Raw genomic sequence first — 143,642 nt, forward strand, 5'->3', positions numbered from 1 at the left:
CAACACACCTGGTGGAGCTCCATGTTAAAGTGCTCAGGGACCTGGGTTCAAGCCTGCAGCCCCACCTGTGGGGGGAGGGGCTTCGCAAGTGGTGAAGCAGTGCTGCAGGCATCTATCGTTATCTCTCCTTTCCCATTCGAGTTCAGTCTTTATGAAATCAATTAAAATAAGAGAGAGGGAGCCGGAGGGTAGTGCAGCGGGTTAAGTGCACATGACGCAAAGTGCAAGGATCAGTGTAAGGATCCCGGTTTGAGCCCCGGCTCCCCACCTGCAGGGGAGTCGCTTCACAGGCGGTGAAGCAGGTCTGCAGGTGTCTGTCTTTCTCTCCCCTTCTCTGTCTTCCCCTCCTCTCTCCATTTCTCTCTGTCCTATCCAACAACGATGACATCAATAGCTACAACAATAAGACAAGAAGAGCAACAAAAGGGAATTTAAAAAAAAAGAAGAAAACAACTATGAAAAAGAGAGAGGGTGGAGGGCAGTGGCATACCCAGAAGAATGCACACCTTGTGACTGTTTCAGGCTGGAGGAACTGGGTTCAAGCCACTGATCCCCGCCTGCAACGGGCCTGATCCCCGCCTGCAACGGGCAGAGTCACAAATGGTGGAACAGTGCTGCAGATGTCTTTTTTTCCTCTCTCTCTCCCTCTCCATCTTTCCATCTCTCCATCAGCCATCCCCCCTCTACTTTTGTCTCTATTAGGAAAAGAAAACAGACATGGCCACTAGGAGCAGTAAAGTCATGGTGTAGGAACTGAGCCCCACTGATAACCCTGGTAACAACAACAACAAAATAACGTTCTGCACACCCAGATGTATCAGTTAATATTACACTCCACTTAACTTTCTCACATGCTGGCTCCACCTGTCCTCCAGCCACACCTATCCCCAGGAATTTGAATATACACACACACACACACACACACACACACACGCACACATATATATTATATCCAACCCATCAGTCTTAAACTATTCTCAGTGCCTGTTTTTTCTTTTTTTCTTTGTCTCCAAGGTTATTACTGGGGCTCAGTGCCTGCACTATGAATCCACTGCTCCTGGAGGCCATTTTTTCACTTTTTTGCTGCCCTTGTTGTTTAACTTTGTTGTTGTTGTTGTTGCTGTCATTGTTGGATAGGACAGAGAGAAATCGAGAGAGGAGGAGAAGACAGAGAGGGGGAGAGAAAGTTAAGACACCTGTAGACCTGCTTCACTGCTTGTGAAGCGACCCCTGTGTAGGTGGGGACCGGGGGGCTTGAACCAGGTTTCTTACGCCAGTCCTTGCGCTTCATACCATGTGCACTCAGTCTGCTGCGCCACCACCCGGTCCCATCAGTGCCTGTTTTCTATGACTAAGGGTGTCCTATTAAAGAACCACGCAACCATGATGAGGTGCCAATAAATGAACCCTTACAACTTTGAATTTATTAACTCCAGCATATACACACACACATATATATAAGCTTATATATGTAATATATATATATTAACAAATAAAAAAATATTTTTTCTTTATTTATTGGATGGGGACAGCCAGAAATTGAGAGGGAAGGGGTAGATAGAGACACCTGCAGCCCTGCTCACCACTCACAAAGCTTTCTCCCTGCAGGTGGGCTTCGGGGACTCAAACTTGGATCCTTGTGCATTATAACATGTGCCCAACCAGGTGTGTCACCACCCGGACCCTTTCTTTTGTAGATGTCTTAGGACTTTTTACATATAAGGTAATGTCATCTGCAAAGATGGACTCACTTCTTCCTTTCCTACTCAGATGTATTTCTTTTTCCGACCTGATTGCCCTAGCTAGACCCTTCATTGCAGTGCAGAAGGCAAGCAGCCTGAGCAGATATCCTTGTTGTTGAGCTCTGGAGCTGGCTTTTCCAGCGAGGGACTTGGGATGCTTTTGTAGTGTGAAGTAAATCTGTGGGAAGGTGACTTAATGGTGTACATGACAGGGGAAGACAGAAGACAAAGACCCAAGGAAGAAATTGGGGATGGTTCCTTTTTTCAGAGATGGGGGAAACAAGCAAAGCTCAGTTGGCATTAGGAAGGGGAGGCTGTGCTCACAGTGGAGCAGAGGTCCTCACTGGACTACAGGGCAGGGCAGGGCAGGGCTCAAACATGCTGCTGTTAGTAGGAAAGATTCTGGCCAACTGGCCAAAGGACCTTTCCACCATGAGGAACAGGACATCTGTCTGTCCCTGTTGTGTGTGGCCATGCACCTTCTCTGCTTTGATCCTATCTCCCTTTTTAAGACAGACACAGCTGGAGAATGAAACACTAACAACTGTATCAGTTAAAGATACATGCCTTGATTTAAACTTGAATGTCTGACATTTGTTTCTTCAAAAAACTGGTGTGTTGACCAAGCTCAGTCTTTTTTTGCAAGTCCCTCCTGAATAGCAAACAACACACACAGACACAGACACACACACACAGGCACACACACACACAGACACACTTTCAGTGCTTAATATCACTGAAGTGCAGAGGAGAGGTCCCCCAGGAACACATCTTTTTTTTGCCTCCAGGGTTATTGCTGGGGCTCAGTGCCTGCACCATGAATCCACTGCTCCTGGAGGCCACCCCCCCCCCACTTTAGTTGCCCTTGTTGTTGTAGCCTCGTTGTGGTTATTATTGTTATTGTTGTTGTCGAGAAGGGGAAAATAGGGGAAGAGAAAGACAGACACCTGCAGACCCGTTTCACCGCCTGTGAAGTGACTCCCCTGCAGGTGGGGAGCTGGGGGCTCAAACCGGGATCCCTACATCCGTCCTAGCGCTTTGCGCCACATGCACTCAACCCGCTGTGCTACCGCCCAACCCCCTAGGAACACATCTTGAGGCCCAGTCTCTGCCCCCAGTCTTCCCCCTGGAGGTGAGAGAGTGTCAGAGAGCAAGAGTGATTTGGGCAGATTTGGAGTTTATTTGCTGCAGTTCCTTGGCGCTAGTTTATAATGCAAAAAAACTAACTGAACAATTAGAATAATTGTAGTTTTTTTAAAAACCCTGTCAACAACTTTCAGTCATTTATATTTTTATATTTTGACAAAACTTTTTTAAAACAAATACAAAATAATCTAAAAGGAGAAAAACTATACATAGATTATTTACACCTCTGATAAATAGACTAATACTGATCCCGGTGCTCTCTGCCTAGGTAACATCTGCGAGAACCAGAGCAGGAGACTTGCCGGCTACGCCGACTCCAGCACTGGCCTGAGATCGTTACCTTCGTGAGTTCAGGCGTAAAAACACCTGAAGCCATTCTAGGTGCATAGACCTGCATAAAGGTGGGGGCTAAGGCCAGGCCCCCTCGCCCCTTCCACCGTGTCACTTTACAAAAGCTATTTCCAGAGATGTGTACCAAGCCTAAAGTCTTCAGAGGAGCTGGGGTCCCACTGCCCTGGGGAGACTAATGGCCCTTCCCCTTTTCCCAGAAGCAGCACCTGGTCCGGGGAGCACTAATGAGGCCTGGCAGCTAGCTCCCTGCTCTGCCTGAACTAGTACACTGGCCCCCGCCAAGGGCAGGGGCTGCCCCGAGAGTCCCTGAGAGAACGGCAGGAGGATGCTGCACTCGTGGCTCCTTCATACAGGAGTAAGGAGGGTGAGACCCATGCACACAGGGCCTTTGGTAGGAAAACACAGGAGGCAGGCTTTTCCCCGCACTATCCCACCTACCCCCTGCTGAGCAGGTAGGCTACTCCTTCTTGCAGACCCCACCAGATGCTGGGGGCAGGTCAGTGAAGTGCCAGTGTTGAGACAGAAAAAGCTGAAGCCCTAGGTGCTCAGGTCAGACCTACTCCATCCTCTAAAACGAGGACTGGCATGGGGGGAGGGGGGAGAAAAACCAAATAAATCGTCAGGTCATCCCAGAGACTGTTGAAATTGCCTTCCTCGTTGTCTTGGGTATTAGGTATTTAGACCAAGGAAAAATGCTGACTTTCTACCTTAAAGCCCCATAAAATGAATTCAGAGAGAAGAGGCAGTAAGTGCCCACTGATCCTCTTTCCCCCCCAGTGCTCCCCAGGCACTTGGAATGGAAAAGCAGCTCAACGCCAGATGCAGCTGGGCCCACTGTGGATCTGGCATGCCATGGTCCTCAGAGCGTGGCAGGTCCTCAGTCTGACTGAGTCAGGCCCCTGCTGCATCTGCTGCTGCCTCTACTTTTTCCTCACCTCTTCCTACTTTTCTGCTGTCTTGCCCGACAGGCTATTAAGAAGCAAGCCACCAGTGGCCCCTGGAGTGCAGGAGAGGCAGTCTGTGCTGGCAGGCGACGCCTGGCAACTGCCCTGAGAGCTGCTTCTCCTGGGAGAGGCTTCCGGCTGGACTGGGAAGACGCATCTCAACAGATCTACTTTGTCTCCTTTATCGTTAAAAAACAGAAACAAAAATATATCTTTATAGATTGTGGCTTCTCTTCCATTCCACCTTTTCTCTTAGCATGTGGTAACTTATGGTAATGTGTATTTGTGGTGCACAGTTGAAGGCTTCTTCCAGGGAAAATCACCAAGAGGTAAAGAGTCGGTTTGGAGCTTTCCCCTCAGGTCTTCGTGGGGAGACTTGAAGGAGGCTGCTTTGCTGATGGGAGCTGCTTCTTGAGCGAAAGGCCCTAACCCAGGCTGGGCAGGTGGCAAAGTCCCTGTACTTTTGGTAAGTGCCCACCCTTCTCCCATGTAACGAAAATAGCAAAAGCTGAAGCTAGTCTCTAGGAATCCAGGTGATGTCTGGCAATAAGAGGCTCCTGCTCAGAGGCCCTCTCCAACCTGGGCTCAGGCACTGAGCACACCACTCCAGCTGGGGCTGGACTCAGTGTCTTTTTGTGGATGACACCTTCTTTTTCCGTGCTGCCAGCATCTCATAGAAAGGGTCCCTGCTGATGGCTGCCCTGGAAGAGGAAGGGGAGGAAAAAAACATGACATGAGGAGCATGATAGAAAAGAACACCTTTGGGAGTCAGGCTGTAGCGCAGCGGGTTAAGCGCAGGTGGCGCAAAGCACAAGGACCGGCATAAGGATCCCGGTTCGAACCCCGGCTCCCCACCTGCAGGGGAGTCGCTTCACAGGCGGTGAAGCAGGTCTGCAGGTGTCTATCTTTCTCTCCTCCTCTCTGTCTTCTCCTCCTCTGTCCATTTCTCTCTGTCCTATCCAACAACGACAACAATAATAATAACTACAACAATAAAACAACAAGGGCAACAAAAGGGAATAAATAAATAAAATAAATATTTAAAAAAAAAAAGAAAAGAAAAGAACACCTTCAGACAGGTGTTTCCAAGTGACACTTGTGGCCCTAACAACTGCCACTGTAAAGGCCAGGTCAGTGGTCACACTCCTTGCTGTGTCCACATGATGGCTTAAAGGACAGGCTTTGAGACATGTGGTGGATGTGACTAGGTGACCTTGGGGTGTTCACAGCCTGTCTACAGAAGCTTAGAATACTACACTTTCCAACAGTTGCAGTCAAACTCTGAAGAACACATGTCTACAAATCCACTGCTCCTGGAGGCCATTTTCCCCATTTTGTTGCCCTTGTTATAGTTGTTGTTGTTGGATAGGACAGAGAGGAATCGAGAGAGGAGGGGGTCAGGTAGTAGTGCAATGGGTTAAGCGCACATGGCGCCAAGTGCAAGGACCGGCGTTAAGGATCCCAATTTGAGCCCCTGGCTCCCCACCTGCAGAGAAGTCACTTCAAAGGCGGTGAAGCAGGTCTGCAGGTGTCTTATCTTTCTCTCTCCCTCTCTGTCTTCCCCTCCTCTCTCCATTACGACACACTAATAACTACAATAAAAAACAAGGGCAACAAAAGGGAAAATAAATAAATATTTAAAAATGCAAATATCTAAAAAAAAGAAAGAAAATCAAGAGAGAAGGCAGAGGGGGAGAGAAAGAAAGACACCTACCTGCAGACCTGCTTCACCGCTTGTGAGGCGACCCCTCTGCAGGTGGGGTGCCAGGGGCTCGAACCTGGATCCCTACACCAGTCCTTGCACTTCACACTATGTGCGCTTAACCCAGTGCGCTACTGCCCACCCCCGTCATTCTCCATTTTCAAGCACGTTCTGAACCAGAACATTTAACTTGCTTTTCAAAGAGTTTTCTGAGTGTGGCTTAGGCTCTGTGCCAATTCGCAAGTCTGACTCCAGCTTTGTTTCTGGCAAGGAAGTAACAGTCCTGTGAGCTGACTAGGGTCTGGAGGAGTCTCTAGCACTCTGCTCCTGGAGTGGGCCTTTCATCCAAGGGAACAGGTTGGGCAGCTTAACCCAGAATCACCTGGCCAGCATTATCACCTGGGTCCAAGGCAATCCAGCTCTACACATGCTGGAACATGGCATGTGTCCGTAGGTTTAAGAGAGACACAAACTGCACCCCAAAACCTGGCACCTGTTAGGACACTTCTGCCTATAGTGAACCTTACCTGTGGACCTGGATAGAGTCTACAGAGCAAAAACCAGGAGCGGACCCTGGAACTGCCACCTTTTTTATACTTCTATGACCTTAGGAATGGGTCCTCTTCTCACAGACCCTCACTCACCTCACAACACAGTTGGGGTGCTGGGGAACCCTGGACCATGACCATGCAGCTCTGGACCAGTCACTCTACCTCTGGATTCTCAGTTCCCTCAATTTGTAAGTGTGACAACTTACAAAAAGTGTCATCTTTATAATTAAGAAACTGCAAGTACTACAATTACTGTCTCCACTGAGCTGCCACGAAGAAACAAGGCAAACTTCCTCCAGTCTGGAAAGGCTAGTTGCCAGGCAGTGCTTCAGCATGTGAGCTGGTCCCTTTTCAGGCCCATGACAGACTTGGGAACCTGGGTTTGAGGCAGTCTCTTGATAGTCTGTAACAGCCAAGGATGCAGAGCAGAGTAGGGAGACAGTGAACCCTGTAGACAGCATGGCTTACTATGTGTGAGGCTGAGGGCTTACACCCTGGTACCACATGGAAGCACCATGGACATCACCAAGGGGGGAATTCCATGCACAGTGGACCAGAGGTATCTCTTGTTCCCTCTCTAAAACAAACAGAATTTAAAAAATCAGCCTGGAAGGCTGCTCAGCAGTGGTATCATGTATGTGTGTGACCCTCGGTTCACTCCTCAGGGCCGGGAGGAAAAAAACCCAAGAATCCGAAGAGCTCCTGTAAAGTCGTCTGGACTGGCAGTTAAGCTAGGCTCCAAAGCAAGGGCCAGGGTTGGCACAAGAGACAAGGGCAGCGTGTGAAACGGCTGAGACACAAGTATTGGGGAGAGGAGTCGCCCTCAGGTCAAAGCAGAGCCTGGTCTTCTGGACGCCACCTACTTGATGCATTTCATCCACTCCTCCTTCTCCTCCGGCGTCGGCGCTGAGATCCTGTACACCGTGTGGTTCCCCTCCACCACTCGTCCGTCTGCCTCTGTCTTACAGGCCTTGATGACTTGGTCTTTATTGTCGGGGATATAAAGCTCGAAACAATTCTAGGGATTACAAAGGAAAGGAAGAGTGCTTGGAAGACGTAAGAAAGCTGCTGACTAAGAAAAAAATGTTGATTTTCTTTGTTCAAAGACTTTTTATTCTGACCCTCATAAAATATAGGCAATAGACATTTTCCTCTGGAAGAAAAGGCAACCTGTCACGAGATTCTAGGAAATGGAAACTGCATACAAACAGCCTTTACTGGCCAAATTATCAGCCAGATACATGTTAGCTCTACAGCTGCTATACAGAGAATATGGAGAGAGAGAAGCAGATGTGACTTCATGCTTTTTAAAGCTAGACCAGCAATACCAAGCAAATGGAAAACATCTAGATGTCTGAAAGTCACGAATACTGGACTTAAAGTAGGTAGGAATGATTCTCTCTCTTTAGTGACCTCTAGTCAATGACACCCAGGAAAGGACAGGAATAAAATAGGCTCAGCTGTGGCTGAACATTTGAGATTACTGCCTATATAGTTTCACTGCTCCCAGCAGCCATTTCTTCTTCTTTTTTTGATAGAGGGGAAGAGGGGGAAGAGGAGAGGGAAAGAGAGAGAGAGAGAGAGAGAGGAGAAGGGTTAGTAGAGGAGGAGAAGAAAAGAGAGAAAGAGAGATATCTACAACTGTTTTACCAGTCATGGAACTTTCCCCCTACAGGTGGGGGTCAGAAACTTGAGCCTGAGTCTGCATACATGATAACATAACCATTCTGTCTGATGTGCCACCACCCAGCCCCCCCCCCCCCCAACTTTTAAAGTTAGGTGAAATTAAATCAAGATAGTACTTCTCTGGTGTTTATTTATTTATTTGTAAATATTTACAGGACAGAAATTGAGAGGGAGAGGGAAACAGAGAAAGAGAGAGATACCTGCAGTACTACTTCACTGCTTGTGATGCTTTCCTGTGCAGGTGGGACTAGGGGCTTGAACCCGGGTCCTTGAGCATGATAACATGTCCACTGCCTAGCTCCTTTTTTTTTTTTTTAAAAGCAAATCTTTGCAATTTCCTTCTTTTTAAATTTTTTCCTCCTCCTGCCCTGGTCCCTTCTGTGGGGAATGAGCCCAGGAACTTGCGCATGAATAGCAGCACCACCGGACAGCCTCCCCAGGCAGACATTTCCATTTCCATTTCCATTCTTCTTTCTCTTAGAAAACCAGAGTGCTGGGGGTCGGGCGGTGGCGCAGTGGGTTAAGCGCATGTGGCGCAAAGCGCAGGGACCGGCGTAAGGATCCCGGTTAGAGCCCCCGGCTCCCCACCTGCAGGGGAGTCGCTTCACAGGTGGTGAAGCAGATCTGCAGGTGTCTATCTTTCTCTCCCCTTCTCTGTCTTCCCCTCCTCTCTCCATTTCTCTCTGTCCTATTCAACAACGAATTGCATCAACAAGGGCAATAATAATAACCACAACGAAGCTACAACAAGGGCAACAAAAGGGGGAAAAAATGGCCTCCAGGAGCGGTGGATTCATGGTGCAGGCACCGAGCCCAGCAATAACCCTGGAGGAGGAAAAAGAAAAAAAAAAAAAAGAAAAAAAAGAAAACCAGAGTGCTGCTCAGCTCTGGGTTCGCAGTGCTGGGGATTAAACCTGGGGCCTCTGGTGCCTGAGGCATGAAAGTCTGTTGCATTACCACTGTTTCAATCTCTCTGGTCCCAGTTCTTTTTGTTGGAGAAAGGAGAGACGAAGAGAAAGACAGAGAGGAGACATCACAGCACTGCTCCAGTATCCATGGAGTTCCGCCTGGTGCTGAGACTCAAATCCAGGGCCTTGCACTTGGTCAGATGTACACTCTACTGCGGGAGTTAACTCCTGCCCCCACCTCCAATACTTCTACAGAGAACTGCTATTTTGTCCCTTGCTCTTGTTATTTTGTCCCAAAATATCTCACCTGAGATACTTACTGGTTTTTTGGAGTCCTCCACCTCCCGGATACTCAGGTTTTCTAAGGGAATGATTCCGCGAGGCTCTTTATCCTACAGAGAACAGAAGAGAAATCTCACTACTCTGTTTGTCACACTTCTCACTGAGGATACCCTCCTCTCCCTTCTCTAGACATTAAGTTCACAAGTCAACCACGGCACCCACAGCTCAGCCTCTGAAACAACAGTAGGGTCAAGAAACACAGGGGTAGCATCATAGAACATAGAATCTTAATCCCTACAGCCAAAGGCCTTGTCGGCACAATGCTGGGGGAGAGTCCCAGATGCCCCCAAAAGAGTTTGTGGCCCCAGCAGGGAGCCTATGTGCTCCTGCCACACAGAAAACCAACTTGAATCTTTGTCTGGCTCCCTAATTCTTGTTCTAGCTTTGGTTTGAAGTCAGAAAGAGGTTCCCAATATCCCAGAAAAACTATAGGATCAAGACAACATTTACTAATAACTCCACTAGACATTAAAAATGTACATAAGGTTGAGTTCAGAACAGAATCAAGTATACACCCCAACTGGCTTCCTTCAGTCTCAGCAATGACCGCTCGTGCACAGTGAACATGATCTTAGCCTTCGTAAGATCACTTCCGCCAATATCCAGCCTACCATGGGTCAAAGACTTCCAAATTCAATAGCTGAACTGAGCTAAAAGCCCCAACACCAAGCTTCCTATGTTCAATGTTCCACCCTCTCTGGATATGCAGATTCATGTTTCTTTTCTGTTCCCCTGGCAGGTCGTGATTCTTCCACCTACCTCTCAGTCAAGTCTTTCTTGGCAACTGCTCCAAGTTCACTCTTTCTAGCCCATCCCAAGAGCCTGTTTGTAATGCTGTGTATTGTGTTCTTGCTGTCTAGAACCAGAGCTGGGCTTTGAGCCTACATTCCTTTAGCAAGACACCCCATGCCATCTTAGGGTTCCCAATTAGAGATCTGTCTCCTTCTCCCTCCTCTTAAACTTTCCACCTCCCCCTCTCCCGCCCAAAGCTGCAGCAGGACAGATCCACATCTCCCCACTACCTCCTCCTCCCACGTTTGACTAGAGTTATAGAAACAGAGGCCTAGCCATCCCATTCTGGGTGACCAGCAGGGGCTCACCGTCGTATATTCAAAGTAGTAAAGGCAGTTGTCTGTCAGAATGAACCAGCGTCTTTTCCAAGTCTTTACCCTGCCACCTGCAGAGCAAAAAGACATGCACATTTGACAAGAGACAACCAGGCCAGTGTAACACACAGCTCTCCTCTCAGAGGGGAGGGCTGGGCAGGGACCGGGGACATGAAGACTATGGCAAACTAGTGACAGACACAGAGCCAAACAGAAGCACCTCTCACCGAGTGAAAGTCCATGGTGGAAGCAGAGCAAGCAAGCCAGGGAGCCCCTGGAGATGAGATCAGCACAGCAGGATGAGAGCAGGGACTTGGAAGGTGGGGAGGATTGGGGCAGTGATGGCCCCCACCAACTGACTAGACTAAAGAAGCACCAACAAAGTTTCTGTGTGATAGAAGTGGGGGAGGATCTGGGGAAAGGGGAGGATCAATTCCATATACACTGTACCCCTAGGTCAACCAGCCCTGGGTGGGAGTATAGAAGGGACTGGAAGGAGGAAACAGGAAGTAAAGACCCTTCATGATCAAATCTACATAGAACTTGAATTCTTGTGGCTTCACCCCATACCCCACTTTCCTGACTGCAATCAAGTTCTCCACTGGCTTCGAGGCCAGAGTCCTGAAAATAACATTCCCTCAAGTCTTGTGTAAGACCAAGAGGGGTCCTAAGTCAGAGGAGAATACACTAGTGAGCAGAGGTCCCATTCTGTAGCCTTCTCAACTCTGGGTTCCCCTCCCCGCCCCAACAAGCTTCTAGCAAAACAGCTATATGGGGGCTGGGGGGGGGGGGGCAGGGGAGATAGTATAATGGATATGCAAAAAAGACTTTTATGCCTGAGGCTCTAAGGTCCCAAGTTCAACTCACAGCACCACTATAAACCAGAGATTAGGTTATTCTGGTAAAAAATAAATAAGTTAATAAACAAACAAGCAAATAAATAAATATCAGATAGGGACCACAGGACAAACGGGCACCAAGAGTGTGACCTAGGGAAGACTTCCATCAGTTCTTTTGGTCTATCTCAATTCAAAGAAAAAAGAAATCACACTGGGATCCTGAAGTGGACACTAAGGAAGGGCAAATTTCACCATGTCCTGCTCCCAGCCATAACCATGGGTCACTATTTTCTTTCTGCTGCTTACATTATTAGGTGGAGGGAAAGCTTTCTCAACATGAACTACATACAAGCTTTCCAAAGGCATTCGTGTGTTCATAGGTATGCCAATTTATAAATGCTTTATGGTGCCATGGGCACTAAATGATCTTTCTGCTAAGGTTAAACTTCAGAGAATATGCCTTCTCCAACTTTCACAAACAGTAAGGCCTGTGAGTATAAACCTAGAGTGACCCAGTTGGCACACACAGATGAAGTAAGAGTGAGGCAGATCTGTGTTTCTAATTGCCAGGGTGGGCATACCTGCTCATACTGTGGGAGCTAAAAAGGCACGATTGGTAAAGAGATAATGGCGACAACATCATGGAGATAAAGTGTCCAGTACAGATCCTGGCAGGTAGTATGAGGATTATTGGCTTTCAGGTCTATTTTATGGTTCTTCTAGTGTGCCTGAACTCTAGAGATTACCAAAACTCTAAGAGGCACAGACCCAGGCTAGAAAAGGAGTTTGCCATAGCAACTTACTAGGAGCATGTGTTCCCTGCTCCTGGTAAGCAATCTCTCAAGCGAAGGCTTCTCTTCCTCACAGCTACTTAGCAGTTGATGTGAGCATTTGCCTGTGGTCTCTATAGGTCCTGGATTAAGAAAAAATATTGGTGGAGACTATGCCATGCATGTGAAAACAAGAAAGGTTGGGCAGAACAAAAATAAATCAGGAGAAAGGCATGGGAGTATGTTTAGAACTGGAGCCAATCTGTTACAAAAAGGAATTCTCTTCCCCATTTCAAGACAACTTGTGCTCTTTCAGCCCTTGGGTCCCCTGTCCCCAGGCAGTTCACCCCATGCAGATTCTCATTGGATCTGATCCCTCCAAGCACATCCAGTGGCCCTCAAGGCTTAGAAGGGCAGGAAAAAGGGATCAAATGGCAAAAGAAAGACTGGGGCGGGGGGGGGGGGGGGGGGGGGATGTGGGAGACAAAGTAAAGCTGGGAAGATCTTTTCCCTGGTCATGAAAGCATGGTTATTTCCCTGTTACTGAGACTGCTACTATCAAGTGTCACCATGGTCCCAGGGGTTTCACAAGGAAAGGAAAACAGACAGGAAACGAGCAGACAGAGCAATGCGCGTATTTGGACAGTCCCTGTGGAACTCAAAGCAGAAGCCCCCCACCCCACCTCTTATATCCCCTCCTGTCCTGTAGACTGAAGGCCAGATATCATCCTTCCCTGGGTTTACAAATAAACCTGACAGGTTCCTCAACAGTTTAGTAAACACCAGGGTCTGGGGAAGTTCTTTCTAGGTGTCTCTCAGCTCTAGTTTGTGCAGACACCAAGGAGCTCCTTCTCCTCCAGGAGAAGGTTGTTTCCTAAATTCAGCAAATGCAGAGAATACCAACAGGAACTGAGAAGCTAGCTCTGGGTTTTTAGTGATGACTCATCAAAAGAGAGGAGGGAGAAAAACAAAACCAAAATGAAGAACAGAGCTGCAGTTGTAATGCCCTCTGTAGTACTCGGGAAATTAGATAAAAAGATTTCAAGACGAGGGTTTGGGGTTTTATCCCTTTTTAAAACTTGGCATCGTTTTGAGTTTCGGAAATAACACACTCAAAGGCTTTTTTTTTTCCTTATTCTTTTATGCAAAGGCCAAAGTCCTAAATTGTTCAGTTAGTTCTTTTTCTGGTTTGCTTTCCAATCACAGCCTGTCAGAAGCACAGGGCTTTGGGAAGTCAGAGCCTCCCCTTCTCCCTCCTCTCCTCATTCCAGAAATGACTCTACATCAGGTTGTTTCATGACTATCAATTTGAATTTAATAAATGGAGCACATTCCTGGCCAATAATTCCAAGCGGAAATTCAGTAACTGCTTTCTCCGCTTGTACAACCCATTCTGGTATATTCCTTTGCTCTAGCACATTCCGTGAGGCTTTAATTACCCCATGTCTTGCTGCATCGCTGTCTGGTGCAATGCCGCTATTCATTCCTAAAGGGAAATATGGAAAGTGCTCTGGACCCCAGATCCTGACCAGTTCCCTAGGGACTGTACGATAGCTAGAAGCAGCATTAACACTACCAGCAGCACTAAAAAAAAAAAAAAGAAAAAGAAAAAGAAAACAGATTAGGAAAATGCTGCAGCAATTACAGTGGCCTGGGCAGAGCGAGCGAGCAGGTTGATGGGATTACATACCTCCTGGAGTTTGGGGCAAGGAAAAGAAGAGCCAAAATCATGGAAACATACAAATGAGGGAGAAAAGAAAATTAAAACAAAGAAATTAAACCCAACTCCTTAATCTTAAAGTGCAACGCATTAGTTACAAATGTCTCCTTGGACAGGGAGCTCAGCACGGAGACACTAGTGGGCTGTGCGTGCGGCTGGTCTCATCTGCAGTATCTCACTCGATAGAGGCAAAGTCTGAGGCTATCAAAAACCTGGTCCTGAAGATGACGTAACTCAGTTCTCACAAAACTCGGATTTATTAGTTTATCCAGAATTTGGGGCAAAAAGAGTGAGGATTATTTGGGGAAGAATTAAATAACTTTCTTTAGATGATAATCACTAGATTGTGCTTAAGACTGCACACATATAAATCCATGAGCACATATGTTCACATGTGTACGCACAAAAATGGACATTCTATGGCTCCCTACACACAGACATATACAAACAGCTACAGATGGTGTGAAAACCCTGCCTTCCTTGTAGCACAGAAATAAAAAGGGTGGTCTTCAGAGTGCTACAATGAAAACATAATACTAAGTAGTTTCAGGAGGGCTGGGTGGGGGTTAGGAAAACAAATGTAGTGACCTAAAACAAAATTAAATTAAATTAAATTAAAAAAGCAAGTCCCTCATATAGTTACATTTTTTTCTTTTAAAAAAATATGGGATGCCTCATGAATTTACATGTCATCCTGGTGCAAGAACCAAGATAATCTTTGTACTGTTCTAATTTTAGCATATGGGCTGTCAAAGCTAACACTTTGCATTAGCATTTAAACAAATTTCACTGGAGGGAGAAGTAAATTCAAACTCAGATTCACTTCTAAAATTTCCAGTAGGTTTCCTTTTAACTCTAGCCACTTGGCAATAAAGAAGCAGAGCAGAATGGCTGCCTGTGGGTTAGTAATTTTAGAGTCTTAACTTCAAAGATTCCACTGGCTTAAAGATATGTGAGATGTTGGCTAATTTAAGAGACGTTTGAAACTCCCAGCCAAATGGTGCTTTAAGGAAAATTGATTAATTGAATGTAAACACAAGGACTTAGAACAGACTTTCAAGAGGAGGTATTAATTCTATGGCTACCTGAATTAGTCAGGTAAGAAAACATACTATTTACTTTTATTTTTTGTTGCCACTAGGATTATTACTAGGGTTCGGTGTCAGCACTACAAATCTACCACTCCTGGTGGCCTTTTTTTTTTTTCTTTCTTTCAATTTTATTTGTTAGGAGAAAGAAATTGAGCAGGGAGGGAGAGACAGAGAGGGAGAGAGAAAGAGAGACACCTGAAGACCTGCTTCACTGTTCGTGAAGCAGCCCCCCTTGCAGGTAGGGAGCAGGGGCTCAAAGCCAGGTCCTTGTGCATGGTATTATACACAATCAACTAGATAAGCCACTGCCGGGTCCCTAAAAAGACACCATTGGTGGTCTGGGAGGTGGCTCAGTGGATAAAGCACTCAACTCTCAAGCATGAGGTCCTGAGTTCAAGCCCCAGCAGCACATGTGCCAGGGTGATATCTGGTTCTTTCTCTCCCCTCCTATCTTTCTCATTAATAAACAACATCTGGGGGGAAAAAGACACCATTGGGTTGTGGGGAAAGTAACAGTGCATCTTTCCATAGAAAAATAAGGTATGACTTTCCCAACAACTCAATATTTTAGTGCTTCCCAGATGCCTCCATAAAGGCTAGGATAGCAAATCTCATTGGGATGTTTTGTGAAATGGCAGGGGGCCAATCTGATAAACTTTTCCTGGTCATGTGGGAATTCATTCAACAAAATGCCAAGGTAAAAATAAATGGACAGCATTTTGTCTGTGTCCAAGTAACAGACATCACTATGTCCAAGGGCTCTTCTCTACTCTGAAACAGTAAGATAATCACATGTGGACATGAATGTCACAAAGCCCTACTTCTTCCTTTCTAGCTACTCTCACACCTTCGTGTGCTGTCATGATCACAACGTCAGTATACAAGCTAGCATTTGGCAAAGGGGAGGGGAATAATTTTTTCATTTTTCTGATCAAACAAAAGCATGAATGCGGCTGGTTTGGACTGGAAAAGAGGTTGGTGGGGAGGGACCCATGCCCAGGAATGAGTCAGAGTGCTGTGGGGTGCGCTGCAGCCAAGGGCTCTAGGTTGCCATGCATGCTGCCTGTGGGAGCCAGATGCAGGAGGAAGTGATGATGCACTGGAGGGAGGAGGGAAGGCAGGAGTGCCAGATACAAATCTGTATGATAGGAGAAGGATGGATGCAGTTAGCACCCTCCCAGTAAGGAGGAGGGCAGGCAAGGGGAAGGACCAGGTCCTCACACAAGAGTGGGACTGTGGATCACACACCAGCGGCAATATTTATGGCCAGTGAAGTCTGCTCCACAGGGAACGCTTCTGCATTCACTTCCTTTCTGAAGGTGGGTTTTTAACAGTCTGAATTCAACCCAGGTCTCTCCACAGCATCTCCTGGAACCAGCCCGGCTATCCCCACAGTGTATATACCCTCCTTCCCTTTAACTCTCAGCTTTAGGAGCTCTGACTCAGGGGGCACTACTTACCCAATTTCAATAGCCAGCCTTCTCGGTCTGGATTGAAGAACGTGTGAGTGAGGTCGTTCCCATCATCTTCTGGGATCTTAAAGGGTTCATTTTTTATGCTCTCATATAGATTCTGGGATAAAATATGACACTGTTTGGCTCTGATTCTAAAAGGACCTTCCTCTCCCCTTCGTTTTCAAGACTCGGCAACTCCCACTTTATGCCCTGAACCTTGGCAGGCATTGAGAACAGAACAATGTGACTGTGCCCCGTAGAGTGGTTGGCACAGTCAGCTAGGTGTCTAATGGACAATTACAGGAAAAAAGAAAGCAGCTTGACCTCTAGTCTGCCTTCTGTTTCAGATTTCTAAATCACTTTCCCCTTCTGAGCCTCACTATCAGTTTCATAATGAAATTCACATCAGTGGCTGAATGAAGAATGAGGAGTGACTGGACTCTAAGTCTCTCTCCTGCCTGCAAACACTGACTCTCTCGGGACCAGAGCAACACTCACCCGGAGCAGCTCCTCGGGCAGGTCACCTCCGTCATTGATGCCTCTGTTCATGGCAATGAACCTCTCCACAGTGGGCTTGTCCTTAACGTTGGGGTTATGCAGGCTGGTGTTCAACATGATGATGGCAAATGAGAGGACATAACATGTGTCTAAAGAGAAAATTAAAAGGGGAGCCATGGTATGCTAAGACGACTAGAAACATCCCACCAAAAGAGAGGATGTAACAGAAGAAATCAAGACAGACTAAAAAGCCATGCTTTCCAAGGAAGGAATCAATTTACAGGTCTAGGTGTGCTCCCACATAAAGTTATAACACAGGACCAGAAACACAGCTCAGTGATAGAGAGCATGCTTTGTATGTGTATGAGGCTTTACGTTTGAGTCTCAGCAAAATAATCATAATAAATAAAAAGAACAAGAAAGAGAAAGAAAAAGTAAAGGTATGTATGATGAACTGAAAAGAGAAGGTATGACAGAATGCACAACGTATTTCAGTGCTAAAGATACTCGTTTTTTTTTTCAACTCATAAAAATGTACACTGTAGAAAATTAAAAAAAAAAACACAACACAATGTATTTAAAAGATTACCTATTACCTATAATACCACTACCTTGATTTTCTGTTCACAAATGCACACCTGTGTGTAATATATCATAAATCTATCTCACAAATGCATATAACAAAAAGAAAATCAAAACAGCTATACAGGCTTTTATTTTAAGTTTTTTAATTATCATTTTTACTTATTGGGTAGAGGCGGTCAGAAATTGGGAAGGAAGGGGGAGAAAGAGAGGGAGAGAGACAGAGAGACATCTGCAGCTCTGTTTCACCACTCACAAAGCTTTCCCCTTGCAGGTGGGGACCGGGGGCTCAAACCTGAGTCCTTGAGTTCTGTAACATGTGCACTCACTCAACCAGGTGTACCACCACCCAGCCCCCAAACTTTTGTATTTTTTAATTTGAGCTATATAGTTTTTAATCCTGTTTTTCTGTTTAGCTAATCAGCATTTCTCTCTACCAATACAAACTCATTAAAAAAACAACTTTAATAATTGCATATTTCATAATTCAAGGTCATCACAATATACTCTTACTCCCAACTATGTCTTGATTTCCAAGCCTTCACTATAACTACCATTTAAATGAATGCATGAACGCAAGACCTGTTTTAGAAATTACCAAATACCAAGAAAAGAAGTTAGTGTAAAACATAAGCATGCATGAGGGTGAGTTCCCACTTACCTGTGGACTGGAACACTCCATTATTGCACTGACAGTATCTCTGGGCAAATGCTTCCATCATCCGGTCGATTTTCTGAGCCTCTCCTGGCAGCCGGAAGCTCCATAAGAACTGCCTGTGGAGTGCGGATAGGAGTGTTACAGGACAGACACATAATCGGGAACCTGCCGCCCCACTATGCAATGTGGTCCCCGGGCACACACACTCACCGTAATGCCTGGACGAGGTTGAGATCAGTGAATTCATGTAGTTCCACGAATGCATGAAGAACCTGGATATTAAACTCATCTCTATCAAGAAAATAAAAAAAATATATGGGGCTTGGCAGGAAGTGGCCACCAAATGTCATGCTGAGAGTTTGAGGTGGTCCCAATCTCTAGCTGGGCTATTTCCCACAGTCCCATTGTCAAGTGAGGAGTGTCTTTTGTGCCTGCTATGCTAAGGCAAAGGGGCCCACACCCCACACCAAGTGCTCCTTAGAACTTACCTTCAGCACCAGAGAGTAGCTGTGGCTGCCTCAGGACAAAACTCTCTTAGAACCTGAAGCCTTCTGGACCTAGTTCCCTCTGGGACTTCTGACTAAACAGCCCCTCTGCACCCAGGCCCAACACCTTACCTCTCCCCCAGATAGTCGCCAATTGCTGTTTTGTTGAGTCCTTCCCCTTTATACAAGAACTGGGCAATATCCTCACAAGTGTTCTTTAGCAGATCATTCTCTATTAAAAACTGGATCCCCTATAGAAATGTAACAGAGATATCATTCGAGTTGGACCAGAAACCTTCAGAAGAATGGGGAAGTGGGGGAGTGCTATGGACATAGAGGTAGCTAATCAATATCTGCCAATTACTCGAATTCCTCATGAAGAATGCATCAAAAGTTCTTTTAACATGTATGTGCCTATATATATAATTTTTTTGTTTGGTTGCTAATGAGAGAACAAGAGACTAGAGCCCCACTCTGGCATATTGGTAGTGTTAGCATTCTGTTCCTTTTCTTGCTAACTCATACCACACTGTATCAGTCTAGGTAATCAGAATCAGATACAGGCACTTGCAGTTTCTCAAACTGTTATGTGGAAAGAGCCAGGTAACACCCAGAACAACACTGCTAGATGTTCCTTGAGCACTGCACAGGAAAGCCCTCAGCTGCAGACCTCATTCACGTACCTTTTTAGGGTCCATGTTAAACTTTTTCCTGCCCATGGCTACCTGTTTGTTCCTCTGCATGTTTTTCCTGTAAGACAACCACCACAGTCATTTCAGGAGGTCAGGTAGTCAGAAAGTTTTAGAAAGAATTCAAACTTGCATTCACTGAATTGCTGGAACTTTGGACAACTTAATCCAGGAGAGTCGCAGGCATGTTTTGGTCTGTGGCAGGCTAAGCAGAGGGTAACCCATTCTCATGTGCCTTGTATTGCTCTTTGTATCTGTTGTATTGGTGTGTATCTGTTTACTTTTCTGTTTTCTGCTTTAAAATGTTTCATTAATGATTTCCCAGATTATAAGATAACTGGGGCATAATGCCATAGCTTTTCTACCACCACAGTTCTGTGTCCCCATTCTCTCCACTGCAAATTGCAGTAGTTCTCCCAAGACCACAGATATGGGGTGACTATTATTTCTATAACTATCTATCTGTATTTTTTATATATTTGCTTGTTTTTTTTCCCCATGGTCTTGCCATCTCTTCCTTCCTAAGTCACACCTACTACTTCTTAGTGTCTTTCCTTTTTTTTTTTTTTCCTCTCTCTTCTCTTTCAGGGTCCAGAAGGAATTGGAGTTTAGAGCCCTCTGGTTATCGTCCCCTAACATTTACTCCTCTGGGAGTGTGGACCAAAATCCTTTATAGGGTGCAGAAAATGGGAGGTCTGGCTTCTGGAGTTGCTTCTCTGCTGGACATGGGCACTGGCAGGTGGGTCTATACCCCCAGCCTGTCTCTATCTTTCCCTAGTGGGGTAGGGTACTGAAGAGGTGACGTTCCAACTGATTATGGTATTTATGGTCCCCAAAGCCCTCTGCAAGCCTTAATAGCCTTTCTTCCCTGTATCAGTGGTTTTCTTTTTATAACATTATTTTCAAAAGATGTTATCTAGGTATATTTACTTATCATGGAAAACACCCATTTTTAGTGTATAACTGAATGATTTTTAGTAAGCTATCTGGCTATCACCACAAGCAGTATTTTGGAACATTTTGACCAGTCTAAACAAAACTCTTCACATCTATTCTTATCGCTACCCTCACACAAACAATCTGCTTTCTGCCTGTGGATTTGCCTTTTCTGAACATTTCACACAAATGGAATCATATACTATGTGGAGTAACATGATGCCTTTCACTTCGAATAATGTTTCCTGCATGTTGGAGCATGTGTCAGCACTGTGTGCCTTCTTACTGCCAAGTAACATTCCACTGGATGAGTCTGCAATGCCTGTTTATCCATTCACCAGATGATGGACATTCAGACTGTCCCAGTTTGTGGCTGTTATGACTAAGCCTCATCTCTGTGTGGATATACACTTTAAAAAAAATTTTTTTCCCCAGGTACATACCCAAGGGGTGGGTGGACATGCTTCACAAGATACATCTATGCTTAACTTTTATTTATTTATTCCCTTTTGTTGCCCTTGTTGTTTTATTGTAGTTATTACTGATGTCATTGTTGTTGGATAGGACAGAGAGAGATGGAGAGCGGAGGGGAAGACAGAGAGGGGGAGTGAAAGACAGACACCTGCAGACCTGTTTCACCGCCTGTGAAGCGACTCCCCTGCAGGTGGGGAGCTGGAGGCTTGAACTGGAATCCTTCCGCTGGATCTTGCACTTTGTGTCATGTGCGCTTAACCCGCTGCACTGCCACCAGTCTCCCTATGCTTAACTTTTTAGGACTCTGATAAGTACTCAGTTTCCTCAGTGTTTAATAGAATTTATGATACAAAGCAGGTTCACATTCCAAGCTTTTCAAAGTCTATTTACCTGTAGTTAGTCTCATGGGTGGCAACTCATAATTCATCTCCTTAAACTCAGCTCCTGGCTAGTGATGCTAGACATGTCCTGTGTGTTTATTGTGCATACAACTTCTTTTGTAAGGCATCCAAGTTTTTGGGGGGATGGGCCCATTTTTTAATTGGGGTCATTTTTCATTACTGAATTGTATGTGTTCTTTAAAGGTAGATATATATTTAAATGCAATAAAAAGGACTTGTAGTGAGTATATATAAACAGAATATGTGTGTGTATATATACTGTACATATGATTCATATATTGAATATAAGTCTTTCTTCAGAGACATGTTAGTATTTTCTCTATCTGTGCTGGTTTGCTTGTCCATTTTTCAGTAATATCTATCCCCCCCCCTTGGTAATGGCTAAGACTCCATTGCTCTGGGATGACATTTTTCTTTTCTTTTTTTACTTTTTTCCAGAGTGAGAAAGGACAGAGTCAGAGAGGGAAAGACACCATAGCACCCAAGTTTCTTCAGTATGGTGGTGGCCAGGCTTGAACCTGGGATGCATGCATGGCAACACAAGTGCATTGTCCAAGTGAGCTATTTTGCTGGCCCTTAGTAATATATTTTATAAAGTACAGTTTTAAATGTTTACTATGAACTCCAAGTTATCTGGTCTTACCAGGGCACTGCTCTGCTCTGATTTATGATGCTGCTGGAGATTGAACCTGAAACTTAAAGAGTCTCTGGCAAGAAAAGTTTTTATAACCATTATGGTATCTCTCTTACACTCTAATTTATCTGCTTCTCCTGAGTTACAATTTTCTAAGTGGAAACTAACAGAGCTATAGCCCAAAGCTGACAACACAGAGACTTTAGTGATGAGCTGGTCACTTTCTGTAGAAGACACAGCCACACTAATCCATAGTGGCACCACCCCAAGAATCTAAAATAACAAAATCAAACTGTCGTATGAAGCCAGGCAAGCAGACTTAGGCTTAGAAAAATACAGACACGTAGTACACTGGAAACAACCCACTGATTGCATTAAGCAGTTACAAACGGTCTGGGAACCCCATTCAAGACGAAACTGTCAAAGTCACTAACATATCATGTACTTAAAAGAAGAAAACTATCCTATCATCTTGAATTATAATTTTATTTCTACTCTCTCTTCTCTTAGGCATTAGGGAGGCACAAATAAGTTTGCAATTATACCCAGACATAGCTGGACCTTTCAGCCTTCTGAAATAACATTAGTATTATTCAGTAAGCTTTTTCCTTTACACAAAGGAAAAACAGAAACAAACATAATGCAAACAGTAAACATTAAAGGGGAAGAAACAGCAGTTGACACAATAACTTAAGGATAGTTCAAAATCTTCAGGGACCTAAAAAGTTATCTAGGTAATCTTTCTAATGTTATAGAAAGCCTTCATTCCAGGAGGCTCATCTTGAAGAGTACAAAGAAGAGAGTGTGATTGTGTATGTATATGCTAGAAAAAAGAAAAAGAAAAAAAGGACAAAAATTGCTCCCCCAAACACAAAAAAATAAAAAAGTGTCATATAACATGCCACAACTATAGGCTACAACCACAAAGCCACTGACATCAAGACAGACTTACCTTTCTTCTGTGGATCCCAAGTTTTCAATTTCATTAGCTACTTCTGCTATCTCATCCTTCAGCCTCTACAAAACAGAGGGATAGAATGTCCAGGATTACCAGGAAGGAAGAGACAGAACAAATTAAAACCTCTGGGGGGCGGGGGGGGGGGGGTTGGGCAGTAGAGCAGCAGGTTAAGCCCAGGTGACGCAAAATGCAAAGGATCCCGGTTCCAGCCCCCGGCTCCCCACCTGCAGGGGAGTCGCTTCACAAGCGGTGAAGCAGGTCTACAGGTGTCTGTCTTTCTCTCCCCCTCTCTGTCTTCCCGTCCTCTCTCCATTTCTCTCTGTCCTATCCAACAATGATGACATCAATAACAATAATAACTACAACAATAAAACAACAAGGGCAACAAAAGGGATAAATAAACAGTCTAAAAAAAATTAAAACCTCTGAAATCTCACATAACTTCCTAAAACAAAGCCAATAAAGCAAAGTGAAGTAAGACAAAATAAATCTAAAATGTTAGGAAACATGATCTAGTCAACAAATATTACTGAGCACCTACCAGCTAGTAAGCATTCTGTAGAACACACGCTAGAACAAGCTCCTGGCCTCAAGGAGCTTGTCATCTAGGAAACTTTATAATCTTCATGAACTTTATGATCTGGGAATTTTATGATCACGTTCAAGGATGTACCTTGAACATAACTGCCTCAGAATGCACCGTAAGGGTTAGAGGACTCGGGATGAACTGTTCTGCAGCTCCACTGGCCTGTACTGGACCCATGTTGTCCCTGAGTGGCTGGCCAGAGGGACATTCAGTCCAAGCTCTTCACATCTAGTGAGTCAACTGTCATAGTTCAGGGGACTTTGACCAACGTAAGCTGTCTCCATATCCAGTGAAGGAGAAATCAAAAAATTAAGTACTTAAAACGTGCTCATACTGGTAGGGGTAGATAGCATAATGGTGATGTAAAAAGACTGCATCAAAGTCCCAGGTTCAATCCTCCCTGCACCACTATAAGCCAGAGCTGAGCAGTGTTCTGGTCTCCCTCTCTGTGTATCTCTCTGTCTCTTTCATTGAAATGAGACAAATACATTTTAAAAATAAAGAAAATATACTCAAAGCAATACTACAGCAAGACAGGTCTTCCCATGCTTTGTAGCTTTGGGGTCCCAGGGTGCTTCTCCTCACTACCTCTTCCTCTGCCTCCCAGATGTTTTTTAAAGACTTCCGGGAGCATCTGCTGCCTCAAGAGCTAAAACAAGTCAACAAATGGTACCTGTGATTTCCTTCCCACAAAGACTGGCGGTTCTAGCAAGGAACTGAGATAAATCATGACTAGGCGCAGTCAAGGAGGAAGCAGCTCCCGGGTACACAGGAGATCACATGACCCACCACACCCTGCCCCAAGTCTGTCTCCTTTTCAACTCACGAATAAAGCAACTTGAGTGCCGTCAGTCAGCTGCACAGGCAGGATAGGACAGGGGTCTGATCACCTTGACCCACACTGTAGCCATTCCTTCACCACTCTTGCTAGGCAGTCAGAGAACCTGGGCCCCTCTGTCTCTGACAGTTGGTCCACCGGGTGGAGTTTTCCAGCCACTTAACCTCTCTGACTCCATTTCTCACCCAATCACAGGGACTACCATACCAACACTGTCTTCAGAGCAGAGCGGTAGCAAGGCAGAAGACCTCAGGAGAAGACAACCTGTCCCACATGCTCACACCCTCTCACTGCTTGTCGTCACCTGTCCCGCACTCATGTCCTCTGCTGGGACGTGCCACCCGTCACTCTCCCACGCCTACCCGAATGTCGGCCAGCAGCTCCTGCTTTCTGCGCCGGATGTTCTCTAGCTCCTGTCGCTCTTCTGCAGTCAGGTCACTGGGAACTACAGGAAGCAGGAAAGATTTCATTAAGAAAGTTTTTAAACTCACATAAAATATATAAATCCATCAGAAAATGAAAATGGGGGAACTGGGCAGGTTAAGCGCACGTGGCGCAAAGCGCAAGGACCGGCATAAGGATCCTGGTTCGAGCCCCCGGCTCCCCACCTGCAGGGGAGTCGCTTCACAGGCGGTGAAGCAGGTCTGCAGGTGTCTGTCTTTCTCTCCTCCTCTCTGTCTTCCCCTCCTCTCTCCATTTCTCTCTGTCCTATCTAACAACGATGACATCAATAACAACAACAATAATAACTACAACAATAAAACAAGGGCAACAAAAGGGAATAAATAGATAAATATAAAAAAAAGGAAAAGGAAAATGGGAATCAAGTTGGGAGTGACACCTGTTAGCAACCCTAGTTCTCACATTCTAATGCACTTTATGGAAAGAAGAAAGGTGCTCTGAGAGGATGACCGGAGGATGCTCTGAGAAAGAACTCTGAGGAGAGGGGGAGAGAGAGCCTGGAGCTGAATGAGGCTGCAAACAGTGAAAGAGGGACTGTGCTGTTCATGCTCTGGCCACTTCAATCCCTTGTGGGGAGGTCCAAACCCTGGCTAATCAGTTCCCCTGCCCCACAGAGAGTCTGTCCATGACCCCCTATGTGGGAAGGGCAGGCAAAGCAATGTGAGCTAATAGCTTTGTGTCATTTCTGGGGGAAGTGGGGAAAGAAACTATATGTATACCAAGAAAGACAATCTAGGATATTGTTCAAACTGGAAATAGTGCTTAACTCTGGGGCTGGGCTATGGGCACTTTTCCTTTTTGCTCTGTACTGCTTGAGCAATGTTTTAAAGTGAGCTCTCATCATCAGAATAAAGTTCCTGATTTCTTAATCACAGTTCTCACCACAAAATGTGTACATTACTCTAAGAATCCATCTCCTCACCTATAAAAACAGGGGTTCACCATCTCTCCAGAGCCCTGCCCCACTAGGGAAAGATAGAAACTGGCTGGGAGTATAGATCGACCTGCCAATGCCCATGCCCAGCAAAGAAGCAGTTAGTAAAGCCAGACCCTCCACCTTCTACACCCCATAATGATCCTGGGTCCATGCTCCCAGAGAGGTAAAGAATAGGAAAGCTTCCAGTGGAGGGGATGGGATACGGCATCTGGTGGTGGGAAATGTATGGAATTTTAACCCCCCTTATCCTATGGTTTTGTCGATATATTCTATTTTTATTTTATAAATAAATTAAAAAATTTAAAAGTGGTCAATTGTATGGTGAAGGACAGAACTGAACTATTTTGATGAGCTTAATGCATATACAGATGCTAGTTTAAAGTAATATAGACTTGAACTTCTGTAAGGCTAATGCAGTGTCACTTCAACTGAGAAGTGTTTACTAAAACACTACAAAAATTAAAATTAAAATTCCCACATGATAAAAAGAAATAACAAACCAGGGGTTCAGCTAACACCCTCCTAAGATGCCCCTCAAGATGTGCTGAGATACATGTGGTCCACGAGAAAGCAGGCACTAGACTCAGGCAAGCTCAGGCCTTGCTCTAATTCTACAGACACCAGTCAGGTCCCCAGCAAAGGCAACTAATCTATTCAACCACAGTTCATCACCAAAGAAGTGGGGACACGATCAGCCACTTCAAGAAGCTGCTGTGAGAATACAGTTGAGTGCAGTGAGTGCGTCACAATTCTTGATGCTAGAAGAGCTGCCTCCTCATAGGGGCGGGAAGACAGTCTGCATTCTCCACCTTCTGGAATCATCTAATATGTTAGACCTGCACTGTGCAATCTGGTGGCCAGAGGCCACCTGGAGCCAAGAAGCATGTGAAGTATGAATAATCTAGGTTGGGGATGGAGGGGCACATCTGTCTTTGTACACAAAAGTACAATAACTCTTTAGTAGTATTTTGTACTGACTACACACTGAAATAACTTACTAAAGAAAAGAAGAAGAAAAAAATCTCACAGGGCTACCAGAAAGTGACAGTGGCTTCTGTCGTCCTACTAGACAGCAGTGTAACATCCTACTGATAACACTGTTACTGGGAAGCAAAGTGGGACATGGTTCTTTCTACCTTGGGTACTAAGACTAATCTACCATAGTAAGGAAACAGTTATTTTACTCAAACATTTCATGAAAAGCATCAACGAACAAAAGGGTAGAAACAAAAAGACCACAATTAAGTCTATGGCACAGGTTAACTGGCTACATTATCCATTTTCTGTCACACTCCTCTGGAATAATGTTGCTGAACTTCCCCAAGATGCACAATTACAAGTACCCTAGATATTATGATGACTCCCCGCCCCCAAAATCAACAGTATCAGAACAGTACCCTCACACTGCAGAAGATTCCAGTCATCTTTTCTATAGTTTCACAAGGCGTAACCCATGGCACTGTAGTTTGAAACACACTCCCACTCCTTTCAAGGCTGGTAAATGTCCCAGATGAGTGAAATTCAGCCCAGACCATCTTTTATGAGAAGGATCACCTGTGTCCTGAAAGCTCAGGTGTGTCACCTCAAAGGCTATTTCCAGATGAAGTAAGACTAAGAACAAGCCAGCTCTAGTCATCATGAAAACCACACCAAAAAACAACAGAAACACAGCTGCTCTGGCATATGAAGAGAAGTTCATGCCTGAATTTTTTTAACCAAAAATTTTTTTGTCCATAAAAACTAGATCATCCCTTTAAGAAATGAATTTCCTAAGGTCCTAAAAGATAAAGTCTCACTTTAATATAATTTTGAGGTAATCATTCTTTTTTTTTTCCTCCAGGGTTATTGCTGGGCTCGGTGCCTGCACCATGAATCCACCGCTCCTGGAGGCCATTTTTCCCCCTTTTTGTTGCCCTAGTTGTTGCAGCCTCGTTGCGGTTATTATTGCCATTGTTGACGTTGCTTTGTTGTTGGATAGGACAGAGAGAAATGGAGAGAGGAGGGGAAGACAGAGAGAGAGGGGAGAGAAAGATAGACACCTGCAGACCTGCTTCACCGCCCGTGAAGCGACTCCCCTGCAGGTGGGGAGCCGGGGGCTCGAACCGGGATCCTTACGCCGGTCCCTGCGCTTTGCGCCACGTGCGCTTAACCCACTGCGCCACCGCCCGACTCCCAATCATTCATTTTTAACTGCTATCCCACTGAGGTAAACAACCAGACTTTGATTTTGAAACTGAGAGAGATGCTTAATCAAATCATCAATGAGTCTCTGCCCATGCAGAAGCTAGACTAAACTGCAGATGTTTATAAAGAGTCTGATGAAAAGCAGAACCGTTGTGTACAATATTTCTATCTCAAGACTGTCACATATCCTATGAAAACACTTTTTATCATTACATGTTGCTTTCTTTTTAGAATCTAAGCTCCCAGCTATTCTGGATTAACATTCACACCTGACGTTTTTTTTCCAGAAAGTTGTTTCTGTGAATCCAAAACGTGTTTCCAGTTCTATACCTTCCAAGATACTATTTTGGAAAGAGCAAAGGAGTTGATTAATAAAGCAGCACCTATAAAGCTAACATAGCAAAGATCCATCAGCAGAAGAAATTTCAACACCTTTTCAAGACTGAGAAAGCAGAGTGCCAACTGGGGCCCTGGTTAAGGCCTGGTGTGCCTGGTGTGAAAACTTCAGTGTTTATCCTTAGGCATAGTCCAAATAGCAGCCTGCGGAGAACACACAGCTAGCTCTGAGGGGCACCAGCTTAGGCCTCCTGGGACCATGTCTGGCAGCAAAGTAAGTCCCAAGCGACCCAACCCAAGACCTTACTATCCACAAGGCCACCCAACAGAGCCAACCGCTCTACCATGTCCTTCTAACCCCAGAGTCAGGGCCTAGAGAATAGAACAAGGGAGGGAACAGAAACAGCCTCCTGCGCCCACAGATACTAACAGAAGAAGACTTGTTCTGCTTTGTTTTACAGAGCACTGCTCAGCTCTGGCTTATGGTGGTGTTGGGGACTGAAGCTAGGATCACTGGTGCCTTGGCGTGAAGGTCTTTTTGTATGACCATTATACTATCTCCTTAGTCAAAGAAAAAAAATTTTCCCCCTTTTGTTGCCCTTGTTGTTTATTGTCATTGTTGTTGTTATTATTGTTGTTATTGCTGTCATCGTTGTTAGATAGGACAGAGAGAAATGGAGAGAGGAGGGGAAGATAGAGAAGGGAAGAGAAAGACAGACACCTGTAGACCTGCTTCACTGCCTGTAAAGTGACTCCCCTGCAGGTGGGGAGCCGGGGGCTCAAACCGGGATCCTTACGCCAGTCCTTGCGCTTTGCGCCATGTGTGCTTAACGCGCTGAGCCACCACCCGGCTCCCAGTCAAAGAAAAATATAAAAGCAGAAAACTGAAAAAAGGAACAAATACAGGAAAAGAACAAACTCATGAAAACTAAGCATATTCTCCCTCAAAAAAAAAAAAATGGAAAGTTGAGACATTTCTACAAAAGCAAAATTGAAAATATAAGCAAAAAGCCAATGACTTCAGTATGACAAGATCTTCTGTAATCTCAGTAAGAAATACTCCTAGTGAGCTTCAGGAACTGACAACCATCCTGAGTGGAGAGTGGACCAGCCAAGCACAGAACAAGATTCCGGAGGCGGCAGTGGAACTGAAGAGACTAGAGAGGCAAAGTGCTACGAAGAAGCTGTCTTGACCCAAGACTTACTTCTCAGCCAAGTAGGAGAGCAGAAGAGAGTCACTTCAGACACAGGAGGCCTCCAAATGTCTTCCATACAACCTTCTGAGCCGTAGCTGCAGGAGTAGACAAGCTCTCACAAGTGGCAGAAAGACTAGCCCAAGGAACCCAAGACCAACTGGGGGTAGAGAGACTCTGAGAAGAACATGTGATGGGGAGAAGAAACCACTTGTCTTCTCTCTCCAGAATAAAAGACCACTGAAAACATTAAAAACACTAAAGGGGAATATGATATATATATATATATTGCCACCAGGGTCATCACTGGGGCTCTGTGCCTGTAACACTCAACTGTTCCCTGTGGTCACTGGGAACACCACAGTTCAGCCACCAAGATGCAGATGCTACCATGATGCCAACCTGACTTCCTTGGGCAGATGACTTCACCAGTGTGTCCTGAAACCCCACCTCCCCAGAGCCCGGCACTGCTAGGGAAAGACAGAGACAGACTAGGGGGGATGGATTGACCTGCCAATGCCCATGGCCAGTGGAAAAGTAATTACAGAAGCCAGAGCTGCCACCCTCTGCACCCCATGCAGATCTTTGGCCCATACTCGCAGAGGGATAAAGAATAGGAAAGCGAGGGGCGAGTGTTAGCACAGCGAGTTAAGTGCAGGTGGCTTGAAGTGCAAGGACCGTCATAAGGATACCAGTTCGAGCCCTGGCTCCCCACCTGCAGGGGAGTCACTTCACAGGTGGTGAAGCAGGTCTGCAGGTGTCTATCTTTCTCTCCCACTCTCTGTCTTCCCCCCCCCTCTCCATTTCTCTCTGTCCTATCCAATAATGACGACATTAACAACAACAACAATAAAACAACAAGGGCAACTAATAAAATAACTAATAACTAATGAAAAATTAAAAAAGAAAAAAAGAATAGGGAAGCTTCCAATGGAAGGGATGAGATACAGAACCCCAGTGCTGGGAATTGTACCCCTCTTATCCCATAATCTTGTTGATCATTATTAAATCACTAGTAAAATAATTTTTTAAAAAAAAGAAAAGACTCGGGAGTCGGGCTGTAGCGCAGCGGGTTAAGCGCAGGTGGCGCAAAGCACAAGGACCGGCTTAAGGATCCCGGTTCGAACCCCGGCTCCCCACCTGCAGGGGAGTCGCTTCACAGGTGGTGAAGCAGGTCTGCAGGTGTCTGTCTTTCTCTCCTCCTCTCTGTCTTCCCCTCCTCTCTCCATTTCTCTCTGTCCTATCCAACAACGACAACAACAATAATAACTACAACAATAAAAAACAACAAGGGCAACAAAAGGGAATAAATAAATAAAATAAAATAAAGAAAAGACTCAGAAGCAACCAATAGCACAGCTATATATACAAGATACTGGGTAATGTACATCAAACCCTAACAAAAGGACTTTTCAAAGTTAACCCAATTACCAAATAATGTGATGATAACATTAACTATCCATTGTCTTTTTGAACCCTAAGACAGCAGGAACCTCACATCTCCACTATAGAGCCTCTACTTCCCCCAGTCCTGGAACCTTTGGATAGGGCCCACTTTCCCGTATGCCTCTCCCAATTCATATCAAATAATATTGCATCTGCTGATCGCAACCTAATCAACACAACGATTGCCACCTCAACATGCTTCAGCTCAGACTGTGTCCAGAGACTTCACGTGTGGAATGACAAGCCTTCAGCTTCATTACTCGGGTGAGACCTTTCCTTTCATAGTATTCTCTAATTCCATCCCAGGTGGTTCACTTTCTAACAAAGTCCCAAAACCTAGATATACACCAGTTTCTGTGAGAGAGAGCCTATGTTCACACGTATCCATGAACTACTGCAAAATATATACCTGAAAGCAGAAGTACACTAGAGTTTGCAGTGAGTACCCCCCTAACACTTTCTCTCCACTATTCCAAGCTTTGGGTCCATGAGTGCTCAACAATTTGTTTGGCTTTGTATGTTAACTCTCTTTTCAGTCACCAGGTTTCAGATGCCATCAGGATGCCGGCCAGGCTTCCCTGGACTGAAGACCCCACCAATATGTCCTGGAACTCAGCTTCCCCAGAGACCCACCCTCCTAGGTAAAGGGAGAGGCAGACTGGGAGTATGGACCGACCAGTCAACACCCATGTTCAGCGGGGAAGCAATTACAGAAGCCAGACCTTCCACCTTCTGCAACCCACAACGACCCTGGGTCCATGCTCCCAGAGGGAAAGCTATTGGGGAGGGGATGGGATATGGAGATTGGGTGGCGGGAATTGTGTGGAGTTGTACCCCTCCTACCCTATGGAGTTGTTAATTTATCCTTTCTTAAATAAAAAAAAAAATTAAAAAAAGACACCACAGCATCTCTCCTTCACTTCCCCATAGGTCATATGGCTGGGGGGGGATAGCACAATGGGTATGCAAAAAGCTGTCATGCCTGAGGCACCAAAGTTCCCAGGTTCAATCCTCAGTACCACCATAAACCAGAGCTGAGCAGTACTCTGATAAATTTTAAAAAATAAATAAAATACAATAATTTTTTAAAATTCCCCCTAGCAGGCTCTCCCACGTGGTTGCCTGGAGCTCAAACCTGGGTCCTTGCACATGATAACATGTGCTTTCTACTGGGTCCTAGGAATCATGACATTAATAGACAAGCATTGAGTCATCAGGAGAGATGAACAGGAGCGTCTCTGGTACGTGGTATATAGCACAGCTTCGAAGAACTCCCAAGAGGGTAGTGGTCAAGCACTGCATGGCCCTAGCTGAGAACAGGTGCATCCTCAGGACACACGGGACCAGCTGTGCCCTGTGGTCAGCCCGCACTCATCACAGGGTTAGCCCGCTTACAGACCAAAATTCTGTGTTCTCTCCCATGATTAGGTTCAAGGAAGAACTGACAGTGTAGAGACAGGAACAGACGGGAGGCTGGCAGGACCTCTCTCCTAACAAAGGGGAATTAAAAGCCCAACATTTAAATAAATACGTGTAGCTATTGATATTTTGGAGGTAAAAAAAAAAAAAAGGAACCAGAAGGGGCAATAATATTTTCAGAAAGGCAGGGAGGGTGAAGGAGAACAGTGTTAAGTGGACAAAGTGAAGATCAGCTCTGACTTTAATAAAACCACCAGCAGTTAGAACATTAAATATGAATGTAGCAGCACCTGCCAGGAGATTTAAGAAAAGAAACACAAACAAAAAACCAGAAAGAACTTGCTGCTAGTGGTTTTCCTGGAGAGTGAGTCTGACAGTGTGGAGATGGAGCCCGTAAGCTCCAGCACTGGCTTTAAAAAGGCACATTAGGTGCTGCTGTATTTTTAAAACTCAATGCAGTGCCCTATCGCTACTGGAAAAGATGACCTTTGGCGTCCCAGCGCTCACACAGGAAAGCTTTCCAGTCAGTAAGCGGTTAGAATAAACAAAACATTTTATCCACCAGTATTCTGATGCAGCCTCCTGACATTAAGGTCATCATTTCTCAGTCACTTTCAGTCATCTTAAATCACAGAGCCACTTCCTTTTGGTTCAAACCAATCACCTAAGAACTTTTTAAAAAGGCAGGCTTTGACCTCACTTTTTCAGTTGCAATTTGCTCAGAGAAAAGGAGATATTCAACATATTAATAAATGCTTTTTCTTTCACTTATGCTTATCCATGCCACACCAAATCTTCAATTTAGGCCTTCACTCTCAAGCTGCCCCAAGGGAAAAGCAAAGCCACCAAAAAAAAAAAAAAAAAAAAAAAGGGAGGGGGGAGCTTACTTTCACTTTTCAGCATTAAGAATCAAAACTATGGCTTGAAATCTTGAATTTTACTTTGCAACTGTTCTGGAATATTAATGATATAACCTGTTGCTCATTTTTCTCTATGTAGGTCTGAACAAATCTTAGGTAATGTTGACTCATGGTCATTTACATCCAAAATACCATGACTCTAAAGAGGATAGGGTAGTAACTAGTGATTAAAACATTTTGACCAGAAGCAGCATGGTGACACTCTTGGTAGAGTGCACAAGTTACCACACTCAAGGACTCTGGTTCAGGAACCCCAGCTCCTCACCCTTCCACATGCACAAGCAGTGAAGCAGTGCTGCAGGTGTCTTTATTTCTCTCTATCTCCCCATCTCCTCTCAAATTTTTGCTGTTTTAATAATAGAAAAGGGGGGAAGGGAAAGAAAAAAGTAAACAATAGAAAAAAGAAAACAAAAACTGGCTTGAAGAGCTGGAGGTGAGCCTGGTCCTTCTGATCTTGGTGGTGGCTGAAGGACTCAGGCAGGCAGGCCTCAGACACAAGCATTTCCCAGGGGTTTGTCTCCGAGAGGCCCCAGGAAGAGCATCCATCATTCTGGCTGTCCCATGCTCGGTGGGCCAGATGGCAGAGCAACAAACAAGTCCTCCCTCCCCCGACTGCCTGCCACGTGCTGCAGCCACACTCAGTGCCAGGAAGGCAGCAGCCCTCTTCTCTCTCTGGGAAAGAACAGCAGCGGGGGAGGCACGCAGCCTGCAGACAAAGGGCAAGACGGGAGGGAGGGAGGGAGGGAGGGAAGGGTGAGTTGCTGCAGGGTTACAGCCTTCATCCCGGTCTGAAGGCCTTGGGAATCCATCCCCTGGAAGGTTAATTTCCAAGGTGTTCTGCTTCCAGGATGGGGAGCTTTGAGGTCAGGCCCTCACCATTCCCTTGCCAGGTCCCAATTTAAGACAGGGATTAAAGTGCCTGCACCAACAAGGGGCCATTGTGCTCGACCTGAATAGAAAAGCCACACAAGGCAAGCTTCTGTTTATTTCTTTATTTAAATATTGCTCTGAAGATTTTAACAGTCGGCAGAAAGCCAGGGCAGAAATGGGCTCCATCCAGTGCATACAAAGGAGAGGTGTCTTAAAGGAGCAGAGACTTCCTACCGGCCTGAACTAAAGACAAGCATCCGGCAACAAAGTGCCCGCCCAGCCTCTCTCTCCTTAGAGGCCACAGGCAGATGCAGAAAGTTTAACTAAAAAGTAGTTCAGATAAGAAATTTCTACTAAGCAGGAGCACAGGTAAGTATGTGCCAGTCAAAATGCATCCCAATGTCCAACTCAGGGTGGGGTGACATAATGAAAGTGTTGAGTTGTGCTTTAGGCTGACACCAACCGCTCTCAGGTCACCCAACTAGACCAGGTTGCTTTGCTGAGTTTCACAATACACCAGTTTCCACTGTAGTCACCAACTGGCTTCCTTCTTATAGCTCCTGGCTTACAGTGAATAATAGAAGGACTTCAATTTCAGACAGTCCAGAAGGGAAACATTTTTAAAGAAGAAAAATATTTATTTCCATTTATTTATCAACAAGAAAGAGAAAAAGAAGTGAACAAACAAGACCAGAGCATTACGGTGTCACACGCCAATATAGGACCTTATGCTTTCAAATACAAACACCTCATCCACTTTGCCACCTCCCTGGCCATTAGAGGGAAACACCTTAAGAAGTGAGGGCGTCCTTCCCACCTGTGATAAAGTATCACCCAGGGCCAGCAGGGCAATGGGGATGTCCAAGGTCTGGGAGTTTTATGAAACTGAGCATACAGAGCACGCTGCCTAGGAAGGAAGGAGCAGAAGTGAGAGAAGCCTGTGCTAGAATTCTGTGCCCTGTGAAGTAATGGCTCAGAGGGGAGCACAAGTATTACAGACAGACGGTGCAGTGGAGCTGAAAAGGACTAATCTGAGCAACTGCCCAAAGCAGCAAAAAGGGGCTGTCTCCCACCTCCAAGACAGACAGATGAAAGGACTGGGTGGCTAGCTCCCAGAGTGAGGAGTATTCTTATGTGTCTCCAGTTGCTGATCTCAAACCTATACAGAGAGTGGTATGGGGGCTGGGTGGTGATGGTGGTGCACCTGGCTGAGTGCACATGTTGCCATGCACAAGGATCCGGGTTCAAGCCCCCAGTCCCCACCTACAGAGGGGAAGCTTCACAAGCAGTGATGCCATGGTGCAGATATCTCTCATACTCATTCCCTTTTTTACTCTCCCACTCCCAATTTCTGTCTGTATCCAAATAAATCTAAAATAAAAAAATGGGGGGCTGGGTGGTGGCACACCTGGTTGAGTGTACATGTTACAATGCTCAAGGACTCAGGTTCGAGCCCCCACTCCCCACCTGCAGGGGGAAAGCTTTGCAAGTGGTGAAGTAGTGCTGCAAGTGTCTCTCTGTCTCTCCCCCTCTGTATCACTCCCTTCCCTCTCGATTTCTGGCTGTCCCTATCCAATAAATAAATAAAGATCATACAAAAAAATTTAAAAAATAAAATAAATAAAAACAGGACTTTTTGAGAGTGGTATGTAGCTGGTCTTCCAGGAGACCTAGTGGCATACAATGTAAAGATGTTTAGCGTCCTAGGAAGAACCTGGGGTTTGGACACTCATGCAGCTCAGCAAACTTCCACAAAATTCTCCAGCCCATCCTGGATTGGGTCAGATCTTTTAGATAGTATGAGAACATAACCAAAATTCAGAACTTGTTTAGGTGGGAAGTAACAAAAATAGGTTATGTAAAACAAAACAGACTGCCCATTTAGACACGGGCCTTAGCAGTTGTCAGGATCAGGGAACACAGGAGAGATGACCTGATACAAAACTCAGACAGACAGACATGCAGACACAATAATCACACTTTATACTGTATCTACCAATAGTAGACACAGTATAACAATTTACTATCCTGTTTACTAATTCAAAACCAGAGCAGCCTTTTAAAAAATTCAGTATCATCTTACTGGCCTTAAAAAGGAGCTCCAAGCACATGCACAACATGCATGAATCGTGAGGATACTGTGGTCAGCAAAATAAGTGCCAAAAAGGCACAAGAGGGCCAGCATTTTATGATCCTGACTGTCCGTCTCAAAATCTGATAACTCAGACAGTCAGTTACCAGGGACTGGAAGAAGCAGGGGTCTGGAGTTGCCATTGATGGGGATGGAGTTCCAGTTTTGCTGGATGAAAGTTCTTTTTTTCTTTTTTAAAGATATTATTTATTTATTTATTAATGAGAAAGATAGGAGGAGAGAGAAAGAACCAGACATCACTCTGGCACATGTGCTACTGGGGATCGAACTCAAGACCTCATGCTTGAGAATCCAAAGCTTTATCACTGCACCACCACCCGGACCACATGGATGAAAGTTCTGAAGGTGGGTTGCACAACAGTGAGAATCTACTTAACAATACTCAACTCCACTTAAAATGGTGGATTTTTGCTATTCATAGTTTATCATGACTACAAACAAACACAAATGTATAGCAACATACTAACTCCCTGATTCCTGATTTGACTTTCATGTAAAGTACCATAAAAGAAGTGTCTTAACTACTGGATGGTTTCACTCATGTGTGGAATTTAGAGAACTGAAAAAAAAAGAAGTAAATGGTCTCTATGTCCTATGGCAGTTATTGGGGGGGAGGGCACAAAGCTTGGGTGGTGGGTATGCTGTGGAATTATACCCTGTAACCTTATAATCTTGTAAACCACTATTAGGAAAATTTTAAAAAGACTTCAACAAAACCTAACACATTTAATACACCCCCCACAAATCTACTGTTACGTAACCTTCTGCCAGATGCCCAGAGTTAAAGGGGAGAGGGTGGAGGCACACCTGTGCTCCATGGCCTTGGACAGACCACCGCCTCTCCTGCCACGGGTCCCTTTAGCTTAGGAGGGGTAAGTAGATCTCGGCGCAACAGTAGCGCGTCTGACTCCAGTTTAGGAGAGGTATATGCCACCGCTTCTCAAGGAAAGGATGCATACTTGGATAAGTTAGCTCTGTGCACTAAAGAGTGAGTGACTGTGTCATACTACCTTATATATAAAAAAGGGAACTGACATGTTTTCTCAAATAAAGTCTATAGCCTAGAGACTTAAACAATTAACCAAAGAGACATGAAGTCAGATTTCAAGGTTGCAAAAGAAACAAAGTCACAAAATGTTGTCTGTTTAGAAAAACACAGGAATGGATGTATGCTTTAGTAAAAGCTCAGAAGTAGAAAGCAATCATTTTGAGAAGCTCCACCTTGGCTGAGATCTGATGGCTACAGCACCTGATCCCTGGGGCTTTGCAGCAGATTTTTCTCCAGTGTTCACACTTCCACTCCATCGATACGCTATGCTATTTTGGAAAAGGACTGGGGTCAGCTCGACAAGGGAGGACCATTTTCTGCCTTAGTCTCCTGGTCCATGGGAGAGAACCTGGGTTCTTTGGAAGTCTGAGATCTCCCTAATTTACCAGAGAATCCCGATCATCTGTGTACCCCTCGCCCAAGGGGAAAGGACCTCTCTCCCAAGTGAGGGCTCCAGGAGTATCCGCACCCCGGTCAGTACCACACTACATAGTAGTGTCACCACACCCCTCTTTCAGACAAAACAGGCTTGGTGGGGCTTTTAAAAGTCAACCCCCACCCTCACCCCACCCCCTTGTTCTAAAAGCTGTTAGTATGCCAGCTCATTTCTCTGGATACTAAGACAGATTCTCAGTCTAGCAGTTGGAATGGACCCTTAGGATCAAATCAGATATGCAATTCTAACTCTCTTGCTATGCATATTGTTGGAAAGACCAAGGGAAGGTTCCAAAGTCCTTAAAGAGTAAAATCAAACTCCTGGGTGGACTGAGAGGGAAGACTTGCCCTGAATTCATTCCTCTGTTTTGCAGTCCTACTTCTGACCTCCCTGAAACAGGACCACGGAAATTGATTATTATTAGCTTAGTCCTAAATCTCAAGCCTAGAAGAAACCACACGGAATGCTGCAACATCCATTGGAAGGAGCCAGTGGAAAATTCCTCACAGGAGAGCAGAATGCAAACCCAGCTGACAGGCATGCAGAGCTGGCCGCTGCACACAGCAGCTCCAGGCCGGGTGGGCGAGGCAGGCAGCACAGCATAATAGAGCAGAGCCGGAGCTCTCATGAGCTCTTACCCAGGGCGAGTCCCTCTCCTGTGGCCCCACAGTCCTAGCAGCCCACGGGCAGCAGCGTCAAAGCTCTGGGTGGAGGCTCTCAGCTTCAGAGGCCATGGTGGACAAGCACTGCCACCCCTTGGGTCCAGGCTCCTGGGAGTTCCCAAAGCTCCAGCTGGAGGGGGGGCTGAGGCAGGCTCGGCATGTGGGCCAGCACAGCGACAGGAGGCAGCGGCAGCCAGGGAGACAAAGCAGAGCAGAGATGCAGGTGGAAGGGAGCTGGTCCTGGCAGGGCAGGCTGACCGTTCTGGTGGGGCAGGCTGGTGTGGATGGGAGATGGCTGTGGAGCTGTCGCCTGGCTGACACTTGGCGTGTGTGCAGCTGGGTGCCTGGCAGGCTTCTTTCCATGAATGCAATTACAGCGCCCCTCCCACACCCCTCAGCTCCAGGGGGAGGGGATGCACCACCGCATTTGCTCACAGGCAGCTCTGGCTCTTTCCTCCCCCCTAAAGCAAAACCCTGTTGGAGCTTCAAGGGGGCGGTGTTAACCCTTCTGGAGATGTCTCTCTTCACTGAGAGGAGAAAAGGGAGGGCAGACAGGATCTGCAGAGGGCAGGCTTTGTGGTCACCCTCTGCACAGGTCACCTCCTCCCTCTGCACCCAGTCAGTAGGCTGTGAGGCTGAGCAGATAGCTCCCTCTGCTTCCTGTTCTTCCTGTTCTCTCCTCCATATGGGGTGCTCTGTCCTTTTCACCAGAGGGGATTTGCATCCGCTCACTCCATCCACGTGCTGGCCACTGTTGCCACACACCCGCCCTGGTTCGATTCTTCACCAGAGGCTGCAGCACACATCTCAGAACCTTCCGTGAGGGTGAGTAGGCAGGCTGATCTCGGGAACAGTGCAGTAAGATGGCTGGTGACAGGAAGCATCTCTGCAGTCTGAGCACTGTGACCCTCCACTTCTGAGGATGCCAAGACTGCCACCAGCAAGACATAAGATTTGGGACCCCAACCCCCAGACAGATACAAGGGCACAGGCTCCCAGTGAACCAGACAAGATAACTAGAAGCAGGTGTCTGTGACCATGCTAAGAAACAAAACACTTAGTTTGATCAATACGGAAGGAGACATAAGGCTTCGAAACTGAGTGCCATAAAAGCAAAGAGAAAAGTATAAGAGATAAATCACTATATAGGGCCAGTAGTTGGCTACCCACTTGGGAGGGAGTTAAGCTGAATGCCTACCTCACTTATATCAAGATAACTTTACCTCAGCCAAAGATGTGAACGTAAAAAACGAAAGCACACAAATTCTACAGTACAGCATGGGTTAGTGTGTCACAGTCTTGGAGAATCTGTTCAGTTTGCTACACTAAAATGAAAAGCTCTGAATGGAAAACAGAATTCTGGGGCACAGTAGGTGGGGTGACTAGTAGAGTGCACACTTCACCGTGCATGGGGGCCTGGCTTCGAGACTGCAGGCCTCACCTGTGGGAAGGAGGGAAGGAAAGCATCACTGTGGATGTCTCGCTTTTCTCTCTCCTCACCCGTGTCTCTGTTTCTAGTCAAAGAAACAAAGAAAAGAAGACCACCAGGAGCGGTGGAACGCCAGCGATAACCTTGGTGACAAACAAAATTCCTCTAAGCTAAAAGGTAAACCACTTGGACAACAAATTAGCAAAGCATACAACACATTGGCTGCTTTCTTTAATCCACAGAAGGAGCAGCATAGGGACGCGTGTGTGATACAAACATGAACACAACCAGCAAAGAACATAAAAGACAAATTATGAAGAAACATACATGGCCAAACACAAAAAGTTGCTTAAATTCTCTAAAATAAAAAAATAAAATAAAATAAAATAAAGCAAATCAGAATGGGAAAGCATTTCATTTTCCCCTCATCTAGGAGAAATGGAAATGTCTGAGGCTGTACCCAGTAGGGATGTGGAGGGGTCAGGCTTTCTCAGATGCTGTGGGTGGGTGTGAACTGGCACTGCATCTTGCAGGACCAAAACTTACAGTACACACACAGTCCAAGTCAGCAATTTCCCCTGAGAACTTACTCAATAGATATACTCCCTAACCTGCAAAAAAAAAAACAATGTACTTAAACCCTATTTAGTCATTAAAAACAAAGAGCTGATTTGTAAATGCTAATTTAGAAAGCCCTCTAACATGCGTGGAAAAAAATCTTGAGCCAGTTAAAGCTGTCAGCAGAGACTGTCTTCAGAGATGAGAAATTCAGGCTTCATTTTTTACCTCTCTAAGTCTTTTTTAAAGAAATATTTTCATTTATTTTATTTTAATGAGAAAGAGTAGATACAGAGGGAAAGATACTAAGATTGAAAGAGACTAGAACACTGCTTAGTTCTGGGTGATGGTGGTGCTGGGGATTGAACCTGGGGCCTCAGAGCCTCAGGCTTGAAAGGCTTTTGCAGAACCATTATATTGTCTCCCCAGCCCGCTCTCTAAGCCTTCAACTGAGAAAAGATACTCATGTTAAAATTTCTATTTAGAGGAAATAAGGAAATGTCACCAGCCATATTCTCCCCAGAACATCTGCTCAGATTGATGCCTGAGTATTTCTTTTGTGGAAGAAACACAGTTGAGTTTGTACCTGCAAAAGCCCTGTTTTAATTATAATTTTTATGTTATGACTTCATAACATAAAATTTATAATGTATGGAAGCTCACCTGAATTCTGTGTATCAGAAAAAAACACAAAGGAGAAGAGACAGCCAACACCAAAAGAAAAGAAAAGATTAAAAACAAACAAACAAACAAACAAAACCAGTCACTGATGCAGAAAACAGATTCACTGACAATTTTCAGGTCATAAGTTCTCTCCGGGGAGAGGAAGCAAGACCAGCAAAGAGCCAAGACATTTTCCTAAGAAATGAGAGTCAGTGCTGGCGCAAGCCCTGACCCAGCAGCAGGTCTGAGGGTGGCAGCACCTGATTTTTCTGTCTTTCCCTAATGTGTCACCTGGATACACAATTGCGCACAACACATAAGCACAAGAATCAATAGATGACAAGTCACACAGGAAGGCAAGATCGCTATGTCTCAACAGCAGTGTGGACAAACTTCCTCCATGGGGCAGCAGGCTCTCCCAGATAGGGCTGACCACACATCTCCCCACCCCCTTTCTTTTATTAATTGAACACTGATTTATACTATTATAAGATGGTTGAAATATAGTTTCATGCCTGTAAATACATGTGTGCGCAACTTGCCGCACCTACCACCGAAGTTCAGGCCAGGGCACTCTGTAGTTCCCTTACCCCCAAGGTTCCAAGACTGTGATGACTCTCATGTAGTGACTGTTCAGAACACAACATGGAAATCCCACAGGAACCCTGTAAACTGAAGCTCTTCAGAAGGTAAAGCAAAGAATGTAAGCAGTTGCAAGTCTCTGCCTAAAAGAGAAATCTCTGAATTGATGGCAAACACAAAGAAAAGCAGAGACAAGAACGAGGAACGGGAGAGAAGCAGGAGATAGGCACTCGAAACACCCCCCAAAGCTCCAGCGCCATCTTTGAAGTGACAATATGCCAAGGTGTACGAGGGTCAGTCAGCTCTCCACCACAACTCAGTTCCAATCTACCGTGTGGGGGGGATGGGGTGGGAGTGTGCACACCAAGCCGTAACAGGAATGCCTCCATTTCCCAGTCTTTGTCTCCTAGCTATATCTATGGCACCTGTCTGTCTGCACCTCCCATAACACCACAGGCTGACAGAAGGTTGAAAGTGCAAGTCAGTACCCACATGCCACCTTTTCTTCCTGCCGATGCTGCCTTCTCAGACAACCCCCCTCCTTCCTGTCCCCACACTCCCTCAACCGGAAGATGGGTCCTGAATGCCCACATCTGGCCCCGGGCTTTTGTGTTTTCTAACAGAGGAACTGCATGAGGCCAACTTGTTCCCAGAGGTGCAGGCCCAATCTGTTTTTTATCCACCATCTTCATTCAGCATATTTTCCTGTAGAAATACACATGTATTTCTTATACTATGTCCCAGAGACTGGGAGGCTGCTCAGTGGGTAAAGCACATTCCTTACCATGTGTAAGGTCCTCTAGGTACAACTGCAGGCATCGCATAGGACACCAGTAATGGTAGAGTAGTGCATTAGTAACTATCTCTCGTCCTTTCAAAAAATATAGAATAAAAATCTGGGGGTTATGTGGCTCAACAGTATGCACCTGTGTTTTCTCCCCAGCACTGCATTACAAATACTTTCACTTCCACTTGTACTTGAACTTGACAGTAGTCTCCCCATAGATTTTCATATTTGCTGAGAATGAACTCTGCACCAACTCTGCACAGAGGTGAGAGTCAATGAGAATAAATAATCTCTGAACACTAGGATCCCAAACTAAGCCAACTGGCCGTGTTCAACTCTATACACTTTCCCCTCTGTAATATTCAGCTTCACTTCTACTTGGAACTTACTGAGGAGCAGCAGCACGTGCCATCCTGGTCTTCAGCTGGCTCTGTTACACACACAGCCTCATAGATCAAGCCTCAGAGATAGGGCATGGGGACGAGAGAATTCCCCACATAGAGAAGGGACGCATTCTCGATGCAGTGCCAGAAGGAGGCAGAAGTGGCTGTTGCCTGATGACAGTGAGCACACATTGGGGTTGAGGCTTTACTTCCCACCCATAAGGGAGTTTCTTCTCTCTGGGTTCCATCCCAAAGAGAAGGTTCATGGACAATACAAGGAGGACTAAACATTGAAAAGTTAAGGGACCACTGCCATATCCTATCAGTGCTCACTTAGGCAAGTCTACCTAACCTGGCAGTAAGCTGCCTGAGCACCAGGTCAAGAGCAGCACTTGTAACTAAAGGATCATGATTTGAGTTGAGTGTAGCCAAAAAGGATCCCCTCCCGCTCTTCCTTCCATTTACTTATTTATTCATTTTGATCATCTCCAGGGTTTCACTGTTCAGACCTGACTTTTTCAGATAGAGGTGGAGAGGCAGAGAGAGAGAGAGAGGCCACAGCACTAAGGCTTCCTCCAATGACACAGGGATTGGGCTTGGATATGCGTCTTGCGCATGGCAAAACAGAGCATTATCCAAGTGAGTTATTTTGTCGGTCCTAGGACCTCACTTCTTTAAGAGTGTTCTCAAAACCTCCACTTACCTTTTGGTAGGCAAGCTCTCCAGGTAAAAACTCTGGGAGAACAGCTCTAAGACCATGGTGTCAGCAGATTTACACCCCCCCCATCACCACCACTGAATCTAGAGGTCACATGTCCCCTTCCCCTCCCCCTCTACCTGCATGTACTGTTGCTACACCTTGTGGCTAAAATTTAGGTATCTATTACAGCAGGGGTCAAAGGGCACCACTCCTCCCTCATGTCCCACACAGACAACAGAAGTAAACACTTTCCAAGGTAAGGATTAGGAGTGCCACCTTTTTTCTTTTTCTTTCTACCCCCCATAAGATTTATTTATTTATATTAGCAAGAGATACTCCAGTATAATTCAATGGCTTATGTGGTCTTGGGGATAGGACATGGGACTTCACAGTGCAAGCTGTGAGGTCTACCACTAAACTATCTCTCCAGTTTCTGATGGTCCTCCTTGAACGTTATGTTTCCAAATTTGATCTAGAATTTGGTCTCGAAAGCTCCTAAAATGTGCTCTCCCAGCATTGAGTCTAATCTACACATATTAAGTGGCTTGAGTTGAATTTCAAAAGTTCTAAGATGACCAATGCCTGACCCAGGCCTTTCTGAGCTAGGGTTGGAAGAAGACATCAAATAGTAGCTTCCTTGGAGTCTGAGGTCACACTGGAGACCAGAAGCAGGACAAGTGAGAAAGCAGCCTGGGAACCAGCAGTTCTCTCCAGGCCAGGCTTGAAACACTGTCCCAGCATCACTCAGCATCATCAGAAGTGGCCTCTCCTTTGGTTTCCAGTGTGGGCACAGGACTTGCATGCCTGAAGCCCCCCAGTTCAACCTGGCACCACATATCCCAGAGTGGCACTCTGGTTTCTCTCTCATGAGAATTTTTTTTAAATATTTATTTATTCCCTTTTGTGGCTCTTGTTGTTTTATTGTTGTAGTTATTTTTGTTGTTGTCGTTGTTGGATAGGACAGAGAGAAATGGAGAGAGGAAGGGGAAGACAGAAGGGGAGAGAAAGATAGACACCTGCAGACCTACTTCACCACTTGTGAAGCGACTCCCCTGCAGGTGGGGAGCCAGGGCTCGAACCAGGATCCTTACGCCAGTCCTTGCGTTTTGCGCCACCTGCACTTAACCCTCTCTCATAAGAATTTTTGTCTGTCTGTCTACCTGTGCCTCTCTCACTCTCTCTCTCCCCTCCCCACCCCACCCTCTCCATATACACAAACACCCCACATATGGAACAGAATGTCTTATAGTGAACCAGGTAAGGAAAAGCATTAAAAGGACCTCACATTGTTATACCTTTCATAAAATTCACTTCAAAATAGTATTTATTTCAAACATTCCTCTCAATCATTACCAACTACAAAAAGTGTATACTTTCTCTGCCTAGCGCTCTCTCTCTCTGTGTCTCTCTCTCGGCATGAACACTGCCATCTCAGAAGGCTTCACAACAAAATACACAGTCATCTCTAAGCTATGGTTCTTATAACACATGATGAGAGCCTGAGGTGCCATTCATAAGTAGAATCCTTAGAAACTAAAAGCCACTGAAGTTGTCATCCCTTTCCTCCTGCTCTGTTTGCTTTGTGGGAGTAGATATGTCCTAATGCTAGTCTTTCATTCTCTTCCTGAAACCAGAAGATGACCACGAAGCTAGAAGGTTCCCTTTGTTACATGCTACTTGACACAGGACACCATTTATCCTGAACCCCATTGCTGCTTCTAACCTGGCTTCCTCTCTCTATGCTTTAGTGTCCCACTCACTCTGGATAGACTGCATCTCCTGACCGGATGTCCCTTGGATCCAGGAAATATAAACACAATTGCCCAGCAAGGAGTGTTCCACCAAGAAGCAGCACAGAGGAAGTCTTTAATGAAAAGCCGACTAGAGGGTGAGACCTCTGTGGCTTAAAAGCACACGGAGTTGCTTCTCTCTCCCCTGCCTAACCCTAAGGCACTCTTCCGTCTCTCCTGGACTGGCGGCCCTCCTCAAGGCAGTACAAGCTGCCACAGGCTCTCACATGTCATCACAAAAGAAACACACTCCACACCCAGGCGGAAAGTGCACTCACCGTCCTCCTCTTCCATTTTGAGGACCATCTTTTCTGTCACCGTAGGACCCTAAGGTAACTAGTGCTGTTCTTCAGACAAATCAGATCAAAGTTTCCCTTCAGGGTGGGACGGGGTGGAGCCAGGAATACCTGTGGACTGTCTGACCCACAGGACAGCTCGGAGCTGCTTCCTGTACCCACGGAAATCCTGGCTGCGGTCCTGGGCCAATCAGCCTCCAGTGCAGGGCAACGTCACCCCAGTTCTTTGCCACCACCCAGTTCCTGAAGTCAAACTCAAGGAACTCCTTAGGAGTTAAGCACCTTCTTCCTGGAAGCAGCCCTAGAACTGCATGTATATCTTGTGTCTAAAGCCTTTCCTTAAAAAGTCAACCAAAGCCCAGGACAGTCTGCTGCCCTTTCTGTCCTCACTTTCCAAGTACTATCTCAGAATGGAATCACTCAGAATGTGGGTCCTCTCATAGTGAAATAATAGGGCATTTCCCAGGAGAATGACTCAAGAGACATGTCGCTATGAGGTCACAGGCTAAAAGCAGAAGGCAGATTTCAGACGCAAACAAAATTCAAGGGCAACACTCCTAATAAAGGTCCAGTTTTTGTCCCCATCCTATTTTCTAAAGTTTGTGCCAAAGTTCATTTTTTCCTACATACTCTAGCTATACTCATGACACACGCTCATGGGTGAAATCAGAGAACAGATATAAGGGAGAAGGGCAAAACCTTAATCTTAGGGCCCTCTGAAGCCACTAATGACATTTTGGAATACATTCTTCCAGATGTGTATTTGTATTTGTACTATATTCTAATTCTCTAGATAGGTAGATGTATTTTAAAGATATAGAATTACATATAGATAAAAATTGCTAAGTGTGTATAGAAACAAACATTGGACATTTGACATGGTTTTTATAACCAGCTATTTTTATTCACACAAACATGTGTCTGACTGTAAAAGGACATGTCCTATGTTCTGTCATTTGTGATGTCTCAATAGATATACTGTTAACCAATCCCCTGCCGCGAGACTGGGAAGTGGTTTCCATTATTCCGCTGACCTTAAGACCCACGCACACACAACCTGGCACACATCAGCCATGATTTCCTTAGCAAAAGCAAGAAGTAGAAGCAAAACAATGGCCTCTAGGAGCAGTGGATTCATAGAGCAGGTGCTGAGCCCCAATGATAACCCTGGAAGCAAAAAGAAAAAGAAAAAAGAAGATACAGCAGGACCATAGGGGGGAAATGGGCAAATATATATATATATAGAGAGAGAGGGAGAGAGAGAGAGGGAGAGAGAAATAATAGTCAGCTCACAAACTCGGATCTGTAATCTTGGGAGAACTGCTGCAGTTTCTCATGGAGAGGATGAGGAACACAGAACTCTTGGTGAAGTGAAAGGTATGAGATTATATACATTATCTTTAAATCATTAATAAAATAATAATTTAAAAAGGATGCTGAGACCCAGAGTCATCATCCACCTTGCCTGGGTCTGACACCTGGTACTTAAATTAGACTCTGACTGCAGAGCCCACCTCTGCTGGCTCCCCACTGGGTCCCACTCTCTTCTCTCTTCTCCCATAATTTCCATCGCTGCATGCGTGCCTCGCAGCAGGTGTAGGAGAGGCTTTGGTGGCTATAGCGTCCAGAACAGAGTAGAAGCCCTGCTTTCCCCTGTTCCAACGCCACTTGGTTAGGGGGCAAGTAGGAGCCAGAGGGAAGTGAAAGCAGGGAGACAGGATGAATGTTGCCGCCACCTCCCAGGTAAGAGACAGTGAAGGAGGAAATAATGAGGTCCAAGTAACTGTTATTTAATTTGAAGGCAAATCAAGGATCTGCCAGTGGGTTCCATGTGGGACGTGAAAGAAGCCAGGATTACCACTGTCTGAGTGGGTTGCTGTCCAGGCCACGGGAACCTCAATCCGCAGCCTCTGTGTGCTGGGCTCCCTGTGCTGGGCTCATTCCTGCTCTACCCTTTATCTCACACTCTCAGGAGGGACCCTAAGGGCCTCACACAGTCAACATCTGTTGGGGTGCCTGAGAGCACTGAGTGGCCTCAGAACAGATCTCTCTGTCTCAAACACCATAAACCACTAGCAGAAGAGCCACACTTTGAGTCGGGCGGTAGTGTAGCGGGTTAAGTGCACGTGGCGCAAAGCACAAGGACCGGCTGAAGGATCCCAGTTCGAGCCCCTGGCTCCCCACCTTTAGGGGAGTCCCTTCACAGGCAGTGAAGCAGGTCTGCAGGTGTCTATCTTTGTCTCCCCCTGTCTTCCCCTCCTCTCTCCATTTCTCTCTGTCCTATCCAACAACAATGACATCAATAATAACTACAATAATAAAATAAGGGCAACAAAAGAGAATAAATAAATAAATATTTTAGGGGCCAGGCGGTGGCGCACCTGGTTAAGCGCACACAGTACAGTGTGCAAGGACCCAGGTTCAAGCCCCTGGTCCCCACCTGCAGGGGGGAAGCTTCACGAGTGGTAAAGCAGGGCTGCAGGTGTCTCTCTCTTTCTCCATCTCTATCTTCCCTTCCCCTCAATTTCTCTCTGTCTCTATCCAATAATAAATAAATAAAGTTTTTTTTTTTAAAAAAAAAAAAGAGAGCCACACTTTAAAACAGACTGGCGAACCTGGCCTAATGTCTCATCAATAGTGAGCAATTTCTTTCTCGCAAAGCTGTGCAACAAATAACACTGTTTTCTAAAAAAGGAAACAGTGAAAGAGAGGCACGTCTTCGGTTTCTTAAAATAGAAGCTTAACTACTACGGTGCCAACTGTATGCTGAATCACTCATAAGGAAAGTGACTGCGTGACTTACCATCCAGGCTGGACCCACGCTGAGGCTGAGAATGGGCGCTGCTCATAGTCCTATCAGCTAACAGGCACCAACGGGGGCAGGTTTGGTAACCAAGACACACCATCACCCACTCCCCACAAGCACCATGATGGCCTCACTCGCAAATATACTCTGAAATAACTTTTTAGAAAAGCAACTCATAACAAAATCAGAAGTTATCTCGGCCTCTGAGTAGTGGTGCTGAATAACATGAACACCAATGGCTGCTCAGGCCCAGAGGAATCCTAAGCCAACACAGAGGAACAATATCGTGACAGCTGCTCAGGTTCAAAACAAGAGAGGAAGGTCTTTTGATGCAGCTGTTTAACTAATACATCTTATGTCCTCAGTTAATAAAATACCTGCTCTTTAACCTCAGTCTTGCCCGCTCTGGTTGATGGGTAAGTAATGGCATTAACATAGGACAGTCCAAAAAAAATAATGGAAGAAAATGTACAGGAAAATTCATGCATAATCTGGGGGCAGGGCCAGGCAGTGGCTTACCTGGTAGAGCACGCACATTACAGTCCACAAGAACCTGGGTTCAAACCCCTGTGTGTATGGGGCATGGGAGCTTTACAAGTGGTGAAGCAGTGCTGCCAGTCTCTCTCTCTCTCTCTCTCTTCCTTTTCTCTCTCAATTTCTCTATTAAAATAAATAAAATAGTACTCTGGGGAAGTTTTTGTTTTCACCAGAATCCCAAGGAGACAGAGATGTACTTAAATTGGGTGTGCTGAGACAGCCAAGAGACAATCTAGAGAATCTCTGGCAGAGTTTAGGAACACCAACAAGGCATGGAGAAACACTCAGAGCTGGCAGAAGATGGTACCCAAGAAGAGAGAAAGAACAAGGAGGAGGAGAGGAGGAGGAGAAGAAGGAGAAAAAGATGGAGGAGGAGGAGGTGGATGGATTTTTGGAGGAGGGATTACAGCCTTCAGCTTCCTGGCAAGGCACAAACATCTTGAGCCAATCTCCTCCTCCTTCCAATCTCCCCATCAGGTCCCTCCAGAACCTCAGGCGAGACAGCCTGTAGTCCCATGCAGGGCAGCCTCCAGCACACAGGACATAGAAGGACAGACTGCTCCAGGGGTACACATTGCCAAACAGTAGATGGCCGCTGTCCCCAGGAATCACTGCACTTCCAGTGGCTGTCCCTTGTCCCTGGCGTCTCGGTTCCTTCCTGGGGTATCCATATCCTCCTTCGAGGCGCTTTACTCTTCAGTTCATTTCTCACCATTTGGACTTGGCCTTTCTTCTTTAGCTAAAATACCATGCACCCATCATATACAAAGTGAGCAGTAACGCAAGATTAAAAACAGAAAATCAGCACTTCCGTCCAGCTGTGCCCCCAGTTGTGTTCTTGAGCAATTTCTCCTGCCAATTATCTTCCTATTTCTAGTTAACATGCTGATGCATTTGATCCTGATTTTACAGTTCTTAATACTAAGTGCCCGCCGCAGAGGAGGAAGACTCCCCTTGTCCTGCCCACACACAAGTGCTCACTCACAAGTTCAATATATATTTTTGCTTATCTCAGTGTAGCCAGTACTTCTATAAATATTGTTCATACCTCAGGTATATAATGCACCAGAAACCACTTGCGGGACAGGCATCAAGGTGTTCTGTTTGCTTAGTTCCCTCTGCCTGCTACTGATAAACTGTGAAATTCTGTCAAGAGTTTAACTCTCTACACACACCATCAGTCTGCTGAATTGGGAGGTAGCACCGTGAATAAAGTACTGCATTCTCAAACATGGAGTCCTGAGTTCAATCTCTAGCACCATATGTGCCAGAGAGACGACCTGGCTTATGTGCTAGCTAATAAACAAACAAACAAACAAATAAATAAATGGGGCCAGGCAGTGGTGCGCCAGGTTGAGCACATGATACCATGTGCAAGGGTTCAGGTTCAGACCCACAGACCCCCACCTACAAGCGGGGAAGCCTCACAAGTGGTGAAGCAGGTCTGCAGGCATTTCTCTTTCTCTCTCCCTATCTCTCCCTCCCTCCCAATTTCTCTGTATAAAAATTAATTAAACCGGGAGTCGGGCGGTAGCGCAGGGGTTAAGTGTAGGTGGTGCAAAGCGCAAAAACCTGTGTAAGGATCCTAGTTCGAGCCCCCGGCTCCCCATCTGCAGGGGAGTCGCTTCACAGGCGGTGAAGCAGGTCTGCAGGTGTCTGTCTTTCTCTCCCCCTCTCTGTCTTCCCCTCCTCTCTCCATTTCTCTCTGTCCTATCCAACAATGGCAACATCAACAACAACAATAATAACTACAACAATGAAACATCAAGGGCAACAAAAGGGAATAAATAAATTTTTTTTATTTTATATTTATTTATTTATTCCCTTTTGTTGCCCTTGTTGTTTTATTGTTGTAGTTACTGATGTCATCGTTGTTGGATAGGACAGAGAGAAATGGAGAGAGGAGGGGAAGACAGAGAGGGGGAGAGAAAGAGAGACACCTGCAGACCTGCTTCACCGCCTGTGAAGCGACTCCCCTGCAGGTGGGGAGCCAGGGCTCGAACCGGGATCCTTATGCCAGTCCTTGTGCTTTGTGCCACCTGCACTTAACCCGCTGAGCTACAGCCCGACTCCCTAAATAAATATTTTTAAAAAATTGAATTAAACCCCACCTGCAAGGAAGTCGCTTCACAGGCAGTGAAGCAGGTCTGCAGGTGTCCATCTTCTCTCCGTCTGTCTTCCCCTCCTCTCTCCATTTCTCTCTGTCCTATCCAACAACAATAACTACAACAATAATAAAACAAGGGAAACAAAAGGGAAAATAAATAATAAAAATTTTTAATTAAAAATAAAATCTTTTTATAAAACCACCAACAAGATGCCAGGTGGTGACGCACCCAGTTGAGCACACATTTTACAGTGTACAAGGACCTGGGTTTGAGTCCCCAATCCCCACCTGCAGGGGGAGAGCTTTGTGGGAGAGCTTTGCAAGTGGTGAAGCAGTGCTGCAGGTGTCGCTCTTTCTCTCTCTCTCTCCCTCCCTATCTCCCCCCTACCCTCTCAATTTCTGGTTGTCTCTATCCAATAAATAAAGATAATAATAATAAACGAAAAAAAGCACCAATATAAACGAAAGTAGGGGGTACTCTATTGCCTGCAGTGGTCCTCCTACCCCATGCTAGTGCTCTCAAACCAGCATATTAACCATCCGCTCCATCCCTTCCCAAGGTGCTGCTTCTGTATCTTTCCTCTCCTGGATCACCTGCTCCTTATGGTGAAGCACAACCTCTAATGACCAGTAGTAAAGGGACATGGAGGGGTGGATTGTCACTGCTATTGCTGTGAATTTTATCTGCCTGAAAATGCCATGATTCTTTTCTCATTGGTTGATTTTTGGCTGGGTAAAAAAATCCTAAGTAGAGGCCACTCTTACCCGGAATGACGATGGCACCTCATTTTCTGTTCTCAGATTACTTTAGTTTGCTCTTGAACTTTTATTAATGACAATAGGGTGGGGATCAGAGCATCACTCTGGCAATGCTGGGGACTGAACTCAGGATCTCATGCTTCACAGTTCAGTGCTTTGGCCACTGCACAACCTCACGGGCTGCTAATAGATCGTTTGACCAGAACACTGTTCAGTTTGGGCTTATCGTGATGGTATCAGGGATTGAATCTGAGACCTCTGAGCCTCAGGCCAGAAAATCTATCATGCTACTGTCTCCCTGGCCCCACACAACTGTTCATTTAGTTGCTACTTGGATTCCCAGTGTTCTTCACGTGACTTTGCCCTCTTAGAATGCTCTTAAGGTCCTACTTAAAAGTCTGGAATCTTCCCTCTAGACTTGCAATTGCTGTGCATCACACTAAGGAGTCTATGTGTGGAGTGCTCTTTCATATGTTATGCTAGCCCTAGGGAGATCCCTGATCTGAAGGCTACTATCTTTCATAATTTCCTCTTTTATGTCTAATTTTTAGAATTTAGACATTGGTTCGAGCCCCCAGCTCCCCACCTGCAGGGGAGTCGCTTCACAGGCGGTGAAGCAGGTCTGCAAGTGTCTATCTTTCTCTCCCCTTCTCTGTCTTCCCCTCCTCTCTCCATTTCTCTCTGTCCTATCCAACGACGACGACATCAAAACAACAATAAAGAACAACAAGGGCAACAAAAGGGCAAATAAACAAACACATATATACATATATATATATATATATATAAAAGAATCAGACATTGTGCCTCCACTATGGACGGATCCTCTCAGGTTTCTTATTTTCCCACACTTACTTTTCATTCCTTTCTGAAAAATGCTTTCCCTGTGCTGAACTAAATATATGTATGCCGCTGTCAAAACCTGCATACTGAAACCCTAAATTACCATGTGCAAGGACCCAAGTTTAAGCACCCACTCCCCAACCTCAGGGGGCTTCGGAAATGATGAAGCAGGTCTGCAGGTGTCTCTCTTTCGCTCTATCTCCCCCACCCCTCTCAATTTCTCTTTATCCTGTCAAAGAAAACAGAAAGGACAAAAAGGAGGGAAAGGGGTGAGAATGTCCATTGAAAGTGGTGGATTCGAATCAGACGCCGAGCCCCAGCGGTGACCCTGATGGCACAGAGAGAGGCACGCAGGCGCGGCCTGGGAGGTGGCACACTGATGCTCTCATTCTCTCTGCTTCTCTCTCTCTCTCTTGCTAGTAAATAAGTACATTTTTTAAAAATTTTATTTTATTATATTCATTCCCTTTTGTTGCCCTTGTTTTATTGTTATAGTAATTATTTTTTATGTCGTTGGTGTTGGATAGGACAGAGAGAAATGGAGAGAGGAGGGGAAGACAGAGAGAGAGGGGGAGAGCAAGATAGACACCCACAGACCTGCTTCACCGCCTGTGAAGTGACTTCCCTGCAGGTGGGGAGCCGGGGGCTCGAACCCGGATCCTTAGGCCGGTCCTTGTGCTTTGTGCCACGTGCACTTAACCCGCTGCGCTACAGCCCGACTCCCAATAAATACATTTTTTTAAGTGTTTCTTTTTTCCTCCAGAGTTATTGTTGGGGCTTGCTGCTCCTGGAGGCCATTTTTCCCATTTTTGTTGCCCTTGTTGTTTTATTGTTGTTGTTACTGATGTCATCGTTGTTGGATAGGACAGAGAGAAATGGAGAGAGGAGGGGAAGACAGAGAGGGGGAGAGAAAGACAGACACCTGCAGACCTGCTTCATCGCCTGTAAGGCGACCCCCCTGCAGGTGGGGAGCCGGGGGCTGGAACCAGGATCCTTCCACTGATCCTTGCACTTCGTGCCATTTGCACTTAACCCGCTGTGCTACCATCCAGCCCCCCTAACGTGTTTTTTTTAAGAGGCTGGAGCTGCCCAGGAGGTGGCACAGTGAATGACATGTTTGACTCAAAAACATGAGTTTCCCAAGTGTGATCCCCAGTCTTGTGCTAGAATGTAGTCTCTGTTCTTTTCCTGCATAAATAAATTCTTTCTTTTTTCTTTTCCCTTCTTCTTCTCCTCCTTTTTTTCAGTATTTATTTATTTATTCCTTTCTGTTGCCCTTGGTTTTTTATTGTTGTTGTTATTGTTGGATAGGACAGAGAGAAATGGAGAGAAGAGGGGAGGACAGAGAGGGGGAGAGAAAGACAGACACCTGCAGACCTGCTTCACCACCTGTGAAGCGACTCCCCTGCAGGTGGGGAGCCGGGGGCTTGAACTGGGAACTTTTATGCCAGTACTTGTGCTTTATACCACCTGTGCTTAACCCACTGAGCCACCGCCTGACTCCCCTTCTTCTTTTTAACCAGAACACTGCTCAGCTTTGGTTTGTGGTGCTGGAGACTGAACCTAGGACTTTGGAGCATCAGGCATGAATGTCTTTTTTTTTTTTTTTTTAATGTCAGAATAATTTTTTAAAATGAAGAGGCTGGAGAACCAGCTTGATCTCTTTCTCCAAGTGAGGGCATAAGAAGATAGCTCTCTATCTACCAGAAAAAGAACTCTCACCAAGAGCTGAACCACACTTTCACACTGCTCTCAAACTTCTAGCTTCTGGAACACATAAAATAAAAAAGCCATTTGTCTATTTCACTCTGTGACAGCAGCTTGAGGGCTAACACAGTGCTTCCGTGTACCTTCCAATTTTTCTACTGAATATATTACTTCTGCTGTTTTTGTTTTAATTGAAAAAGCTCACTCTTATCTCTGAATAAACTAACCTGATAGTAGTTAGTACAGTCATTTTTTTTTTTTTTTGCCTCCAGGGTTATTGCCGGGGCTCGGTGCCTGCACCACGAATTCACTGCTCCTGGAGGCCATTTTTCCCCCTTTTTTGTTACCCCGGTTGTTCCATCATTGTTGTAGTTATTATTATCATTGTTATTGATGTCGCTGTTGTTGGATAGGACAGAGAGAAATGGAGAAAGGAGGGGAAGACAGAGAGGGGGGAGAGAAAGACAGACACCAGCAGACCTGCTTCACCCTACAGTTGGGGAAACGGGGGCTCCAACCGGGATCCTTACACCGGTCCTTGTGCTTTGCACCACGTGCGTTTAATCCACTGCGCTACCGCCCTACCCCCTAGTACAGTCATTTTAAGTGTCGCTTAACAAAAGTCCAAACTGCTGGATGTGATTAGTTCACCCTGTGCTGCCCTCTTCTGGCAGATGATGGAAAGAAATGTAAAAGGTCCCCCAACTCCTTCTGATTAAGTATTTGTTTATATTAACATTGTATACTGTGGCTAAGTTACGGGAACAGTATGGCCAATACGAGTTCATAACCCAGAAGACACACACAAATAAAAAGCACAATTAGCAAGTTAACCAGGGGGGCTAGAAGATTTAGACTTCAGGGAAAAGAGGCAGGTGACTGAAGTGTTTAATGTGGAGATCAAAAACATCACCGAGAAGCCAGCGCTGTGTGACTTCTCCCCCAAATAAAAATACATAAAACAACCACATGTGTAGACTTTCCTTTACTAAGATCCACAGCCGAAAAGATTTGCATCCGTATTCTTCTCTGAACCTCCTCTTTCTTATTCCTGCCATGCAGGCTAATAGAATTAACTGTAAGATTTGATGACCAGGGTCCTTTCACCATGACAAGGCTAGAGCTCAGGGGGTCAGAGGGACTGTGGCTGAGCTTCTGACTTCCTGTGTCTCCTCAGGAAAAACTCTCACCACCTGGTAACCTGAAAGGCTGACTCTTAAGCCTGAAAGAGTCGAGCAGCTGGAACGCCTGTGCTGGCACTTTCTAGGTGGCATTCACATATACACACACTACTCATTCTTCCAAAGTACATGCTGCTGGGGGTGCAGGGGGGTGGCGACATGCCTGTGGAGTGCGCACTCTGAGGACCCAGGTTCAAGCCCCTTAGTCCCCATCTGCAAGAGGAAAGCTTCATGAATCAGAGCAGTACTGCAGGTGTCTCTCCTCTCTTTATTCTATATCAAAAAAAAAAAAAGGTGGGGGGGAGCCGTTGGCACAGCAGGTTAAGCGCACATGGCGCAAAGTACAAGGACCAGCTCTAGGATCCCAGTTCGAGCCCCTGGCTCCCCACCTGCAAGGGGGTTGCTTTGCAAACAGTGTAGCAGGTCTGCAGGTGTCTATCTTTCTCTCCCCCTGTCTTCCCCCCATCCATTTCTCTCTGTCCTATCCAACAATGACAACACTAATAACAACAATAACAATAACTACAACAATAAAACAACAAGGGCAACAAAAGGGAATAAATAAATATATTTTTTTAAGTTCTCTCCAAATTGGGGTGGGGGAAGTACCTTTTGAGTCCATTCAAAAGATCTGATTTAAAAAAAATAATGTGAGTCCACTATGTGTTCAGTTTATAAGCCTGTTCAGTTGTGTTTGTCACCCTGTTAGCTGGGGGTTGGGGCTCCAAAGATGAAGGAAACATAGTCTCCCTAGAAACTGAAGGGAGTCCCAGAGCCCTTGGGAGGGCAGGTGCCAGAAAATCAAACACTGCATGATATGCTGAGGACCAGTTAATAAAAACCTTAATGAATGCCAAAGGACAGTCTGGAAAAGGTAGGGACAGTGCAGCAGGCAGTCAGGAAGAGTGGTTTCTAAGAAAATCCGCAGTCTGAAGACATTATCTGACATCTAGGAGAAATTCAAATCCCCCCATCTCCTCGGCCTTCCTCTGTAACGAGGACCTCAGAGGCAGTAGAGAACAAGCTCTGGGAGAGGAAGCATTGTACGGAGGCGGAGAAGTGTTTTCAGACAGGACTTTCCAGAACAGGGGCCCTTCTCAACTCCATGCCTTCTACTCCTTAGTCCCCAGACAAACACCCACTCATATAATAACATTTCTTCCTTACAAGAACCTGGCCTCTTGACAGAGGACCTAGTGAGGGTTGCATTGTTATGTGGAAAACTGAGAAATGTTATGCAAGTACAAACTATTGTATTTACTGTCGGCTGTAAAACATTAATCCCCCAATAAAGAGAGAGAAAGAAAGAAGAATCTGGCCTCCAACCTAGCTTTCCTCTCCTAAACAGATCCTCTGACCAGTTATCCACTCCTTTTTATGTCTTCATTATTTAGTGATAGAGAATCAGAGCTTAAGGGATTGAACCCAGAAACTCAGACTTCATGCATCCAAGTTTGGTGTGCAGCTGTTGCGCTACCACGCAGACCTTTCAATTCTTTGACCCAAAGTCACAGAACAAACAATGTGCTGGCTGAGCTACACATTCTCTTCTTACTCAGAACACCTAACTGAAAAAAAAAAAAAAAGCTTGCATGAGAAAGAGATCTAGACAATTCAGACTCAAAGAGGAACAGGGGGGCAAAAAAGCATTAAGATTGGGAAGAGGGGGCTGGGCGGTAGTGCAGCAGGTTAAGGGCGCAAAGCGCAAGGACCACTGTAGGGAACTCGGTTTGAGCCTCAGGTTCCCCACCTGCAGGGGTGTCGTTTCACAAGCGGTGAAGCAGGTCTGTAGGTGTCTGTTTTCCTCTCCCCCTCCTCTCTCCATTTCTCTCCATCCTATCCAACAACAATGATAAATAACAAGGGCAACAAAAGGGGTAAAAAATGGCCTCCAGGAGCAGTGTATTCGCAGTGTAGGCACCGAGCCCCAGCAATAACCTTGGAGGCAAAAAAAAAAAAAAAAAAAAAGATTGGGAAGAATATGTGTGTGGGAGGGGGCAGTACTGAGTACTGACTGTCCACAGATCAGAAAGGAAAACCATCAAAGGCACTGCACTGCCACACACAGACTCAGGTGGGAGGTACTATATCAGTGGGGAAAATCTTCAGTGCAGTGGTTTCTCCCTCTCTGAAACAGAGCAAAAAAGAGCTAAACACTTCTTAGGGAGAAAATCCTGAAGATACCAATGGGCTATTTTTTTTCTTGCCTCCAGGGTTACTGCTGGGGCTCGGTGCCTGCACCATGAATCCACTGCTCCTGGAGGCCTTTCTCCCCCTTTTGTTGCCCTTGTTTTTATCGTTGTTGTGTTTATTATTATTGTTGTTATTAATGTTGTTGTTGGATAAGACAGAGAAATGGAGAGAGGAGGGGAACACAGAGAGGGGGAGAGAAAGACAGACACCTGCTTACCTGCTTCACCACTTGTGAAGCGACCCCTCTGCAGGTGGGGAGCCAGGGGTTCAAACCGGGATCCTTATGCCCAGTCCTTGCGCTTCGCGCCACATGTTCTTAACCCACTGCGCTGCCGGCCGATCCCCACCAGTGGGCTATTTTTATCTCCACTGCAGGTCTGTCTCTTTCCCTGTGTCTATCTAAACGAAAAAAGTGGCCCAGAGATTTCCATTAAGATAAATAAACAAATGGGAAAGCTCTAAAGACAAATTGTTAGAATCATTAGAGTTCAACAGGGCTGCTGGTCACAAAAAACAATGCAGAGGGAATCGGGCGGTAGGGAAGCGGATTAAGCGCACATGGCACAAAGGGCAAGGACCAGCAAAAGAATCTATGTTCAAGCCCCCGGCTCCCCACCTGCAGGGGAGTCACATCACAGGCGGTGAAGCAGGTCTGCAGGTGTCTGTCTTCCTCTCTCTCTCTCTCTGTCTTCACCTCCTCTCTCCATTTCTCTCTGTCCTATCCAACAAGGATGACATCAATAACAACAATAATAACTACAACAACAATAAAAAGACAACAAGAGCAACAAAAGGGAAAAATTAAAAAAAAATTTTTTTAATTAAAAAAAATTTAAAAACAAAAATCAATACAGAAAGAACTGATGTATTTTGATATATTAGCATCCAATATGAAAGGGCCCAGTGACAGACCTATCAACAATCTGTAAGAGTTTTATGCAAAAAAAAAAAACTTAAAATTTTATTGAACTACTTTAAAGAAGACACACACACACACACACACACACACATATATATATATATGGAGAAATAAATTACACAATTCTACTTGTGATTCAGTACTTCAAAAATATTAGGTACCCTCCCCCCCCCAGATGATCTGCACATTTAATGCCAATGCAAATCCCAACACTAGCTGGTTTTTACTTGTTTGGAGGATCATAAAATAACGTGGTGTTGGCATGGGACAGAAATAGACTCACACAAACACCTGACACAGGACAGACTGGCAATAGTGTGCGGGGCAGTGGTGGGGTGCAGACAGAAATTTCCTTAAATCTTCTGAGAATCCATCCTTCTAGTGAATACCAGGAAATGTGTATGTTTACAGCAAAACTCCAAAGTGGAAACCACCTAAATACCCATCAAAAATGGAAGAGAGGGAGTCGGGCTGTAGCACAGCGGGTTAAGCGCAGGTGGCACAAAGCACACGGACCGGCGTAAGGATCCTGGTTCGAACCCCGGCTCCCCACCTGCAGGGGAGTCGCTTCATAGGTGGTGAAGCAGGTCTGCAGATGTCTATCTTTCTCTCCCCTTCTCTGTCTTCCCCTCCTCTCTCCATTTCTCTCTGTCCTATCCAACAACGACAACAACAATAATAACTACAACAATAAAACAACAAGGGCAACAAAAGGGAATAAATAAAATAAATATTAAAAAAAAAAGTGGAAGAGAGTTTTTTTTTCTTTTTTTGAGAGGGAGAGAGAGAAACCATACCTCCAGAGTTTCTCTTCAGTGCAGTGGGGGCAGGATTGAGGCAAACTGGTCCAGATATTTTAGTATTTTGTTTGCTTTTAAGTTACCAACTCTGGCTTATGGTGGTACTGGGGATTGAACCTGAGACCCTGGAGCCCAACCACTATGCTATCTCCCCCAGCTCCAGTTTTTGTTTTTTTAATTTAACTGTGGTATATTCAACAAATGAATGAATATATTATGACTAAGACAACATGGAAATTTCATGGACACAAAGCTAAGTTAAAAAAAAAAGTCTTCATGATTAGAAAGGGGAAATTATTAGAAGGTTTTTAATACCAAATCTTTAAAAAAAAAAAAAGGAGTTTTTAAATTGCACACTCAAACCACAGACAGCCCACAGTACCCTCTCCAAGGATACTTCTGAAGAATGAGCAATGTAAATCTGCTTTTAAGGAAAACGAAACTAGGAGAGATGGGGGTGAGGCAGAGGAGCACTAACAGAGAGACAGCACCAGAGAGACTACAACAAAGTCAAAACAAATGTCACACAGCAGATCCAGGAGCAGAAAAATAATGGCACATTTGGGGTGCACAGCTGTTTAAGCAGATGGAAAACAAGCAGACAAGCAAGGGCAGGGACAGAATCACTTAGAACACAAGGGACGCTTCAAAGAAAACCAGGCAAATGACAAATTGAGGTAATTACATGCTCCAGGCCAAACAAAGACTTGAGCCAGATGGACAGCGAGGGTGGGGCTGGAGGGTGCAGGAATAGTGTTAGGAAGATAGTGAAAGGAGACAGATGCATACTCCAGATGTTGGGAACTGCACAATTTACACAGGAAAAGAAATGTATGCAGGTCTGTGCATACTGTTGTCAGGATCAGGTCCAAACCAGTCAGACCACTTAAGAATGCCATGAGACTCAGCAGGTAACTAGAGACCACCTGTTCAGTTTCACCAGTGCCAGGGGAGCCAATCAGAAACGAAAGTCAATGGTTACAACTTGACCAATCACAAATGGCACAGGGATCAGAATAAAGAAGACCATAAAATCCCAAAGGTGTCTGAACCTCCCTCCACTGCCTTTTTTGGGAACTGGAGGACAGGGGGAGGAGGAGGTGTACTATTTCCTATTATCTACCCTTTCTAAAATTTAATTTTATTTATATTTCTAATATTTTTTTCTTGACACACTAATGAGTCCTGTACTCACTGGCTGTTCCCATGTTTGATTAAACCCTTTCTTTTTTTTTTAAATTTCTTTATTGAGGAATTAATGTTTTACATTTGACAATAAATACATACATAACATTTCCTAGTTTTCCATATAACAATACAACCCCCACTAGGTCCTCTGTCATCCTTCTTGAATCTGTATTCACCCCACCCAGCCACCCCAGAGTCTTTTACTTTGGTGCAATACACCAATTCCAGTTCAGGTTCTACTTGTGTTTTCTCTTCTGATCTTGTTTTTCAACTTCTGCTGATTAAACCCTTTCTAACATGAGTAAGAACCTGGAGGTCCAAAGTAGGTAGTGAAGTACCAGGGAACACAAGGGCCTGGGTCTGTGTAACTAAGTGGGTGGTGGTTGTAGTGTAGTACATCCCTTGGGAGAGGTGTGAAGTTGTTTTCCTAAAACTTGTAAACTGCTGTAAAGCAAAGTATCTTGATTTTTAAATAGCCAGGTTTAGAAGAGCGGTTGGTCAACAGAAGTCAACAGATCATGTCTGAACTGGTAGTCAAATGGCTGGAGAGGTGTGGCTTAGCAGGTAGAATGCAGAACTTCAACAATCTAGAAGCAGTAAAAGGATACGATCTGAAATGTTCAGATAAAGCCATGTGACAAACAGCTAAGACCTTGCAAAATAGTTGCCTCTAGGGAACATAGGGCAGGGGGTTTGTTCTTTGCCCATATAATCCTGTATTTCTATATAATTTTCTTTTCTCCAAGATAGCAAGGGTTTATTTACATTTGCTACTTAAAGGACATGTTTGCGCAGAAATTTTTAAATGAGGCTAAAATCAACACAAAGTTTCTAAGTACAGAAGAGCAAATGGGAATAGCGTTGGCTGTACTGAGTTTCACTATGAGCATAAAGATTTGATAATATTTGAAAAATTCCTTGAACCTGAAAAATGGTATAAGCATGGTCAATTTCCTCCAGGCAAATTTTTGAAAATTCTGGGGGTAGATTGTATTATGGTTATGCAAAGAGTCTCTCATGCTTGAGGCTCCAAAGTCCCAGGTTCAATCCCCTGCACCACCATAAGCCAGAGCTAAGCATCGCTCTGGTAAAAAAAAAAAAAAGAGCATAAGGATCCCGGTTCAACCCCCCCCACCCCCCCCCCCTCCCCACCTGCAGGGGAGTCGCTTTGCAGGTGGTGAAGCAGGTCTGCAGGTGTCTATCTTTCTCTCCCCTTCTCTGCCTTTCCCTCCTCTCTCCATTTCTCTCTGTCCTATCCAACAATGATGACAACAACAACAGCAATAATAACTACAACAAAAAAAAACAGCAAGGGCAACAAAAAGGAAAATAAATAAATATAAAAAATAATAAAAAGAGAAAGATTTTTTGAAAAGTCAAATGTAATTCACAAACCAAAGAATCCACTCTTTTGAAGTATACAGCATAGTATACTGTATTACCTAGTATACTGGACTTTTAGTATATTCACAAAACTGGGTAACTATCATTACCTCATAATCCTGGGATGCTGCTGCCACCTCAGAAAATTCCACACACATCAGCAGACACTCACTGCTACCCAGACCCTTGTCTCCAGAAACCATGAATCCACTATGGGTCCGTGGATTTGTCTGTGTACATAGCATGGTCCCCTGTGCAAACCTCTTTCATTGGGCACAATGGCATAAAGATTCAGTCAGGCCATAGTTACTCTTTCTGTACATCATTTTCTTTCTTTTTTTAAGTAATTTGTTCTATTTTATTTTATTTTATTTTATTTTTTGCCTCCAGGGTTATTGCTCAGTGCCTGCACTACGAACCCACTGCTCCTGGAGGCCATTTTTCCCATTTTGTTGCCCTTGTTGTTGTTATTGTTGTCATTGCTGTTGTTGTTCAGTAGGACAGAGAGAAATTGAGAGAGAAGGGGAAGACAGAGAGGAAGAGAAAGACAGACACCTGCAGACCTGTTTAACTGCCCATGAAGCAACCCCCCATGCAGTTGGGGAGCCGGAGGCTCCAACCAGGATCCTTGAGCCGGTCCTTGAGCTTCATGTCACGTGCGCTTAATCCACTGTGGTACCACCCACCCCCTTTTATTTTATTTTTTATTTGATAGGACAGAGAGAAACTGAGAGGAAAGGGGGAGACAGAGAGGAAGAGGAGGAGAGACACCCGCAGCCCTGCTCCAACACTAGTGATGCTTCCTTCCTGCAGGTGGGTACTGGGGGCTTGAACCCAGGTCCTTGCGTATGGTAACATTTGTGCTCAACTGGGGTTTCACCACTTACCCCACTGTACTTCATTTCATGTTCAGATAACATTCCAACTGGGGGGTTAGACCTCATTTTTCTCACCTAGTTGTTAACCTGTGAATATTTCCCCCCAGTTCTCAGTTGTTGTGATAGGTACTATCATTAAGCATTCATATACATTTTATGTGATATATGGACTTTTAAACAAATAAAGATGGAAGTACCTTATGACCCAGCAATACCACTCTGGGGCATTTGTCCAAAGGACACTCAAACACTAATTCAAAGGGACATATGCACCCCTCTGTTCATAGCTGCATTATTCACAAGAGCCAAAGAGTAGAAGCAGCCTAAATGCCCATCAACAGATGACTGGCTAAAGAAGTTATGACATATATATTCCACGGAGTATTATTCTGTGATCAAAAAAGATGATACTGTGTCCTTTGAGAAAAAAAAATGGGTAGAACTGGAGGTGCTCATGTCTTGCGATATAACTAAGGAGATAAAAGATAATTACGGGATGGTTTCACTCATATGTGAAATCTAAAGACCTGACACCTTATGAACTTGCAAAAAAAAAAAAAAAAACCAGAAAGAGGAACAAGCAGATTGTTTCTAAGGTTTGTGAGAAGCACAGTAGAGGTGGGAGGGTGGAGACAGCGAACTCTGGTGGTGGTGGGTGTGGTATGGTGTAATCTTAATCTAAAATCATAAAACCCACTATTAGTCACATATTAAAAAAGGAGGGAAAAAAACACAAACTGTGTATCAGTGTGATAAAAGTAAACTTGGAAGTGCTTTCTATCGGGTTCCTACCTATTTCTCAATATCCATCTCTAGAGCCCTGTGCCTGAGCTGCGTGTGGTATCACCCACTGTTCCTCATACACAATAAACAGTGTGCTGACCCAGACTCCTGGCTCCACCTCTATATGTTTTATGGCTCTATGAACTAAGCTTCCCATCCGCAAACAGCAAGTGTCTGTTGAACCAGCTCAATGTGCTTTTACAATCATAGGACAATCATGTTCAGTATTTCACCAGCTCAGTGTAAATACTCATCATCCCCACTGTACGATGAATGGGTGGCCTCAACACAGTCCAGGGTCAAGAAGAAATTGTTTACAGATCAAGCATGCCTAAGCTGTTGTAGGGAACAATGACAACTAAGCTATCTGGAATTCTTCTATAACTACCTGAAAGTCGTGTACTACAGCACCAGCCATTTATGGTAAATTCAACTGAAATTTCTAGAAATGCTTGTTGTTGTTTTTTTTACTTTTACCACTTGGGAGGAATTAATGTGGAGATGACTAAACTAACTCACTGGGCTTCCTGTGCACTTTTAAACAATTCAATTAGTAATTTTTAGAAAAAGTGTCCAGCCTTTATTTAGTCTGAAAACAGCTGATGTCATGGTGTGAAGCCCAGCATTTACAAAAGCAAAGCTCTCTGACCACAACTGTGAGTGAGCACATACAGGTGGGGCGGAGATGCCTTCCTCGATCTGGAATTCACACTGATACGGAAGCCCTGCTCCACCTCCCTACATCTCTGCTCCTCTTCTGTGTCACTGATTATACCTCAGTCCTTTCTTTATAAAACCACAAGACCAGCGTTACAAAATCGTGCACCCCACCCATCCTTTCACTCAGCTGACAAAGAACAAAACAGCACCAGGCAGATGAGATGGCCCTAGAGACAGTCTCACGTGACGGGATGTGGAAGGGCCATGCCATGTTAAGTCACTCTGTTGCAAGCAGAACAAGGTAGACAGACCTGCTGCAGAAGTCTGTCAGTCAGAACTCCAGAAAGCTGGATGTGAGGGCGATCTGGCTGTGACATCTGTCACCCCAGTGATTGCCAGGGCTGAACCCCAGACAGCACAAGCGCCTTCATTTCTTTTACTGATTTTAGAACAAACTAGCCAGAAACCATTGTTCTGTCTAAACTCCTATTTTAGGAGGTAGGTGGTTGCAGTAAAATGTAACACAAAAAAAGAAAACTCGAACAATCTATTTGTAAAAGAGCATTTCTCCAAGATTTTCTTCAAGTTCTCACTTAAAACTTCTGCCCCCCCCCACACTCCCCAAAGGTGCCCCCAAACCATTCCTGGTCTCAAAAATAGTCTTACTGGATTTAAAAGCAGTTCTCAGTTTGTAGAAGCTACTATTACCTACCCCCACCCACCCAAGAAAAATATCAAATGCTCTTACAGAGATCCTGAATATTTACTTCACCAAGCATTTCTCAGCCTGCCCCTCCAGGCCTGTCTATCTGCAGGATCAGTTAACCTAGCACCACACTGTCTCCCAGGTGCCTGGAAAGGGGCACTGAGAAGTGCCTACCCTTGTGCCTACCCTGAGGCTAATGTGGTGATCCAGCAATGTGTGGGCTCCCCTCAGATATAAGAAAGACAGACCACTATGGAATATAGTGAGTAGATACAGAGGCTGTGGAGCGGGAGAGAAAGGGAGAAGTCACGATTTCCAAACATGTCATCTGCACAGCCACATGGACGGATGTGCTGTTCCCGGGCATGAGGAAAGCTGAGACGCCTGTGGCGCCATGCTGAGTGTGAGCCTTCTTTCGACATCCCACAGGGAAGGGGATGACACAGGGTTTAAGAGAGAAAGGTGGAAGTTGGGCAGTAGCACAGCGGGTTAAGCACACATGGTATATAGCACAAGGACCGGCGGTTCAAGCCCATGGCTCCCCAACTACAGGGGAGTTGCTTCACAGGCGGTGAAGCAGGTCTGCAGGTGTCTTTCTCTCTCCTCCTCTGTTATTGTTGCTGTTACTGATGTCATCATTGTTAGATAGGACAGATAAAAATGGAGAGAGGAGGGGAAGACAGAGGAGGAGAGACTCCCATAAAATGTATTTTTAAATATTTATTTATTTTCCATTTTGTTGCTCTTGTTGCTTAACATTGTTGTGGTTATTGATGTCATCGTTGTTGGACAGGGCAGAGAGAAATGGAGAGAAGAGGGGAAGACAGGGGGGAGAGAAAGACAGAACCGGGATCCCTATGCTGGTCCTTGTGCCCTGCACCACGTGCACTCAACCCGCTTCGCCACTGCCCGACTCCCATAAAATGTGTTTTTAAAAGTAAACTACACTACCTGTAACTCCTACTGTCCAACTCATCTGGGGACATGAACCTCTGATGCTTCTGAATGGTTTCTAATTAATATTTTGATTCTAAAGTAGATCATCATAAACACAAATACCTCTAAACAACGGAACTGTTAAAAATGATTTTTTTTTAGGGCAGGGGTAAATAGCATAATGGTTATGCAAAAAGATTCTCATGCCTGAAGCTCTAAAGCCCCAGGTTCAATCCCCTGCACTACCATAAGCACCATAAGCCACAGGAGTGCTCTGGTGAAAAAAAAAAAAAAGATTTTTTAGAACAATCCTTTAAAAAACACTAAGCCCAGGGAGTCAGACAGTAGCACAGCTATTAAGTGCAGGTGGTGCAAAGTGCAAGGACTGACAGTAGAATCCCAGTTTGAGCCCCCAGCTCCCCACTTGCAGGGGAGTCGCTTCACAGGCGGTGAAGCAGGTCTGCGGGTGTCTGTCTTTCTCTCCCCGTCTCTGTCTTTCCCACCTCTCTCCATTTCTCTCTATCCAACAATGACAACATTGATAATAACTACAAAAAAAAAAACAAGGGCAAGAAAAAAAGGAATAAATAAATATTAAAAACAACAACAACAAAACCCACTAAGCCCCTCTCTACTATAAAGCTCTACCGCTCTGAGAGGTAGTGGTGGTGTAGATGTTTACAAGTCACACTTCCACATAGGGTTTGTCCCATGACATCATGGACAGAAATCACAAGTCACTAGGGGGTAGCCATGATGGTAATAGGGAAACTCAAAACAGGGAAATAGGACACACATGGTTATGGTGGCAGATTTCCCTAAGGGTCACCACATGTCCCGATGTCCTGGGGCCTGCAGGTGGATCTACCCACTCACAAGAACTTAGACTTTCAAATTTTTTGCTTGACACTTTCTCCTCAATTTTAAGGAAGTACCAAATTATAATTTTTTTAAATACAAGAACAGAAAGTTTTTTTTTTTAATTTGGCTTGTAGTCAGATTATAAACTTCTTTCAAATTTCTTTCTTGGGGGATTAATGGTTTATAGTCATCTGTAAAATACAATAGTCTGTGCATGCATAACATTTCCGCATAACAATACAACCCCCACTAGGACCTCCTCCTGCCATCATGTTTCAGGACTTGAACCCTCCCCCCCACCCCCTGCAGAGTCTTTTACTTTGGTGCAATACACCAAAAAATTATACTTTTTTTGGGTAGAATATTGTAAACATTTTAAAAAATATTTATTTCCTTTTTGTTGCCTTTGTTGTTTTTATTGCTGTTGATGTCATCTTTGTTGGATAGGACAGAGAAATGGAGAGAGGAGGGGAAGACAGAGAGGGGAAGAGAAAGAGAGACACCTGCAGACCTGCTTCACTGCCTGTTAAGCGACTCCCCTGCAGATGGGAGCCGGGGCTTGAACTGGGATCCTTAAGCCGGTCCTTGCGCTTTGTGCCATGTGCACATAACCCGCAGCGCTATCACCGCCCAACTCCCAAAAGTGGCTATTAATTGATACATAATGATAACATATTTAGAATATTCTTTAATCTGTGCATATTCTTATAATAAATAAAAACTTTTCCAAAACCTATTTTGATTTCTACCCTTTTTTTTTTTTGCCTCCAGGGTTATCGATGGGGCTTGGTGCCTACACTATTAATCCACTGCTCCTGGAGGCCATTGTTGTTATTGTGTTATTGCTGTTGTTGTTGGATAGGATAGAGAAATCTTGGGGGGGAGAAAGAGAGACACCTGCAGACCTGCTTCACCCCTTGTGAAGTGACCCCCTTGCAGGTGGGGAGCTGGGGGCTCAAACCGGGATCCTTACATTGGTCCTTGAGCTTTGTGGCATGTGTGTTTAACCCGCTGCATTACTTCCCGGCCCCCAGTTTTCTACCTTTCGTATATACCATTCTTTCTTCTCTCTATTATATTTTACATACAGTAAAAGCTTGCTAAGGGAAAGAAGAGAGCCCTCACACATACAGCTAAGTCATTCCGTCCCCAGGTATTAGCCCACACTTTCAGGTGCTTTTATTTGAAGTGGCCAAAACCTGGAAACGCAAGTGCTTGTGATAGGTTAATGGGTAGAGTCTAGACGGTAAGCGTCACTCAGTACAAAAAGGCCAAGTAACCCCAATGCTGACCTCAAACACTTAGTAGCAGATGCAAGAGAGAAAATATCCTATGAATTCCGTTTATGTAAAATTCTGGCAAACACAAACTAGTCTCTGGTGACAGAGAATAGGCTAACATGGAGGTAAGGAAACTTTTGGAGGGTTGGGGAGATAGCAAGATGGTTATACAGAAAGACTTTCATACCTGAAGGTCTGATGTCCCAGGTTCAATCCCCAGCAATAACCATAAGCCAGAGCTGAGCAATGCTCTGTATAAATAAATAAGAAGGTACTGTTCTGAGGCAATGGGAAAACGCTGTATCTAGGTTTGATGCTCTGGAAACAAATCCTTTAAATCTCATTCATTAAGCTGTACACTATAAATGCGTATGGTTTCTTGTATGAAAAATATCTCAAGGGCAGGGGTAGGTAGCATAATGGTTATGCAAAGAGACTCTCATGCCTGAGGCTCCAAAGTCCCAGGTTCAGTCCCCTGCACCACCATAAGCCCATAGCCAGAGCTGAGTAATGCTCTGGCAAAATATATATATATATATATATATATATATATATTATCATTGGGAAGATGGGAGTACAGAACTTTGATGGGTGCAGTGTGTAACTATCCCATGTAAGCTTGTAAAGCACTATTATTCAAATGTTTTAAAAATGACTTGGAATAAAAGTATACCTCCATTAACATTGTGAAAATCTCCAAGAAGGGAGAACCTGAAAGGTATGTAAGAAACAGATAAATAGCTGTCACTGGTTGAAAAATGTTTAAACATTTGACCTCACTTGCATCTGCCACTAAGTGTTTTAGGGACAGAGAGAGTTCACCAGGTAGGGCACAACAGCCCACACCTGGGCCCTAGCATCACATGGGGTGTTACAACACCAACGAAGTTCCAGTGCTGCTGTGATACATCTCTCTCTCTCTCTCTCGTGTGTATATGTGTGTGTGTATCAAAAAGTTGGCCTAGGAGTAGTGACATTGTGCATGTATAAGGTCCCAGCACAACAAGAAGGGAAAAGGGGAAATGAAAGGGAAAGAAGGAATGTAAACATCCTGTTGGCAACTGTTTGCCACAGAGACCCCACGTACCCGTGAGGTCTGTTGGAAACAGCTATCAACTCATCCCAAGGAACCCACTACTTGCCAGCCCCACAATTATCCACAGAGCACCTCAGAGACCCATGGGGCAAGGACAACTCTGTTGCCCACAGAGTGATTCCGACAGAGTTCTGGAGAGAATGTGCACTGACATGAAGCAGGAGCTCCTTTTCCCCAGGGTAACCCTGAAGGGCGCCGTCTTCCCTATCCGAACATTAAAGAACTTTCAAACCTGTCTGTTCAGAACTTACAGCTGTGTGGACTTAATTTCAAAGGTCTTTAATACACTTTGAGGACACAGACAACTATAAAAATGCTCTGTCAGCTGCAAAGGGAAACAGAAATGTTGAAAAGTCAAAAACAAAGTTCAGCCACTGGGGCCGGGCAGTTGTGCACCTGGTATAGTGCACGTATTACCATGCACAAGGACCTGGGTTCAAGTCTTGCGTTCTCACCTGTAGGGGTAAGAGTCATGAGTGGTAAAGCAATGCTAAGTGTGTGTGTCTTTCTCCTTATCTCCCTACCCCTTCTCAATTTCTCTTTGTCCCATCAAAAGTAAAGCAAAACAAAACAAAAAATACCAAGTTCCAATGATAATCCTGGTGGAAACAGAAAAAAAAAAAAAAGTTCAACTACTGATTTATATCTAATAAACAGTAAAAATTAGACCACAATCATTCACAAGCAGATTAGGTTTCATTGTAACTTTAATTCTTCAGAAATTTCCACCCAATTGATAAATAAATAAATAAATAAATAAATAAATAAATAAATAAATGGAGCTGGGCAGTAGTGCAGCGGGTTAAGCGCATGTGGCGCAAAGCGCAAGCACCGGCATTAAGAATCCCGGTTCGAGCCCCCGGCTCCTCACCTGCAGGGGGGTCTCTTCACAAGTAGTGAAGCAGGTCTGCAGGTGTCTATCTTTCTCTCCCCCTCTGTGTCTTCCCCTCCTCTCTCCATTTCTCTCTGTCCTATTCAACGACGACATCAATAACAGCAACAATAACTATAACAACAATAAAACAACAAGGGCAATAAAAGAGAAAATAATAAATAAATAAATCTCCACCTGGGGCTGGAGAAATAGTTTACCAGGTAGCCATGAATGCAACTGAGATTCCAGCCCCAGCTAGCTGGAAATCTCTGGTGCTTTCGTGTCTCTCCTTCTCTGCTTGCCTGCCTGTTTCTCTCTGCTTGAAAATAGAACAAACAAAACTTCCCACCTAAACGAACAGATTTGCACTGACTGAAACACACATTCTCAGAGAAACCTGTTCCTGTCTCGTTAGAGGTCAAAGTTCTTTCATCAAGAAGTCTCTGTTCATGGCAAGAGCCACAGAATGTGCAGCTCCTATAGGTGTCCAACAAAAGTCTGATGAGAAAAGGAAGATAAATAACCTAGGAAAGAACCTGCTATAATTTCCCCCTTCTGACTTATAAACACGTTGGGCAAAAGTCTTAGAACAGTCAAGAGTTCAGCCACACAAACACCGAGAAGAAAGGGAGAAACAAGTCTAGAAGTTGTGACAAAAAGCCAAACAGTCTGGGAGTCGGGTGGTAGCACAGTGGGTTAAGCGCACATGGAGCAAAGCACAAGGACCGGCGTAAGGATCCCGGTTTGAGCCCCCCCCCCCCCCCAGCTCCCCACCTGCAGGGGAGTCGCTTGACAGGCGGTGAAGCAGGTCTGCAGGTGTCTATCTTTCCCCCTGTCTTCTCCTTCTCTCTCCATTTCTCTCTGTCCTATCTAACAACGACCACATAAAACAACAAGGACAACAAAAGGGAATAAATAAATAAATAAATATTTTTTTAAAAAGGCCAAACAGTCAAAAAGCAAATCAATGTTGAGAAGGGTAAATTGGCAAACATCACCATATATATCTTTTTAGGTCAGGTTGTCTCAGGACTTCACTCATCTAAGTTGACTTTTTCAGATAGCAAGAGCAGACAGAGACATAGAGTCAACCACAGCATGAAGACTTCCTTTAGTGCAGGGGGGCCAGGTCTGAAAGTAGAGCACTACCCAAGTGAGCTATTTTTCTGGTCTTCATCATCTTCTGAAATTTAAACTGATAACATTCTCACAAAAGACAGTACACATCATGAAGCTGAAAATAAAAAGTTAAAACTCACTAACCCTGTGTTCCACTCACATGCCTTCAGTAAATAAATAAATAAATAAATAAATAAATAAATAACCCGTGATGTGGGTTGGAGATGTAGCTCGGCGGCAGAAGAAGTCATGTTTCACATGTATGGGGCCAGGAGGTCCCCCCCTGGCATCCCATCCGCCTCTAACCCCAGAGGGACACGAGCAAATTACACCACTATGTTTGAAGTTGTGGTTCCATGAGGGCTTACCACACTCTTCCCTTTTCTTCTTGCAGATGTTTGAAACTTTTCATAATAATTTTTCCAGTTTGTTCAAGTGCTATAGTAAGAAAGACATATACAATTTAGCCACTCATAGTCCTTTAATGTTCAAATTATTCTCCCACAGGCCAGAGAGGTGGAGAGTTACTAGGAAGACAGCTCTGGCTGATCCTGTGCCTAGCACTCCTCACCCCAACCTGGTCCCATCTCAGCCAGAGGGACTGGGGAAGGAGCTTCTCAGGTCAACACGCAGCTTAGAGAGCAAGGTTTTGAGATGTGGCTATGAGCTGTCCTGTAACCAGCTGTACAAAGTGACAGTTGATTCTCTTGGGTTATCGGGAAAGTTGTGATGTATTTTTCTTTTTTAAAAAATATTTATTTATTATCAGATAGAGACAGAGAGAAACTGAGAGGGGAGACAGAGAGTGAGAGAGACACCTGCAGCCCTAATTCAGCACTCATGAAGCTTTCCCCCTGCAGGTGGGGACCAGGGACTTGAACCTGGGACCTTGCACACTGTAATGTGTGCATTTAACCAGGTGCACGACTGCCTGGCCCCGTGTGATATATTTTTCTATGCAAAAAAAAAAAAAAAATGCACTGTGACTTTTCCCAACAGCCCAATAAAAGAACAAAACAAACCACAGACAGCGTGGGAAAGTCAAGGGGGCAGGTAAATAAACTCGGTAGCTCTATAAAGTGAAACAAAACCCAAGCTGGTTATTTTTGCTTCTTTGATCTGCTGAGTCTCTTCTTAAAAACCTCTGCTTGAAAGCTTCAAGTCCTCTAAGGGGAATCTGAATGGCCCAGAGCAAAGCCACATCAATTAGATGGTTACAGCTGGAGAAGTGCATTTAACACTCAGCCATCCCTTCCTCTAGTCCTGGACATGCAAATCCTGGCATTATTACTTCACAGGATCATCACAGGCAATGAAGGGAACCATCTCTGGCCCAGCCTCCAAACCAGGTCTGTGCACTAACCTTGAGATTAAGACAGAGAACCACAATAATTCAAACTTCTCTGAGCTTATTAAAATCCCTTTAAAGATCAACAGTGACTTTATTTTATGTTATTTTATTTTCCCTGTTGTTGCCCTTGTTTTTTTTTTTTAATTATCATTATTTATTTATTTGGATAGAGACAGCCAGAAATCGAGAGGGAAGGGGTGATAGAGAGGGAGAGAGACAGAGAGACACCTGCAGCTCTGCTTCAACACTTGTGAAGCTTTCCCCCCACAGGCGGGGGCCAGGGGCTCGAACACAAGTCCTTGAACCAGGTGCGCTCAACCAGGTGCGCCACCACCTGGCCTCTGCCCTTGTTTTTTATTATTGTTGTAGTTATTATTATTGTTGTTACTGGTGTCGTTGTTGTTAGACAGGACAGAGAGAAACAGAGAGAGGAGGGGAAGACAGAGAAGGGAAGAGAAAGACACCTGCAGACCTGCTTCACCGCCTGTGAATAGACTCCCCTGTAGGTGGGGAGCCGGGGGCTCGAACCGGGGTCCTTATCCTGGTCCTTGTGCTTCGCACCACGTGCGTTTAACCTGCTGCACTACCGCCTGACTCCCCAACAGTGACTTTTAACTATGTACTTTTCTCTATCCATTTAGTTTTGACTATAGGATGTGTTGCTTTTGCAATTTCTTTGAAGTGGAACTTTACACTCCTCTTATCAGAATGTTATATATACAAATATTTATATTTTTGAGAAAATGACAGACTACACCAAAATCAGAAAGAGGGAAGAAGTGTTTAGCCAGAAACTTCGGTTTTGTCTACTTGAAATCTCTTCTGAGTGAAAATGAAACCACTATTAGCTATTGGCATGAACGGTGGAAGAACTGGGAGCATCTAGCCTGCTTCTTCCACACAGGACAACCATCTGACACTCAGGAAAAGGGCAGAGGTCGGGGAGAGAATCACAAGGCCCTGCCAGCGTCTCCATCTAGAACAATGAACTAAGTTTCCACATCAGTCTCCATTGTTCCAGGATGTTTCCATTCCCTGAAACCTGGAAAGTTTCTCTTTATTCACTAAGAAGGTACAAAAGCATTATAATCATAATAGTTACGACACAGCCTTCATACTAAGGACGCCCTCTGTCCTGGTTATCAGATGACAGTTGCTGGAAGCAGGAATGGAATGTAAATCTACAAGGAGGAGTGCACTTCTTGAAGGTGAAATCTTAACCGGACTCATTTGGGGGATGGCATACCCCATAAAGTTCAGTTTACCAGCTTATGGACTGGGGTTCATGTGCCCCATAACTAGATGGGAGGCACCACACCAACAGGAAGCTTCATGATTAGCAGGACCAGTATAGTGGTGTCTTCGATTCTCTTGTTTCTCTCTTTCTACGTCTTATCCTTTTTTTCTCCTTTCTTTTATTTTTATTAGTGATTTAAAATTGATTTATAAAATTATAAGATAACAGGGGTGTATAATTCCACACCTTTCCCACCATGAGAGTTCTGTGTCCCCATTCCTTCCATTAGCTGTGGAAAAAAAAAAGGAAAGAAAAAAATTAAACAAAATCGACTAAGCCTATAGCAGTACTCTGACCCTTAATATCCAGAGATATTTATTTATTTATTTATTCATTCATTATTTATTTATTGTCACCAGGGTTATGACTGGGGCTTGGTGCCTGCATGATGGATCCACTGCTTCCGGAGGCCAGTTTCTTTCTTTATTTTTTACTGATACAGAGAGAAATTGGGAGGGATGAGGAAAGAGGGCCAGGTGGTGGTAGGTACATCCTGTCGGGCATTAAGCCAGCTCCCCTGAATTCCTGATACTATGGCCTATTTACATAATCACTGTTTTGCCTGAAAAATCCCCACCCAATTCCATACCTTTGATCTATCTTCTTTCTACCTCGAGATCAGCCCTGCCTGCAGGGTAACATTAATCCCACTGGTTAAAACCTTTGCAACAGTTGCTAAGGAAGTTTCTACCTTAGCCCGCTTTTTCCTTTTCTCCACCCCCTTTCCTAGCCATTTCCTTTTCCGACTTGCCACTTCCGGTTCTATCCTATAAAAGCGTTGTCTCTTATCAGTAAAGACACATTGCCTTCCCACTCCCCCATGCCTTCCTGGTCTCTCTCTCACGTCGCTGTCGCTGAGTAAGCAGCAGCCCAGGCTGGCTCCAGTCGAGTTCTCAACCCAGAGAGAATGCGCCTGGGAAGAAGGCACGCCCACGCTAGCCCAACACATCCAGCATAGCATATGCATTACAATAGGCAAGGTCCTGGGTTCAGGTCTTGGGTCCTCACATACGGAGACGCTGCTAAGCTCTTTTACTTTATGGTGTTTATGACTGAAAAGATTTCTTCATGGTTGTACGATATCCTTTCAAAGAATGGGGAACTGAACAGAGCCTTTGTGGTTTTGCTTTGGAAAACAACTGTCCTGAAGAGCTGGAAGCACCAACCTGGGTGCTTCAAGGAGCGCGCCTCACAGTGAGGAGAGTGTGAGAAAGGGGCACCTTCCCCCATAGGGCTGCTTCTACCTGTCTGCCATTTCACCCAGAGGATTCCATTCCTGTCCTTCTGCGTGCAAATGTCCACTATCAGTGAGGCTTGCCTGCGGGACCCAGTGCATTAAGCAGGCTTCTGCACCCCCCACCAACTTCCCCCACAGCGCCCATCAATGCCTGCTTGATTACATGGGGATTGGTCTTCTCCCATTGAAGTGTAAGCTCATAATGACAGGAACCATCATTTGATGGGGGTGGATGGGAAATAGTTTACAGAACAGTGTTGATACACTGGTAAAAATTTTCATCTCCCACCCCCAAGTTAGGTCCTTTTTCACCACCACACACCTACATCTCAAGGCTGTTTTAACTGGGCTTGATGTTATGGGGTTGGAACTTGCTGAAAAATCCAGGCCCCATCTTTTTTGGATATGGAAGTCAAAGTCTCTGAAGTAAGCCTCGATGTGAGTTGCAGTTGAGATGAGTATTTGGCCTCTTACTGTACATATGCTATGACCCATTTCACTCTGTTCTTCGTTTGTGGTATGTTTGGAAACTAGGTTCTTGCTGCAACCGGTTGTGGTGAAACCCAGTTAGAAAGTTCTTCACCTTGGTCCAGGAGGTGGCGCAGTGGATAAAGCACTGGACTCTCCCCTGGCTCCCCACCTGCAGGGGAGTCGCTTCACAGGCAGTGAAGCAGGTCTGCAGGTGTCTGTCTGTCTGTCTCTCCCCCCCTCTGTCTTCTGCTCCTCTTTCCATTTCTTTGTCCTGTCTAGCAACGATGACATCAACAACAACTACAACAGCAATGAAAAACAACAGGGGTTGGGGCCAGGTGGTGGCGCACCTGGTTGAGCGCATGTATCGCAATGCACAAGGCCCCGGGTTCCAGCCCCGTCCCCACCTGCAGGGGAAAGCTTTACGAGTGGTGAAGCAGGGCTGCAGGTGTCTCTCTGTCTCTCTCCCTCTCTATCACCCCCTTCCCTCTTGATTTCTGGCTGTCTCTATCCAATAAATAAATATAATTTAAAAAATTTAAAAAAGAAAGAAAAACGGGCAACAAGAAGTGAAAATAAATTTTTTTAAAAAAGCACTGGACTCTCAAGCAGGAGGTATCAAGTTCAATCCCTGGCAGCACATGTACCAAAGTGATATCTGGTCCTTTCTCTCTCTTCTCCTATCTTTCTCATTAATAAATAAATAAAATATTTTTTTTAAAAGAAAGTTCTTCACCATGGGTGGGAGAGTTGTGGAGACATTCTGTGCATTTAGAGATTGTAGCACAAATTAAAAAGACGGGAACCTGAGGTAAAAATATGATGCTTGACGTGTGCTTGTATCTTGAAAAAGATTAAATACTGGCAGGTGTGTGTGTGGTTGAAAAAGTAAAAGGGACTAGGGACCAGGTGGTGGCACAGCTGGCTGAGTGCATGCATTATAGTGTGTAAGGAGCTAACTTCAGCCCTAGTTCCCAGCTGCGAGGGAAGCTTCATGAATGGTCAAACAGAGCTGCAGCTATCTCTCTCTCCCTCCTTTCTACTTTTATTTTATTTTACTTTTTAAAAAAGATTTTATTTATTCATGAGAAAGATAGGAGGAGACAGAAAGAACCAGACATCACTCTGGCACATGTGCTACCAGGGATCAAACTCGGGAACTCATGCTCCAGAGTCCAAAGCTTTACCACTGCGCCACCTCCTAGACCACTCTCTATTTTATTTTTAAAAATTTTTTAAAAATAATTATTCCCTTTTGTTGCCCTTGTTGTTTTTATTATTGTAGTTATTATTGATGTTGGATAGGACTGAGAGAAATGGAGAGAGGAGGGGAAGACAAAGAGGGAAGAGAGAAAGATAGACACCTGCAGACCTCCTTCACCGTCTGTGAAGCGACTCCCCTGCAGGTGGGGAGCCGGGGGCTCAAACCATGATCCGCTGGTCCCTGTGCTTTGCGCCTCATGCTCTTAACCCACTGTGCTACCTCCCAACTCCCTATTTTATCTTATCTTATTTTATTTCCACCAGGGTTATTGCTGGGTTCAGTGCCTGCACCACAAATCCTCTGCTCCTATGGCGATTTTCTTTTTGGATAGGACAGAGCGAAATTGAGAGCGGAAAGGAGATAAAGGAGGAGAGAGAGAGACACCTGGGGGCTGGGTGGTAGCACAGTGGGTTAAGTGCATATGGCGCAAAGCACAATGACCGGCGGAGGGATCCCAATTCCAGCTCTCGGGAGGTTGCTTCACAAGCAGGTCTGCAGGTGTCTCTCTTTCTCTCCCTCTCTCTGTCTTCCCCTCCTCTCTCCATTTCTCTCTGTCCTATCCAACAACAACGACATCAATAACAACAATAACCACAACAAAAACAAGGGCAACAAAAAGGAAAACAAATAAATAAAAAGAAAGAAAGACATCTACAGATCTGCTTTACTACTTGTGAAGCAACTCCCATGTTTCAGTCCTTTTTTCATAAATTTCTTAGTCATTTCCTGTCATTTACAGGTGGGGAACCAGGGGCTTGAACCAGGATCCTTGCACGGGTCCTTAAACTTCATTCTATGTGCCCTTAACCAAGTGCGCTACTGCCCAGCCCTGCTTCTCTATTTCTCTTTGTCTGTATTCAAAATAAGAATTAACTAATTTAAAGAAATAAAGAGGGGAGTCGGGCGGTGGCGCAGTGGGATAAGCGCACGTGGCGCAAAGCACAAGGACCGGCGTAAGGATCCCGGTTCGAGCCCCCGGCTCCCCACCTGCAGGGGAGTCGCTTCACAGGCGGTGAAGCAGGTCTACAGGTGTCTGTCTTTCTCTCCCCTCTCTCTCTGTCTTCCCCTCCTCTCTCCATTTCTCTCTATCGTATCCAACAACAAAAGCAACGTCAACAATGGCAATAATAACCGCAACGAGGCTGCAACAACTAGGGCAACAAAAAGGGGGGAAAATGGCCTCCAGGAGCGGTGGATTCATGGTGCAGGCACCGAGCCCAGCAATAACCCTGGAGGAAAAATATATAAATAAATAAAGAGGTGTGCTTGCTTCAGCAGCACATATACTAAAACTGGAACGATAGAGAAGATTAGCATGGCCCCTGCACAAAGATGACATGCAAATTCGTGAAGCATTCCATATTTTTAAAAAAAAAAGGGAGTCGGGCAGCAGCACAGTAGGTTTAGCGCATGTGGCGCAAAGCGCAAGGACTGGCAAGGACTGGCGTAAGGATCCCAGTCCCAGCCCCCAGCTCCCCACCTGCAGGGGAGTCGCTTCACAGGCGGTGAAGCAGGTCTGCAGGTGTCTAGCTTTCTCTCCTCCTCTGTCTTCCCCTCCTCTCTCCATTTCTCTCTATTCTATCCAACAATGACATCAATATCAACAACAATAATAACTACAACAGTAAACCAACAAGGACAATAAAAGGGAATAAATAAATAAATACTAAAAATAAATATTAAAAAAAAAAAAGGAAAGAGGTCATGATGCCAAAGAGCACACCCAGTCGGATATGTGCCCTCAGCCTGGGAAGTTCCATTCAACACTTAGTCTCCCTCCTGGCAGAAAGCTGGTGGGAGACCTTGTTACCCCGAGAAAGGACGATTCTTCTACAATGCTCTGCTGCTCTTCTGCCGAACTTCCTACAATAGTGTTTCCATTTTGTCATTTAGATGAAAGGCTAAGAAGGACCTGAAAAGGTTCCTACAGGTGCTGAGAAGGAATTTTCAGGATTACCTATGTTCGCCCTTACCTTGTCACCTGGATTTCTCAAATAAAGTTTAGATTGCCCAACTGTGACAGGTATTCTGGTCCCAGGGAACCATCAAAGATGGGCTTGAGTATCTATCTCCAGTTGCCCAACACCTGCCCTACCTGAGCACAGACCCTGGGGGGCAGACAGGGTCTCTAACACAACACTATCTTATAGACAAGTGAGAAAGAAAAAGGCTTTATTGTACGACACCTCAGCTCCGGCTGGGGTGACAGCACAGTGGTGATGCAGAAGACATTGATGCCTGAGGCTCTGAGGTCCCAGGTTCAATCCCCAGCACCACCATAAGCCAGAGATGAGCAATGCTCTGGAGCTTCTGAGTCTTTCTCTATGTCTCTCTCTCATTAAAATAAAATAAAATAAACACTTTTAAAAAACACCTCAACTCTCAGCCCCGAGATAACCATAGTCTCCTTCAGTATAAATCTAACAAGCCACAACAAAGATTTTAAGCACAAGACTATGCAAACAAAAACAAGGCGAGGAATTCTGTACCCCAGTTCCAGGAAAAATAAAACACGAGGTATTTCACAGTGAAGAGAGGGTGTAAATAACAGGAAATGACTAAGAAATTTGTGGGGGGGGGGGAAGGACTGAAACATGGGTTTTGGAGTCTAAGAATCCAGGTTCCACTTCCAGCTATCTTAACCATGGAGGTCACCTCTGGCACTCTCTGCACTTGTCCATTTCCCTCCTGTCACACGGGCCTGGATGTCCTTTCTACCACACAACACTACTATGCAATTCAGTAGAACTTTTTTTTTTAAATATTTATTTATTCCCTTTTGTTGCCCTTGTTTTACTTTTGTAGTTATTGTTGTTGTTGTTGATGTCGTAGTTATTGTTGTTGTTGTTGATGTCATCGGATAGGACAGAGAGAAATGGAGACAGGAGAGAAAGACAGAGAGGGGGAAGAGAAAGACACCTACAGACCTGTTTCACCACTTGTGAAGCGACTCCCCTGCAGGTGGGGAACCGGGGGCTTGAACCGGGATCTTCATGTTGGTCCTTGTGCTTTGCGCCACGTACGCTTAACCTGCTGCGCTACCGCCCGACTCCCTTCAGTAGAACTTCTGAGACTAATTCTGGATGGACTGGTTAACAGGCAGCAGTTACCTGCTGCTGCAACAGCAGGTGCAGAGTGCTGCCTGCTCTGAGGAGGTCCTGGTTTGTGAACCCAGTTAGATGGTTTACCCAAAAGTGTCTCTTACCCCAACACACTGAGAACAATGTTCAGAATTACCCGTTTGCCCTCACCTTGTCACCTGGATTTCTCAAATAAAGGCTGATTGCCCAACAGTGACAGGTGTTCTGGTTCCAGGGAACCATCAAAGATGGGCTTGAGTATCTCCAGTTGCCCAGCACCTGCCCTACCTGAGCACAGCTCCTGGAGTGTCATCACTGCTTTAGCTATATACTCCTGAAATTTTCATCACATCAACCCTCCTCCTCCAACACACACACACACACACACACACACACACACACACACACACGCATGGTAGAGCACCCTGGAAGTAAGGTCTCTATTTTATAATTTTTCATTGCTCCAGCACCAAAAATTTATACCAAGAAGAAAACAAAAAACAAAAAAGGAATGGGCAGGTGCAAAGAGAAAGCAGATAACAAGAGTATTTAAATGGTGATACAATTTAAAAGACTTTAGGGAAATCTGGAGGGGAAACTAAAATGGAGCGGTCAAAAGAATGTTTCAGTCACAGAATTCTAGATACTGACAAAATATCCACAGGAGAGTCCAGCAGGTGAAGATGCAGAACTAATGCCACGGCAAACATTCTAACTCCAGTCATTAGGGTGGCTGAAGACCGTTGCAAGGAAACAGAGAACTTAAGGGAAATTGACTTGTAGCCTAGGAGGTGGCACAACAGATAAAATGTTGGACTCTCAAACATGAAGTTCAAACTCCATTATTGCATGTGCCAGAGTGATGCCCTGGTTCACACATAATAAATACACTTTTTTTTTTTGGGGGGGGGAGAGAGACTGAATTAAACTATGCAGGCCGCAAAGACACATCCAATCGAGCAGCTGCTGTGTATAAAAGCCCAAAGACAAACTGAAATCTGAGTCCATCCTGTTTGAGGTACAGCAGTGAGACTGTAATTCAGGACTGATACAGTGCAATTTCCAAAACGCATATAAAGAAGGGTCTACGAACAGTCTTTAAAAAAATGTTGTGGGGAGTCGGGCTGTAGCGCAGCGGGTTAAGCGCAGGTGGCGCAAAGCACAAGGACCGGCATAAGGATCCCGGTTCGAACCCCGGCTCCCCACCTGCAGGGGAGTCGCTTCATAGGCGGTGAAGCAGGTCTGCAGGTGTCTGTCTTTCTCTCCCCCTCTGTCTTCCCCTCCTCTCTCCATTTTTCTCTGTCCTATCCAACAACCACAACAACAATAATAACTACAACAATAAAACAACAAGGGCAACAAAAGGGAATAAATAAATAAGATAAATATTTTAAAAAATGTTGTATTTATTTTAATGAGAGATACAAACAGAATGAGACCACAGCACTGCTCATCTCTGGTGTATGGTGGTGCTGGGGATTAAGCCTGGGAGCTTGGAGCCTCAGACATGAAAGTCTATAGCAGAACCATTATGTTGTCTCTCCAGCCTTTTGGACAGTCTTAAATACCACAAATTAAAAGAGAAAAGCTGTTTCTTTTCACACTGCCTTCAAGCTTTCCCTCTCATCGTTCCTAAACTTCGAGTTTAGATTTAAGGAAGCACAATGTTCACTGTGCTCATGGTTCCTTTTCAGACCTTGCTCTACCCACCCCTCCACGGTGACCTGCCCCAGCATGAAATCCTCAGAACCCTTTCAGACCCCTGAGCCTCACTCCCATTCACCCAAGGGAAACAGCTTGAGTTCCAGTTCCAAGTCCAACTGCCAATGGTGACCCAGTAGATTTTAACATCTGAAACGTTAACTAATCAACAGAGGAAGTGTTTGCCTTTAATGAAAAATGAAATAATGTGAAAGCATTCAAGCATATAAAAACTTTTCTAGTCATGTTATGCCCTCTCAAAATAGACTATCTGTAGGTCACCCCAAACCACACTCCACATGTCTTCAGTTGAGTCCCCTGTGCAAACTGACACTCCCAGTCTAGAAATTCTCCAAGCACCCTGGAACTGGATTCTGATGAACTGGAAGCTGGATTCCAATGAGAGCCTGCTCCTCTATCTTCCCAAGTCCTGGGAACAAATGCATGGATTTTAGGTCCTAAACTGGTTCTACAACTACTTTCCCCGCTTTCTCCTACCCCTAGGGCCTTAGCCCTCATCATCTACCTGGTAGGAACAAAGGTTCCTGAATGATATCCCTGTTCCCCCGGCCGTATACTATGGTGTCTCATGACTGAGAATGAGATCCCTGTTGAAATGCCCAGAAGCCCTCCCTCTACAACTTGGATCCCTCCTGGTTGCCTGTCTGACCTGCTCCTCTACCTCAGGATCCCCTGGCAGACACACAGAAACACTTGCGGCTCCCCCAGGGGCCACTTACTCTATGTTCTCTTGCACTGGCTCATTCTCTTTCTCTCAAACGTTATGTGCCACATTCGCCTACTTAACCACCAACTCATCTTTCAAAATTCAGCTCAAAGGTTAGTTCTTTTCAACTTTGCTGCCAAATAGGCTCCCATCCTTACTCCAGGCAAAAATGTTCTCCCATGCTTACCCATGTTTTTCACATGCACACTGACAGTACCGCCTCTTCACAATTTGCTTCCTCAATGGTCTCTGCTCTGTGGGCTTACAGAGGCTGCACAGTCAGCCTGCATGGTACAGGAGTCACTAGTGCTTGTGGCCCTGACAGACTGCCTATAGACACCAAGCTGAGATAGTGCCACCACACAGGCCTGATTTGGAATAGCATTATACCAGTTCTACTGTTCACAACCAATATTAAGAATTACAATATAGGGGGGCCGGTGGTAGTGCAGCAGTTTAAGCGCACATGGTGCAAAGCACGAGGACCAGCTTAAAGATCCTGGTTCAAGCCCCCGGATCCCCACCTGCAGGGGGGTCACTTCACAAGTGGTGAAGCAGGTCTGCAGATGTCTGTATTTCTCTCCCCTTCTCTGTCTTCCCCTCCTCTCTCCATTTCTCTCTGTCCTATCCAACAACAATGACAGTAATAACAACAACAATAATAACCACCACAACAATAAAACAACAAGGGCAACAAAAGGGGGGGAAAAGGCCTCCAGGAGCAGTGGATTCCTGGTGCAGGCACCGAGCCCCAATGATAACCCTGGAGGCAAAAAGAAAAGAAAAGAAAAGAAAAGAAAAGAAAAGAAAATTACAATTTAGGAAGCTGGGTGTTGGCCAGGTGTTGGCTTGCCTGCCAGAGTGTACCTGGGTTGGAGCCCCTAGTCCCCACATGGAAACTCCCCTGCAGGGAAAGGGGAAGCTTCACAAGCAGTGGAACAATGTTTCAGGTGTCTTTCCTTCTCTGTCTCTCTTTCTTCTCTCTCTCTCTCTCTTTTTAAATTTCTTTATTGGGGAATTAATGTTTTACATTCAACAGTAAATACAATAGTTTGTACATGCATAACATTCCCCAGTTTCCCATATAACAGTACAACCCCCACTAGGACCTCTGTCATCCTTCTTGGACCTGTATTCTCTCCCCACCCACCCCAGAGTCTCTTACTTTGATACAATACACCAATTCCAGTTCAGGTTCTACTTGTGTTTTCTCTTCTGATTTTTTCTTCTCTTTCACCCTCTATCAAAAGAAAGAGGGGGAAAAAAAGGTTGCCGCTGGGAGCTGTGGAGTCCATGCTGGCATCCAGCCACAGTGATAACACTGGGGGCAAAAAAGGAAAAAAGGAAAAAAGAAAAAGCAATATAGATTGAAACAGTGCCAGGTAAAGGCATGCTTCAGAAATAGGAAAATATGAAAAGACAGGAATGAGGACAGTATCCTGACTCTTGCTGAAGGGGTCAGACATCACAGAAAACACCGAAAAAACCATCATGCTCCCACTGAAACAGAAAGATGAATTCATACCATCTTGGACAGTGAAAAAGTAGCAAAAATCCCCTACTTTATCAACAAAACCTATATTGCTTCTTCTTCTTCTTTTTTTTTTTTTTTTGTCAGTACAAAGAGAGAAGCAAAACGACATCACCAGCAGTTTCAGAGGATGTGGGATTCACTTCTTGAACATTTCTAAATAATTTTCCACCTCCTCCATGCCTCTAGTATTGCAACTGAAACCAAGCAACAATAATTAGAGACAACCAAGAAGCAGTGTGGCAATGGGGCAGATGGACAGGCCTGGACAAAGCACTCTCCACAGGAGCCCTGACCTGCTGCATCCCGGAGGACAGCAGGAAAGAGAGCACGAGAGGCCGCCCAGTGAGCAGACTCAGTACTCTGGCCCCCAACCCCTGCTCCCTGCCTAACAGCACAACCACCTGCCCCATGGTTTCCTCAAGGTTCGCCCTCACCCGAGTCAAGCAGGCACTCTTCTTGTTCTCATCATCTCACGACTCACTCATTCTGAGCATGTGAAATACGTATGAAGAGCCTACTTGATGAGGCTGTTTCTAATAAACATTTAGAGAGGAGCTGGTATGAGCCCTAAGAAGCTACCTTTATCACGATGATCCCAGCCAGCAAGTGCTGTCTTTTTTTGTTTTTAAGGCAGAGTCAGAAGGCAGTGAGAGATACAAAGAGATCGACAGAGAGAGAGAGAGAGACCACAAAACTGAAGCTTCCTTCAATGTGGTGGGCACTGGGCTGAAACCCGGGTTGTGCACAAGGCAAAGCAGCACACTCTCCAAGCAAGCTATGGGGAGGGGGGGGGTGCAACCAGATGACTGGACACATTACCAAGTGAGAGAGATACCAGTAGAAAGGAGAGAAAGATACAGAACACTACTCAGCACTAGCTTATGGTTGTGCTAGGGATTGAACTTGAGACCTCAGAGCCTCAGGCATGAAAGCCTTTTGCAGAACCATTAAGTTATCTTCCCAGCCTGCAAGTGGTGTTAAACTCATGATTCTTCCTCTAAAGCAAGCATTTTGTATTTGGCCACAAGACAATATATGGGTTGAGAAACCTTCAATCTTTAAAAAGAAAAACTAGGTGAAAGTAAATATGGAACTACAGCAATTGGCCAAATCTGCTAAGAAGCCCCTGGCTGTCTCAATGCCTGGAAGCCTGGGCAAGGTTTCCTGCTAGAAGTAGGGGCTCTCCTGAGTAAACCTCACCCCAGATGCCCAGATGGGGTCAGCTTCTGGGTGCTGCAGAGGGCGTGTTCCTTGGGCACCTCGGGTTCCTGGGGTGAGGAGTGGGAGGAGGGAGAGTGAGAAGGCGTCAGAGACCAGAAGGAGGACCTGCAGCTGGTGGGGCTGGTGCTGTGCCTGCAGCAAAGGCTGAGGACATAGGGGCTGGGTCCTGCTGAGGGAATGTTTAAAGAACCTAGACCAGGGGCTGCCAGGTGGCAGAGGGTACATGCTACCACACGCAAGGCTTTGGGTCTGAGCCCCAGGCCACCACACGAGAGCACCAGCAGGGGTGGAGTCGTGCTGCCCGTGTTCCTCCTCTGTCTCTCTCCTTCTGCCCCACCCCGAGTCTTTCACTCACTGTCTAAATTAAACATATAAATATGTACACGTATGTAAACATACATATGTGGATATACACACACATATACATTATTACAAATCTCCATCCTCCAGAAGCGGTGCAGTTATGCAGGCACCAAGCTCCAGTGCTAACTCTGGTGACAAAAAAAAAAATAATAATAGACCTGATTGTGGTCTGGGAGGTGGCACAGTGGGTAAAGCACTGGACTCTCAAGCACGAGGTCCCAAGTTCAATCCCCAGCAGCACATGTACCAGAGTGATGCCTGGTTCTTTCTCTCTTCCTATCTTTCTCATTAATAAATAAATAAAATATTTTTTAAAAAAAGACTCGATTTCATTATTTAGTTTTTTTCTTATTTTATTCAAATAATCATGTACAAATTTAGAGTGTAAAACAATACTACAAACTGACCTCATTCAGAATGAATCTATACCTTCTTCATGCTTAAAATACCAGAGCAAGAAAAGCATAAGTCTGTTAATGGAAAGGCCATAAGTAAATAGAGAAACCACCGCCCCACAGGAATTCCCAGATCAAAATACTCAAATATACACAGAAAAAATTTTAAAATATTTTATTTATTTACTTTCCTTTTTTGTTGCCCTTGTTTTTATCATTGTCGTGGTTATTGTTGTTGTTAATGATGTCATTGTTGCCAGATAGGACAGACAGAAATGGAGAGAGGAGGGGAAGACAGAGGGGGGAGAGAAAGATAGACACCTGCAGACCTGCTGCACCGCCTGCAAAGCCACTTCCCCTGCAGGTGGGGAGCTGGGGGCTCGAACCGGGATCATTACGCCAGTCCTCGAGTTTTGCCCCGTGTGTGCTTAACCTGCTGCACTACCACCTAACACTCCCCCCCCCCCACAGAAATATTTTAACCTAGCTAGGAGTCAACAGGCTTAATGGGGTCCTATTTGTAGCCATGACATTTTTTTCCCTGCCTCCAGGGTTATCGCTGGGGCTCGGTGCCTGCACTACGAACCCACTGCTCCTGGAAGCCATTTTTTCCTTTTTTTTTTTTTTTTGCCCTTGTTGCTGTTGTTATTGCTGCTGTTGTTGTTGGATAGGACAGAGAAAAATCAAGAGAGAGGGGAAAGACAGAGAGGGGGAGAGAAAGATACCTGCAGACCTGCTTCACCACTTATGAAGTGACACCCCCCCAGCCCCTGCCACAGGTGGGGAGCCAGGGGCTCAAACTGGGATTCTAAGGCCAATCCTTGCTTTGTACCATGTGTGCTTAACCTGCTGTGCTACTGCCTGACCCCCAGCCATGACATTTTTTGAAGAGTTTCCAAAGGCTCATCCTCAGTACACATTTGCAGTGATTGTGAACATGCCTCTGCTAAGATCATGGTACACTGGAACAGGCCTTTTCGAAAACAAATTGGCACCATGCATCAAGAATTCTAAGAATATATATATACCCGGTGACACATCTAATGTCACCCCTGGAAAGCTACCTTAGAGACCACAAAATGTATAGTTATGTAACCTTATGTTCCAGATTGTCTTAGAAAGGCTCGGAGTAAAGGCAAATCATTAAGCATTCATTAAATTGCAGAACAATGAAAGGCATCAGTTTCATATAAAAAAACAAGGAAATCTGCTTTGGCATCGGGTCAAACCTGTACAGAAAAGTGTTCTTGCTTCCATTAGGGAAGGAGAGTCAAAAGACAAAAACTTGAGCTCACTGAACGCTAACTTTTGCCACATGGGACCTGGTCCCACCTATTATAACCTCACCAGTTGCTAGGCTGCTTCTACTGAAGAACAGACACCATACCTCTTCTGGAGCACGAAGATGAACAAGCCAGCCTCATCTGCACACACTGGGTGCCCCCTCAGCACCCTGCAACGCTCCACAAACCAATGCCCATACTTCATCTTCCTCTCTCGTTCAAAGAAGTGTGGCCCATCACCACCAGCTAGTGTTGAAGGCTGAGTCTTCCAGTGCATGGACGGTCACAAGAAAATGAAAAGCTCTGGGGCTGAGCAGTAGTGCAGCGGGTTAAGCGCAGGTGGCACAAAGCGCAAGGACCTGCGCAAGGATCCCGGTTCGAGCCCCTGCCTCTCCACCTGCAGGGGGGTTGCTTCACAAGCGGTGCAGCAGGTCTGCAGGTGTCTATCTTTCTCTCCCCCTCTGTCTTCCCCTCCTCTCTCCATTTTTCTCTGTCCTATCCAACAATAACAGCTAATAACAACAACAACCACAACGTCAACAACAAGGCAACGAAATGGGAAAAATAGCCTCCAGGAGCAGTGGATTCCTAGTGCTGGCACCAAGCCCTAGCAATAACCCTGGAGGCAAAAAAAAAAAAAAAAAAAAAAAAGAAAGAAAGAAAAGAAAAGAAAAGAAAACAAAAGAAAGAAAAAGAAAATGAAAAGCTCAACCCTCAGTCATAGTCTGCGAGGCAGCAGAGTGGAGAAAGCAGTGGACTCTCAAGCATGAGGTCCTGAGTTTGATTCCTGGCAGTGTGCTATGGGAGAAAAAGAAGAAGAGAGGAAGAAAGGCAGGTTTAGAAATGATTTCTACTGCCGCCCTCCGACTCACCCCACAAGCATTCACAGCTGTCACACTGGAGAGTCTCTAGGCCACAGTAAAATGTCCAAGGGAGCAGGCCCTATTACTGTAGGAAGGGCTTCCACCTTGGAGAAGCAGGGACGGATCCACACAGAACTCCAAAGAGGAAGCCACCAAGGAAGGCCTCTTGAATTTCTCTTTCACTGAACGGGGAAACTCTTGAGACTCATTGTCTTTCTTCAGTATATTAGAAATGACTGATGCGGGAGTCAGGCGGTAGTGCAGCGGGTTAAGCACACGTGGCGCAAAGCGCAAGGACCAGAGTAGGGATCCCAGTTCCAGCCCCCAGCCCCCCACCTGCAGGGAGTCGCTTCACAGGCAGTTAAGCAGGTCTGCAGGTGTCTATCTTTCTCTCCCCCTCTCTGTCTTCCCCTCCTCTCTCCATTTCTCTCTGTCCTATCCAACAACAATATCAATAACAACAGCAACAATAAGAACAACAAGGGCAACAAAAGGGAAAACAAATAAATTAAATTAAAAAAAAAGTTTTTTAAAAAAAGAAATGACTGATGCACCCCAAGTTCTCTATACCAAAGTGGGACCTAGGAAACCACAGCCCATTTCCCCAAAGATTCATGGTTAAAAACAATGGAGGTGGGAGTCGGGCAGTAGCACAGCGGATTAAGTGCACGTGGTACAAGCACAAGGACTGGAGTAAGGATTCCAGTTCGAGCCCCCGGCTCCCCACCTGTAGGGGGGTCGCTTCACAAGCGGTGAAGCAGGTCTGCAGGTATCTATCTTTCTCTCCCCGTCTCCTCTCCATTCTCTCTGTCCTATCCAACAACAACGACATCAATAATAACTACAACAATAAAACAACAAGGGCAACAAAAGGGAATAAATAAATAAAGTTAAAAAAAAAAAGAAAACTAAAAAAAACAGTGGAGACAGCCTGGGCTAGGGCAGGAAACAAAGAAGGTACTGAGGGAACTTCAGCACACGGCATCTTATATGTTTTGTTAGGTCTCAGCATGCTACATTTCCTTTTAAAGTGAAACCTGACTTTTGGGCTATCTCTCAAGGGAAACTCTCTGTAAGACCTATGCAGACAACTACAGAGCTGGAGAATTTGGCCAATCCAAAAGAACTGGAAATCTCACTCTTATTTTTTTTTTAATATTTTATTAATGAGAAAGGAAGAGAGAGAAAGAACCAGACATCACTCTGGTACATGTGCTGCTGGGGATTGAACTCAGGACCTCATGCTTGAGAGTCCAATGCTTTATCCACTGTGCCACCTCCCGGACCATAATCTCACTCTTTTTTTTTTTTTTTTTGCCTCCAGGGTTACTACTGGGGCTCAGTGCCTGCACCATGAATCCACTGCTCCTGGAGGCCAAACCCCCAATCTCACTCTTCTTATGATCATCTGAGACCACTGGGTGTCTTTGTGATGGTGAGCCTATCTATCTAGAGGTGAGGAATCTTCTTTCATTTAAATTTTCTGGCTCGTCCAAATTAAAAAGAAAAAAAAAAAATTAAGTGCATTAAGCAGCAGCAGCCTGGGAGGAGGTGCAGTGGATAGACATGGTACTAGACTCTCAAGTATGAGGTCCTGAGTTTGGTCCCTGGCGGAGCATATGCCAGAGGATGCTGATTCTCTCATTAATCTTTGAGATAAAAAGTGAGGCAAGAACATTTTATTATGATTATTATTTGTTTGTTTATTTTTTTTTACCAGAGCACAACTCAGCCCTGGTTTAGGATGATGTAGGACACTGAACCTGGGACTTGAGTGTCTCATGTATGAAAATCTTTTGCATAATCATTATGCTATCTCCTCCACTCATTAATCTTAAAAAGCAATTTACAAAAAGAAGAAACTTCTTTCTCAGTGTATTTGTGGTTAACAGAATAATAATCCTCAAAGATGCCCACATCTTTCCTAATCCTTAGACCTGTGAATATGTTACCACAGAATGAAGACTGATAACCCTTATGCTGTATTATTGGGAGATGATATAGAAAAGGATCACAAAGATCCTAATAAAAGGCAAGGATCAGAGAGAAATGAGCAGCTACGCCCTGCTGACTCTGAAGCTAGACCTTCTATCAAGAAGGCAGAAGGCCTCTAGCAATTGCAACAGCCAAGGAAACGGATTTCCCCCCCTAGTCCCTCCAGAGCGGAACCCAGCCCTGCAAACACCTTGGTTTTAGCCTAGTGAGACTGACTTGGGACTCCTGATTAACAGAACTGTAAAATAATAAATCTATGTACCTTTGAACCACCAACTTTGTGCTTATCTGGTATAGCAATAGGAAATGAATACACCCTACTTCCATTTACCCTTTCCAAGTTCAAATTCATGTCATGACTGGTGGCAAAGGGGCCACTGTATTAAAAGCAACCAGATCAACAGCTTCCTGTCTCAGTGGGGAGGCGGGTCAAAACCTTAGGAGAAAGAAGGGGGGGGGGGGGAAAGTACTGCAAAAGGCTGGGAACTCGGAGGTTAAATGGCAAGAGAAAGCAGAGAAAAATCACAGCTGGCCAAGTGAGAAGCTTCTCAAGGGAAGTCTGGAGAGGCCAAAGAAAATCCTCTGGGACCAGCCAGCAGACTTTTTTTTTTTTTCCCATTAGAAAAGAAAAGCACATTGATTTTACACGCAAGATCACCAAGCTGGGGCCATCTGAGGGCACTCTTCCCTAACACACCTGGTCAGACTGTGGATCCTAACTTCACCTCTTCACCAGCATGCTGCTCAAGGACTTCAAAGTCAACATACAGAAACCCCTTTGCTTGTTAGCTGTACACATATCTCACATCAGAGTTTGCTCTCTTTCTCTCTCAAGAAGTCGTTAGTCCTTAAACCAAGATTTGGGGCCATTTCGCCAGACAAGCATTTTTCAGTTCTGCTGTACTTGCAAAGGACTCAGTCGACCCAACCACAAAAGCTTTGTCACCTCTTTCTCTGTTGTCTCCTGTTCTAGGTGTCTAGAACAAGAACACCTTTTGATCAGTGGCAAACTCTCTGGTTTTTTTTATTTCTCCTGAACAAAATGTTAATAAGTTAACTGAAGCGTTTCCAATCCCCGCCTGCAAAGCCTGCGATTTCAAGCTCTTGATGGCGGTGATGGTGGTGGGGTGATGGTGGTGGTGGTAGTAGAATCCTTGCTAAAGGACAACGATTTTCGGACCCAGTGAGCAATAGGGGGGAGACATGGAAACTGCCAGTTTTTGTCAAGTTGGACGCTGTCTGTCATGCACGGTTTGACTCCCCTGCCTGCGTTCGGGTGGCGGCGGAGGAGGAGGGGGACGACCGGAGAAGTTGGGGTTCGTTGCTGGACCCGCCGGCTGCGACTCCGAGTCCCCGCGGTCAGCGCCGCTCGCCGGACCACCCCGGGCGCAAGGACAGACGCCTCCCCGGTGGGAGCCTGTCCACTCGGGGTCCCCTGACTGTCTCATTTTCCATTCTGAACAAAGACACCGGCTGGGTTCCACAACTTGGAACCAGCAGAGAGAGCCGGGACTCCCGGTGGAGCAGGCAAACCGAGCCGGGAAGCCGGGCTGTCGCTGGCCACGGCGGGGATCGCCGGCCCCGCAGACGCACCCCCCCAGCCGGAGAAGCCCGCGCCGCCACCCCGGGCCCGGCGAACCCGCCCCCGAGACCCACGCCCCTGGGACGCCGGGCCTGGAGACCCCGGTCACCCGCAGCCCCCGGCCTGGCCAGCTCGGTCTCGCGGCGTCCCGGGCACCGCGGCCCAGAGGGAGGCAGGCAGGGTGTGATTCCCGCCCGGCCGGGCTGCGGCCGCACTGACCGTAGCTGTCGTCCTCCTCCATGGTGCCGGCGCCCGCTCCGCGCCGGGCTGGCCGCTCGCTACTGGAGACCTTTAGCGCCCGGCCCCGCTCGCTACCGCCCGGCCCGGAGCCCCGAGCCCGAGCCCGAGCCCCGCCCCCGGCCCGCGCCCGCCGCCGGCCCCCACTCTCTCGCGGGGCGCCCCGCCCGCCGCCGGCGCGCGCTCCCCGGCACGCGGCACCTCCCGCCGCGCCTGCGCCCGCCAAAGCCCCGCCTCCTCGGCAAGCCCCACCCACACGCCCGCGCGCTCCCGCGGCACGCGGCCTGCTCTAGACACGCGCCTGCGCGCCCAATGAAACCCCCCACCCCAGTCTAAGGCCCACCCCCGTTCCGCTCGTGCCCTCCCAGCACGTGGTCGCCTTACTGCGTTTGCGCAAGCGTGCTCTCCCGTGGCCCAATTTTTCAATTCGCCCCTGAGCGCCAGGCCCCGCCCACAGATTCACCCCCCTGCCCCAGGCCCCACCCCGGCCGCCTCCGTGGGTTTCGGGTTTCGCAAGTGAGCAAAGCGCTGGCGGCCCGCAGTTCCGCCACCCACACTAGCTCAAGGTCAAGTCCGGCTAGTGAAGGGCAGGGTGGTCCTCACACCTCACAGACTTCAGTCTCCTAAGTCGGCTCAGCCCCCTCTTGCCCGACCCTGCCCCAAATACACAAGACATCTAAATTTCTTATTTTCTTTTTATGTATTATTTTTATTTTAGATGTAGATAAAAATTAAGAGGGGAGGGAGAGAGAGACACCAGCCTGCAGCCCTGCTTTATCACTCAGGAAGCTTCCGTCCTGCAGATGAGGATCTGGGGCTTGAATCAGGATCCTTGTGCATTGTAACCTGTGTGCTTAGCCCAGTGTGCCACTGCCAGGCCTCTGTGAATTTGTTTATGCAAATTGACATTAGCACGAAAAATGTGTTGAATTCGCTGCCATTAAACTTCCTTTCATTTGTCCTCTGAATGTACCTGGATCAAGTTGGCTAGGGAGGTGGTTCATTTCTCTGCATAGTAGGTTCTGTGTGACCCTGCTTCGTGCGCCTCTTGAATCTGCACATTTTCTAGATTATTACTGAGTCTCGTTTACCTGCCTAAACTAACCACTGGCAAACTAAGGCACCCTTCCTTGAGTGTGGGCCGTAGCTTTGCTGCTGGAGGTTATGTATTCCATAATAGGTGGGGTCTGCTTGAGTTCATCAGCCAAGGGTTCAACCCATGATTTGGAAAGACAGGTCAAGAACATCCTTCCCCATGAACTTTCAGACAAGGTCTGGAGCCAGGTTAAAGCTGTGGTGGAGGCAGCACAGGCTACGTAAACCCTCTCAGGCCATCTTCCACACTCCACCACCAACCTGCTTGACCCTTTCAAATCTGCTGCTGCTTAAAAAGCAGTGAGGGCGGGAGTCGGGCGGTAGCGCAGTGGATAAGCACACGTGGCGTAAAGCGCAAGGACCAGCAAAAGAATCCTGGATCTGAGCCCTCAGCTCCATCCTCACCTGTATACAGGGGGGTCGCTTCACAGGCGGTGAAGCAGGTCTGTAGGTGTCTTCCCTCCTCTCTACATTTCTCTCTGTCCTATACAACAACAACATCAATAACAACAATAATTACAACAACAATGAAAAAAGAGCAAGGGCAACAAAAGGGAAAAAGATACTATTAAAAAAAAAAAGCAGTGAGGATGACACACAGGGGGCGGATTTGGAGGTTTTTTTTTTTCCTTTTCGACAGATGAATCAAAGGAACCACTCACACCAAGCTTCCTTCGGTGGGTCCAGGCTTGAAGCTGGGTGTTGCACGTGGCAAAGCAGTGCACTATTCAAGTGATCTATTTTCTAGCCTTTGGAGGTCTTTTTTCTTTGTGACAAAGAGTGGAAAACCCCAGCAGTGGAGCAGTAGCGCAGCGGGTTAAGCGCATGTGGCGCAAAGAGCAAGGACCAGTCTAAGGATCCCAGTTCGAGCCCCCCGCCCCCCCACCTGCAGGGGAGTCGTTTCACAAGCGGTGAAGCAGGTCTGCAAGTGTCTTTCTCTCTCCCTCTCTGTCTTCCCCCTCCTCTCTCCATTTCTCTCTGTCCTATCCAACAACTACGACATCAGTAACAGCAAGAACTACAACAATAAAAAACAAGGGCAACAAAAGGGAAAAAATAAATATAAATTAAAAAAAAAAAAGTAAAACCCCAGAGCCCACATGTTCCTTCTCCCATAGCTTATGTGCCCTGATTCTCAGACTCCTGGGACTTTCACACCAGTCACTAAAGGAAGGCAGGACAGAACTCCAGACTGCTGCCTGCAATCCCACTCCTTTCATTGCTGATATCCTTGCAGTTCCTTTCCTTCCCAAGAACATACAGCACAATGAGCTGCACAACCTAGTCGTATAATCCCCAGTACTACCTTGCACTTATTTTTAAAAAGCAGTTATGATGCGCGCGTGCGCGCGCGCGCACACACACACACACACACACACACACACACACACACACGTGCTGCTTTATTAAACTTTTCTTTTTTTCTTCAGATTCATATTAAGGCTAAGCTGGGATATAAGACTCTCCAGCTCCATACTGTCTTCTTTCTTTCTCTTGAAGATTTGTTTATTAGTGAGAAAGAGGGGGAGGGAGAAAGAACCATAGCATCACTCTGGCACATAAAATACCAGGGGTTGGAGTTAGAGCCTCCTGGTTGAGAGTCAAATGCTTTATCTACTTCACCACCTCCCTGTTCTGCTAGATCGGTTTTTTTGTTTATGTGAAGCATTATTTAAGAAATGTTCCACTGTTCTTGCCACTCCCAGGTGTGTCAGAGGTCTGTCTACAGGATGTTCAACTGTAATTAGTGAAATGATTAGAAAAGAACAGTATATACTTCAACCCAGGAGGTGGCACAGTGAGTAAAGCATTGGACTCAAGCAGGAGGCCGAGCTCAACCCCTCAAATTGCATGTGCCAGAGTGATGCTTTGGGGCCCACCCCCCCATTATTAATCTTTTTTTTAAGGCAGTGTATACTAATAGAATTCCATTTGTAACAAGTGTTTATGTAACACATGTTCTATGTATACATTTTTATTTTAATGAAAGAGATAGAAAGACAAGAGCACTGCTTAGCTCTGGCTTATAGTGGTGCTGGGGATTGAACCTGGAACCTCAGAGCCTCAGGCATAAGTCTTGTATAGCCATTATGCTGTTTCCCTAGCATCTGTGGGGAGACGAGAAAATTTCATTAACCACTCCTTTTCCTGCTGTTAGGGGTTGAATTCTGCTCCCCACCCTATAAAGGTAAATTAAAGTTCTAACCCCTAGCACCTGTGACTTATGATCTTAGTAGAAAATAGGGTCTTTGCAGATACAATCAAGTTAAGGGTATTTGGATGGCCCTAACCTACTGACTAGCATCCTCAGAAGAGGAGGCAGAGACCGGAGTGAGACTGCCTCAAGTGAAGAAAAGCCTTAAGCCCCCACCACCCTGCCACTCCCAAGTTCTAGAAGTGGTGGAAGATCTCCCCCCTGGAGCTTCTGAAGAAGCTCAGCTCTGACTTATGGCTTGTGACCTCCAGGACCAACATAGAAGAAATCAGTTTTTAAAAAGCTACCCAGTGTGACATGGTTAGATAGTGCACTTGCTCTGCTATGCACATGACCTAGATTTGAGCCTGGTCCCTATTGCATTGAAGGAAGTTGTAATGCTTTGAGGTCTCTTCCTCAAAATAAATATCCACATCAGTGAAGCTCTGGCAACAACTAAAAATACTAATAATCATAATAAAAAGTAAAAGCCATCTAGCATGTACTTTGTTACAGCAGCCCTAGAGAACTCTTTAGTTATACCCCATAGTTCAAGTGCACTGAGGTGGGGGAGAAGAAAGGAGGGAAAGGGAGAGACATGAGCCAGCCCAGGGGCCTCATCATGGAAGGCAATCATTCTGCCTGCTAATCCACCTCTCTATACACATTTTAAAGGGCATTTAGCTGTAAGATAGTATATTAAGGAACCTTCCTAATGTCCACTTCTGGTTCAGTTTCTATTAATATTTGTCTTTCTCTTCTTCCATCAAGAGGAGAGGAAGAAGAGATGCCAACCAGGTGCCAAGCTGGACGGGCTCATGAGAAAGGTAAGGCAAGGCTCCTCCACTAACACTCTGTGCTCTTAAGGGTCAACTCAGGTCACCAATCCCCACCTACTGACGAAAGACCAAGGGTAAGACATGGAGCCTCAGATCCTTAGAACACATGCAGTCGGGTCCACCAGAATGATAGGCCAGTACAGCTTCATCTACGGCCTTTCCTCCCAGTGCAAAGCAGACTGTCACCTGGTAAACCACTGACCAAAGTCCTGCCAGAGTGGGACAGGAGGGACAGTGCAGGGGATGCCTACTTCCTGTGAATGGAGTTTCGCTAGATTGTCCAGTCTCGCTGAGCAAGCTTTGTGGGGGCCCTTTGCACTTTGTGACATCACAGGTAGTTAGACCAATTTGACTCTTCTCTGCCTAGAGGGTGGGCCAAACATTGGGTTTAGACAAGCGTGCAACCACCAGGAGACGCCTGGGCTGGGAGTGACCCAGCCTGCCCTGTCCTGTGTGTGCACCTAGAGGGAGTTTAGCACACGGAGACCACAAACCAAACTGCTAACATTGTCGACACTGTCTTGCTTTGAAACTCCAATATCCCCCACCCCCAATTAATTTTGCTAAAGCTTGCAATTTCTTCTCTATAAGAATGGCACTTAAAATCTGTTTGTGATGGGCTCAAGAGTATCCAGCTATTACCAACTATTCCAGGCCACCCCGTAGACAGCTGGCCATGCATGAGTCACACAATTCAGGCTTATGCGGCACAGTGGGGCCCACCCTCTAGTTCTTGTCAGACTTTGCCCAAGTGTTTTTACTTGTGCAAAAAAAAAAAAAAAAAGAGCTTGGTTGAGGGGATGGCACAACTGGCAAAGCACTGGACTTACATGCCTGAGGTTCCCCATTTGATCCCTAACACTACATGTACTGGAGCAATGGTCTGGCTTCTCCCATATATAACATATGAATTTTTTTTGGGGGGGGGAGTCGGGCGGTAGCACATCAGGTTAAGCACACATGGCGCAAAGCACAAGGACCGGCTTAAGGATCCCAGATCAAGCCCCCGGCACCCCACCTGCAGGGGAGTCGCTACACAGGTGGTGAAGCAGGTCTGCAGGTGTTTATCTTTCTCTCCCTGTCTTCCCCATCTCTCTCCATTTCTCTCCTATCCAATGATGATGACATCAATAACAATAATAACTACAACACTGAAAAACAACAAGGGCAACAAAAGGGCAAATAAATATTAAATTTTTTTTTTCTTAAACAAAGGGGGAGGGGCAGAGCACAGAGAAGGCAGCATCAGGGAGAGTCAGGATAGAAGCTGCTCAGTCAGGGATGCTGATATGGGGGTGGGGGAGCACAGCCATTGTCTGAGAAGGGTCTGCAGGCATAATCACAAAGCACACTTTCTTCAGCACAATTTCCGCATTTTCTTATTCAACAGTCTCTGGATGACTGGAGAAGGGGGCATCTAAATACAGACATGAGACAGAAAGCAGCTGAGAAATACATCTAAAAGGATTAGGTCATGTCTGATACAAGAAGGACCAGGAACCATATATGGTATGTTTCCGTAACTTCACCTCTTACCACAGGCTGATAAAGAGTGACTGTCATTAATCAGCACGGCTGGGGGAAAAGTCACAGGTTAAGCAAAAGCACCTGAATTCACTGCTTACTTTTCAGAGCAAGGTCTTCATTTATTCATCAAATTTCAATGAGAGAAAGAGAGACCAGAGCACTGCTCACCTCTGGCTTATGGCAGTGCTGGGGATTGAATTTCTGGGGCCTCAAGTCTTTTTTGTATAACTTTTATGCTATCTCCCCAGGCCCTCACAGCAAGCTTTTACCAAGTACATAGGATCTATGTGTTAAAACCTGGTTCCACTATCATGAGAACCTCCCCCAATCCAGGCCTGTGAATCCAAAGCTCCACGCATTATGCCACCTTCCAGCTTCTCCCTTTCTTGTATTGGAAAAGACTCTTGATAACCTACCATCCTGGGCCATCGGCACACATTCTTCATTCACGACAGTTTATCTGATGGCACACCCAGGAAAAGGTGGTATATGGGATATACATTCTTGAAAGTCAAAGGAAATAAAACAGATCCAGGCAGGGCTGACAAAAACTCAGTATTTTATTGCACCAATTATCTTGGCAACATTTGGGGGCTTTCAGCCCTGGAGAGGGACTTGGTATAGGGGTGTTACCTCTGCACACTTGTGCAGCCACGCACTTATCACTGCTGAGACACCCCCCCCCCCAAGAGGCAGGTGATGGAGAGGCTGCCCTCCAGCACAGGCCCCTGCCACCCTCGCTCCACTCCAAATACGAAGTTAAATTAAACCCAGAGTCAAAGTCAACTGTGTGACTGCTATTATAAAAGCCGTAGCCATATATATATATATATATGTATATATATATATGTAATATTCTTATACTCTATGTATGTCACCTAGAATTGGGACTACTTTTCTGGGCCACATTCTTTCTCTCCCCAGTTTGGTTGATGGTTTCTGGGAAGGGAAGAACTGGTCTGTGTGATGGTGATAAATGCTGTACAATGTCAGACCAGCATTTACCACTGCTTAGGAGATAACGGATCTGTTTTGAACAGGAAGTTTTTACAGTGATACAGCAGAGAAAGATTGATCTGGAGAAGGAAAGAGAGAAAGAAAGGAAATACATTCTGTGATTAGACACACACATTTTTCTTTTCTAGCTATAGGACATTACAAAAATATAGCTAGGAAATAGTTCAACAGGAAAGAAGGCCAACACCGGGAGAAGGAAGGCACCGCCTTCTCTCCCACTAGGACAGACACAAAGCCATGAAACGGGGGTTGCCTGTGCCCCTTTGAACCAGGTGTGACTGACATGCAGCATCAGTCCTCTGGGGGGGGAGTGGGGGGAGTCTCAGGCTGCAAACCTGTGTAAGCAAAGCCTTGGTACCTTCCCTGGGATTGGAAGCAACCTCAGCTGAGACCACTGAGGTTAATATTCCCAACTTTTAAAAAGAAAAGTAGGGAAGGAAAGAAAAGGGAAAACAAGACTACCTGCATGAAAAAAAAAAAAAAATCACCATGTCCCCTCAGAGGGATCAACCCGGGCCTCAGAGCAAGGCGCAGACAGCAAAGCTCAATCAGGAGAGGGTAGGTAGTGAGAGGCCAAAGAGGGGACTGGAGTCTCAAAGAACCCGGTCTACAGCTGCGTGGTTTCTGAGGAAAGGTCGCAGTTAAGTGCCTGTGAGCAGAGTCTTCACATTTATTTCCATGCCTTCTACTACTAGTTCACTTACTTTGTTTCTGGAAAAATCACCTTAACTGAGTTTCCCATGTATATTAAGATATAAGTTAGCAGGCACAGCATAAGGAGATAAAAAGCTGATCATGAGTTATACAATCATCTAAATTCAGAAGCACTCACAAAATGGAGCAAATAAAGCCAATGCTTGCATATTCAGGGAAAGGAAGCATTGCTAACGGAAGCCACAGGCCTGGCCAAAAAGTAGTATTTTATGTCAAGTAGCAAAACAAAAGGGGGTTCTACCCCAAGATCACCACCTGGATGAGGACCTGGGACACTGCAGCTGTGAGGAAAGTCCAGCCACTGTAGGAGGAGCAGCCAGGAAGCAAGTCAGATGTAGTTCCAGGCCCCACAATGTTTTTTTCTGCTGCAGAGCTGGTCCAGAATTTTCATAAGGGAGAAAGAGAGAGAGAGATGCAGTGGCAGGGCCAGCCAGCCCCAATTCCACAAAAGGGGGAGGCGGCAGTGTGGGACAGGCCCTGGGTTCTTGCTCTGAGGGTGGACAGATAAGGCATAGAGACGCTCCATCCCAGGAACTGGAGGTACAGGATGAGAGGGCAGTGGCAGCCACCAGAAGGTGCTGGGAGGCTCTTCAAGTGGAGCCACCATTTACATACTTATCATCCTGTGAAGCAGCAGGATCCACTGGGAGAGGCTGCTTCCTCTGCTGCTCCATGTGACCACTGGGCTCAACACTGGTTAGGAATACAGGATAGCCAGTGAGGTTCAGGTTCCAGCCGGTATGCTGCCCCTTGCTCTGTGTGCCATAGTGGGGCACGTCACTTCCTGCTGTGAGCATCACCAAAACCTTCCTCATCCACATGCCCAGAGGTTGTGGCTGTTCCCAGCAGTAGGTTCATGGTGTGGATCCTGGACCCAACAGGACCATCAGAGTCCACGAAGCTGCTCCTTCAGTCCATGTGGATAAATCTCAGGAGGGGGCACCTCATCTCCCAGAGGCCATGAGACAAAGCACATGTTCCTGGCAAAGAAGCGAAGACTCTTGAGACTCTCCCTGCCATGCCTGAGTGCACGTCCACTGCGAGACCACACATGACACATGAAGCAGAAGCAGAAGCAGCCTGGAAACCTCTATAATTCTCTACAAGTGACTAGTGGGCCTGCTCTACTCCACAACACACACACACACACACACACCTGCCCCCTGCTCCCTCCACTGACCTATTTTGACATCAGCAAATCATCGTCGATAGCTGAGGCTGGTAACCTTAGCTGGATGAGTCACAGACCAAAAGTTTCGTCGACTCTGAAGTTTCTGGAAGGCATTGAAGTTTCTCTTCTCTCTCTTGAACTTTTTCAATTTCTTTTCCTATATCAAGAATCACGATTCTCAGAAAAGCCTCTGGCCTGGTCCTTAGGACTCCTGATGTTGCACCACTATGTGCAGGTGGGGCTAGCAGTGTGCTGGGGAAACCAACACCCACTCCCGTACATCCCGGTACAGCCCCCCACTCTCCTGACTTCACTGATAACGGAGGCAGAACAGGATGACAAAACAAGATGCTGGGCCTGAGAAACACTATGGGTGAGTGATAGAAGAGCCTCTGATGAACCACTCTATGACATAGCTGCCATCCAAACTGTCTCCGGTTCAAGTCCCCTACCCAGCTCCACATGTGCCCTTTCCACCTCCCCAACCTCTGTGATCACTTACTTTTCCTCGATCGAACTCGACATCCCAGTCATCAATCACTGTAGCCGTGCAGGCTAGCCTGCTGTCTCGGATGGCATCCTGACTAACAGCTGACAGCTCACCGTCCCATGTCAGAACTACAAAACAAACAGTTTCAGGGCTATAGACTCACTTCACAGATAAAGTAAACAAATCAGACCGATTAGTGCGTAGTTATTGAGCTACTGGAAAAGTCATGACGCATTTTTGCATAGAAAGATAGAAAAAGACATCATGACTTTCCTGACAGCCCAATATTTGAGATTTTTGAGTGTGGTCCTTTGTTGAAAATGGACTTGCAGAGAGGGGAGGGAGACTAGGGGCTGGGATGTGTGGTCAAGTCAGCAGAGACATACATGCTCACAATCACTCAGCTGACAAGTAAACTCCTAATCACTAACCTATAAGGTTTAGTTAATCCCTCCCACATCTCAAATAAAACAGTTCATGTTCATTTTCCCAGTCTTATTATCAAAATAAGGTCCCACATTTGCAGTGCAAATAAATTTTTGATTCTTACTTTCTGACGAAGAATCTCTTAATGCCAAGCACACCCTCTGCTCTCTCCCTGGCTTCCAACCCCAAACACAAATGCACGATTATTCTGGGTTCCTCTGCAGACAGGACCCACCTGGCAAGACTGGCTCTTGACCTCTGTGTGACACCTGGGGGCCAGGACTGACAACAGTGGTCATATCCCTCTTCCCATCTTATGAGTGAGGTGACTTCAGCTCCCTGGGCTTACACATTTCAGTATCTCATCTCCAAAATAAACCTGTCAGAAGATGTTTGATCTCAAAGTCAGTACCTTTTCTCCCGTAAGCTTTATCAGAGGAGTATCGGAGCAGTTCCTGGACCACATCAGATTTCTTCTCTCGGTTCCAGGACACGAGAGGATCCTGTTCTTTCTCTATAGTCAGAGAAGCATTTACATATATTTTAAAGTAAGACACTAAGAGAACACCACACACCTTTCATTTGTAACAGAACTGCAGAACCCATTAAAAACAAATGCCTTGGGGTCAGGCAGTAGTGCAGTGGGCTTAGCACACATGGTGCAAAAGCGCAAGGACTGGCCAAGGACCGGCATCAGAATCCTATTTCGACCCCCTCCTCCCCACCTGCAGGGGGGTAGCTTCACAAGTAGTGAAGCAGGTCTGCAGGTTGTCTATCTTTCTCTCCCCCTTTTGTCTTCCCCTCTTCTCTCCATTTCTCACTGTCCTATCCAACGACATCAGTAACAACAACAATTATGACAACAGCAATAAAAACAAGAGCAACAAAAAGGAAAATAAATAAAATGCAAAAAGAAAATAAATGCCTCATAGAATATGTCAAAGTAAGTTCTGCCTGCTGGCCTCTGAGAGGAAGTTCATGATTAGTATTACTGAATCAGAGGCAACTGTTTGTGAATTCAGGGTATGATGGAAGAAGGTCTGCCACCAATGAAATGGCCCAAGCCAGGAGCAGCATGATCCAGAGGAATAGAGACCTCCACACCGTAGCTGGACACCTAGCATGTCCTCAGGGACAACTGGACTATGGCAGGTTGGCCTCCTCTTTCTGGATTCTAGAAACTGTCTGAACTGGCAGTGACTGGTGGCACAGCAGACCTTGAGATCTGCTCCCTGCTGGGCCCCTTCCTCAAGTCCTAGCCAGCCCAGAAGAGGACTTGCCTCTTCCTGCAGGGTGGGGTGATGCCAGGTGAGGAATCCATGGCACAATCAAGCAGAGGTGAGAGGTCCTTCCCAAGTCTTTGCACTATGCTGGCACCCCCAGCCCAGCTACCCGAGGCTTCTCCACTGTTACACACCTGTTCGGTCCCCTGTGCTGTTCCCAGGACACCAGCCATTTACAGGTGGCGAAGGGATGCTCGGCTGGGGCTCAGGGACAGTGCAGCACTCTGGCTCCTCATCAGGGTGCTGGTTCAGTTCTATTTCCTGCTGTGACTCTGGCTTTCTTTTTTTCTTTTTCTTTTTCCTTAGAGATGTTGGGATGGCCTCTGGCTGGACAGCATCCAAGGGAGAAGAGCTCCTAGGGGTCAATGTCAACAGTCAGAGCAGCAAACCCCCTGGACAAGATTTCAGACCCCAGTCACAACTGCATGTACCTTTAGCTCTGTATGAGGACATGCACCCCACCGAGGACAAAGCAGCCAATGCTTACTGGCTCTGCTCCCAGGCCACAGTTATGCAGAAGAGAAGGTGAGGAATGCAATACAACACTAGGGATTGAACCCAGGTCATCATGAATGCAAGCCAGTAAGCTTTATGTTTAACCCGAGCCATCTTTTTTTTTTTAAATTTATTTCAGTAAGCTTTATGTTTAACCCGAGCCATCTTTTTTTTTTTTAATTTATTTATTTGTTATTGGATAGAGACAGAGAAATTGAGAGAGAAGAGGGAGATAGAGAGGAAGAGAGACAGACACCTGCAGACCTGCTTCACCGCCTGTGAAGAGACTCCCCTGCAGGTGGGGAGCTGGGGGCTCCAACCGGGAACCTAACCGGTCCTTGTGCTTTGCGCCATACGTGCTTAAGTTATATTTTTATTTATTTATTATTGTATAGAGACAGAGAAATTGAAAGGAGTGGGGGAATAGAGAGAGATACAGAGAGACACCTGCAGCCCTGCTTCACCACTCATGAAGCTTTCTCCCCTGCAGATGGGGACCAGGGGCTTGAACCTGGCTCCTTACGCACTGTAATGTGGGTGCTTAACCAGGTGTGCCACCACCTGGCCCCCCTGAGCCATCTCTTTACCCCTATGACTACTTCTCTGTCTGTCACCAAGACTCTAACTCGGGCTAGGTGACACCTATACAATGAATCAATTACTTTTGGCAGTCATTCCCTCACCTCTTCCCTGCCCCTTCCTATTTGATAAGACAGAGAAAAGTTGAGAGGGAAGGGGAGATAGGGACAGAAAGGCATTGCTTCACTGCTGGAGAAGCTTCCCCCAGCAGGTGGGGATTGGGGGTTTGAATCCACGTCTTTGTGTGACCTATGTGCCACTGCCCAGCCCTATGACTCCTTTTCTCAATCCTGAGACAGATCTTACAGACTGGATGATATACTCAAGGAATCTGGTCTAGTGCATGGTAGGTGAATAAATGCCCTGCACACACAGCACTTGCCAGCACACCTTTCAGTAGTCTGGTCAGCATGTTGCATTTCCCAAGGACCCCCCCCCCCCAGGAATGTAATGTGCTCCTGACGCTCACCTGTGCAAAGGTGGGTCCTTGTGAAGGCAGCCTCCTGCCCTAAGGCTCTCAGTTTCTTGCCTGCTCTTCTTGGTGCTCATGTGCTGACCACTCGTCACAGAGTCCATCTGCCGACCAATCACCAGGGGCTGGCCATTCACCTGCTGCTGTCCACCCATTTCCTTCAGTCTTTCTGTTAGTGGCTCTATCCGGCCTTCCTTCCCACGCTTGGGGCTAGGGCTTCGAGGCAGCCTCTGCGCCTGTCCCTCCTGCAGTGGGGAGGTGTCCATGTCCTCCATGTGTTTCCTCTTTTTCCGCCTCTTCTTCCCAGGGGGGGCTGAAGCTGACCCTGGAGTCTCTGAGCCCTGTCCCAGAATCTCTCCCAGCTGCCTCTTTCTACTCTCACACAGGCTCTGGGGATGCTGGCTGGCCTCTTGTAGCTGGTGTGGAGGGGACTCAAAGCCCCCATTGACCTGAGGCAGGGAAGCAGAGGCAGAGGGGCAGCTTGGGGGGTCTGACATCCCTAGAGGCTGGGGGCCACTGGATAATGACAGAGAGCAGGGGCCAAGGGTCTTCAAGTGGCTAGATGATCTGGGAGCAGGTGCAATAGCCCTATAAGGAGAGTTGACAGTGAGACAGATATTCTGGAAGATCTCTCCCCTTCTACTCCCAGCCCCCTCCCTCCCAGCTAAGAATTCTAATAATGGTCTTTCTCTTCCGGAAGTCTTAGCAGCACATAAATTACTTGTACCAACATTAGAAAAGACAGGTTAATAACAAAATTCAAATCTACTTAAAATCAATGTGAAAAAGGAAGGTTTTTTTGTCTCTTAGCTTATCACCAGGCAGTTCAAGGCATTTCTGCAAATGTTAATTTTGGTGGTATTAGGGATGGAGCCCAGAGAATCATACGTATCAGCTATGCTTTCTACTGAGTGATACCCCTGACCTCCTATCGCTAATGTTTGCAGTTTTCAACAGAAACATGTAAAGAAGGCATTGCTAAACAATAAGCAAAAAGTTCTTTTAGATTTTATTTTTCAACCTCCCAAAGTATGAAGTCTAAGAGTGTCTAAGTGTTAGAAGACTTATGAAGCTAGAGCAGTGTATGTATAATGCCATTATGATTTTTATACTAACTTCCTTTGGATTTGGGGGCTCCAGGAAAACTGAAGAAATTGATTTCATAGAAATATTATAGAGTATGGTGAGCAGAGGACAGGCTCTAGAGAAAAAACAAAGGACAAGCTCTAGAGAAAAAACAAACAAAAACTCTCTCTGATTGACTTCATGCAGCCATGAGACCTTGGAGTAGCAACTTCCCACTCTGAACCACAATTTCCTTTTTTGTAAATAGCCCACCTCACAGTGTTACTGACTAAACAAGACTATCATCATCATCATCTAAATCAGATGGATGGCCACAGAAAGTGTACTCTTATATTATGTTACTCCAAATAGCTTCTCGGATGAAAAACCAAGAGACATGTCAAAGAAACAAAGATGAAATATTCAGTAAATGTCTTCAAATTTCAGAGCAATAGACCTCTCACCCCAGGTGTAAGGAAGAGGCTGTGGGTGCTATAAAGGAAATGCCCCAGAGTGTAGCTAGAATTGACGTAAAGGTGCAGCAGCAGTCACTGTACCCACTCAGCCCCCGCCCCTCCATATGCCCCCCTCCGCCTCTACCCCCCCCACACATATACACACCCACTCACCTCCTGGCCTTCTTTCCTTAATCCCAGCACCAAAGATCATGATAGTCCCTCAGCCACCAGTCTGTTGGGGGCCAGTAATTCTCCACTTTCTGCCACTAACACACTAGATGGAGGGGTGTAGTGCTGTGGAGTGCAACAAACTAGGGGACACCCCAAAAGGCAGAAGGCAGTTCTTGCAGTACCCCAAATCTGAGCTTCCCTGCTCCTAGAGGTTAACACAGGGGGCTAAGAATCAGCGTGAAGTCCTGGAGGATCTAGACGCTAGCATAAAGCTCTAGAATGTCACCTTAAGGCTCTAGAAGTCAATGTGAAGCAGACGGTCCAAAGAGTCCCATATGGGATGCTGGATGGAGGTAAAGAGACAGGCCTGAGCCTGTTGAATGAGGCGGCTGGGGAGGGGGGGGGCTTGTTGGGAGATACTGAATGATACTGGCAGGAAGACACCACCAAGCAGTACATAAGCCCTCCCTGCCTTTGCTGTGCACTGGCTGGGGGCTTAGGGGATGACGGGGGTGACAACAAATAGGTCAGCTCACAGCACCCGAGTCGTAACACAGAGGCACAGACAGATGGGATGTGAAGACAGAAGTAAGAGGTCAGGATGGCAGAGGCTAAGCTGCCTTTGAGTGTCTGAAGCTCCATCACCAGTTGAAACAAAGAAGAGACCAGGAGGCGCTCTGGGCAGGAGGTGCTTGTGCTGTCCAACTGCAATCAACCTCCATGCAAGTCCTCAGTGGCCTGGGGGGCCTGCCCGAGGCTCACCTGACGGCACTGACAGGCCAGGCAGAGGCGACGATGGGGTGCGTGGTTTTCCCGGGATGGGTGAGGTCGGAGAGTGGAGAGAGGGGAGGCCGGAGGTCATTGCTGGTTGCCCTCCGCAGGGTGCTGGCCTGCAGTTATTGACATAAATAAAAACTTGGTGGTCTAAAAAAGGTTGCCGTGAATGAAGAGAAAAACAAAGTAAAATAATAAAAGAGCCCAGAAAGAATGAGGGGACAGAAAACAAAAACAAATAATAATAAAAATAAAAGTAAAGTAAAAAGGGGGGAGTAAGGGAGGGATGGCAGAAGAAGAATCAGAAGTGTTTTTGGTTAGAAACAAAAAGGAAAAAGGAAGTTAATTTAAACAAAAGTCTCAACACAACTACGACTTTGAGTACCCGGCTTCAGCCCCTAGCTCCCCAGCCCACCAGTCCCACTGCCTCCAGACTTCTGAGGACATGTCATCTACAGGTGGACAGCAAGATTTGCTCTCTGCAGCCATGTGAAGCAGCACCAGGTTCGGATATCACCCCCACCCCTCCCCACCCCAGGAGCACTCCTTAACCTGCAAGTGCCTGGGGACCCTAAAAGAACCCTTCCCCTAGAAATGCTGCCCACTCTACAACAAGAAGCAAGCCTCCCAGTTGGTCCCCCCTGACACCCTCATGTGTCAACTTTCACACCCACCTTCTTGGCAGAAAGGGCCAATTTTTTGGCTGGTGGAGGGGACATGGTGCTGGCAGGTTCGGGGGTGGTGGTGCTCAGGACAGGGCACTTGGGCTTCACTGTCTTGGGGTCCTCTCTGGCTGGCAACACTTTGGAATCTGTTCCCTGAGAGTCACAAAAGTGGATGTCTCTGCTCCTAGGAGGCGGAGGGGGCTTGGCCACGTCACTAGCAGAAGAGTGCTCAGGGCTGGAGCTGCTGGAGCCCCTCCGGTCTGAGTCAGAGCCCTCACTGCCTGCTTTGGGCCCATGCCCATTGGCAGTCACTGCAGCAGGCAGTTTGGGTGAGGTAGAGAGGGTGGTGCCCCTGTCCCAGGAGCCCTGCTTCCGGCTTTCAGGCCTGCTGCCACTCAAGGCACTACTACCTGGGGGCCCCGGAGCAGCTTTAGGGGTTGGAGAGCCATGCTGGGGGGCAAGTGACTTCTTGAGCATTTTTCCAGGCTCATCCAGGATGGTTGGCAGATGAGTGAGGGGTTTGGAGAATCTGGGGGAAAGGGACCCCAGAGACAGTTTTGGAGATGCGTAGCCATTCTGTGACTTCAGGCCTGACACAGAGCCATTCCTGGAGATAGGTACACCAATCTCTTCGGTAGTTTGAAGTTTTTTCATTGTTACTGGATCTACTCTCTAAGAAAGAACAGAGCAGGGGGCGAGATTAGATTGGGGGGGGTTCCCATGTGAGAGCACACACAGTAGCAGACAAAGAGTTTCTGTGGAGTAAAGAAACCAAATGTCCCAGTACTGTCTAAACAGTACTATCTGTGTAGGTCTGTGTCTTTATGAGCCTCTTTCTAATGAGAGCAGCACACAGTCATTAGAGTAAGAAATGCAAAGAAGAGTAAGAAGGTAGCTCAGCAGTAGAGTGCATACCTCCCATGGGTGAAGCCTGTGTTTGAATCCTGGCGCCACACGGAAGCATGACAGACAGAATCCAGGACAAAAACAAATGGAACTCTGTAAGGTGGTGCTTTGGTGTATCTCCCTCTATCTTTAAAAAACTGGGCCAGGGAGGTGGGTTCAGTCATAGTAATTACTGCCATCAACTTCTGGGTTCATTTTCCCTGGTACAACATTAAAAGGAAAAAAAAAAAGATAGGGCTGGCAAGATAGCTCACCTGGGTGGTGTGTCTGCTTTGTCATGCAGGTCACCCAGATTTGAGCTCAGTTCCCACTGCACTTGGAAAAACCAGTGCTTTCTATCTTTTCATGCCTGTCTTTTTTTCTTTTTCCAAATATTTATTTATTCCCTTTTGTTGCCCTTGTTGTTTTATTGTTGTTGGATAGGACAGAGAGAAATGGAGAGAGGAGGGGAAGACAGAGGGGGAGAGAAAGACAGACACCTGCAGACCTGCTTCACCCCTTGTGAAGCGACTCCCCAGCAGGTGGGGAGCTAGGGGCTCGAACCAGGATATTTATGCCAGTCCTTGCACTTTGCGCCATGTCCGCTAAGCCTCTGTCTATCTGAAAGAGTGGGCCTGGAGAGGTAAAGTTCCAGAAACAAGGAACAGAAGGAAAAGAAAAGAGAAGGGGAGGGGGAGGGGAGGCAGGAGGAGGGGAGAGGAGAGGGGGCTGAAGATCGATACTGGCACTACAAATTCAGCACTCCCAATGGCAAAACCCCACCACCATCACTGCCTTTTTCTTTCTTTCTCATTAGATAGGACAAAGAGAAATTTAGAGAATGAAAGGTAAAGAAAGGAAGAAGAAGGGGCCAGGCAGTGGTGCACCAGTGCACAAAGCCCTGAGTTCAAGCCTCTGATCCCTACCTGCAAGGGGAAAGCTTCACAAGTGGTGAAGTAGAGCTGCAGGTATCTCTGTCTCTCTCCTCTAGGGCTATCACTGGGGCTCGGTGCCTGCACCAGAAATCCACTGCTCCTGGCCACCATTTTCCCCCTTTTTTTTTGGTTGCTCTTGGGTGGGACAAAGAGAAATTGACAGGGGAGGGGGAAATATGGAGGGAGGAAGAAAGACAGACACCTGCAGAACTGCTTTACTGCTTGTGATCTACAGGTGGGGAGCCGGGGGCTCAAACTGGGATCCTTGCACGAGTCCCTGAGCTTTGTACTATCTGCGCTTAACCTGGTGTACCACTGCCTGGGCCCCCTCCTTTCCCTCTCAATTTCTCTCTGCTTTTATTCAATAATAAATAAAAATAATAAAATGAAGTGACTTAAATTAAAAAGAGGGGGAATCGGGCAGTAGTGCAGCAGGTTAAGCACACGTGGCACAAAGCACAAGGACCGGCATAAGGATTCCGGTTCGAGCCCCCAGCTCACCACAGGCAGTGAAGCAGGTCTGCAAGTATCTATCTTTCTCTCCCCCCGTCTTCCCTTCCTCTCTCCAATCCAACAATGATGACAACAATAATAACTACAACAATAAAACAAGGGCAACAAAAGGAAAAAATAAAATAAATAAATATTTAAAAAGAGAAAGATGGGGGAATAGAGAGACACATGCAGCCCTACTGATGGGGAACAGGGTTATTTGTAGGAAATCTGTGCTGATTTCAATTCTGGAATGTCATGTCTACGTAAAGATTAAGTATTTGGTCTCTCTGAAGCCGACACAGTGTTGTGGTTTCTCTTCACTGGTAAATAAAATATGGGGGGGATGTCTGCTAAAATAACCATTACGATGCAGATCTTCATTCTTGCCCATGTGTGTGCTCTGAATAAAAAAGCTTAAAATATCTGAGGGGGAAAAAAATGCAGATTTTCCAAGTGTTTTTGGCAGTATAGGTGCATCGAGCCTTCTGAACACAGGTCTCTGAGAGACAAGTTTACAGATTGTAATCTCAATGATGCTCACCTGGCATTTATGGGGAGTGAATCTAACTTCGGCTGTCCCCCAGTGCCATTCACAGAGTACCATTACTGTATCTTTCAAAACACTCCATGAAAGTGTAGATCACTTCTTCTCTGATTAAACACATACTGTAGTCCTTCCCTGCTGGAGTGGAAAGCACTGAAGGTTTGTTTGTCTAGTTCATCACACCCCTTCCAGCCAGTCCGGGCCACTGTGGTCAGTGTTTCATTGCTGAGTAAGTGAACAACGTAAAGATGGAGTCTCTTTCTGGTCTTAGAATCCAGTGCTAATAATTTAGAGATAGAATTTCTTGGAAGTAAATAGTATAATGGTTATGCAAACAGACTCTCACACCTGAGGCTCTGAGGTCTGTACCACCATAAAGCAGAGCTGAGCAGTACTCTGGTTTAAGGGGGTGTGGGGGGGATTATTTGCCTATGAATTTCAACACCAGGCCAATCACATTTATTGTGCTCCTGCCAACAAGTATTTCTTTTTCCAACTATGCTAATAATAACATTAGTTCTGGCACATGTCATCTTAATTCTGATATACATGCAGAATAATTTTTAGTCATCTGAACAAGTCTTTCATGTGTTATAGATCTTATGCACTTGCTACAATATATTTTAAGAAGTTTATTTGTAATAATTTATAAACAAGGGGGGGCCAGGTGGTAGTGCAGCAGGTTAAGTGCACATGGAGCAAAGCACAAGGACCAGAATAAGGGTACTGGTTCAAGCCCCCAGCTCCCCACCTGCAGCAGGGTTGTGCTGCAGACGGTGAAGCAGGTCTGCAGGTGTCTTTCTCTCCCTCTGTCTTCCCTGCCTCTCTCGATTTCTCTGTCCTGTCCAACAACAGCAGCAACAAAATGGAAAAAATGGCCTCCAGGAGCTGTGGATTTGTGGTACAGGCATCAAGCCCCAGCTATAACCCTGGAGGCAAATAAATAGTAATAACTATAAACAAGTATTTAAATTTTAGCTTAGTCAAACTAGTTAGTCTACATTTTATCTCTAAGCTTAAAAAAAAAAAAAGATCTATTAATGAGAGAGTAGAGCAAGAGAAAGTAATCAAAGTATCACTCTGGCACATGTGACACCAGGGATCAAACTTGGGTCCTCATGTTTGGGTGTCCAGTGCTTTAACCACTGCAGTACCTCTCATGTCACTAGTTTTCAATTTTAAGCTCAAAGCCTTCCTTCTTCCAGAAGTTTACTAACTTCTATTACTAAATTCTATTATCTTGTTTTTTTCTTTTTCAGTTTTCCCTACAGACAAAATTTCTTATGTACTTATCTTGCCTTTGTGTCTATACTGTTCAACCACTCCTAGCAGACTTGTTTTTTTTTTTCCAGGTAGACGAGAGACAGAAAAACAGAGAAAGAGCGACACTATAGCACTGTTCTACCACTCAAGAAGCTCCCACTTTGCATGGTCTTAGCATGTGTTAGCTAGGGAGTTCAAACCCAGGTCCTATACATAGTAATGTCTTCTACCAGGTGAACTATCCCCTAGCTCAAAAATTATCTCTTAATACCTTTTTAAAAGTGATGTATCTTTCCATTATAAAGCAAAAGCTTTTCATCTGTGGGACATTTAAGCATATAGACCTTACATGTTACTGAAAGTAAATGATCTTCAGGTATTCTCTGGGTAGCCTTTAAACAGGACTGTGCCTTGAAGGCTCAAAGGCAGTGCTAACCAGCTCTGCACCTAGGTCAGTTTTTCATGACCATGTGAATTCCAGCATTTCTAACTCAGCTTCTATTTTCTTGAATGCTGGGAAGGAATACTAAAACACCTGTAGACTGAGAAGTCCCAGTTGTCAGCATCTGCGTTTGAACTTGATCTTCAGGTCAAGCAGAAGTGGCCCAGAAGACCCACCTATTGTAAATTTGAGTTGTGTTGTAATAAGAAAACCATTCACTATTTTGCTAGTAAAACTGATATGTTTTTTGTATCTGTTTTTGCCACCAGGGTTATCATTGGGGCTTGGTGCCAGCACTACAAATCCACTGCTCCAGAGGCCAATATTACCTCGTCTTCTCCCCCCGACCGCCTTTCTATTATACTTAATAGAGAAAAACTGAGAGAGGAGAGAAAGAGAGCGAGTGAAAATACCTGCGTCACTGCTCATTAAGTGATACCCTGCAGGTGGGAAGTGGGGGTGGGAAGTGTTTTAGTATTCCTTCCCAGCATTCAAGAAAATAGAAGCTGAGTTAGAAATGCTGGAATTCACATGGTCGTGAAAAACTGACCAAGGTGCAGAGCTGGTTAGCACTGCCTTTGCGCTTAACGGGGTATGCAACTTCCTGGCCCCTAAAACTGAATTTTTAACTTTAAAAAACTTTAATCATACACAAAAAATAAAAAGGAAAACTTCAATTTTTTTTCTTCTCTTTCCCTTCCCCCTTGCTCCCACACAGCCCCCCATCACTGCTTATCTCTGGTTTATGGAGGTGCCAAGAACAAACATGAAAGTCTATGCCTGCTCCCTGTCCTGTTTCTGAATGGATAACATTTTGTCACATGAAGCTTATTACTCTCTTCAATATATATATATGTAATAATTGTGATCAGATCTTTTTCTCATCTGAGTGAATTTGGATGTTATATCCTCTTTCCCTTTCATATGTCCATATGAGTTTCCTAACAATAAGGCTGTACCCTTAATGAGACCACAATGATGAAAATGAAGACATTGAGGTCAGATGCTAGCTCACCCAGTAGAGCACACATTTTACCATGCCCAAGGACCTAGCCTGGAGACCCTGGACACCACTTGGCACCACCATAAAAAAGGAGAGGCTCCACAAGCAGGGAGTCCACTTTGCCTGTCTGTCTCTCAACCACTAGCTGAGAAAAGAAAAAATGAAATTTAAAAAGCAGGGGCATAAATGTTGCTACACAGTCCTCACATTTTCAGTATTCAAATGTGGAGACAGCTCACCCTTGGTGAGCATATGTCTTGCCAGCATAAGGCTGGAACCACAGACATGCCATAGACGTGGGGGGGGGTTGATGATGGAGTGTTTTTTTTAATTTACTTATTTATTCCCTTTTGTTGCGCTTATTTATTGTTGTTATTGATGTCGTCGTTGTTGGATAGGACAGAGACAAATGGAGAAAGGAGGGGAAGACGGGGAGAGAAAGATAGACACCTGCAGACCTGCTTCACCGCCTGTGAAGCGACTCCCCTGCAGGTGGGGAGCCGGGGGCTCGAACCAGGATCCTTACATTGCCTGTGCTCAACCTGCTGCGCTACTGCCCCACCCCCAGTGGAGTGGTTTTTTAGTGTCTCCCCTCTATCTCCCCCCCAGTTCAAAGGAAGGAAGGATGGAGGGAGAGAGGGAGGGGGGAGAGAGAGGGAGGGAGGGATGGAGGGGGGAGAGAGAGGGAGGGAGGGAGAAGGGGGAGAGACAGAGAGAGAGAGAAAGACAGTAAAATAGGAGGAAAAAGAGAACTCTATCATGGAGACAGTTTGGTGGCATCAAACATGCACAAAGCCCTAGGGGTTCATTCCCTGGTGCCAGAAAAAAAAAGTGAAGATAAAGACCTATTTTCCCAGGTATATTTTACTTTTTGGGTAAGCCTATGCCATGTTAATATAAATAAATGAATAAATTACAAATGAGAGAGGGACTATTTTTTCATTATAGTGAAGCACCAACTAAAAAATGCAGAAATAGGGGCCAGGTGGTGGTGCACCGTTAAGCAAACACATTACAATGCATAAGGACCTAGGTTCAAGCCCCTGGTTCCCATCTGCAGGGGCAAAGCTTCACAAGTGGTCAAGTAGGGCTGTAGGTTTCTATCTCCCTCTCCCTTCCCAATTTCTCTGTCTCTATTCAATGATAAAGAAAAAATAAACAGAAAAAAAAATTATTCCTGCATGCACTTGGGAGTTTCCTATCTACCCCATGCTGTGATGACCCACCACAGAGAGAACATGGATCAGCTATGGACACATGCATTCTCTTCAACAGGTACCTTTGAAGTGAGTGGGGAAGCAACAGCCCCGTTGCTGATATTCTTCTTGAGCTGGTCTGTGACCAAGCTGGGGCGGTTGGAGAGGGAGGAAACGGACCTGGAGATGGAGCCCTCAGGACTCTTCTTAGAGCCTGGAATTCTGTCAGAGGAAGAAAGCAAGTCAGTGGATTTTCTCATTAAAGCTATCAAGGCACTACAGAAAGTGAGGAAAGGATTCAGAATAAAGTCAAGTTTACAATTCCACTTAAAAAAAAAGGGGGCAGGAGGGTATTGTTAACAGTCACCAGAGAGAACCTGACTGTCCCATTACTCTTCCAGGACACCCCACTCTGATCTTAAACAGCACGAGGCTATTGCAGTGCCCTGCAGACCTACTCAATGTAAGCAGAAAGAAACTTGCAGTCAGAGTTCTAAGATTAGACACAATCTGTCAAAGACCCTTCAATCCAGATTCTGCAGAGCATCATGAAGTGGAGGCCACAGAGCATTCTGTCACCATGTTCTCCCACCCCCAGCTCAGTGACTAAAGGTCCTTCCCAAGGCACTGCTGTGTGCCCACCCTCTGACAACCCACATCACTGCCTACTCTGATCATCTGACAGGGAGGGAAATGTGTGGGGCAGCAACTATCCAGATGTAACATCTAATTCAGGACAATACAACATCATCTTCCACTTAATGTATGTAAGTCACCTCAGTGGGAGGGGCATGGGGACCTAATTCACCTCGCCAGAGGCTCCATTTTAAATTAACAACTAGGTAGCTATGGTCTGAAAAGGCCACCCCAGCTGACAAGGATGGTATGAGGACAGCTGCTGAGCCCTTTCCGTCCTATGGGATTCCCTGTTACTTTCCCAGAAAAGGCCTGAGAGGCTCCTGAGTGCAGGAAGAGCCAGGGAAGGAAGCTGCAAGGAGATAGGGGTAGTTACCTCAGGTAGAAGAGCACATATGCCTGCTGGTTCAGAACTACTTTTATGTTGCTGGAATGGACCAAAGAGTCATTCATCTGGTACCACTGCCCGTTGCTTGCCTAAGTAATATAGGGTGTGGAAAAAAAAAAAAAAAGCCATCAACTAACCTTTCACAAGTTTCACTACTGAAAAGTAATAATCTGCTACTAATTATCACATCCCTCCAAAAGCAACTAAATGAAAACAACTTCATATGAAAACATCTTATATCTAAAACAGACCTAATAGCTTTTTCCAAAACGAAGACCCCAAATCTTCATCTGCAATATTCTTGTCTTTAGGTTCATGATTAGTCAACAATTTGTCCTGCTTTTTATCTTAACTCTTTTTCAGCCACCAGGTTCCAGACGCTATCATGATGCCAACCTAAGTTCCCTGGGTAGACGACCCCACCAATGTGTCCTGGAGCCCCACCTCCCCAGACCCCTAACCCACTAGGGAAACAGAGAGACAGGCTGGGAGTAGGGATCAACCTGTCAACACCCATGTTCAGCAGGGAAGCAATTACAGAAGCCAGACCTCCCACCTTCTGCACCCCATAACGATCCTGGGTACATACTCCCAGAGGGATGAAGAATAAGAAAGCTATCAAGGGGAGGGAATGGATACAGAGTTCTGGTAGTGGGAATTGTACCCCTTTTATCCTATGGTCTTGTCAATATTTCCATTTTATAAATAAAAAAAAGAAAATAGCATTTGTCTAACTCTGAATGTGACTATTAAGTGTTTATCCCTGGCACCCCAACAGATGTAGACCCTCCCTTCTCAAAGGTGTGTGGGTAGCTCTAATCAGCAGGTCCGTCCCAGCAATAATCATCCTTCAAATGGGTTCTCTGGAATCCCAGAGACAGGGCTCTGAAATAACTCCTTCCAGTGTCACAAGTCCCTACACCCTGAAGCACTAGGCCATGAACATAACTACACATTACCACTGCTGAAACACACATGTATGTCCTTCTACAGGGGCCACGTTTGCACTCATACAAACAAGACTGCACACTTGGCCCCAAGAGGGAGGGAGGGAGGGAGGGAGTACATGTGCCACCTCCCCAATGCCATCAACTAGCAGCACTGACCTTCACATAGCAATAATAGTGGCCGGCGTGGCAGCTGTAGCCCGAGTGCACCAGTACAGCATAGAGCCCATACATGATGGGCTCCCCACTGCTCTGCGACATGTATGGACGGATGTTCAGGAATTCCGGATAGCCCACATCCTGTTGGAAAAGCCAAGAAAAAGGCAATCAAATTCCTCACTGAAAGTAAGGATCAATTTGTGTTTCTATTTACTTCCTGGATAGAGACAGAGAGAAACTGAGAGAAGGGGAGACATGGAGAAAGAGTGACATCTGCAGCACTTCCTCACCACCTGTCAGGCTCACTGTAACTGGGGATTTGAACCTAGGTCACTTTGTACACTCTATACAGTACACCAACCACCTAGCTCCCAATTTGTGTCTCTATAGACAAGTACACAAAATGTAGGATTCAGCTGGTTTGTAATGAGTTGGTACAACTGGGCATTCAGCCACGTTGTGAGGAGGCTCCCTGATCAATGATTAAAAAAAAGAAGAATCAGGGCCAGACAGTGGCTCATTCAGTAAAGCACACACATTACTAGGTGTGAGGACTGGGGTTCAAGACCTCAGTCCCCACTTGCAGGAAGGAAGCTTAATAAGGGGCAGTGTTGCCGGTATCTCTGTCTCCCTCTTGACTTTTCTGTCTCTATACGGGGGGGGGGGGGGGGGGGGCATTTCTACCTGACTTATGTGAAATTATTTTGATATTCCATCAAGTGGTTGATGGTCAATTGTGGTCTTTGTCACACATCTAAATTAGTCTTCTTATAGATGGGGGAAATAGTTCACCTGGCAGAGTGCAGGACTTGCATAACTAAGGTTCCCAGTTGAGTATCTGATGTTAAATATACCAGAGTAGCACTTTGGTTACCCTCTACTAAGTGAAACTCCTCCAGATAAGTAAAATAAATGTTTAGAGCAAATAAATTAGGGGGCTGAGTGGTAGTGCGCCTGGCGGAACGCACGTTACAACGTGCAAGGACCCAGGTTCGAGTCCCCGGTCCCCATATGCAGGGGAAAAGTTTCAAGAGTGGTGAAGCACTGCTGTCTTCTCTTCCTCTCTATCCCTCCCTTCCCTCTTGATTTTTGGCTGTCTCTATCCAATAAATAAATAAAGATAATTTTAAAGAAGATTTTTAAAAAAATTACTCCTCTTAGGGCCTGGGCAGTGGCACATCTGGTTGAGCACACATGTTATAATGAGCAATATAAGCCTCTTAGTGCCCACCTGTAGGAGGGAAGTTTCATGAATGGTGAAGCAGGGCTCCAGATACCTCTCTTTCTATATATTTATCTATCTCTGCTTTCCCTTTCAATTTCTCCCTGTCTATGCAAAATAAATAAGATTAAAAAAAAAAAGTTTCAGGTCTTCAGGGGAAAAAAGTGCTGAATCCATATAGTTCACTGCTATAAAATCAAAATTTTAACAAACTGTACTAGAACACAGGTCATGTCAAAACTTGGGTTTTATTGGTAAATTTTTCATTTAAAAATATTTGGGGAGGGGCACAGAACTTTGGTGGTGGATGTGGTGTGTACCTCTACCCCTGTAATCTTAAAATTTTGTAAATCATGATTAAGTCACTAATAAAAAGCAAAGCATTTTAGTTTAGAAATAGTTTCTAAATTATTTTTGAATGATAGGAGGCATAATATAGCTGCATTTCTATCATTATGAACAGATTCTAATCAAGTATCATTTAGAGTATAAACTGCACAGCTCTTAGGTGTACAGTTAAGCAAGTTGTTTATAAGTATACACTGATCATCAGAACCAATATTCTTTTTTTAAAAAAGATTTTATTTATTTATTTATTCATTAATGAGAAACATAGGAGAAAAGAGCCAGACATCACATTGGTACATGTGCTACCAGGAATTGAACTGAGGACCTCATGCTTGAGAGTCCGATGCTTTATTCACTGCACCACCTCCCGGACCACCAGAACCAATATTCTTATCAAGATACAAACATCATCCCAGGAAATCCCCTTGTGTCTCAGTATGTACTCCCATTATGAATGTCTGCTGTTTTGACTTACATCACCAAGTGTTTAGTTTAGCCTGTCCTTGAACTTCAGATTCCTAGACTCATAGAGTATGTACCTTTTGTGTGCCGGGCTTTCTTCTTTAGATGAACACAATGTCTATATTAATCTCTATTTCTTCCCCTTCTACTGACAAACTCAAATATTCATAATATGACTCATGAGTTCTAATCCAACCTTCCTAGATATAGGACCCCAAGGAAAAACAGACTGTTTCTCAAACTGAGTTCCAATGGAAAACCAGTCCTAAGAGAAGCACAAGTTCCTCAGGACAAAATTGCAATGACCTCATCTACCATTCCAAGGACTTGAGTGCCTTGTGAAGCAGATATCATGTAAGCACATGGCAAAACAGGATGGAGAAACGAAATTTTATGAAAATTTGTTGTAACACCTTCCCCTCCAAAATGTACACAAGTGCTTACATACTAAGGGTCTGAGAAAGCCTGCAATTTAAGAACTGACTTCAGTTTGGTGTTTCCCAAATGCAGTTAACCACGGAAACGCTTTACTTCCAAGCACAGTATTAATATTTTGCAAAACACCAGTGTGGAAAATGCTCATCCAGGCAAGCCCCTATTGCACTGCCCATTGACACTGGCAGGTACTACACCCCAAACCACACATATAGGCTCTAACAATGAGAAAAGCTCAAGATCCTCTCATTTCTGAGACTCTGGAGTTCCAGGTTCAGTCCCCCTCACCACCATAAGCTAGAGCTGAACAGTGCTCTGGTAACAAAAACAAAAAAGGGAGAGAAAAGCTCAAGATATTTATGAAACTAGATTATCTTATCTTCTCTTATAATGCCACTGTGTTAGAGAGGTTATTTGACATGACACAAAAGTTACAGCAGACTGGCCCAAGAAGAGTGGTTTATGCAACAGATTTCTTTTGGGGCTTGGAGGCCCCAAATTCAATTTCCTGCATCACCATAAACCAGAACTGAGTCATGCTCTGATAAAAATAAACAGATAAAGGGGGAAAAAATCACAGCAGTTGCTTGTGTTTGTTTCAGATACAAAGCAAAAATCAAAGCTGCATAACCCAGTTATTCTGAGGGGAATCCTGAGCTTCTAAATCAGGAGCACTCCAAGCAAAGACAGAAGTTGGGGACATGAGAATGCAGTAATACAGTGGTTCTAAGACTTGATGGCCCATATCACTCAGGGATTCCCCCTAACCAAATACACACATCCCTGCCTTCTGAAGATTGGAACTCCCTGGATCTGGGATAGTGTCTGAAATGTACATCTTTAAAAGCAGTCCAAGGAGTCAGGTGGTAGCGCAGAGGGTTAAGTGCACGTGGTGTGAAGCGCAAGAACCCATAAGGATCCTTGTGTAAAGATCCCAGTTCGAGCCCGACTCCCCACTTTCAGGGGAGTCCTTTCACAGGCGGTGAAGCAGATCTGCAGGTGTCTTTCTCTCCCCCTATGTCCTATCCAATGACAGCAACAACAACAATAATATCCACAACAATGATAAAACAAGGGGAACAAAAGGGGAAAAAATGGTCTCCAGGAGCAGTGGATTCATGATGCAGGCACCGAGCCCTGGCAATAACCCAGGAGGCAAAAAAAAAAAAAAGTCCAGAAGGGCTGGGGTGAGAACACAATGGTTTTGTAAAAAGCCTTTCATGCCTGAAGCACCAAAGGTCCCAGGTTCCATATATGCCAGCACCATATATGCCAGAGCTGAGCAGTGCTTTGACTAAAAACAAATAAGCAAACAAAACATAGAGAAATAAATGAGTAAATGAAACTAGAAGTAGTCTGGGGATGGGGGAATCTTTTAAAAATAAATAAAAGCAGCCCAGGTCTTCCTGGTGTAAATCTTCACTGTGCACACTTACCTTGGTTATCTTTCCCCCACTGAAGTTGGCAAAGCGCTTGAGGGAAAGTGTTAGGACATTGGATGCTCTGTGGATGGTAAACCGCTTGCTAGCTGGAACTTTCTTCTTACATCTGTGAAGGGGGGGGAGGGAGATATCACTTCTTGCTGAGCTGATGTCCTCATGAGGAGGTTAACAAATTAAGATAACTGCTTATGTGTCTCCTTAATGAGCTTTGTACCTCCTATATCCAAAAACTCAGACCAACATCACTTAGTAAAGGAAACTCATCACAGGGACTAGAGGAAAGCTGGAGATGCTACAACAAAAATAAAGACTCTCAGGGTCGAGCAGTGGCATACAGTACCATGTGCAAGGACCCAGGTTCAACTCCTCAGTCCCCACCCATAGGGGGAAGCTTTCCCAAGTAGTGGAGTTGTGTTGCAGGCGTCTCTCCTTTTGTGTGTGTCTCTCCCTCCTTCCATCCCTCTCTCTTTGCAGGTGTCTCGTGTGTGTGTGTGTGTGTGTGTGTGTGTGTGTGTGTGTGTGTGTCTCCTTCCCTCAAAAAAGAAAGCAAGCGGGGGTCGGGCGGTGGCGCAGTGGGTTAAGCGCATGTGGCATAAAGCGCAGGGACCGGCGTTAAGGATCCCGGTTCGAGCCCCCGGCTCCCCACCTGCAGGGGAGTCACTTCACGGGCTGTGAAGCAGGTCTGCAGGTGTCTATCTTTCTCTCCCCTTCTCTGTCTTCCCCTCCTCTCTCCATTTCTCTCTGTCCTATCCAACAACGAATTGTATCAACAAGGGCAATAGTAACCACAACGAAGCTACAACAAGGGCAACAAAAGGGGGGGAAAAAATGGCCTCCAGGAGCGGTGGATTCATGGTGCAGGCACCGAGCCCAGCAATAACCCTGGAGGAGGAAAAAGAAGAAAAAAAAAAAAAAAAGCAAGCAAGCAACTGGGAATGGTGAAGTCATCATACAAGTACCAAGCCCCAGTGATAACCTTGGTGGCAATAATAATAATTAATAATAATAGTAATAACGATGATTTTTCCCAGCTTGAGATGCACAAAAAAGCTGCTGGAGCAACATATCACATAGGAGATGTGATCACTGGTGACTAGGCAAACATGACAACAGTGCAAGTGAAATCAGGCAGGAAATAATGGGCAGCAGACAGGCAAAAGTAAAGTTTCTAGAGCAAAGGAAAAGGAACTTATAGTGGTTCAAGAACAGTGTCAGCACAGTAAACCTGAACAGTACCTTTAGGAAAGGGTTCTATAGTGTTTACAGCTTTTAAATGGCTTAGAGTAAAGAAATGCTCCCTTAACAGCATGACCATGAAGCCACTGCAGGAATGAGGACAGAGTTCATCTACTGAGATAATTTAAGTGAAAGACCTGGCCTTTCTGAGAGGTAGGATGGCCAAATGGCTCCCCCAGTTCATCTGTGCCATGTCACACCCCCCTTCCTGCATTAGGTTTCTCATACTGTGAAATGGGGCATCCACCTTACAGACACAGGCACAGTGACAGGCACCTAGTTGACAGCTACAGAAGCTGATTTTGTGCGGTTCAGAGGGTTCTGGTTTCAAGATATACAGCTGCTACTCAAAAAAAATACAGATAGCAGCTGCCATGGAGGGATGGAGAGAGAGATGAAGGGAAGGTCAGACTGGGTGACAAAGTCCCACCTTGCAGACAGCCAAGGTCAAGAGCAAAATGAGACTTACTTGGCACACATATAGGCATTTTCTCCACTCAGGACATCTGGTTTCACAAAAAGTTCCAGGGCACGCACGATGTTTGCAGCTTGCTGAGGAGGACAAAAATGGGGGACAGTATAAACACCAGCAAAAAAAGGCTGACTTTGAGAAATGCTGAATGGAAGTTCTTTTAGGCTGAGGCAGCAAATCTTAAAACATTACTTGCATCAACACTGGCCTACTAGTTGCCACCTTCTGGCAGTCAGTGCACACTACTAAGGGGGTGGGAGGAGACAGACAGACAAATAGACACACACACATGCCCCTACCCATCTCGGTCTTGGATCATGGTCTGAGTTACAGTGGGTCTCCCTTTTAGGGGAGCAGAGTACAACAGCATCTGCCCCAACATTTATAGAGCTTCTTCTGAAGCCCCACTACCTCTATTCGGGCCTCAACAGAAAAGTGCATTTTACCTTTGGAAAGAGGTGAGCAAAATTGATGGTATATAGGGCAGCACGATTCTTAATGTTTTTTCTATTTGGTTTATATAACTCATTCTCAAAGTCACCATCAGGTTCTGGGAAACTGTGACTTTCAGTGACGCTGTCCTCACAACGATGTCATTCAGTTCAACACCGTTTTGGTTGCTGCCTGGCTGCTTGCCCTCTGATCTCCCTATCCCGTGCAGACATAACAGGGCCATGCTCTGTACCCGAATCTCCAGCGCCACGTCCAGGTAGGGATCGTAGGTGTCTGAGACACTCTTGCACACGGAGCACTTCACTGAAAGGGAACAAAAACATGGATGGTGAAGCTGGCACATGGCCCAATGGTTTCCAGGACACTGGTGGGGTGTTCTTAGCTAAGTAGTGCCTTGGGCTCCTGGGTAAAATTGGGAGAGAGCTCACAGCTTTCACAAGGAGATGGCCAGCTCCCCAATGACACTCAGAGGGGGTCTCTTGCCATGACCTGGCTGACTACATCAGCAAGCACTATTCTACCAGCTGATGGGGAGCAGTCACATGTAAGGAACAAGGGAATCAGAGGAAAACACCACCCTCACACTACGAGTCAGCCCCCAACCCCACACGGGAAAATGGCTATTGGGCAAAACACCAGGCAAGGGGGTGCTCCAGGGGACAGACCTGGCCAGCTCTACCACACAAGAATCCCACCCTTAGTGCTTCCCAGCTAATGCTCTCATTCTCACAGGAGTGGGTAGAGAAAATATCACCACTTACCACGTGACCTGAGATAGCCCCCGAAAATCTGATGAACCAGAGTAGTGGCCTGTGTCTGACGGTCCAACCTGGAAAGGAGACATAGTAAGAACAGCAGTCCTGGTTGCCCTACCTGGCTCCCCTCCCCTTGCCTGTACCACAGAGAAGCCTCTCACAGTCTCCTCCACCAGTCCCACACACCTACCCCTCAATGTAGAGGGCAACTTTCTTCTAATTTCACAGGGAACCAGAGGACTGAGAAATGTCCTTTTATTTCATCCGATCTCAATGAAAGAACCATTTGCTGTCCCCTTTTCCAGCTCTCAGTCCTGCAAGGTCAATGTCACTGATGTACTGGCTGTCCCATATCCAGGGTGGAGGAACAGGCACAGAAAGCTCATCTGCCCATGCAGCCTTCAGCAGCAGAGACCCAGGATCAAACAGATCTACACTCAGTCCTGTCCCATGCACTAGCTGGTAGGGAGGCCCTGCTGCACATCTGACACTGTGCAGAGTAACCTGCTAGGTTCTAATAGAAAATACTCCTTCCGGGAGTCAGGCGGTAGCGTGGCAGATTAAGCACAGGTGGCACAAAGTTCAAGATCAGCATAAGGATCCCAGTTCGAGCCCCCGGGTCCCCACCTGCAGGGGGGTCGCTTCACAAGAGGTGATGCAGGTCTGCAGCTGTCTGTCTTTCTCCCCTCGTCTTCCCCTCCTCTCTCCATTTCTCTGTCCTATCCAACAATAATGACAACAATAATAACTACAACAATAAAGCAACAAAGACAACAAAAGGGAATAAATATTAAAAGAAAAATACTCTTTCCAACAACAATAACATCAATAACAATAGTATTAATAGCAACGATAAAACAAAGGCAACAAAAGAGAAAGAAAAAAAAAAAAGAGCCTCCAGGAGCAGTGGATTCATGGTGCAGGCACTGAGCCCCAGAAATAACCCTGGAGGAAAAAACAAACAAAAACTCTTTTGTTGCTTGTGAAAGCTGTTGCTGGGGCTTCACCACTTTGAGTAAATCTTTTCAGAGAAAGAGATTCCACAGCACCAAAAAGCTGCCACCGAAGCAGTGAGAGCTGAGCCTGAGCCTGGTTGAGTACATGGCAAAGACTGCGAATCTCATCCAAATAAGCTATTTTATTGGCCTAAAAAGGTACTCTGTAGCCTGTCCTCTGGTTCTCATTTACAACCTCTCAAATCTATCTCTGACTTGCTTTTGAGACTATTTCCACGGGGTAAGAGGACACCCCCACCTAGACACAAATTCAGGAATATTCTATCCTTTTTACACAGAGACGACAAAAGTGAGGCTTGCTCTTCCAGGACAAGCATCCCCCTAAGGTCCGGCATGTCTTTCATATCTACAAGGACTTCTGATTCCTCAGCCAGGAGCAGTGCTGCTCCCCAGGCCTCTCTTTACTTCAAAGGGTCACATGGACTGTTCTGGCAACACCTGCAGAGTGTGCTGAAGACACCTCTAACCAGTCACTAGCATCTTTCCAGTCCTCTAGCACCAACAAAGGGACCCACCCCCAAGTTTTATTTAGCAATAAAAGTCAAGTATAACTCCTCCATTCACCTCAAAAGGAAAGACATTTAACGCCCAGAAATGACAAAAACATAATTTCATCACGAACTATTGAGCCCCACATCACTCCACGATACCTTTGGGTCAGCAGGAACAAGAGCAAAGGGTAGAACTTAGAACCCACCCTCATTACAATCTGAGGGAGGAGGCACAAACTGTAAATTCATTCTGAAGCAGGGAAAGAAAGATTCTAGCAAACTATCTTTCCCACTCCCTCTTGTGCCCCAGTGGAGATCCAGGGCACTTCGAAAAGACAGAGTAATGGGGAGAAAAGGAGAACCAAGAGAGTCCCTTTCCGAATGTCTCTCTTCTCTCTTTCTTTTATCAATAGGAGAAATAGGGAAGAGAGAAAGAAAACCAGCCATTATCTCTGGTACATGCATTGCCAGGGATCAAACTGAGGACCACAAGTATCTGAACTGTCCCAGAAAGAAAACGCTACCCACTGGAGGCTCCAGTGTTCTGGTGTCAACCATCCCCAATCCAGAATGCTTAGGAAGAGTAGGTAACGGACTTCTTTAGAGGCTGGACAAGGAAGGAAATATCAGTGACCCCATGGAAAATACTCAAGGTGGAAAGAAGCAAGAACACTGAATCACCCAGTCCATCACCCACCATGAGAGCCAGTTAGAGCTAGCTGCTAACTGCTAGCTGGCAAAGCATCAGATGATGGAAAGCTGTCTATATTCATTCAAAGGCACTGCAAGTAGCCTGGGAGGAGGTGCAGTGGGTAAAGCATTGGACTTGCAAGTATGAGGTCCTGAGTTTGGTGCCTGGCATCAAATGTGCTAGTGAAGCTATGGTGTACACACACACACACACACACACACACACACACACACACTACAAGCCAGTGGGGGTGGGACAAGAAATAACTCACTCAATAGACATACACCTAGCTGCATGTGAAGACCTGGGTTCTAGTAATAGCACCACATGAGAGCAAGGAGGAAGGATGCCCTACTTTTAGGGGAATGCTATATGGTTACAGCAGCATCAGTAACTAATGGAAAAGCACCTGAGGAACCCAGGGATCTAAGCTCACCCACTGAGACCAGATGTTCTCCCATTATCATTGCTGTAACTCAACTCACTTTCCTGTAGCATAGCCCAGGTGTTTCTTTTTAGTCATTACGGTCACTACCCCAGGTCTGTCTGTCTGTTTCCAGAGGGGGAAAGACACACTGAAGCTTCCTCTAACGCAGTGGGGATCAGGCTTGAACCTAGACTGTGCATATGATGAAGCAGGTACACTATCCAAGTGAGCTATTTTGATGGCCCCATTCCAGATAGATCTATCTATCCATCCATTAATCCATCCATCCATCCATCCATCCAGAAATAGGAGAGAAAGTGAACCAGACGTTACTCTGGCACATGAATTCAGGACCTCATGCTTGAGTTAGAGTTAAACACCTTATCCATTGCATTACCTCCCAGACTGCCTCCAGATGTTTCTTTAGATGAATTTAGGTCTGCTCTAACCCAAGGTAATAGTCACAAAATAGAACTCCCTTAGAACTCCCAACCTGGTTTTTTGTTGGTTGTTAATTTTATATATATTTATTTGCCACCACGGTTATTGCTGGGGCTTGATGCATGCATGGCAAATCCACTGCTTCTGGCAGCTAACTTTTTCCCCTTTTATGGATAGAGACAGAGAGCAACCAAGAGGGAAGGGAAGGGTAGAGAATAGAGAGGCAGTCCATAAAAGATACAAAAACATCAGTGGTATGATGAACTGCCCTCAAGAGATCTGCTGAAAAACACTACCTTCGGTAGGGCACTGGTGGAATTGCACTGCCTGGTCCTGCCAGGTTCCTCAAGCCTAGGCCCTTTCCCAGGACACCAATGCCATCCCTACTCTTAGCTTCAGTAGGGGAGCGCAGACCCTATCTCCTATTTCTACAAGAGGAACACTCAGGAGAGAAAAGAGAGGCTACTGGCCTCATTTGACAAGGGCCTAAAACCAGGGGGTGTGGAGCACGTACTTGGCACAGCCACTGAGGCAGGCCTTTTGCATGGCGTCGATGGTGTAGCGCAGGAACTCATGAGCATCCTCCTGGTTCCCAAAGCGGAAGTGCCGGGCAATCTCTAGGGAGGGAGGAGAGAAGACACATCAGACTGCTGGGCAAGGCAAACCTATTTAAACCATCCATGGTCTGCTTGTGGCCAGTGACAGACTATCCTGGGGAGCATTTTTATGAAGAGGCAGTGAGACTAGAGCTCTAACTAAACTTTCTCTATCTGCCCATTCCTTCAGGCAGCAGTTTGTTTAGTAATTCAAAAGTCTGAAACTCTCCAGCAGAGAAGGATAAATGTAGCACATGTGAAGAAACAAAACTTGTTTCCCAGGAATCAGTAACATAGTAAGTTAGAACTTTTGAGGTTTCAAAGCCAACTGACCTGTCTTTTCTGCCATGTGAAAGGAGGTTTGACTTTTACAGATTTTTTTTTTTCAGAAAAACCTAGCCGAATGGCAATTATCTCTCCTCTACCTTAGTTGAACGTTCCTATTCCCAGTCACCTGCCTACCTCACAACCCTACCCCTGCCCCTCAAAGTGATCTTCAAATACCCCTTCCACAGCATTCCCCCCACTGAGCAACACATGACTCTACCCCCATATGCCAAATTATTTTTTTTAATTTATTTATTTTCCCTTTTGTTGTCCTTGTTTTTTATTGTTGTTGTGGTTATTATTGTTGCAGTCATTGATGTTGTCGTTGTTAGATAGGACAGAGAAATGGAGAGAGGAGGGGAAGACAGAGAGGGAGAAAGACAAGACACCTGCAGACCTGCTTCACCACTTGTGAAGTGGCTCCCCACCAGCATGGGATCGAACCAGGATCCTTTTGCCGGTCCTTGCGCTTCGTACCACATGCGCTTAACCCACTGTGCTACCACCCGACTCCCATGCCAAATTATTCTAATGCAAAGCTTAAACTCTTTTCCGACTCTCCTTCCATTTACCCTCTCACATTCACTGCAGAAGATAGGTGAGGAATGGACTCTTACTTTTTAGGTCTCTGATGAAGGAGACGGGCTTGATAGCATTGCCGCTGTTGGCAAAGGCCTGGACGATATGATTTTGCATGACACACAGCATGCAGAAGCTTCCTTGGTGACCTGCAGATCAAAGTAGTGATTTAAAGTCAAGAGCTTCCAAGAGAATTTCTCACACACACATTCCAACATCCACAAAAGTACAAGCAGATAAGGACCAAGTAAAAGAATAGCCTAGTTATAGAGATCCTACAGCTCAGAACCACTTAGTGGACAACCAAGACACTGTCTGTTGGAAGACAGCCAGGACCAAGCCCCACTTGAATCCATGACATGTTTTCTCATTCATAATCCTGAGCTCAAGTCACTGACCTGAGCAAGATCACATTCCTATTTCCTTTTTGAAGATTTACTTTATGAGAGAGTAAGAGACAAAGACACCAGAGTACCACTCAGCTCTGGCACATGGTGGTGTTGGGACTGAACCTGAGGCTCCTGACATGCAAGCTCTGAACTTTAATGCCAACCCATCTACCTTTATTGTTAGTGCTATTTTACTTACTTATGGAAAGGATGTAGTTCAGTCGTAAAATTTTTCTTTGCAACTTAGGGTGATGGGTCTGACCTCCAGCAATACACACACAGAGTAAGTCTGATTTTCACAATAAAGCTTAGAAACATGATTTCACTTAATTTCTAAGTTGCTTCACATGGTCAGCAAGGTGCCACCACCCCATTTGTGACTCAAAATGGAACCTTCATGCACTATTATTCCTAGGAATCACCTCACTGTTAAATATCAGGGTTTGGCTAACCTTTGTAAAAGCCACACGGTGAGAACTTTCAACTTAAAGGCTCTGAAAGACCACAACTATGCAGCCATAGCACAGACGATATGGACACAGCTTAGCCAGGACATGTTCTAACAGAAGATTATTTATAACATTGTCAGTGGTCTGGGAGTTGGGTGGTAGTGCAGCGGGCTAAGCACACATGGCGCAAAGCGCAAGGGCCGGCTTAAGGATCCCAGTTTGAGCCCCTGGCTCCCCACCTGCAGGGATGTCACTTCACAAGTGGTGAAGCAGGTCTGCAGGTGTCTTATCTTTCCCCCTCTATCTTCCCCTCCTCTCTCCATTTCTTTGTCCTGTCCAACGACGACATCAATAACAACAACAATAAAAAAACAAGGGCAACAAAAAAGGGAAGTAAATAAATAAATAAAGTCAGTGGTCACAGACTGCAGCCTGCCATCCTCTTATAGATATAATTAGTTCCTCCTTGGCATTAGTCTAGACAATGGTATGTTTTTACCTTTGTTTAGTTACAAAATAAGAAAAGTCCCATTTGAAAGAAAAGGAGAGACAAGGAGAATCCAGAGCACCACTTGTGGCCAGAAATCCACCTGGGAGCCTCCGGCATTCAAGTCTGGCACTGTACCAGCTTCAATGTTCCCTCAGCCACAAAATAGCTTAAACACATGGATAAGTATAACGACTATGCCACCACCCAGCTCCACCCATCTCAGGTGTTCATCAGAGGTTACTATCCTGAGTCAGAACTACTATGCCCCCAAACTTATCTACTTTATTAACATCCGTGTGTGTACTCACAAACAGTAAACAGCATTGCAGCTGCATGCTTCAGCTCTTTATGTAACATGTACTACAGCCTGTGTCACTCACTCACTTGCTATTTTTTGTCACCAGAGCTATTGCTGGGGTTCAGTGCCTGCACAACTATACCTGAAGAAAATACACATGTGAAGAAAGCAAGACATAAAAAAACAAATATGGCTTTTCACACGTGAAGTACTAAGATGAGTCGAACGCACAGAGACAGAAAGTAGGACAGTAGGCACCAGGATCTGGAAAGTTCTTGAAGGGCAAAGAAGTTCAGTTTGGGGAGATGAAAAAGCTCTGGAGAGGGCTGATGGGAATGGTCACACAATACTGTGAATGTATTCAACGTCACTGAAACTTAAAAAGGATTTTATGCTACACTTATTAATATTTAACATAATACAAAATCTTGCTGGAAGGAGAGAAAAATCCCATTCATGTAATTTCTTTCTCAAAAAAAAAAAAAGGGGACTTTTATTTTTCATTTACGTTTTCTTATTTAACTTTTCTAATGATACTCATTAATTTATTTTTGTTATTTATTTAGTATTAGTGGGGGAGGGGGAAGAGGGAAAGAGAGAGAACACACAACGCACACCAGAGCATCACTCTGGCACACATGATGCTGGGGATCAAACTTGGAACCTCATATATTTCAGAGTCCAATGCCTGATCAATTGCAATACCTCCTGGGCTGCTATAATTTTTGTTTTAAAAATGACAACAGGGAGTCGGGTGGTAGCACAGCAAGTTAAGCACAGGTGGTGCAAAGCCCAAGGACCATCATAAGGATCCTGGTTTGAGCCCCCGACTCCCCACCTGCAGGGGAGTCGCTTCACAGGCGGTGAAGCAGGTCTGCAGGTGTCTGTCTTTCTCTTCCCCTCTCTGTCTTCCCCTCCTCTTTCCATTTCTCTCTGTCCTATCCAACAATGATGACATCAATAACAACAATAATAATAACTACAACAATAAAACAGCAAGGGCAACAAAAGGGAATAAATATTTTTTAAAAATTTTTTTAATAATTTAAAAATTGACAATTGAGGGCTGGGTGGTAGCGCAGTGGGTTAAGCACACATGGCGCAAAACACAAAGACTGGCACAAGGGTCCCAGTTGGAGCCCCAGCTCCCCACCTGCGGGGGGTGGGGGTCAATTCACAGGCGGTAAAGCAGGTCTATCTTCTCACCCCGTCTTCCCCTCCTCTCGATTTCTCTGTCTTAGCCAACAACCAGTAGTAATAACAACAATGATAAACAACAAAGGCAACAAAAGGGAAAAAATAGCCTCCAGGGACAGTGGACTCCTAGTACAGGCACAGAGCACCAGCAATAACCCTGGAAGGGAAAGAAAAAAAAGACAACAATGGTGGAGAGAGCTAAAATGGAAGCAAAGACAGAAACAAAACAGCTATCCTATTAGAATGAACTTAACAACATAAACCTTAACATTTGTTAAGTAGTACAAGCTCCCTTTTCTTGAACTCTAACTCCAGATTATAGTATTACCATAAAAGTCCTGTGAACTCCTGGGGATATATCCTAAGGAACCCAACACACCCATACAAAAAGATTTGTGTATACCTATGTTCATAGAAGCACAATTTTTTTCAGTTTTTTAAAATTTATTTATTTATTTTCCCTTTTGTTGACCTTATTTTTTATTGTTGTTGTAATTGGTGTCATCATTGTTGTTGGATAGGACAGATAGAAATGGAGAGAGATGGGGAAGACAGAGAGGGGGAGAGAAAGATAGACACCTGCAGACCTGTTTCACCACCTATGAAGCGACTGCCCTGCAGGTGGGGAGCCACGGGGATCCTTACACCAGTCCTTGAGCTTCGCACCACTGCGCTTAACCCATTGCGTTACTGCCCGACTCCCCATAGCAGCACAATTGTAATAGCCAAAACTTGGAAGCAACCCAGGTGTCCAATAAAAGATGAGTGGCTGAGCAAGTTGTGGTCTATATGCACAATGGAATACTACTCAGCTATTAAAAATGATGATTTCACAGTTTTCAGTCCATCTTAGATGGGGCTTGAAGAAATCCTGTTAAGTGAAATAAATCAGAAACAGAAAGATGAATATGGGATGATCTCACTCTCAGGCAGAAGTTGAAAGACAAGATCAGAAGAGAAAACACAAGTAGAACCTGAACTGGAGTTGCTGTATTGCACCAAAATAAGACTCTGGGGTGGGTAGGGGGGAGAGTATAGGTCCAAAAAAGGTGACAGAGAACCTAGTGGAGGTTGTATTGCTATGTGGAAAACTGAGAAATGTCATACATGTACAAACTATTGTATTTACTGTCGAATGTAAAACATTAATTCCCCAATAAAGAAATTAAAAAAAAAAAAAGTCCTGTGGAGCATAAGCTTCTAATTATTATGTAAAATGCTGTAGACAGTAACCCTGGTAAATTCTCTCTTAAATAGGGCAAGTAACAAGACCAGGAATACTGAAAATAGGAGCTCTTAATAGTAAATAAGATTAAGCGGCAACTGGATACTTTTTTCCATGTAATTCAGAAAAAATATAATATTGGGGCCAGGTGGTGATGATTTGGTTGAGCACACGTTAGTTACAATACCTGCAGGAAGAAAGCTTTGCAAATGGTGATGCAGGGTTGCAGGTATATCTCTTCCTCTTTATTCCCTTCCCTCTCGATTTCTGACTATCTCTAGCCAACAAATGAATAAAGATAATAAAGTTTAAACATATATATATATATATATATATATATATAATGTTAAAAGGAAACCCATGACTATGTAAGTGTCTTTAATTTGGGGGACAATGTATATAGGGAAAGGATGTAATTCTGGGCTGGCCCTGGATTTTATACAGAATGCTTATTTTACAGTAAGCTCTGGCGCAGAATTGGTGCAGGCAAGTGACAAGCACTGGGATTCAGTGCTCATATAGCCAAGACCCTGTCACATATAAGCCACATAGCTCAAGACCCTCACGAATCTTCATTATGCATGTTCTATAGGCCAAGGCCACTTAGGGGTCACTTAGAGATCCAGTGCTACAAAGGGGGAAAATAGCATAATTTCCCTTGAGAAATCTTACCCTAAAGAGCTAAGAAGTGGCACAAGACTCTTGCTAGGCAACTGGCATCCTCACACATGCCCATCTAGAAGGGCTGAACCTGCCTGCCCCCACACTCTGCAGTTTCCATGTATCAGGTAAGGAGGACATACAGACATGGTTTGTTTTTGACAAAATCAGCCTCAGCAAACAGACACAGGCTCGGATTCCCACAGAGCAGCCCGAACAGAAGACAGCTCTACTGAGAGTAGGAAGATGGAGCTGCTTCCTGTAGGTCTGGGAGGATAAGATCTCATTGCCAACATTAGGAGAGAAAAACAAATAACCAAGATTACTAAAGGAATTGCTGGAATGGGGACTCATGAGTCACTTCACTGGGAAGGTGCATGTTGCCTCAACGTACCAAACTTATGCTATGATGGCCCACAATCAGTTAGTCAAAGTCACTAGTTTAAAACAATAGTCTCCATAGACTATTGCCTTTCATTTATTTCATATCATAAATACAACTGAAAATATGCAATAAGGCTTTTACCATAACATGCTCCCCCCCAGATTCCTGTGTCCCTGCCTGCTTTTATCTGTATTTACAGATTTGCACTGTTTATTAGGTGTTGGGTTTTTTTTTTCCCTTTTTGTTGCTCTTGTTGTGCTTATTATTGTTGTTGATATCATTTGTTGTTGGATAGGACAGAGAGAAATGGAAAGAGGAGGGGAAGACAGAGAGGGGGAGAGAAAGACACCTGCAGACCTGCTTCACTGCCTGTGAAACGACACCCCTGCAAGTGGGGAGCTGGGGGTTTGAACCGGGATCCTAATGCGGGTCCTTGTACTTTGTGCCATGTGCGCTTAACCCGCTGTGCTACTGCCCAACTCCCTGTTTATTAGTTTTTAACTTTGTACTATACTCATAGATGCAATCAACTGAGCTGCTTGGTTTTCCACTAGGGTTTTGGTGTCTGAAAGCTTTTCTGGAGCAGCAAAGTTGTTGAGTGCTAGGGTATTTGAAAGACAATGCCACTATTTTCCAGTTACATATACCTGACCGCCTGTCATAAACTTCGATCCTAACTTGACCCAGACTGAGAAGGGTGTAGGGAGCAGGGATGGCAAATTAGAGGAGATTGCAGGTTTGGAATCAGCCCACCCCGTGCGGCACACCCACACTCACAGTTCCGAGAATGCTCCTTGGAGAGCAGGTAGTTGGCCAGGGGCGGTGTGTAGGCCAAGCACTGTACGGTGGAGTTCAGGAAGCAGGTGTTGCCAAGGTTGTGAAGTCCCGCCCCTACACGGTAGACACGTTCCCACTTCAGAGAAAGTCGCTCCATTGGGAAGAGCACTTTCTGTGGCGCAGGGACCCCATCGGCACAACTCTCATGACCATGTTCACCACCTGGGTGAGAAAAGGGGGCAAAGTAAGTGAACGCACACTGTGCAGACAGTAATGGTGTTTCCCCCCACTGGAGGTCCCTGGCAAGCCCAGGGGAAAACCTTGGCCTAGAAAGGTCTCCTCACCTCAACTGTGGGTCTAGAACTTAGTAACTTTCATTTTATGCTATTTTATTTATTTCCACCAGAGCACTGCTCAGCTCTGGCTTATGGTGGTGCAGGGACTTTGGAGTCTCAGGCATGAAAGCCTCTTTGCAAACCATTATGCTGTTTAACTTTATTTTTAATGATTTTGGTGGGTGTTTGGAAGTGGACCAGTTTTTCATACACGCAAAACATGTGGTCTGCCATTGAGCTATATCCTCAGTCCAGGACTGTCCCTGAATGAGGATGAGGCCCAGAGGGTTTGTGAAATAGCTCACTTGGATAGTGCACTGCTTTGCCATGTGCAGAGCACACAGTCTAGCCTGTCTCCACTGCATTAAAGGAAGTGTTCCTGCTAAGGTCTAACACTTTCTCTGCCTGGCTTTCTCTGTCTTTAAAGAGAGAGAGAGAGGAAAAAAAAAGCCCAAGGCCCAGAAAATCCCCAACTGCAAGGACCACTCTATTTCTCATTTCTATGCCCTGCTTGAGATGCTTTCAACACGCAGGAGTTCCAAGGAATCTCTGAAGACACGGGTTCTTTCTGACCAACCCTGTACCACACAGTTTTTGTTCTACACACCAGTCAACCTTTCCTCCTGGCCCCCAAAGTAAGATCCTTCCTGCACACACTCAGCGCTGTACCCTGTGTCTGTCTCCTGGCCTGAGGCTCTTCTCCGCTCCTGTAATGATTGGCTCCCTCTGCTTTGGTGTTCAGCAGCACATATTTGCTCTTCAGTGACTCCAGTTGATAGGAGAAACTCTTGCTGGCTGGTTCAAATTCTATCTTCTGTAAGAGGACCTTCTTGGCAGACGAGGCCAGAAGCTTCCCCAGCTCGCCATCATCAGCTGAGTCCTTGCGGCCAGGTTTCAGGGCTTCCTTCAACTTATCGACTATAGGCATGGTGCATTACTGCGGAGACAAGAAACAGCAAGGGGTAAGTGTGCCTCATCCTCGCACACCTCCTCTCAGGTCAATACAGACACCATGAGAAACCAATACAAAAGCTTCTCGGGGTCAGTTGCTAAGCCTGCAAAGGAAGTGCAAGTCACAGACCACTCAAGTGAACAGCCTTGTTTTCTCTCACTGACTAGGTGCCTCCAGAAACAGAGTCCACACACAGCAGTGGCTCTAGGGCAGCAGGTCACACTTTGGTGGGCATTTGTTCAACAAACATTTGCCTAGTGACTGTGGACATTCTGCACTGGGTGCCACTTTTTAAAAAGATAAGCCTGAGTTTCCAGCGTCTGCTCAAAATGCCCTTACACTCTAGCCATACACACAAATCCATGAAGCAAGTAAACATTGTGAGTTGGATGGAGAAGCATGTCTATAGGTTCAGACTCGTCCTCTTTAAATACAAAGCCAGGAGCCACAGATAGCCACCAGACCTGGGGGATGCAGCTGGTCCAACTGGAATGCGCTTAGAGCCAAACACATTTCAAAAACTTAACATGAATACAAATAACACTGTAATTTTCAGACTGCTTCTGCGTGGAGTAAACTGTGGAAAACAATTCCATGGCTAGCTAGTGTTAACTTGCTGTATTGGACAGTAACTATGCAATGATCTTTCTCAAGGTGAGAGAGAAGAGAAAGAGCAATGGCAGGATAGCACATGTAGTTGTCTGTACTTGGGGGGAGGGAGGGGAATGGGGGAAGGCAGCCCAGAAAAGAGCCAGGAGGCATAGCCCAGATAGGAAACACAGGCCCAGGCTGCCTATCACCTCATGGCTCTAGTCTCCAGGGGGGGGAAAAAAAAAAAAAAAATCACTGACTTCTGTAGCTCTAATCTTTGTAAAATAAAGGAAGTGGGAGGGGAAATGAATTGGGGACAAATTCCTTGAGTGCTGGCTCCCAGGTGGTAAGTATACTACAGAAACTGTAACAGGAAGAGACCCAGCACCAATAAATGCTACAGTTGTATCCACCACCTCCCCTCCCTACCTATTACCTCTCAAATACCCCAGCCAAGGTGAGAGGACTATTTGAGGGGCAACTGGAGTGTTTCCTTAACTATTCATCCCCATTAGAAAATTGATCTCAGGGGAGTCCGGTGGTAGCGCAGTGAGCTAAGTGCAAGTGGCACAAAGCGTGAAGACCGGAGTAAGGCTCCCGGTTTGAGCCCCTGGCTCCCCACCTGCATGGGAATTTACATGCAGTGAAGCAGGTCTGCAGGTGTCTATCTTTCTCTCCCCCTCTCTGTCTTTCCCTCCTCTCTCCATTTCTCTCTGTCCTATCCAACAACAACGACATCAATAAGAACAATAATAACTACAACAATAAAACAAGGGCAACGAAAGGAAATAAATAAAAATAATTTTTAAAAAATTTTAAAAATAAAATAAAATAACCTGATCTCAGCTAACCATCATCTGGCCTGTCAACGAGAGAACCAACAAGGTAGGTGTACTCCAAAATTCTGCTTAGAGAAAGGATATGCCCAGGGGGCAGGCTTCATGAGCAGTGAAGCAGGTCTTTCTCTCTCCCTTCCCGTTACCTCTCAATTCTCTCTGTCCTATCAAAACAAAATAGAAAGGAAGGAAGGAAAGTAAGAGAAAAAAAAGAAAAAGATAAGGCCACCAGAAGTGGATTCGTAGTGCTGGCACCAAGCCCCAGGAATAACTCTGGTGGTGATTTAAAAAAAAGGGGGGGGTGAGCGGGGGGGGGGGGGGGTGGGCGAGCAGGGAGGGGGGGCCCTTGAGCTGCCTGGAGTGGCCAGGGGGGAGGGTGGGCTGAGGGCCTCGGAGGCTGCAACAGCGGCGATGGCTCCAGCCTTGGACCACGAGGGATACTGGGGCTCCACGACCTCGACGCTGGACTGGTGCGAGGAAAACTACGTGGTGACCCCGTATATAGCCGAGTTCTGGAATACAGTTAGCAACCTGATTATGATCGTACCACCAATCTTTGGTGCAATTCAGAGTGTTAGAGATGGACTTGAAAAACGATATATTGCTGCTTATTTAGCACTCACAGTGGTAGGACTGGGATCCTGGTGCTTCCACATGACTCTGAAATATGAAATGCAGCTATTGGATGAACTCCCAATGATTTATAGCTGTATATTTGCGTACTGCACGTTTGAATGTTTCAAGGTCAAGAACTCAGTAAACTACCATCTGATTTTCATTTTAATTTTGTTTAGCTTAATAGTAACCACAGTTTACCTTAAGGTAAAGGAGCCTATATTCCACCAGGTCATGTATGGAGTGTTAGTCTTCACATTAATAGTTTGATCTATTTATATTGTTACATGAGTTTACCCTTGGCTTAGAGGACTGGGCTATACCTCCCTGGGCATATTTCTATTGGGATTTGTATTATAGAATGTAGATAACATCATTTGTGATTCACTGAGGAACTTTCGAAAGAAGGTGCCACTTGTCATAGGCATCACCTCACAGTTTCAGGCATGGTGGCATATTCTAACTGGCCTTGGCTCTTATCTTCACATCCTTTTCAGTATATATACAAGAACACTTTATCTGAGATACAGGCCAAAAGTGAAGTTTCTCTTTGGAATCTGGCCAGTGATCCTCTTTGAACCTCTAAGGAACCACTGATGAATTATTTCACCAAGGCAACAAAAAGCACCTACCATAGGCCTGACCAAATGAATAAAGATACACTTACAGATCTACACATTCAAACATATCATCATCATCGCAGCAAAGGAGTCACTGTTTCTGACTAATGCTGCCAGCCACAGAGAGATTAAAGAATGAGGCTTGTTGGGTGTTTAGCTCGTGTCTTTAACTCATTTGTTCTCTTCAACCTCGCTTTCAGCCCAAAAAAAAAAAAAAAAAAAGGATATACCCTAGCATCTTTTATCAAACTATGAAATTTATCATTTGGGGGCATCTAACTTCATAGGTGGATCAAACTTCTCTTCCCAACAATAATTTCTAGAAAGGGCAAAAAAACGAGAATAAGTTTTTTGTTTTATTTTGAGGAACAAGTCTTTCCAAAGGGGAATTGTCTTAAGAATTCCAACCAGTAGAAGAATCAGTACGAGTCACATACAGCTAAGGCAGAATGAAAACAATTCACAGGAACCTGTGGCCTTACCTTGGATGCCTGAGCTTGAGGGTACTGTTTCGATAGAATGGGGTCAATCAGGTGCTATGTGGGCCCTCGAATTTATGTGCTCCTTTGCTCTGGGCCTGTTAACCCCCCAAAGTGGTTCAGAATGGGCATCAGAATCTGTGAATGAACAGAGAAAAATCAGATGAGACTGTCCCTCTGACCAGGAGCCCATTAACACAGCTTAACACAGCTCTGGGGGACATTACCAGCCACCAGGAATGGTGGACCACCCACTGTGAACAATTTTCAGCACTATGGCTGAAGAAGTGATGACAGCACTGGACTGATGAAGTCAAGAGGAGAAATGAGAACAGAACACACTGCTGTTTGCCCCAGACCTTAACCTTCACATCAGTTATAAGTCTAGCACACAAAAATCTCTCCATCTTCACCAGCCCACTCTAGTCTAATAGCATTTCCCAAGAGAAAGGCAGTAATCTCTGTCAGGGATCAGGAACCACTAACATTCCAGCCTCTATGCCCAAACTAAAGTAGCAGTTAGAGTAGCCCCATTTTTACTTGGCAAAGTGTGGCTGCTTTTCTGTAGTTACGAGCCACAATAAAATGATGCCCCCCCCCCCAAAAAAAAAAGGAAGGTACTTCAAAGAATTTAATGTGAAATTGTCTCAGCATGCACACTATGGAGAGAATAGTGCAGTACCACACTACACAAGTCCAATACTGATGAGTCCCCCCTCACAGTTTACAGCATGTGTCTGACCGAACACATCTGAAATTAGTAAATAAAAGCACATCAAAATAAAAAGAAGACTAATGAACACGATCCCAGGATAAAGGGCAATCTGGACTGAGAAGCTATCCACACAAGACTACTTTACAACATCCCTGACAGATGAAGACTTTGCCATGAACCCACTCCAGAGATTTGTGTAATTCGAGATAAATCATCATCACCATCTTCATTCTACCCCATAGTCCACTCCTCATTGTGGAGTCAGAGATTTAAAAAAAAAAAAAAAAAACATTTTATTTATTATTGAATAAAGGCAGAGAGAAATTAAGAGGGGGTGGGGGAGAGATAGGGAGAGAGACAGAAACACCCACAGTCCTGCTCCACTACTTGTCAAGCTTTCCCTCTGCAGATGGGGACAAGAGGCTTGAACCTAGGCCCCTCGTGCATTGTAATGTGAGCACTTAACCAGGTGCACCAACCGCCGGACGCCTGGAGTCAAGAGATTTCGAGCCATGTTTTTTTTTTTCTTCAAGTTTAAACTTTTTTTTTCCTTTATGGGGGGGGGGGAATGATTTACAGTAGACAAATTTGAAAAGTAAATACAGTAGTGTCTTTCCCCCCTCCCCTTCGACAGGAACCTTACCCCCTCCCGCATCACCAATTCCACTAGAAGTCTGGCTGAGCTGTGTTGGACATGAAGAAAAACTGCCCCTGTAGCTCCATCAGCCGGTCCCGTGATGGCCACACAGGTCCTCAGGACGTCCGCAAGGAAGGCCATCTCCGTCCCTCTCTTCCCCCTCAAGAGCAGCTCACAAAGCTGCACCCACGAAGCAAACACCACGTCCGTCCGTCCGTCCGTCCGTGTGTCCCCGCCCCCCGCCCCCGAGAGTCGGCTCACTTCTTTTCCAGGATAAACTGCTCTCCGTATTTACAGGGTCAACCACGTGCTGGCGGGGGACGAGCTCGGCCTCCCGGGAGCGGGGGGCGTTTAGAGACGCCCCTCCACGGCCCGCGCCCGCGCCCGCGCCCGCGCCCAGGCCTCCCGAGGGCAGAGCAGCGGTAGCGGCGGCGGCGCTCTCCATCCTCACTGACGGAGGCCACGGCGCGGGGCCGTCCCCTCCCCCTCTCGCTCTGCCCCTCGGCAGGACGCTCCCTTAGCCCTGAAACGCCCGGCGGGAGCCAGTGCGCCCCCACACGCCGCGCCCGCGAGCCTGAGGAAGGGGGAGAGCCTGCCGAGGGGGAGAGCCTTTCCCTCGCCTCCCCCACCGCCGTGTGCCCGTGTGGAAAAGGCCGCTCAGCTCGCTCGCTCCTTCTCTCTCAGAGGCCGCCTCGGCGCGCGCCAAGGCCGCCCCTGTGGAGACCGAACGCGCCCGACAAGATCCAGGCCGCGGCCCCGGCCCCGGCCCGCCCGGGCAGCTCGAGCCTCCGGGGAAGCGGACAGCGGCCTCGTCCCGAAGCGGACGGCGCAGCGCCGTGCCGGCTCCCCTCAGCAGCCACCCGGCGGACTCCACGGGCCACCACGGGGCCCGCGCAGCCACAGCCCTAGTCGCCCAACGAGCCCTCGCGGAAAGCCCCGCGCAGGTCCGGAACCCCGGGGTCGGGCCTCACCTGCCGCGCCCCAGTCTCCGCTCCGGTCGGACTGCAGGCTCCCGCGGCGGGCCCGGATGCCCCAACCCAGCCCCAGCCTACGCGGCCCTACAGCAGCCCAGCTGCAGGCCCGTGGCGCTGGCGTCTGCTCGGCCGGCGGCCCCGCACACGCACCATCCGGGTCTCTGGAGCTTCACACACGTGTCAGCGAGACGCTTAAAGGCGCCGTGGCTCGCGGTCCACACAGTCGAACACCGGAAGGCCCCAGCGGCTTTAAGGGGCGGAGCTAAGTGCATCCCCATGCCTCCTAGTCCGCCCAAAGATGCTGCCACACCCGTACGTCATGCCCTGGTCACGAGGCCCCGCTCACTTACGCAATGACGCAGGCACGCCGAACCCGAGACGCCCCGCTCGCTGGCAGGCCGCCGGCTGAGTTCCCGCAGAGCACGTGAGGAGCTTACTTCCGGGTCCTGCGTGGGGGCGGGGTCAGAGGGCGTCGGGCGTCCTTCTCTCACTTGCAGAGGAGGCCGGGCATCCTGTGCGAGTCCGTGTCGCCTTTTGGGCCTCCGGTGACTGAGACGGCGCGGCGCGCGTGTGCTCCTCGGAGGAAGAGCCCTGCACAGTCCCGAGACTGAGTGATCACAAGCATAGCAGCGCTCCTGCAGTGATTTAAACCCTTCTTTGGCAGCCTGGGAGAGGGTACAGCTTCTAGAGCACTAAGTTCAATACCTGCCATCGCATGGGCCATCGCATGGTTTCGTGTCTCTCCATTTATTTACTTACTTTTATTTTTACCAGAGGACTGCTCAGTTCTAGCTTATGGTGGTGCTGGGTGGTGGCCGAATCTGGGATTTTTTTTTTTTTAATATTTATTTGTTTATTCCCTTTTGTTGCCCTTGTTGTTTTATTGTTGTAGTTGTTGTTGTTGGATAGGACAGAGAGAAATGGAGAGAGGAGGGGAAGACAGAGAGTGGGAGAGAAAGACAGACACCTGCAGACCTGCTGCACCGCTTGTGAAGCGACTCCCCTGCAGGTGGGGAGCCGGGGGCTCACCAGGATCCTTATGCCTGTCCTTGGGCTTTGCGCCACGTGCTCTTAACCTGCTGCGCTACCACCCAACTCCCTAATCTGGGATCTTTGATGCCTCAGGCAAGAAAGACTTTTTGCATAACCATTATGCCATCTCTGCAGCCCAGTAAATAAATATTTTTAAAAGATTTTCTTGAGTTATTCATGAGGAAGATAAGAGGGAAGAACCAGACATCAACTCTGGTACCTGTGCTGCCAGGGATTGAACTCCCGGAACCTCAAGCTTTTTTTTTTGCCTTCAGGGTTATTGCTGGGGATCAGTGCCTGCACCATGAATCCATTGCTCCTGGAGGCCATTCCCCCCCCACTTTCGTTGCCTTGTTGTTGTAGCCTTGTTGTGGTTATTATTGTTGTTATTGATGTCGTTCATTGTTGGATAGGACAGAGAGAAATGGAGAGAGGAGGGGAAGACAGAGGGGGAGAGAAAGATAGACACCTACAGACCTGCTTCACCACCTGTGAAGCGACTCCCCTGTAGGTGGGGAGCCGGGGGCTCGAACCCGGATCCTCACCAGTCCTTGCGCTTTGCGCCACGTGCGTTTAACCCGCTGCGCTACCCCCCCCCCACCCCTCCAGAGTCCAAATCTTTATCCACTGCCACCCAATTCATCTTTATATTACACAAAAACTTTCACCTAAAAGGAGCTTTCTTCCTAGACTCTCACAGAATAGACACTGAGAATATATCCCTTTTCCCCAAAAGAAATCTGTCCCTGCTGTCTGCTGTGTCCTCCCTGACAGGAAGGTGTTGAGGGTGAGCCAACAGAGCTCCTGGGGGCACAACCTAGAGCTGGTTATCCTGTCTGCTCTGCCAGCAGGGTGTGGGGGTGACAAAAGAGAAGACGATTGTAACTGAAACGGAAAATCCAGTCTTGTCATCATAACTTGGATTTTGCAGTGTGCGTGTTTTAAGTTGATAAGTAGAAACAAAGCTATGGTTGCTAGCCCCTATCTGAGAGAATACTCAACGATAAGCTTTATTTAGGTTTTTTGTTTGTTTGTTTTTTGTTTTTTTCCTGGGAGTTTGCTCTATACCCTAAAACAATTATTCAAACAAAGCCAGTTCTTATAGTTACAAGCATGAAACACTATATAAGTAAATGATTAAAAGGTAGAGCACAGAGCTGCCCAAATGGCTGGTGATTGGAGATAACAGGTTTTTTTGTTTTTTCTTCAAGCACGATATATATTTTTTAATTTTTTAAATATTTATTTTCTTTTATTGCTCTTTTTTTATTGTAGTTATTGGTGTCGTCATTGTTGCATAGGACAGAGAGAAATGGAGAGAGGAGGGGAAGACAGAGAGGGGGAGAGAAAGACACCTGCAGACCTGCTTCACCGCTTGTGAAGCAACTCCTCTGCCGGTGGGGAGCCAGGGACTCAAACCAGGATCCTTACGCCAGTCCTCGAGTGCCATGTGTGCTTAAATCGCTGGACTACCGCCCGACTCCCACAATATCTTTTTAATTAGTGATTTATATTGAGTAACAGAATTATAATGGATATATTCATGAGGAAGATAGGAGGAAAGAGAATTGCACACCATTCCCAACACCAGAGTGGGTCCATACCGCCGGCCTGTTTCTGTCCTTTCCTAGTGAGGCAGGGCTCTGCAGAGGTGAGGTGCTGGGACACAATGGTGAGGTCATCTGCCCAAGAAGTTCAGGATGGAATCATAGTAGCATCCTCAACTTGGTGGCTGAGAAGTGGTAAGATATAAAACAAGACAAATGTTAAATAAACAGGAACCAGAAGGTAGGAACAGAGCAGATAATAATAGGGATTTTAGTGTGAAAAGAATTTAGGAAGTCTGTTTTCGGTATGTCCCTAGGGGCCATGACTTTGGTAATTTTTGCTTAAGCTTGATTGCTAACATGGAGGTGGACTCAAAATACTGTCTGGGAAGATGGTGTTAAGAGTTGAAAATAGTACTAGAAAGCTGGATTAGGGCAGAGAGTAACTCCCAAACTTGAAGAAAATATATAAATATAATTAAGTACCCCATCAATCTGACCCAGGGTCCATAGCTATTCATATTTAGCACAGCAACCTCCAAGTCCTTGTCAGTCTGAATTCTCAGTACATGGTCACAGCTGGGAACATTCTAGGCTGCAGTCATTTCAAGACCAGTTTTCCTTGAGTGGCAGAGTAGGAAGATTGGAGAGTGAAACAGTCTCTACAATTGCTACTTTATAGTGAGGGTATGGTCCTGAAAGAAGCCCACAAGAGGACTTATGATGACATTCCTTTTTTTTTTAACTTTAATTTTTTAATGTTTATTCCCTTTTGTTGCCCTTGTTTTATTGTTATAGTTACTGTTGTTGTTATTGTTGGATAAGACAGAGAGAAATCGAGAGAGGACGGGAAGACAGAGAGGGGAGAGAAAGACACCTGCAGACCTGCTTCACTGCCTGTGAAGCAATTCCCCTGCAGGTAGGGAGCCGGGGACTCAAACCAGGATCATTACACTGATCCTTGCGCTTTGCACTGCCTTCGCTTAACCTGCTGCCCGACTCCCGACATTCCTTTTTTTAAATGTATTTCTTCTTTTTTTATTTTATTTTATTTTTTTTTTATTTAAGAAAGGATTAGTGAACAAAAGCATAAGGTAGGAGGGGTACAACTCCACACAATTCCCACCACCCAATCCCCATAACCCACCCCCTCCCAT

At 45.7% G+C, this 143,642-nt stretch overlaps 2 protein-coding genes, 2 non-coding genes and 1 pseudogene across 9 annotated transcripts; 2 read left to right on the forward strand and 3 right to left on the reverse strand.

The window, feature by feature from the left end:
* Nucleotides 1-2,899: 2,899 nt before the first annotated feature.
* On the reverse strand, nt 2,900-91,758 carry CYTH1 (cytohesin 1). Of its 3 annotated transcripts, none has more exons than XM_060202852.1 (13): nt 91,544-91,758; nt 24,454-24,536; nt 22,662-22,726; nt 19,259-19,325; nt 18,708-18,826; nt 18,301-18,381; nt 18,094-18,206; nt 16,851-16,999; nt 16,358-16,470; nt 10,473-10,551; nt 9,351-9,422; nt 7,300-7,454; nt 2,900-4,884 (listed from the first exon to the last, which is right to left on the reverse strand). In XM_060202852.1, exons 1-13 carry the CDS (start codon nt 91,563-91,565, stop codon nt 4,806-4,808), a joined length of 1,197 nt encoding a protein of 398 aa, XP_060058835.1. In that variant the 5' UTR covers nt 91,566-91,758; the 3' UTR covers nt 2,900-4,805. The 3 variants fall into 3 exon arrangements, with proteins under 3 accessions (XP_060058835.1, XP_016049117.1, XP_060058836.1); XM_016193631.2 differs by lacking the exon at nt 91,544-91,758 and adding an exon at nt 45,327-45,504 and having other exon boundaries at nt 10,473-10,549; nt 16,359-16,470; XM_060202853.1 differs by lacking the exon at nt 91,544-91,758 and adding an exon at nt 38,133-38,528.
* On the reverse strand, nt 14,466-14,569 carry LOC132542263 (U6 spliceosomal RNA). The gene has a single exon (XR_009553364.1). It is a non-coding gene; the product is annotated as a U6 spliceosomal RNA (small nuclear RNA).
* Nucleotides 77,843-77,947, forward strand: LOC132542228 (U6 spliceosomal RNA). Its single transcript, XR_009553334.1, has one exon. It is a non-coding gene; the product is annotated as a U6 spliceosomal RNA (small nuclear RNA).
* A 6,000-nt stretch (nt 91,759-97,758) lies between the features above and the next one.
* Nucleotides 97,759-140,173, reverse strand: USP36 (ubiquitin specific peptidase 36). Of its 4 annotated transcripts, none has more exons than XM_060202854.1 (21): nt 140,057-140,173; nt 137,584-137,718; nt 134,157-134,424; nt 133,153-133,374; nt 127,321-127,431; nt 126,295-126,397; nt 122,721-122,788; nt 122,192-122,262; nt 121,504-121,586; nt 119,793-119,904; nt 115,890-116,030; nt 114,772-114,872; nt 113,843-113,981; nt 107,006-107,668; nt 106,320-106,447; nt 103,861-104,451; nt 102,452-102,672; nt 101,447-101,548; nt 100,621-100,736; nt 100,128-100,275; nt 97,759-99,927 (listed from the first exon to the last, which is right to left on the reverse strand). In XM_060202854.1, the coding sequence occupies exons 3-20, from the start codon at nt 134,413-134,415 to the stop codon at nt 100,147-100,149; spliced, it is 3,360 nt and encodes a 1,119-aa protein (XP_060058837.1). In that variant the 5' UTR covers nt 134,416-134,424; nt 137,584-137,718; nt 140,057-140,173; the 3' UTR covers nt 97,759-99,927; nt 100,128-100,146. The 4 variants fall into 4 exon arrangements, with proteins under 4 accessions (XP_060058837.1, XP_007535635.2, XP_060058838.1 ...); XM_007535573.3 differs by having other exon boundaries at nt 139,904-140,113; XM_060202855.1 differs by having other exon boundaries at nt 97,759-99,984; nt 139,904-140,113.
* LOC103124819 (alkaline ceramidase 3-like) lies at nt 136,196-137,257 on the forward strand (annotated as a pseudogene).
* Nucleotides 140,174-143,642: the final 3,469 nt, after the last annotated feature.

Source organism: Erinaceus europaeus, chromosome 12 (assembly GCF_950295315.1).
Source record: "Erinaceus europaeus chromosome 12, mEriEur2.1, whole genome shotgun sequence".
Lineage (NCBI taxonomy): Eukaryota > Metazoa > Chordata > Mammalia > Eulipotyphla > Erinaceidae > Erinaceus > Erinaceus europaeus.

What these genes read in the sequence shown, in the direction of transcription:
- CYTH1 (XM_016193631.2), bottom strand. Translation starts at nt 45,354, where the DNA reads ATGGTCCTCAAAATGGAAGAGGAGGACG. An exon ending in AGCTGCTGGCCGACATTCGG is followed by an intron (nt 22,727 to 24,453) that starts GTAGGCGTGGGA and finishes TCTGTTTTGTAG; the next exon opens with AGGCTGAAGGATGAGATAGC. An exon ending in TGCCCGAGGAGCTGCTCCGG is followed by an intron (nt 16,471 to 16,850) that starts GTGAGTGTTGCT and finishes ATTTTATCCCAG; the next exon opens with AATCTATATGAGAGCATAAA.
- USP36 (XM_060202854.1), bottom strand. Translation starts at nt 134,415, where the DNA reads ATGCCTATAGTCGATAAGTTGAAGGAAGCCCTGAAACCTGGCCGCAAG. An exon ending in CTTCCCCACTCACTTCAAAG is followed by an intron (nt 107,669 to 113,842) that starts GTACCTGTTGAA and finishes GTTCTTTCTTAG; the next exon opens with AGAGTAGATCCAGTAACAAT. An exon ending in CAGCACAGGGGACCGAACAG is followed by an intron (nt 101,549 to 102,451) that starts GTGTGTAACAGT and finishes CTCTGACTATAG; the next exon opens with AGAAAGAACAGGATCCTCTC.